Source organism: Sphaerodactylus townsendi, linkage group LG01 (genome assembly GCF_021028975.2).
Source record: "Sphaerodactylus townsendi isolate TG3544 linkage group LG01, MPM_Stown_v2.3, whole genome shotgun sequence".
In the NCBI taxonomy this organism is placed as follows: Eukaryota; Metazoa; Chordata; class Lepidosauria; order Squamata; family Sphaerodactylidae; genus Sphaerodactylus; species Sphaerodactylus townsendi.
Window position 1 is genome coordinate 45,405,318 of NC_059425.1, and position 144,179 is coordinate 45,549,496.

The following is a 144,179-nucleotide window of genomic DNA, read 5'->3' on the forward strand; positions in this document are numbered from 1 at the left end:
AAGGGATGGGACTTCCTGCTCCCCAAGCCCCACCCCCGGCCTCAGTGCTTATAAAAGCAAGTCTTCAAGGCCGGGAGTGCAGTCTCTTCTGACTTGCCCGGAGGGGAGGTCAGAAGAGACTGCAGGCTGTCGGTTGGGAGCCCAGCCGGCAGAGGGGAAGGGAGGGGGGAGTCCAGGGTGGGGTTGAGGGTGCTTGGAGGCTGCCTCATCATTTTTGCATGTCTCCAGTGGGGTTGAGGCATGCGAATGAGGCAGCAGGACTTCCTGGTCATGTGAAGGGCCGATTTTGCGCCCCCCCCACGTGACCAGAAGAGTGGCGCCTGGGGACAAGGGGTACCCTTGTCCCTAGGTAGATACGCCAACTGCATACTGTATTCCAAATGGGGCTACACCATAGATTGATACAAGGGCATTATAATATAGGCTATCTCATGTACAGTCCCTTTCCTAATAATCTCCAGTACAGAGTATATTTCACCTCTGAGGTACACTGGGTAGACATTTTCATTGAAGTCCACTACAACCTCAAAGTCTCTTTCCTTCTCAATCTCATCAAGTTCAGACCACATTAGTATATACTGGAAGTTGGAGGTATTTTTGTTTCAGTATACATTAACTTACACTTAACTACAGTATGCATTACCTTAAACTTAACTACAATAAACTTCACTCACTCAATTTATAAATATCCTCCTGAAGTTCTTACAGTCAGCCTCATTTTTACCATTCTGAATAATATTGTGTCAATACAGCACTCAACCCCAGTCTAGATCATTTATGAACAATTTAAATTGCACCATCCCCTATACTGACCCTTGGGGGATACCACTGGTTACTCCTCTCCACTGAGAGAACTGTCCATTTAATCCCACTGCCTGCTTTGATTTGTTTAACCATTTTTTTAATATCTGAAAGGACTTATCCTCTTACCCATGTTGCTAAGCTTACTCAGGAGTCTTTAGTGAAGTATCTTGTTGAAAGTCTAAGAATACAATGTCCACTGAGTCAGCATTACCAATATCCATGTTAACTTTCTCAAAGAACTCCAAAAGATTGGGGAGGCAGGACTTCCCTTTGCAGAAGCCATGCTTATTTTCCCTCAGCAAACTTTGTTCCTCTGTGTGCTTAACAACAGCATGAGATTCCAACAATATAACCCATGGGTTACAGTTCAATGATTAAAGGGAGGTGCTGTGGCTCAAGATTAGCCTGCAAACTTTGCCTATAAAATGTCTAGGTTCAATCCTTGACATCTCTAACAAAAGGGTATCTGGTAGTAGATGTTGAGAAAGACCCTTCTTTGTCTGATTTGAGTCCATTAACACCTTAGAGACCAACAAGATTTTCAAAGCATGAGCTTTTTAATTCTTGAAAACTCAGACCTTGAGTAATCTGTCAGTCTCCAAGGTGCTACTAAACTCAAATTGAGTTGTTTTTCTGCAGACCAACTTGGCTACCTCTGAAATACCTTCCCTACCTGAGTGGAAGGGACAGTCCCCTCTTCAGCGAACCTAGGGTGTTGCAACAGAGGCACCAAGTGCTCTAGCTGATGCAGGCAGCATCCTCAAATGGTACTCCTGGCCTCAGTGCCACTGCCCAGGTCACCCAGCTTGCACCACTCACATTCCCCCATGAATCAGAGAGCCAGGAAAAGCAGGTGGCTGCGACCCACCCCCGGTGTTACTAATGGGATCACAAGGCAGTGGGGGCTCCTTCTTGCCAGCCTGGCCCAGGGCTGTTGATTCAAGGCACTGCTGCTCATATTTTAACTAATGCTTTGTTGTATTTTACTGTTTTTCTAAACGTTTATTGTATTGTTCCCTAAACTGCCTCAGGGACTTATTAGTTGAAAGGCATTCTATAAATAACCACCTCATTATCAAATTCCTCATTAATGAACCCCCTATAAATTCTGGTGTGACAGATGGGTTGCCATTTTCTTTTTTTCAAAGTTATGTTTTAAAACAACTCCACATAGTTTCTCCTCTGTGTGTTTGTGTGTACATATCTATCTTCAGATGTCTTCTCAGCAATTCTCTTCTTTACTTCCTCCATAAACATCGAAGCTCCTATCTAATTTGTAAATTATAGCACACTCTGGCATTTGACTCCATTTGTCAGAAGAAGGATGAAGTGTCACAGATAATGTCTCACTTGCCATACAGCTAGCCTGTCAAGCAAGGACCGAACAGGGTAATTGTAATGAATGTGTTGGAGCAAGTTTGCTGCAGTGGTGAAACTGCACCTGATAGAGGAAGCAGAAAACATAAACACTAAGATAAACAGGAAGAGCCAAGCATGGGGCTACTGCACATTGTCAGTGTCTAGTTGAAAACCTTGGTATAGTTGAAAACCTCAATACCTGTAATTTGCTACAGTGGAGATGCTGCTGGTCCCAATCTGTGCTTTATATAGAGATGGCTGAAAACAGATCTGTTATACCCATGTTAATCCTCCATCTTCAATTTGCTTTCTAAAATTAATCATTAACAAAGATCATGATTGATGAAAACTGTCAATCTTGAAGGGTTCTTTTAACTGATTGTAATGCACAAGAAAAGTCCATTTGGGGTAGATCAATTTAACCATTTATGTCATCCCAGACTTACATCACAGTCCCAACTATCATAGTGCAGCTGGTGATCACACCCATAGTGTCTCAGCAAATATATGACACTCTGTTCCTCACATCTGCACCCATGGACCTGGTTTAACCTTTGCAATGTTCCATTCCCATTGCAACGGGAAAAATGATGGGACTTTCCCCTCTCTCCACAAAACCTTCAGAATAATAATTTAGAAATTGCACGGCATTTCATTCCGCTGAAATTGCACTGCATTTAGAAATGGCAGTTGGGTGGTTGTTAGTTATGTCTAAGGATGTTCAGACATGACAATGTCTTCATCTTATAAACCAAGGTTTGATTAAATTTCAGTGGCATTTGTCCAGCACTCTGTAGTTCATTAGTGGACACTCAACTTGGATTCTAAACCATAGTTTCTACCTATCTTGTTAGCTATGATTGGTAGTAACAGTAGTCTGTTGCAACAATGGAACATTAAAAAGTCCTGCTTTGTTCAACAGTGCTACCAAACCAGACATGTGAGCTGGCCGGAAACTGAACTATTCCTGAGAGATAACCACATGTTATCTGAAACCCCAGAGAGTGGGATGCCTTCTCTAAATGGAGGTTCATGGCACTATCAGGAAATCCGTCATGAAATCTGTAATTACTCTCCAGCATGTGCCCACCCCCTATTCCTATATTTAGAGGCATTTGTTTCCCTGATGGTAATAGTAAAGCCCATTATAGTAGCCTTCTTCATATGTTACAGTGAACATTTGTTTGTAAGAAAGATTTAATGTGCATTCACTTCACAAATCTCACCAGGGATACATGTGTAGCCATGTTACCAAGATAAATGTGCGGTTTCAATCACATGTCCAACTGTACATGTATTGAAAGCAATGTGTGAATTATTCAACACACATAATAAAGACAAATCAAATGTACATTGTACACATATTGTATGTGCATTCATTGTAACTTGTGAACAGGGCTGTTGTTTCCTAGGAGACAAGGGAAAGGAAAACAGAAAACCCCTTTGATCAGTAATTATGCATAAAGTAGCCCTCATCTACCCTAGAAAGAAACCAACACACCAGGTACACCATGAATTCTGGGAGTCAAACTTTCCTATCTTGTGTCTGTTGAGCCCCAAACAACCTGGGAGGCTAAGCCCATTCATTTCAGTAAGCTTAGACTGGAGTTAACTCTGCATAGGATTGCACTGTAAGTGTATTGCCGGACATTGATTCAATAGGGCAAGGACGGCGAAGACTGAGTATGAGCAGTTGCAGATGCTGTTCCATCATGTGTTTGGGACTGATTTCAATTGAGGAATGAGTACTGAAGGGTTAAATCACAGGATTTTTTTTTTTAAAAAATCTGTTCTGAACTGAGTTTTTATGAAAGAGAAAATAGTGGCACCACCTAGGTTTGCAAGGAGTTCTTTCATAGTCTAAGTTCAATGCAAATAGCTTTTCCATTAGCTCTTGTTTCTGCAGTGGCAACTTGTTGGAAATCAGGGATAGCAAAACAAATGTGGAACATTTTAAAGTAATTGACCATTGTCCTGAGGCCTTGGAGGGTGGCATGCAAGCTGCCAAGCGAGATTGAACTTGCTGATTTCAGCTGCAAATAGAAGAGCTCATAGCCTTGTAAGAAGAAGGACCTGAAAGGAAAAGTTTAGCAAGGGGAAATAGGGAGGCTGAGGTTTTGTCCATGGAAAACTATTGCATAACATGGTGGAGAGTTTCCACAGCACGGAACAAGAGGTGACCATCATGATTCACAAACATGCACTTACATACATGACTCTTAAGTTAAGACAATTCAGTGATTCCTCAATAATAGGAATAATAATACTGAATAATATTAGAAATCAAAATATTAATAATACTCTGGTGGAAATCTTTTGTAAGTTCAGCTAAAATTGTAGTCAGCTGTGGAAAAAGGGGACCTGTGATTTCTCCCACTAATGGTAGCACAGACCAATGTTCCTTGGACATACTGTGAGGCTCAACATTTTGAAGAACATGTGACTGCCCCCAACTTGCCTCTCCTCCCTGTGTATCACTGCAATGTGAAGTCACGTTTCTCTGCTGCTTTCAGGCACCCCATCATGGCAGGTGTAGGCCACAGACCAGTCCTTCATTGAGAATCCAGAAGCCTGAGCTTACACTAAGTCTAAAAACTATTTCATAAAAATTAATTTCCCTCATATCGCTGATGTCCCAACCAATGTTTCCTCCTGAAGCAATAGATAGTGGTTTAGTTTTCTATAGTTGAGTCCTACTCAGTGCCATAGGGTTGCCTTAGTACAACACAGTTTTGAAGTGGCAGGCTATCTCCCCCTAATCCTCACTGCCATTTTGTCCCACACCATTCAGGATTTTTTCATTTGAGCACCAACTTACCACCCATTGCAAGAAGGACCCTCTCAGGAATCTCAGCCCTAAAACATCTGAGACTGTTGTACCTACAGAACCACCTCATCCAATACAACCCTTGGAGGATGTTACATGCTACTGAAAACAATCTGCTGGTTGTCCTTGTCCTCATTTGATTCCAGAGCCAGAGCTTTTTCATCTTTGGCCACACCTGGTGGAACTCTCTGTCACCTGAGACCTGAGCCCTGGAGGATCTTCAAGGCAGTAAGACGGAAATGTTCTGCCAGCTCTGTGGTTGAGGCATCCATTGTGGTTTGTATGTAATTTCAGGTGCTTGGTGTGGAAACCCACACAGAGGCTTCAGTCAGCATGGAAAGGAGGGAAAGTTTAAATCCTTCGAACTGCCTGAATTGCCCCATAAGACAAACAAGCTTATGCTGCACTTTCATGCAGCATAAGTCTGCATTACCAGGGGGGGGGATGTTCCTGTGCAAGCCAACTAACATTGACTCCACCCCCAGGAATGCCCCAGCACACACCTCATGCCAGCATCTGAGCAGATGGTGACATTGCTCCACGGTAGCCCCAACTTCTGAGTTACATCTCTATGAAGCTGGAGGGTGACGGGTCACCAGCACCTGTGCCCCACACCAGTGGGGGTGCCCCTTGCACTGACAGAGGGAGCAAACATGTTGGTGCAGCCCTCCGCTGCTCCCTGTGAGCGTTGTCAGTTTCCTCAGTTCGTCTGGACCGGGCTGTAAATGTTCCAAAGTATCACTTGTCATATGGGAACAAATTTCTTCATGCAGTTGAATCCCTTTGTTTTTCACACTGGGCTACCCTCCCTCTCTTCACCCACAGTAGCCATAAATCATTATTTACCATTTCTCCTTGTAAAGCATATTTTGGAAAAGGTGGAAAAATGTTGCTTGTCATATTTCTGACACTACACAGCACTGTTCTGTAATGCATTCTAATCTAGGCCAAGGTTCACAACATTTATGTTATGTGTTACTTGACTAGGTGCTGCCCTCTGTGATTATACCTGGGTGGTGGGGGTGGGGATTAGCATTTTTTTGTATGTGAGTGTATCAAGGAGGCTATTGCTCTGTTTCTTGCATTTTGGTTGTACAGCGGTAGATGTGAGTGAGAAAACCTTCAATATGTATAATTTGAGTTTATCATGGGTTTCATTGTGACAGAGCAATGATTGCATCTTGCTGGGCACATCCTACACCGATCAGGTCACCGTCACTCAAAGACTGCAATGCGATAGGTACCTTATGGGGCAAAGTGAAAGCAAGGTAGACCATGGAAGACATGGTACCAGACCTTCAAAGAAGACCTAAATGAGGCTCACGTCTCATGGGATGAAGTTGAACTCATCGCAGCCAATCAAAATGGTTGGAGAGTACCTGTTGCCCGAATGTGCCCAGTTGCACAGGCGGAACAAAGTCTAAATAAGTACGGCTTGGCAGTTTTTACTTTTTGTGTGTATTTGCTTTTACTTTCTTCAGTTACTTGACCCCCTTGATTAGATAGAATATTTTCTGTGAACAGTGCCCACTAGCCTCCTGACTCCATCACCAGCTAAGCTGGGATGCCAGACCTCAACAAATCCATATATCCGCCTTGAAACCTCCAAGGACTTTCTTAGACAGTTCACCATCAACTGGACTACCACATCCAGACAGATTTTTGTCATGTTTCCTCAGTGTACACAGGGGCCTTGGTAAAGTAGAAACAGATAGCAACTGAGGAAGCTGACAGCTGTGGCAAAGTGCACATGTTCCATATCTTCAATGAATGTAAAATTTTCTCCCGGTTAAAACAGAATGAAAGAGAATGAAAGTTAACTTCCAAAATAAATTCCAATATTTTTCAGGTCTAGTCCCACAGCTGTTATTTTGTTCCCACTGGCAGTGCTCATGCTGTGGTACTTGAATCCTTCCCCCAAACCTGTTATTTCCACCTCTTATAATAAAACACCCTCCCTATCTATTCAATCACATTATTTTGTTTGCAATTTGTATGTAATTCTAGGAGCTTGGTATGGAAACCCATAGCTACAATACCAGTTTTTACAAATGCCACATTCTGGTAGATATTTTATCGGAGTGATTAAAATGTAAGACGCTTCTCCACTGGAAGGAAATAAAATGAAATCATTATTTACAGTGGCAAGGGTATCAGTACAGTGCTGGTTTGTTGTAGCAATGTTTCCGCCCTCCCCTCCCAAGGTTTTCCATAGGCTTGGAGTTTAGTAGCATGGGAGGCAATAGCACCCCCCCCCCACAGGAACTTTGCATTTGAACAGCATCTCATTTAAACTGGTTATCTGTACAAAGCTGCTCTGAGCTGCCATGCTCCCATGCACAGGGGTAAGGAAGATTTGTAAAGGCAAAGAGTCATGAAGGACTCAAGTTCCACTCAAACACTTACTGATTGGTTCCCCACCCTGGGACATGGACAATATACCCCAGTAAATGTTCCCTTCTCACTGGACACAGTGTGTAACACACTTCTCTCTGTGATACTGAAGATGCCAGCCACAGATGCAGGTGAAACATTAGGAACAAGATCTACCATACCACAGCCACATAGCCTGGAAAACCCACCAGAACCAGTCATGAAGGAGTTCTTGGCCCATGTCATTTTAGTGTCATGCAGTGAGGCATGTCATGCCTTATCTGAGCTGCTATTTAGACTGAATAAGAATAACATGATAAGTGATCTAATAAATAGTTACTATTTTCTCTGAAAATTTACATGCCTGAGCCCAGAAAGCCTCCTGAATCCTCAAAATTCCAACAATTTTGGTATTTCCAAAATTTGGTATCTTCTCCAATTCTATCTATTCCAAAACTTCCCTGAGGGCCCATCATAAGGAAGCAGCCCCCCCCCCCCAACTAAATATAAGGATGGAAAATACCACTGGATTTGTTTTTTAAAAAATAAAACTATCTTAAATTCAATATCCTAAAAATTCTGATATCCTACTGGTGTCAGAAGGCCAATAATTATACCCTATAAGTACTGGGCAAAATGGGCCAATAGTGTCACAACCCCGGGGGAAAAACCTGTAAAACAAAACAGTATAGCAAGAAATTAATAAACCATTCCTCAGGCTAGAAGGAGTCCATAAAACAGCTTTAAAAGATGGTTTTCCTTAATTAAAAACCTGGATAAAGAAAAATGCTTTAGCCTGCCTCCTGAGGGATCTTAAAGTAAGAGCCAGGATAACTCAAGGAGGAGGACTTTCCAACTGGGAAGTGCTGCCACTGAAAAGGACCTGTTTCTGGTCACCACTTGCTTTATCTTGGCAGGCAGAGGTACAATATAAGGCAGCTTCATACACTCATCTGTCCTAGGCATGCTCGTCCAAAACAGAATCCATATATCAGGTTCTCCCATAATATATTATGTTTTAAAATTCATATGAAAACAGCTGCCTAAATAGCAAGAGATCATCCTGTAGTCTAGTTCAGGGTAAGAAACAAATTCAAAGGATTAATTAATTAGGCACCGCTAACTAGTGCAATTCTAAGCAAAGCTATACCCTTCTATTGAACTTATCTCTGCCTAGGATTGCACTTTCAATGTGCATCTTCGTTCTCACCAAAAGCAAGAAGAAAAGATTTTGCCTTTTTGCCCATGATAAAATACTGTGTCAATTTCCATCTGTCAGCTGTTGAAATGTATGAAATTTTGACAAGTTTTCCCTGTTTTCAGAAACAGTCATTAAAATAGAAGTTTTTTCCCCAGGCAAAAATCTAGTAATTAAAACTGTTTTAAAGGGGCAGGAGAGCATGTTTTTTTTTTTAAAAAAAAACCTTTCTGCACACCCAGGTCCATGCTCAGAAACCTTTCCCATGTGCCATAAAAAAGGGGGGACCCCTCCCTAACCAGCAATCCTATTTTTGAGTTTGTTCCTTCCTCTGTTCCAAGAAGATATTACATGGTGGTAAAGCTCAGGGCAAATTAACATTACAGAAGTATAATAAAACAAGTTTAAACCTGTTCCCATTGTTCTGGAGAGTGGTTTCATGCTAATCATGGAAAAGGCAACAATGCAATGTGGTAATGGCCTCTTTCCCTTTGTTCAGTGAAATTGCACTTCATTAAATTGCAGCCTTTGTGGAAGGCCTAAATAATAAACTATCGTTGGTGGCAATAGAAAAAGCACTTTCAATATTTTATAGCTGCTCAGGCCAGTTGCTATCTATAATTACAGTCAATATTTCGACGGGAGGGGAATGCCTTAATTTTCTTAATGTTTCATGCATGGAAAAACAATCTAGGCTTTTCCTTTATTTGTAATTACATTACTGGCTCTAGGTGCACTTTTCCAAATTATAACTAAGCCTGGCCGATGTCAGTGCTTAGCTGAAAATACTTTTTTTTTTCCAGGTTGAATGCTTTCCCTTGCTGTGGGCTAATGTCACAGAGACAAACATCATCCCTTGACTACGAACCCCTTGAAACCCCTAATTCTATATTCACACACCTTAAATATTGATCTGGGATGTTTGCTTTGGCTGGGACACCTGGAAAACAATAAGGCTCAGAGACAGCATATCTCCTTCACAGCACTGCATTTCTATATTTGTAGTCACTTGCAGACAGAATCCTATAGCAGATGCAGTACAAGTCATGACCTACGGGACCAGCCTGTTATTTAGGGACATTAGACATTATTTGCCCTGTTGTGCACTTGTTCTGTCATTTTATGAATCGAGTATTTAGTTATGTGCCTTTCCAAGGATCCATCACAAATATCTGTGAACTTTGTTTGCATGAGTACACACAATGGCCCAGTCCAGAAATCACATAACACACTTGTTTAATTAAACTATGTTTAGTGTGGTTGTCTGAACCCAGGCCACTAACTAGATTGAGTTACAGTACATCAAACCAGGATCTAAAGTTAGTCAATTAACCACAGTAGTTTTATGCACACTGGTGTAACCAGATGGGTACGAGGGGGCTGGAGCCACTTCTTGGGGGTGCTTTTATAGTGGGGGCCCCTTGTAATTGTTGCCTGGTCTGGAACTCCCCAAGGAATTCAGGACAGGGCTAGTTGAAGGCTGGCAAGCAGAGCTTGCCCAGCACACAATCTCCATGTGAAGATTGGGAACCGAGCCAGTTGGGCTTGCCCCACCCCCATCTCCATGTCTCCCCATTCCCATCTCTACTTAGAAGTTGTGTTAGCCCAACTAGCTTAATGTTTTCTTAATGTTTCATGCATGGAAAAACAATCTAGGCTTTTCCTTTATTTGTAAAGGACCAATCTCCATGACCAATCTCCATGACCATGACCAATCTCCATGTAGAGATGGGAGCAGCAAGGGCTCATTTGAGCTTGGCCTCAATTAGGTTGTTATTCAAGCCTTGGTTGAGGCTAAATTCAGACTGAAGCCAGCTGCTGTTGAGCCAATAGTTTCATACTGTTGGCTCCACTCCCCAAGCTTCATGGTGGAGCTTGGGTGGTGGGGTGAAGCAAACAGTGTAAAGCTATAGGCTCAACAGCAGATGGATTCAGTCTGAGCCTGGCTTCAGCCTGGCTTGGTCCAGCTCTAAGTGGCAGGCTGGATACAAGCCTCACTGAGACTAAGCGCAAACAGGCCCTTGCACGTGGAGTCTGGGTACTGGGCCAGTTGACTGACCCCATCTGACTTCCATGTGGAGATCGGGGCAGGGTAAGTATGACTGGCCCCATTCCCAACCTCTGTGTGGAGATTGGGGGCAGGGCAAACTCTGTTTGCCAGTCTTTAACTGCAAGCCCATCCCAACAGAGGCAGGGTGCAGATGTGGGAGGTGCGTGGCACCCAGGTTGGCTCCAGGTGCCGTTATAAGTAGCTATTCTCCTGTTTTATGTGATGTCTGAATTCAGACATTCTGCTTTAACATAAAACAATCCCTTATGTGTCAGACCAGTGGTCCATCTAGTTCAGCATCCTGTTTCACTAAGTGACCAACCTGGAGAACTGGGCATAGATGCCGAGGCATTCCCTGGATGTTTCCTCCTGGCTCTGGTATTCTGAGGTTTACTGCTTTGACTGTATGGGATGCCCTTGAGTTCTAGTATTTTGTGAGAATAAGAAAAAATGTTTTTTTCTAACCATTTACTTATACGCCATGCATAATTTTATAAACCTCTATCATGTCCCCCCTCACTCATCACTTTTCTAAACTAAAAATCCCAGACTCTTCAGCCTTCCTGTTTAGCAAAGGTGCTCCACCCTCTTAATCATCTTGGTTGAGCTGTTCTGCATTTTTTTTACAGCTCTGTAATATCCTTCTTGAAATATAGTCAGGGAGCAAAGATGTGCACGGTTTTCAAAATGAGGCCACATTATGGATCTAGATGGAGTATTTTAATATTGGCTGTCTTATTTTCAATCCCTTTCCTAATAATATCCAGCAAAGTGAATTTTTAACCTCTGTGGCTCACTGAATAGACATTTCACTAAGGTATTCACTATGACCCCAAGGTCTCTTTCCCACTCAGGAAAAAGCAAGTTCAGACTTCATTCTTTCTTTCTTTTTTGCATTCAAATTGCAGATGACTTACGTGATTCAGTGAGACTTTCAAGGCAAGAGACATTCAAAGGTGGTTTGCCATTGACTGCATCTGGATTACAACTTTAGACTTCCTTGGTGGTCTATCACCAATTTCTTCTCACCTCAATTTGATCCAGTTTTTCAGACTCCTTTCCTGAGAAGAGTTGACCTGGGTACATGCCCCTATATTTTCAACACTAAACACAGATGCAAAAAAGTCTGTTTAGCTTTTCTGCTATCTCCCTATCTCCCTTTAGCAATCCTTTTATTTCTGGGTCATGCAAAAATCCAACTGCATTCTTGGCCAGTTTCCTGCTCCAAATATATTTACAGAAATGCTTGTTATTTGTCTTGATTCACAGACATTTCTACAGCATGCTTCAAGCCCCAAGTTAATGTGAGAGTAGATGAAGTCACCCAGCATTTATTTAATTACATTATCTATTGTCTGCCTTTTTTTTACTTTCCTGCATTTAGTTTCAGTTTGCTTTTAGCCATTTAACCACAGCAACCAGGCAGGACCTCTATTGTATCACTAGGAGATTTGGATAAGGATATATTTAGCTGTGTATTTTTTGAATATTGATGACAGTCGACCCCAAACTATGAATTATTTGGCCCAAGGGCTTTACATAAAGATTGAATAGCATGGAGGATAAGATCGTACCCTATGGGATCAACCAGAATAGGTCCCACACTGATGGTAAATAGTCTTCAATGACAAATATCTGTATTATATTAGTTGAAGTAAATTGGAAAAATATTTAGTCTGTTTTGACTGCTAGCTGACCATTGTGAAGACATCATTTTGTTCTGGACACTAGTTGCACATGCCACCACACACAAACACCCCTTGTGGAAGCATTGTATAGTCAACTATGTCAAAGACAGCAGATAAATCTAGTAGGAGCAGCAAGGAGGCCTGACCCTTGTCTATATTTAGACAGAGGCCTTCAACTAAAGCCAGTCCTGTAGGTCAGACTGAAAAAAAGTCTAAAGATATGTTATAACAACATTATCTGCTGAGCAGTCTGATTCAGAGGGGTGGGGTGACTCCCCCTCTGGAGCTGGTCAGCTCAGCACCAGCGTGGTTGCCCATCCTGCCGGTGCAAGTGGCAAATGCACCAGTGAGAGGGGTATTTATTCTGGCAGCTGGCCCCATGTTGCTCTGCAGTGCCCAACCCAGAGGCTGCCTTCATCGCTCAGGCCCACTGGTGCAAAATGCTGCACCAACATGGCTGGGGGCATTACAAGGGTGGAGTGGGGTGGGGCCAACCTTGGTTGGCCTCAAGTGCCTGGCTGACCCCCATGATATGCCACAATTTTCGTGGTATATCTCTAATCTTGCCTATGGTGGATTCTTTGGTGTGTTTTCTTTTTCACTTTATTGGACTTCCTGCGCTGCAGGAAAGCCCTGTGGAGAGGCAGGGCAGCATTGGAGTGTGCCATCTCAGCCTGCCAGCCCTTTCTAGATTGGGCTGTTAGTCAAACCCTTTATTTCTTTCCTCATCACAGCATTAGCCTCAAGAATTTCTCGCTTGTTCTCTGGTGATACCTTGCAGACAATAAAGAGAAGGAAATGAAAACTGTATTTGCTAACATGAGTCAGGATGTGAAGTAATTGGGGCTGAATCCCTGCTCCAAAAATAAATTGTTGTTTAAACCATGAAATCACTCCATCCTGCCTATTCAACAGCAGAGCTGGAAGAAGCCAGACAGGTGTTATTACCCCCTTTCCTCTCCTCACGACATGGTTATTACTCCTTGCGAAATCTGCAACCACAGGAATCAGCTTCCCCAGTGAAGGAAATGACTGCTTGGGGAAGGGCAAAACAGGGAAGGTCCTAACTATCAGTGCATTTTTATAACAGACTGCTCGATCCAATCCATAGACCTCTTTCTGACAGAATGAGATTACTTATAATAATTCCCACCTGTTGTTTCTCCTCTGACATGGCTCATAACCTTTTGGTGCCTGAAATAATGCCTCTGATGGTATTAAACATAATCTAACAATTACATAGTTAACCATTTGCTGCTAAGGTTGCCAACTCTGAGTTGAGAAATTCATGGAGATTTTTGGAGCAGAGCCTGAGAAGGATGCAGTTTGGTGAGTGGAGGGAGCTCAGTCTGTTATAAGGCCATAGAATCCAGTGGCCATTTTTCTCCAGGGGAACTGATCTCTGTTATCTAGAGACCAGTGTAATTCCAGGAGATTGCCAGACCCTAGAGATGGGATAAATATCCTCCTTGCTGCCCATTAATGACATCTGAACATCTGCTGCCCAAGGTAAGTAATTTCCTTTGTCCTGGTGGTAGACCTGACCCTGTTTCTTCCTTCAGCTTCAGAAATGCCTGTATTTTTGCAGAGGACCAGATACTTTCCAAGGTCAAGGTAAGAGAACATACAAAATAAGAAGAAAGTGTCTAGGAGAACTCAATGGCACTTTCTATTGTCAGTGAGTTCCATCACGATGACTAGGATGTCTTTTAAAAAAACCTGTGACTGACACAAATTGCCTTGTTCCATGAGTGATGACCACTATCCCCATTGCAGCCAAGATGGATGCCTCTGTAGAAGGATCATGACTGAGACGTGTTTGTTGTAGAAGAAGACACATTGTAGGAGAAGACACATTGAATTTAGAGAGGTTCTTATTCTTCTACTTGCTAAGGAATTCAAAACAAAGCACACAGTCCTCACTCCAGCCACCAATACACAATATGTAGACAAGGAAAAACACATAGAAATTCTATATTCTAGGAGAAATTCTATATTCTTGAAGGTCCATTCAGCTGGAACCGCAAAATAGATCAATAGGGACACAAAATATTGTTTATAGACTTATTATAAAATCTGCAAAGTACAAGAAGAGGGTGCTTTAGGCAGTCTCTCAACACAAATACAGAAATTTAAGGTTTTGTATGAAATAAACAGATTACATCAGTAATATGTTAATCAAAGGCAGCCTCTGTGGGTGGGTGAGAAATTGAAGATTAATTCTTTCTGCAAGTCTATTTGTTTTGGCCATGTTAGGATAATCCTTTTTACATTTACCATGATACCTAAGCAAGGTTGGGGGTGGTGGTGGTGGTGGTGCTAAAGAGTAATTGTTTACCTATACCTTGTTTAATCAGTAGCCCCTAACCCAATAGTAAAAGTAAATAGTGTCTGGAAAACAGGGCAACCTGGTTCAGCAAATGTTCTGCTACAATCAGCTAATTAAGGAGACAGATATGGCTTCAGTCTGGCTATTTTAAAACAGGTCTATATCCTGTTAATTAGCTAATTACTCGTTAATTTCCCCCACAAACATTTGTTAATCTCTCCCACCCAGTATTCCAACAACCCTCCAGCATTTCTCAGATAAAAATAGTGGCATGTTTGTTTACCTATAACAACCCATTATAATGCTACAGAAAGCTGCCTGAATGTCCCTCAATATTACAATGTCAAAGGCTTTTCTTTGTACGCTGTAATCATAGACTTTGCTAGTCCCTAAAATTACAGTTAATCTTGAGACTCCAAAGATCTATTGCCTTGGAAGAAAGGGAAGACTCCATTGCATCACATCCCTGCTAAACTCCTTCCCCTCCCCAAACTCCACTTTCCAAATCTCCAGACATTTTCCAAGTTAGAGTTGGTTTCTGTCAGCCTGACCTGTACTGGCTTCTGAAGCAGGATGTGCCAGCAAATTGTAGTAGCATTAAGGGGAAACATACTAGACCCCCTATTTACCTGCTCAAGATGAGGAACTATGTACTGCCAGTTCCAATTTCATATTTCCAGGGAACTGAGGATCAGTAGAAAAAACTGCCTCCACACTGTGACTGAGACAGATCCTTTCATCTTCTTATCTCACTTAGGGATCTTAACCACTCTCTGACCAAGCTTGCCAGATTTCCTGCCTTTTTTCAGGGACTGAGCTGCTTAATATGGTAGCATGTGGTGATATATAAAAGCACTTCACCTCAGCCCTGTAACTGTCCCAGAAGGTGAAAGGTGCTCATTGCTTTTAAATTTTGGCAAACCTTTTCTCAAGGCACAAAATGATTCTCACAAAATGAGGAAGATTCAAATTAAACAGAATAAAAGTTTATTAACAGAGAGGAGATGGGGATAGGAAATATTTAAATGGAAGGAAAATATAGATAAGGCAGGAGAACTAAATTCAGCTTCTTAGGCCAGGCTTATAGTTTAATTTGCTTCGATATTATTTCAGATATTGCTTAGATTGTACAGTTTCTTAGATGATGGTACTGGCTTGTGGATTTTTATACACAGGGTCTAACACAGGCAGGTACATATATTCAGCACCCTCACAAACAGCCTTCCCAGTTAGAAACCCCAAAAATACATAAAACACTCTCTTGAGGAAAATAAAGCAAAACACCAAATACTTCAGATTAACTGGTCCCAGGAATTCTTCTTCCCTCTCAGAAGATCTATTCCCTTCTTGTTTGTTTACTTGGCCCCCTGTGGTAAGAGGGTTTCTTCCACCTCTCTGTGGCCACTCAAAAAACTACCACCAGTTCTCTAGTCTGAGTAATATATATTGCTTTCCCACACTCAAAGCTGTCATCAGTAGAACCAGTCAGATTTTACACACACACTGACTGAATTACTCCTCAGAGAAGTTATGTTTAGGCCAGTTAAAGGCAGTTAGATGTTCGCTACAAGACATCCAAAATCAAAAAGCCCCTCAATTTTTTCTTATCAGGGAGATGTCCTCCTTCTCTGTGTCTTCCAGTTGTTGAACCATAACAGAGTGCAGGATATCATGTCCAATCAGGTGACTTCCCTGTTTCTAAGGCTTATTCCTCACTTTGGAAGGTAAACACACTGGCTACTAACAGACCTGCACCTTTTAAACTCTTTTTCTGTGCAGTCTATCATAGTGACACACTAGGAATTTCCCCTACTCTGTATTGTAAACTAATAGAGTCAGCTTGGAGTATCACCTCAAAGTGCTATCACACTGTCTCCAAACTCTGCCCTCCCCAAGTACTTTTTCCAAATCTCCCATCATATGCTGAGGCAGTGCTGGGAATCCTGAGTAAGACTATTTAATAGAATGTCACTCAAGATAGATCAGACTATATTTACTAAAGATTATTTGTAATTTAAAACATATTCTGTAACACTCACCATCTTGATAAGTAGGGACAGGATTTAGTAGAGATGGTAAGTGGTATATAGGCATTTTATAGTCACGTGAATCATGTGTGTATATTAACATGTGTATATATAGCCTAGAGAACCAGTACATGGGTATTTTACAAGCTTATGATTCATCTGTGTACATTTACATTATACACTAGAAATAAGATAATCTGCCTTACTCTCTCCAAATCAAGACAACTTTTGCCTCCTTCAAAGATTTAATTTATGGAGATTCAGCAGCTAACATATTTTCTTGGGGAAGGTGAATTTTGTTCTCATGTTAAATAAGAAAGAGGTGTTCCGATTTTATGTCAGATAAGTTTCTATTTGACTTGGTTAAGTTAATATTACTAATTTGCTTAATCTTGCAGTAAGTTGGAAAAGTCTGTTTACTTTCAGGTTCAGTGGGAATGCAGTGGACAACAACATTGCGTATAGGCAATCCTAGCTTTAATGCACATTCAATGGAGCAAGTCCAAATGAACCTTCACCAGCTTCAAGCAGCTCACTCCTTTCCTCTTTCCTCCTGTCTAACTACCTGTGTCTGATTTCTAGGAACAGCTTCCCTTCTACATTGCTATGAGTCAAAACAGGTTTGGATGATTTTGTGCCTCCCACACAGCTGTCTAACCATAAAAGAATGGGGTCTAGTCTTAAGGGTGAACATTCAGCAATATTCTATTTTGTCCTCACAGCTGAATCATAGCTGTTCTTCATTCAGTCAATGATGGAGGCAATCCTTAGTGAAGAATGCACAACATGAAGTGTAAATCTGTTAAGTCCAAAAAGTATTCCTATGTGATATAGATTAAACAAGCACTTAACTGCTTCAACTGATGGTGTTGATGTCACAGAAGATGCTGTTCCAAGAAACTGGTAGGCTCAAATGCCAAAGGATTAGGGTGGGAATTTATTGAATGTTTCCAAATGAGTGTGCCAGTTTTGAGAAAGGTGACTGCCACTAGCTCAGCAAGTTCTGGGAAATCTTCCCACAACTATTAAAAAAAGAGAGAATGATGTGGCCTGGTATTGTAACTTATTTTATTTATTTATTTATTTATTTATTGGTCTTATAGACCGCCCAACCCCCAAAGGGCTCTGGGCGGTGAACAACATTAAAATAACAGGTACAGAATAAACTATAAATAATTTAAGTTAAAAATGCAGCAGTTAATAAACAACAGATAGCAGTGCCCATAACAATTCCTACTAAACTAAACTCTCCCAAAGGGAGAAAAAGAGTGGCCCATAGATGGTAGTGGGCCCAAAGGGGGGAGGCGGGGGCACCCATCAGCGGCTGGGCACTCCAAAGGTCCAAGGAATAACTCCGGCTCTTTGCAGCCCCTGAGGAACTTCCCAACAAGATCCCGCAGGGCCCGGAAACTTGGAGGAAGAGTGTCCCACCAGGCAGGGGCCAGGGCTGTAAAGGTGCTGTCCCGCGTAATGTTTACCGCATCATGGAGGGGCCAGGGACTACTAGTGAATTTGGCCTCTGCTGTACGCAGAGGCCTAGTAGGGACATAAGGGCAATGCGGTCCCGAAGCTGCAAGGAGGGTCCCAGGCCGCTGTAGCGCCCAGCCGCTGCAAGTACCCATACCTTGGTGAAGATTTCCATCCTCGAACTCAACCGGGAGCCAACCGCAGCCGGCGCAGTATTGGTTGAATATGGGCACGGAAGGCACCTCCCGTGAGCAGCCGAGCTGCAGCATTTTGGACCAGTTTGTAACCTCCAGATCAACTGGCATGCAGGCTTCCATGTAGAGCGAAGTTACAATAGTCCAGCCTGGAGGTGAATCGCATGGATCAATGCGTGGCTAGGTCCCGCGTGGGAGAGTGAAGGGAACCAACCGCCGGCCCGGCTTAAGATGCGCGAAAAACGCGAATCCGGCTACGGGCCAACTGGGTCTCCCATTTCGGAAAGAGATGAAATCCAGGTAATCTCCAGGCTGTGGACTGAAATGGCCGGCGCTAATAAGGCCCCCTCCCACACCGGGCGGCTACAAATCTTCTAATTCTACCACGGGTCAGCCAAAGGATCTCCGTCTTCGATGCGATTAAGCTGAATCTGCTCCGCCGCAACCAACCAGTTCTAAAACAATGCTGAGTGGAGCTGCAGAGGTGGTGACCGCTTCCTCTCCATTCAACAGAATTATTTGCATTACCGAAGCGGCCAATGGATGACAGATCAGCGCCCGCGCTCCGTACCAGCTTTCATAAGGCTCTACGGTAGATATTAAATAACAGCAGGGACAATAGCGCTCCCTGAGGCACCCCATATAATGAAGCGGGCGGACCGCCGGGAGGCTTTGGGTCCTATACACCACACTTGCTGGACTTCGGATCCCCGAGGAACGCGAGGTAATCCATTGACGAATAGTGCCCCGTGACTCCAGAAGCGGCCAGGCGGTAGGTCAAAAGGTCCTGATCGACCGCTACCGTACCACTGTGAATAGGTCTAATAATACCAACAGCCACCATCCGGCCTTCGCGCCTGGAGCTGTATTATCGGAGCGTATCTCCGGCATGCGACAAGAACGGTCTCTTTCCCCACGGCCTGTTTGCGCACGGAAGCCGGACTCGAAGGGGATCGAACTTTATGCTTCGAAATCCAGGAAACCCTGAAGCCGCTCCAACACGACGGTTTCGACCACCTTCCCGCAAACGAAAGATTCGAGACGGGGCGGTAATTGGCCAGATCGCCAGGATCTAAGGATGGTCTTTTCAAGAGTTAAGTCACAAAGCCATTAATGCTAGAATAAATATAATTGAAATTCCTGCAAAATTCTCTTTAGAAATTAACAGGTGAGCTAGTAGGTTATTATGACTTGGTGGAATGTATAGATGTTTTAAATATTAGGATGAACAACAGCCAATATCCATGCAATGATTTACCAGATATATTTTGGTTCCCTGAAGGTTCTTGCCTGGTTTCTTCCGGTGATACGGCAGTTCAATGAATAATAGGACTCTTCCTTCTACATGATGAGAATCATTGTGTTCAGTTCAGCACTCCAGGCTCTGTTCAGCAAGTCAGATGATGTCAGCAGCACTCTAACGGACAAAACCATCATCCTGGATCCTGCTGTGTCATGGAAGGAGGGCTGTTGAAAAGCAATAAGAGCATATATAGCCAGGATCGCGGCAACAAAGCAAGCAATCCGAACCATAGAGCCTAAGGTGAGTACAGCCCATGGCACAGCCAGTTGGAAAGCTGGCGCATCATCGTTTAACTGGAGAGTGAGCAGGTGCCAGAAGAAAACCTACGTTGCAGGGGATGGTCAAGCGCGGGGAATGCCCCAGCATGGTAAGATGAATACCTGTAGCTGCCTTCCACTGGAATCTTGACCCGGCGAGAGGCAGTGAGGATCGCTCAGCCGTTTGCCCTCTGAATCTGTCTGATGTCATTTTTCTGGTTTGCCAACCTCCAGGTGAGGGCTGGAAATCTTCTGGAATTGCAGCTGATCTCCAGACTACAACAATTGCTTTTTAATTATTCATTAATTTTAAACATTTATTCTATTTCTTCTGGACTGCTATGGACTACATGGTGTTATACTTCACCAAGGTCCCTCCCCTTCCTAAACCCCACTTTCTCAGGTTCCACTCTCAAAGCTTTCCAAACCCAGCAGGGTTGGCAGTCCTACAGCTGTCCTATCCCCAAAGCCTGCCTGTGCTCCTGAGCCAGCATGCAGCTACAGGCAGGGAAACAAGAGAGGGCACAGGAGCTAGTGCAACCGTGCAAAAAGGTGGTGGGGACTCATGGTTTGTTCACTTTGGCAGAACTGGTTGTTAATATGGTGCCCAGGGAAACAATTCCTGCCATAAATTATTCGAACTTTACCACCAGAACTTCGTCGTTAAAATTACCAAATCCCACCACTGTGTGCAAGGGCGACGTGTACCGCGTGATAGAATTCTCCGTAATCCAGCACCACCACTGGTTATTGGTGAATAAGCTGCTATGCGTCATCAATCCCATCTCAGCAGGACGTGAAGCCACATGAACCCATGAAGCTGCCTTATTCTGAGTCAGTGCAAAAAACATAGACATTTGATGCAAACACTAGAACACAAACACCCATATATGGGAGTAGACAACAAATATTAAATAAAATCCAGCCAAGCGAGAGGGGGCAAAACTAATTAAATGAATTAGATGCTTGTAAAAAATTCAAGAATGGAGATACAGCAATTTGGAAGGGGATCCTAACATTGTGAGCAAGACCCTAAATGCTCATACTGAAGAAATGGACAAGAAATAATTTCATGAAATGAGCAAAAAGAACCAGGGAGCTCACCTGAACTGTTTCTAGATTCAACAATAATGTGCTTGGACAGTATGTATTGTGTACTTGCAACCCCCATGCTCAGAATGGATTTACCCAGGAAGGGGTGGAGATCCAAAGCAGGAGGAGGTTGCAGAAGGAGACAAGGCTACCAGACTCGGACCTTGATTGGTATAAGCCCTTAACACCTTGTTAAGGTAACTGCAATGTTGTTGGGAACTACTGGGAAGGTAGTTGTTTATTTTTGCTATGTTGTAAATTTTGGAGTATATTGTTTCAGGGTTTTTTATGTTTGTAATGGGTAAGAGTTCTCCTGGAAACCTTCATCATGTTGAATCCTGTTCATCAAACCCTTGGAGACTTTAGGAGCCAACCCACTTGCAAAGAAGAATTGGACTTGGCAGTATCAGTAGACTGTAAATATAAGGACTTGAAAATGCAACCTGAACAGGACCTTGAAGTGTGATGTTAAATGTTGATGTTATATGTTATATGTTAAGAAAGTAAACCATTTTGTTTTTAAAATTTGTTGTTGCAAACTCATTCCAAGTTCTGCCCCACAGAACCCACAGATAGAGGTTATATACTCACATGCTAGGAGTGTTTGTGTTGCCACGTTTGTATTAAAGGTTTGTTTGTTGCACTTCAGTTAGTTGTTTCACTTACAGTTTGTGTAGTCTAGTTATAGGCCAAATCCCCACTGAAAATTAAATACAGATACAACCAGGTTTTAAAAGAAATGGCGCCTTTTCATTGAGGTTTCACCCTCCCCACTGTGGCGTTTGTGTGATGAGGACATCCATCTCAATTAAGCTGTCAAACAGTGCAGCAATCCCCACTACCGTGTGATCGAACATGCGATCTGCTCAGCGGCTCTTCCTTCCTTGTCCTGATTGGCTGTTGTGCTGTCTTGGGGTGGGAACGTTTTTGTCTGTGCGAAATAAACGTGCTAACATTGAAGCGAGTACGGTTCTTTCATGCACACATTTAAGCAAGTAATGTTCTCTCGTGCACATGTTTAAGCGAGTAATGTTCTCTCATGCACACGTTACAATGATAGACTCAGCAGGCACAAAACAAAACAAAAGGCTGTGCGCGCATCGTGCACAGCCCGCTGCACTCTGATTGACTGGGAGGCGTTTGTGTTACTCTCTACAGTGAGAAATGTGAAACCACATTAGACCCCCGAACCTCCCCACTGATCTGGATTGGAGATGTGTGTTTTTTTTAAGGTTCACATTCAAGCAGGTTCAGGGGAAAAGTGTGATGGGGGGGACACCAAAACCGGGATGAATTTGTGTTCGGTGGTTCAGCTGTGGGGAGTTTGTCGTGAAACCTGGATATTTCAGGTGAGTATCCCAAGATTAATTGGCAGTGGGGATATCACCATAGTGTTCTGTGGTTTTAGTTGCTTAGGCTTCTCTATACCTGCTATTTTTAGTGTACTTATACTGAGTCAGACCATTCATCAAGGACAGTAGTGTCTATTCTGACAGGCAGCAGCTCTCCAGGGTCTCAGTTAGAGGTCTTTCACAGCACCTACTACCTGGCTGCTCCCAATTGTAACATGGCATCCTAAAAGTGTTCTGCAAGTTTCTATGAAATAGTTAAAAGTTCCCAAACATATAGTCATTCAGAAGATGCAATAGGGGAAATTCAGCACATAATAAATGGGTAGTACAGGAATACATGGCTACTTTAAATGAATTCAAATCTCCAGGGCCTGGTGAACAACATCCCAGTGATTAAAACTGAGAGCAGTAATCTCAGAACCACTTGCTTTGAGAACTCTTTGAGAACTCCTAGAGAACAGGAGAAGTTCCAGCAGACTGGAGGAAGGCTAATGTTGTGCCCATCTTCAAAAAGAGAGGAAAAAGAGTAACCCAAACAATTGCTGCCCAGTCAGCCTGACATCAATAGCAGAACAGAGTCTAGAGCAGATCATTAAACAGACAGTCTGCAAGTGCTCAGAAGGGAATGTCATAATAACGAAAAGTCAACATAGGCTTCTCAAAAACAAGTCATGCCAAACTAATCTTATCTCTTTTTTTGATAGAGTGACAGATTGATAGATTAAGGGGATGTTGTGAATGTAGGTTACCTTAATTTCAGTAAGGCCTTTGACAAAGTTCCCCATGAAATTCTTCCAAGCAAGATAGTCAGCTGTGGGCTAAACAGTGCTACCGTTAAGTGGATTTGTAATTGGTTGACTAACCAAGCCCAAAGGATGCTCACCAATGATTCATCTTCATCCTGGAAAGAAGTGATTAGCAGGGTGCCTCAGGGTTCTGTCCTGGGCCCAATGCTATTCCATATTTTTATCAATTACTTGAAAGATGGAATAGAGGACATGTTAATCAAACCTGCAGATATCACAAAATTAGGAGGGGTTATCTAATACCCCAGAGGATAGGATCAGAATTCAAAATGACCTGAGCAAAAACTAACAACATACATTTCCACAGAGATAAATGTAAGATTCTACAGTCAGGCAGAGGCGTAGCTAGGGAAAATGGAGCCCAGGGCAAAATCTGAGTTTTACGCGCCCCCGCTATGGGCAGCTGCCCCCCACCACCACCATGATCAAAGGTTACCCTCCAGCACTACAACCAAAAAACGATTTTTGCACCAGGTCATCTCAAAGTCACCATCACATTATAGAACATATCCCAATTCACAAATCTGAACACAGCAATGGGCCATGACACACAGCAGAAATTTTAAAAATTGACATTTTCAAAATGCTTTCAAAATATTTAACAACTGTTATAACACTTAAAAGTGTTGAAAGTGTCATATGATTTAAAATGCTTTCAAAATGTTTTATTACTGCTGTGAAAACATTTTATGGTGTTATATCTAGCAGCCCAATTCTTGCAATTCTTTCCCTTTTCTGCCTAATTCTGGGAGACAGAAGGATCTATTGTTCAACCTTCAAGCATTCTCCCATTAACCTAACAATTAAGGGAAATGGAAGCAGATACATTGCTTTGTTACAGCACTTGTGGGGAAAGCTCCATAACTGTCCCTCTTGCTCATTCTTACTTTCATAATGACATTATTTGCAGCCTTTTTATAAATGCATTGCAAGTTGAAAAAGAGGGCTCAATCACTAGTTAAGGCCATTTATTTACCCTCCACTCATTCCTTTGCATTTCTCCCAATAATTGCCAGAAATAATAGCCAATTTGGATTAATATCAAACCTGCCCAAGTAAGGCACAGTACTAGCAAGTCTGCATTTCCATATCTTCCTCTGAATGCCTATTTCACACTTGTATCTACAACAACTCCAAGCAGTGCAGATTTGTCCTCTAATTGCTAAGGGTGCAGCCCAAAATAACCCCTGGATGACCCAAAGGTTCTTCCCACAGAGAGAGAGAGAGAGAGAGAGAGAGAGAGAGAGAGAGAGAGAGAGAGAGTATTCTTTTGAATTGATATGGTGAGAATTCATCAGCACAAACTCAGAATTTACTTTCTTGACTGGCTCTTGAAAAATCTGTCTTGAGTGCTGAAACTGTGCAGAACTTCCACATTCAGAGGCAGTAAACCTCTGAATACCAGTGCCAAGAGGCAACATCAGACTTTCGCCTCTATGCCTTTTTGTTGGCCCTCTAGAGTAACTAGCTGGCCACTGTATGTGACAAGATGCTAAACTAGATGGACTACTAGTCTAATCCTGCAGGGCTTTCTTATGTTTTTCACTTCTTTTTTTGAATAAAAAGTCAGCTGAAATATTTTGTAAATTACCTGAAAATAGACTCACTGTCACTTTCTCTTCCATGAGGGATCCATACTATCTTCCCCCACACCTATACTACTGTTCCTAAGTGGTAATTCAAGAATGGGTGAGCACACATAGAAAAGAGCCAGTTTAGAATTCATGATAAAATGCAATTATTTTAAAATTTTCTCAGAGGCTGCTCATCGTAACTGATGATTGAATTACAAATTGAACCTCAGGGAGTTTAATGTGGGGAGTTTACTCTGAGCATTCCAACACATCACTCTCTACAATCCCAGATGCAGAGAAATTATGAACAACTATGTGTTTGTGTCCCCTGTTCTTTCTTCTAGGCTCCTTTGTTTACAATTTACACATTACAAACAAGCAGTGGTGACTCTAAAACATTGAAGATATAGCTATTATTAAAACATCCTACACTGTGCAGAACTAGGGTTGCCTGCTCCAGACTGGGAAATACTTGGAGATTTACAAGATGAAACTTGAAGAAGGGGGATTCAGAGAGAGGACAGACTTCAGGGGAGTACAATGCAGAATCTACCATACAAAGTTGCCATTTTGTCCTGGTGAACTGATCTCTGTACCTGGAAATCATTTGTAATTCCAGGAGATCTCCAGCCACCACCTGGAGGTTAGAACAATATATGACTTGCACTCCTTAGCTAACTATTATGTATCTGAAATTCATTCCACTATCTACAGTGAAAAACCATATTATGCACTTACACTTTGAGAGACACGGTATTGTAAAATTATATGCCAAAAACTATACCAAAAACAAAATAGCAAGGGGGAAGACTGGAAGGCTTATAGATAGATCTTTTTCAAGAGGAATCAAGTATGTAGCACTTACATCACAAACATGTATGCATATTTTTTTTAACTATATGGCTTATGCAACTCCATTGAATAGCATAATATAAAAACTACTAATTAAAACTTTGCAGGTTCAATTGTTCAAATTTCATGGCTGGATGCATTCTAGCATTTTTGAGATTAATTTGTAAACTCTTCAGATTCTGAATCTCCAAAGTTTATGCTGCCTGTGTGCTGTTTGCATAATGCAGTTTTATAGTGCTAAACTGTTACCTATAAAGGGATTATTTTCATATTTAATGCATAAAAGATCTCGTGCAAATGCAATTTACACATTTAGCCACAAAGCTTTTGTTCTGATTAGCCCCCTCATAAGGCAGACGCCTCTCTGAAAAACTGAAAGTAGGAGGTCATCTTTTCTTTTCTTTTAAAACTTACCAATGCAATTTTCAGAAGGGCATGCATGATCTCCACTCTCTTGGCTGGCTTCATTCCAGCCCTTTCACCAGTTTTCTCACACACACCCTCATGAGGCAAAAGCCTCTGCAAAACTGAAAGTAGGAGCCAATGAGAAGAAGGCTCATTTGCATGCAGGCACTGAGGATGCTGGGGGACAGTTTGGAGGAAATATCTTTTTGGAGGAGCAGAAAGGGATGAGGACAAATTACAAAATAGTGATTTGCATAGATGCTCTGAGGATGCTGGGAATCTGTGTTGAATGAAATTGAGACTCACCATAACTTGAAAGATTAACTGATTGTGGAGACATAAATACCAAGTTGAGTGAGTTTTGAGAGAGAGAGGGAGACGGAGGCAAGAAGTGAGGGGGTGATTTTTCCGGCGGGAGGGCACATGTCTCTCAAGGGGGTGCCCAGGGTGTATGTCCCCATGGGAGCTACGCCACTGCACAGAAAAAAATGAAATGCACAGATGTAGGATGAGTGACCCGTGACTTGACAACAGTACCTGTGAAAGAGATCTGGGAGTCTTAGCAGACCACAAGTCAGCAGTGTGATGCAGCAACCAAGAAAGCCAATGCAATTTTGGACTGCATCAATAGGAGTATAGTGTCCAGATCCAGGGACGTAATAGTACCACTGCGCTATGAGGAGCGGCTTAAGTAGCTAGCAAGGTTTAGTCTGGAGAAGAGAAGGTTAAGAAGTGACATGATAGTCATGTTTAAATATTTGATGTCATATTGAAGGGGGAGGAACCTTGTTTTCTGCTGCTCCAGAGACTAGGACAAGGAGTAATGGATTCAAAGTGCAGGAAAAGAGATTCCACCTAAACATTTGGAAGAACATCCTGACAGTAAAGGCTATTCGACAGTGGTGCACACAGCCTCAAAGTATGGTAGAGTCTCCTGCTTTGTAGGTTTTTTTTAACTGAGGCTGGATGGCCATCAGTCAGGAGTGCTTTGATTGCTTATTCCTGCATGGCAGGGAGTTGGACTTGATGGTCCTTGTGGTCTCTTCCAACTCATAATTCTATTATTCAAATAACAGTTATTCCATTTCTTCGAATAACAGTTACTTCAATATTAATACCATTCCAAATATTAGTTCCAACTCAGTTGCCCACCCAATTTAACAAGTTTACTGAAATTTGGGAGCAACTCTACATCTTACTGAACAAATAGGGAGAATATTAACTCCATTGTTTTTCTTTTGTAATATATTTCCATAATCTGAATATTCAGTGAGGGGTCCTGGAATATCACTGAGAGAGCCAGTTTTCTTCATTTTCTTCCCCTGTGGTGGTGTAGACCTCTAGCAGCAGATCAGAGTGGGCTGGAAACCTTTCTGTGTGTTTAAGAGGCTTGATGGACAGATTTATGGAAGAGAAGTTGATCTATGGGTACCAACCTTGATCCTCCTTGATTTGAGATTGCAAATGTCTTAGCAGACCAGGTGCTCGGGAGCAGCAGCAGCCGCAGAAGGCCACTGCTTTCACCTCCTGCATGTGAGCTCCCAAAGGCACCTGGTGGGCCACTGTGAGTAGCAGAGTGCTGGACTAGATGGACTCTGGTCTGATCCAGCTGGCTCTTTCTTATGTACTTATGTACCATACTCTTTCTCTAAAATGTATACTGGATGCACATCAATCTGACATTTCAAGAATCATTTCAATGCCAGGTTTTTTTCCAGCAGCCTCCAGCTGATAGAATATTCTGCGCTTGTCAAGGGTCTATTAAAAAAATTTTTTTTTGAGGCTTAACTTGCACTTGGCAGTTTTTCCCAAATAATATAGATATTTTTAAAGTTTTTAAAAGGAAAGGTTCTGTTGTTTCCCCCACATCTAAATAAAACCTTCTATCTTGCAGTGCTCACATGGGATATTACATTAAAAAATGATGACGTCATGGGATCTGATGCGTGCAATTTTGCAGACGCCCACACCATCCTAAAAGTCATGAACACACATGCTACATTTTAGATTTGCTCGGCCAAATGACAGGCTGTCTATCTGAAAAGCTTATATGCAAATCAAGGGCCAGCAACTGGAGGACATTTATTTATTTATTTGATTTTGAACCCACCCTCTCGTGACAAAGCCAGGTTCAGGGTGGCTTACATCATAAAATTACAATTAAAATCATATATTACACAGGTCAATACCTTACTGACTAGTATTCTAATGGTGCCATAAAACACTGAAAACTGAAACTCTAATAAAAAGGGAAGTAAACAGGTAACTCAGAACTAGCTCAAGAACAGGGAAGGGAAAGGAAGGGAGAAGAGGGAGGCCAGCAAGATTGCAACCATCACTGTCCCGGAGTGGAGCAAGGGGAAACCGTGCCTGGGGCTCACGCCCTGCGCCCCTGTCGCAGCGTTGCCTGACCTGCAATGCCCCCAGGATACCACCCCATGCCCCCACCACGCCCCCTTGATGGCCTGACCATGCCTCTGCAGCTGCTCCACCCGGGGCATTGTGCCCCCCTCCCCATGCCCCATGGGCACTACATCACTGCCCTGTCCTCAACCATAGGCCTATTTAACATGCTGATCATATTAGCGTTTGGCCTATAGGGCCATTCTTAATTCTCCTGCCAGATTCTAGGACAACAGACATGGTCTGGCATAGAGTTTAGAGTCAGGCAGACTTGGAAGGCTTGGATTCTGATCCTTGCTCTGGCATGATGCTCATTAGATGACCTTGAACTTGCCACCTTAACCTAATCTATGTCATAGAATTGTTGTGAGGGTAAGATCAAGAAGCTGAGACCAGCGGTCCATCTAGTCCAGCATCCTGATTCACGCAATGGACAACCAGTTACTATGGAGAGCCTACAACAGAGCATAGAGGCCAAGGCCTTCTACTGATGTTGCCTCCTAAAAGTTGCAAAATTTCTGGGTATTTGAGAGTGCAGCCTAAGGAGGGTGGGGTTTAGGGAGCAGAGGAACTTACCCTATAATTGACCACTGTCAGGAAAAGATAAGAGTGAAGGGGCAAGCTCTTTCTAGGGCTATTTTGGCCATTGTGGGAGGACTTGTTGGGGCCAGGACTGGCAGCAACCATCAGGAGATTTGTTACCATGTTAACTGCCTGACTTACCAAGCCCAGTAGTTTTCTACTATTCAACAGTAGATACTCTAAGATAGCTAATGTGGTTAGTGTTTCAGCATAGAATCTGGAATCCACATTCTGCAGTGGCTTGGCCCAGATATGCATACTCAGTGTAATTTAGCTCCCCACCTCCCACCCTCCAGATGAGACCAGACTTGTCCTTTTCTAACAAAGTCAGCACAACAAGGCAGGGCTGGAGCTAGGGGGAACTGTGACGGGGCATGCGTGCATCCTGCGCCCCTGCCACACCCCGGAACGCCCCTGCCACGCCACGCCATGGAATGCACCCCTTTGGCGCTACGCCACTGCAACAAGGCAAGCAGCAGCAGAAAAGAAAAAAACCCAGAGGTAGGGTTACCAATCTCCAGGTGGTAGCTGAAGAACTCCTGCTATTATAACTGATTTCCAGGCAACAGAGATCAGTTCATCTGAAAAAAATGGATGCTTTAGAAGGTGGATTATATAGCACTACACCCCACTGAAGTCTCTCCTCTTCCCACACCCCACTTTTCTCAAGCTCCCCCCCTCCAAACTCCAGGTATTTCCCAAACCAGAGCTGGCAACCCTACCCACAGCAGAAAAACAACCAGATTCCCCAACTGGGGCTGCAACTAAGAATGCCCTGTCAAGCATACTTCACAGAGTTGGGGAACATGGAGCAAGCCTCCTGAAGGTCATCTCTTTAGAGGTAATATCCGGGATGGGGCTGGCCTGGCATGGCGAGCTGGATTCCTGCACGGAAGAGAAAAACAAGCAAACGCTTTTCCCCCAGGGGGTTTGTGCGCTGGCTGAGTTAGTTTTTGTTGAGTTGTTTCTCATAGATGATAATGGGCCACTACCCACTTACCTCACTAAACTGCAACGCCGCTGCGACCCCGCAATGAAAAGCCTCCGTGGCTTCTGACCACGGAGACATTTGTTCCCCACACGTTTGCAATTCTTGAAATGACGCGGGCAGCAAAGAGCGGGAGTTCCGTTGCAATGAGGGGAATGGAGCGCTCCGATTGGCCGTCGAACGTGTGCGTCATTAGTTACAAGAAAGTGGTGGTCAGCCGAGGGCGGGTCTCCAGTGTGATTGGCTGGGAAGAGGTTGTTTATGATAGGTTCGCATGAGCGTGAGTGCGAACGTCATCAAAGAGGCGCTAACAGCCCTCTATTAAGACGTCGGCACATGCTGACGTCAGCAGTAAATCGTTGGCTGCGCTTTCTGTGGAGACACGTCATCAGCAGTGTTTGGAAGTGAAAGCAGAAGCCAGCTCGCACGCACGCCTCTTGTACTTCCTCATTCGCTCGGCGCCGACATTTTCCATTTGCTCGGCACGGGCTTTGAACAAGTTGAGACGTGAAGACGTGACTTCGACTGGATGTCGACACGTGTCTACGTCATCACTACGTGCACTTTTAGACGGGGACACCCCCACTTAACAAGATGGCGCTCCCTGTTCCCTGATTGGCCGTGAGCTGCGCGTCACAGCGAATCAGCCGCGCGCAAACAGCCGAGGTTCCCCACAACCCCGCGGCACCCGCCGGTTTTTTTAAAAAGTTGCTCTTTTTAGCGGAGCTAATTTGCCGCGCAGCCAGGAGGCGGGAGAGAGGTAAATCCCTGGCAGCCGCGCAGTGAGCGCCGGAGATGTGGGGAGCGTCCAGGACCCCCGTGGCTTTTAAAGAGGTGACCCCGCGGCTTATGGTGAGTGGATAGTGACCCAATGGAAAACCTGAGCCCTGAGTGGGGCTGAGCCCTGAGCGGGGGGGGGGGGCTACTCCCCTTTCTTTGTTTGTTTGGCCAAGATTTCCTTAGGTGCAGTTGGCCCATTTGAGAGAATGCAAAAGGCAATGAAAAAGAAAAGGGAGGGGGGGGCTTGGAAGTTAACCTTACCTTGCCCTCCTGTGAGGAGGCTCGAGCTGGTTGGAATTCACTTCCTATCTTCACAGTGGAGACTGTGTGAGATAGGTGGGGCTGGGAGAGCCCCTCGGCACTGTGACTGGCCAGATGGGACTCAGCAGAAAATGTGGGAGCACGGAAGTAATCCTGGTTTCACATATAAACCTGTGCTACGCCAATGTGGCAGTGTAGGCTCAGATAGATGAAAGGAAAGGTTCTCAAGGAAAGGTTTGAAGAAGAGTTTTGAGGGTTTAGACTAAGATGGAGGCGGCCTGAAGCAGGTCCCATCGGCATCCTAGGGAGCATGCACGAGCTGTGTTCCGTTTAAGGTTGATGCTGTAATGGGTGAAGCCTTTCAAGGCATTGGCACACATAATCAAAAGGAGAGAAACTTTAATTGAAGCACAAGAGCATAGCTTAGAAGCAATGGAAAAATCCCTCTTATGAAGGGAAAACTTTAGGGGTCTCTTAAAAGGGGGCAAGACATACAGAACATATATAGGCATACAGAGCACGTATAAGGTAATGAGGAGGATTGCAACTCTGATTTGAGATCTTGCTCTCTGCATCTTGCAGGGCGGTTCCTTTGTAGGCTGCGATCCTGCTCTCCCTGAGGTGCTGACGATTTTGCTGCCGCTGGGAGCTTTGAGCTTAGGGCTTTGCACAGGCTCAGAGGCTATGAGATCTGGTTTGAACCTTACAGCTGGAGAGGGCCAAGGGGGCTTCTTCTTCATGAAGGACTTTGGGCTTAAGGCCATTGTGCGAGCATCTTCCCCTTTCCATGCCTCATTGTCCTGTAGATTGGCTATGAGGCATTCTATGGGGCATTCTGAGGAGGGTTCAAAACGGCAGTCCTCTTGGTTAGTGAGACGTACTGGGCATAGTGCCAGAGTGTTGGCGTTTTCTTCCGTCAGCATTTCTTTCTGCTGCAACTCAGTGGTTATGGACTCTGCAGAGATTTTGAAATGCGCGCTACTCTGTGGCACTGACGGAGGCATGGTGACTTCGGAAATAGAAGGGGCTAGCAGAGCAGGAAGTATAGACGTAGGGGGGGAGCAAGCAACGAGATTTAGATTAGCTGAACTTAGATTAGACTCGAGTGAAAGCATAGAGGCAGGATGATCGGATGAACTTGGCAGTTCCTGCGGGATGTTTGTCCACACCTGGATGTGGATGGCTCCCTGGTGCGTGGAGTCGATGACCCCTGGGATGATGAACAATCCCTGCTCAGCAGCGGAAACTTTTGGCAAGACCAACCCAATGGTCTCCGTGGGGATGGGATCACTATACTGAGCTGGAGCAGCGAAGATCTCGTGGGGGAGCTCCGGGGGAAGGGTTTGAGGTGCGGACCTTGGTTCTGGGCTGGGGAGATGCCCGGGTGCGGGCCTCCCCAGCCGGCATTGGGAGCACCCGGTCCTAGACCTCCCTGGGGGTCTTCGCCCTCTGGGGGGAGACCCCCCTCCGTTCGGGCTGTAGGCCCCCCCGCCGGGCAGTCTACAATCCTTACGGAAATGTCCTGGCTTGTTGCAATTGAAACACTCGTCTCGGGGCTGTCTCATGGCAGCGGAGAGAGCTGCGGCTAGAAGGCTGGCTTGATGGGCGAAAGACCCGATATCCTGGCAAGCTTTCAGCAAGTCGGCCAGTTCGGGGTTCCTTCCTAGGCCTGTGACCGCTTTGCGGCACTCAGCGGAGGCGTTCTCCTTGGAAAGGCGCTTAAGGAGCTCACCCTGGGCCTCCTCGTTGTTAACCTGCCTCCTGAGGGCCTCCTGGAGCCTGTTCACAAACTCAGCATAGGGCTCCTGAGGTTTCTGTCGAACGCTAGAAAAACTTTGGGTTGGCTGTCCGGTATTGGGGACTTTCAAAAACGCCTTGTAGGCGCACTCAGAGGCGATTGCAAGGGTGGCCTCCGGCAGGACGATTTGCGCATTGGGGTTGGCGAAAGTGTCGCAGCCATAAAGCTGCACGGCGGTGTAGGCGCCGCCAGAGGCTGCTCCTCTGCCTATGCACTGTTGGCGGTACTTGCTTTCCCAAACCACATACTGTGCGGGTTTAAGAGCATGCGAAAGGTGGTCTTCCAGTCCTCCGGAACCATTAGGTGATTCCTCACGACTGCTTCCAGCATGCCTCTCACATAGGGGCTGGTGATTCCTACGTCCCGCATCGCCTTGCGGAGCTCAGTGAGGATGTTGTAACCTAGGGGGCGGTACTCGACAACTCTCCTAACGATGCCATCCTCCCCCTCATGATCGGTGTAGTGGATGGGGCACACAGCAAGGAGATCGGCATCGTCTTCCGTCAGGGTTTCCTTTTTTTGCAGATCGTGGCTAATATGTTCTGCTAGAGTTTTGAAACCCGCGCCATTACGTGGCGCTGACGGAGGTGCGGTGGCTTCAGAAAATGAAGGCGGGGCGAGAGAAAGGAACGGCTGAGCCGCGGGAGGATTTGAATGGGGCGGGGAAGCAAGGGAGGCAGAAGAAGGACAGGCGTCCAATTTAGCGGATAGAGAAAGTTCCAGGGGTGAAACTGAAGCTGAAGGGTCGAAAGGAGGGCGATCTACAGCAAGGGAGCCATAGACCTGCAGGCTGATGGCGACATAACATTGCCTCCACGTCAGTAGCAGTGACATCGGCGCGCGAGGCTCTGTGTGAAGAGTGCGCCCGATGTTTTCCCAATCCTTAAGATTCAATGTCCCCCTTTCTGGGTACCATGGACATTGAGCTTCAATCTCCTCAACCAATTTGAGCAGCTCCCCTCTCTTTACGGAGACCCTGCCGCATTTCGCTAGCGCTTTCAATTCGCTAACGTGCTTGTCATAAGCCCTGCTTTTGCAAGCTCCCATACTTACCGGTGTTTCGTCGGACAAGAGAGTGTCCTAGAACTCGGGTCCCTGGATGCGCCGATCCAGCGGGCGGGCGGTACCGAAAGGTGGGTCCCTGGATGCGCCGATCCAGCGGACGTCGGTACCGCGGCCCTTTCCCAGGCGACGGTAAGCAGGGTGGAGGTTCGAGGATTCCCGGGTTTCGGCACCAGCTTGTAGTCATCCCCGCAGGGTCGTCGCTAAGGAAGAGGCGAGACGCGGAGGTTTCATCTGGTGGAGAGCGTCAGCAGCAGGAAGTGCGGGATCCCGTGATCCTGACAACTCTGCCGCGTGCTCGCCCCTCGCACCTTTTATTAGGGTTATCATGGGGGCGTGTAGAAGGGCGGACCGGGGGAAACCGGGAGAGCGGGAGAGCGGGAGACTGAGAGATCGTCATGTGATGCATGATCTCACCTGGCTGCTACGTGCGGGAGGGAGCATCAGCGTCTGGGTCTAATCCCCACCTGGGGGCAAGGGCCCACTGTCCCTTTGTCTGGGACATCTGGTGGTTGTGAGCCAGGTAGTTCATGACCTGTGACTCATCGGGGGGTGAGGGGCAGGGGAGCGGTTGCGACCAGAAGATCGTAGGAGCGCCGGCATTCCAGCGCTCTACTTACGGTGCTGCTGGATCAGCGGCTCATCCCTACAGTAATGGTGGTAGGGAGAAGCAGGACTTCTAATGAATGCAAGGTGGTTGTGTTAATAGGTTGCAGCAAAATCAAAAGATGTACTTGCTGGAATTTTATGGGGAATAAAGAATTATCTTAAGTGGTTGTGGTGGGTTTTCCAGGCTGTGTGGCCATGGTCTGGTGACCACGGCCACACCAGACCACAGCCACACAGCCCGGAAAACCCACCACAACCAGTTGAATCTGGCCGTGAAAGCCTTCAACAATTACATTAAGCATCTGGAGCCACCATTTTAATCCTGCTTGCGAATTCATCTGCAGCACAACATGGTCTTGGTGCAGCAGCACCTTGTGTCTCTCCCCCCTCCTTCCCCCTTTTAAGAACAGTGGCATTATGTATGCTGCAAGTGGCTTGGTAGGATTGGCTCAGTTCCTTCGTAAGCATCCTCCAGGGAGCACAAAAGCCTTAGGCAGGTATTTTTTCCCCTTGAAGGGGTTTTGCTTTCTTGAGACATTCAAATGACTACAAAGTGATAAATTAGCGGCCTGATGGAATCTCTTAGATTTTGCAGCTGAAAAAAGGGCCTGGTGGCTTAGAGATAAATCGAGGCTCCTGTTCTATTGATCGGATCGCTCTCATTCTTTTCAAGTTGCTTTTGCTTCATTATAGCCCAGCTTTTGATAATCAGATGCATGCTTTGTCAGCAGCTGCAAGAGACCCGACAACACATCAAAAGGTGGCTCAAGCCTCATCGAGCCACAGCAGCCAACTGCAGTTAGCGCAATTCAAAAACTAGCAGGAGATGAGCTTGTTATTATATTCTGCAGGCAGCACACACTGGGACTGTAGAGAGTGTCCAGCATTGTTCAGCGATTAGAGACTGGGCTCAGATCTAGGCTACCTTGATCCAAGTCTCCCATCTGCCACTGGAGCATTAGGCAGCCGTAGGTAGATTGCCAGCTCTCCTGCTATGCCAAATGCAAATAACTGTGCCCAACCTTGCAGAAAGGTTTTGTGAGACCAAAAGCAATTATGATTGCAAAGTAAGTGGTGCAGAATACTACAGTCTATTTGTGCAACCTGCAGAACTGAGTGATAACACTTTCCCTGGACTGGACCACCTCAAGTTGCAGATGGGTTTGATGTGCACATTGCGGGGGGTGGGGGCTGCACATAGGAAACTAGTTTGCAATGCCTCTTTCTCCTCTGTAAGGAAAGCCCCCCCCCCACCAGAATGACAAAAACTGATAACTGATCTGGCCAGTAGTTTGGTAGAAAGCCAAATCATCTATAAGGTAAAACTAGAAAGAAGGTTCACTGCCATAACTGATGAACAGTCCACTTTGATTTCTTTATACATAAGATGTCTGTCAGCATCCTTGTATTCCAGAAAGCCATACATTTTAACCTGTTGAGGTGGTAAAAGCTTCCACAGCAGAGGTCCAGTGAGAAAAATCCTGCAACTCATTGAGCAACATTATCATTCTTTTACCATGGGCCCTGAATCCCTTCAGGTGAATCACTTTAGACCAAGGTCTCTGTGATAACACAGTGAAAGGACATACTGAACATATGAAACCATCCTTTGTTGACAGACCATTGGTCCATCTGTCCCTGGAGTGTCTAATGTGGCTGGTGGTACCTTTCCAAGGTCTTAGGCAGAAAAGGGTCTTTTCTCATGGTATTTGAACAGAGCTAGCAGGGGGCAACCTCTTATACTGAAATGCCCATGAGAACCTAAAGAAAGTGGCCCTTCCCAGATGGGAAAAGGGGGCAGGTGTGTGAAGAAACAGCCATTTTGTTCTGTTTGGAACAGAGTGAAGGAGACAGCTGTGCACTGGCTGAAGCACCTTGGGGATGCAAAATATCTCTCCCTGGCATGCTCTCATCTGGGTAAGCATAGTTTCTGTCCTGTAGGAAAGCCTCTTTGCCTCCATCTGTGCTCTGTGTGCACATTTGTAAATAAAACAAATACCACAGAAATATTACAGAAGTGGGACCCAACCCGATAGTGTGACTGCAAGTGACATAATCATATCGCCAGTGATGCTCTTGCATCTGGCAAAACCTCTGGGGTTTAACCATAAAGCTTGGAGTTAGCACATCATTTCAATACACTGTCATCACTTCCACTTGCACCAGAAGTCACTTGAGTACATTGGGATGCTAGCCAGCCCCATTTACTTCTCATTGTTCTTCTGTCACTGCTCACTGGGAGCAGCGCAGGAGATACCCTACTTCCAGTGGGAACCTGGGACTCCTATCCAATTTGTCTCTCAGAGTCTGATCAGTGCATTTCTAGAACTTACACACCTGCTTACAAGTTATAAGTTTTCTCTGTATTTTCCTCTTCACCATCACTCTCCCTTTCTTTCCCTAAAGGAAGAACAACTCTTTTTCTTTAAGTTACAGGAGAATTGGCAAAGGCTTTTGGGAAATACAGTCCCATTACAACACAAGTATGGAAGGTGGATTCCATAGGTATGCTGAACATAAGCACATCTATTCCAGCCATACAATCTGCCTAGTGGACCATATGAATTCTATCATGTGAACTCCCTTCCCGCTTTACTGAGGAAGGAAGATCATGCAAATAACCCAAACACAGTCTGTCTCGCACACATGCAGAGTGAGAATAGAAGAAGAAGAAGAAGAGTTTGGATTTATATCCCCCCTTTCTCTCCTTGTAGGAGACTCAAAGGGGCTTACAATCTCCTTGCCCTTCCTCCCTCACAACAAACACCCTGTGAGGTACGTAGGGTTGAGAGAGCTCCGAGAAGCTGTGACTAGCCCAAGGTCACCCAGCTGGCGTGTGTGGGAGTGTACAGGCTAATCTGAATTCCCCAGATAAGCCTCCACAGCTCAGGTGGCAGAGCTGGGAATCAAACCCGGTTCCTCCAGATTAGATACACGAGCTCTTAACCTCCTACGCCACTGCTGCTCCTAGATAAAGTTCATCCACATACATAAAACTGAATTTCTATAGTTTGTTGATTTCCAGTTGTTGATTTTCAGTTGATTTTTCTGCCCCCCCATGTGACCAGAATCGGTGCGCCCAGTGCGCTGCGCACCCCCGTCCCCTGGTGGCTTCGCCACTTCACTCACTCCCTGTTCACAAAGTTTAAAAACTGACCAAGATTCAACAAGATTGGTAACTATAGTTCCTATTAAAGCCACTTAAGTCATTTAAAGATTGGTAACTGTAGCTCCTTTTAAAGCCATTTAAGCCATTAAAACTATTTTAAAGTCACTTAAGCCAGCAACTATCTCTGCATTTTGTGGCAGTGAATTTCAAGTTCAACAGGCAAATTATAAAGAGGTTTAAGAGGAAAGGGTTAAACTCTAGCAACTCAACCCCAATTTTCAAAGCAGTCCCATGAAACTGCGAATTAGGTGTATTTTTTTAAAATGAGAAATTCTAATAATAAAATCCATGCCAATGTAATAGCCTAATTCTGCATAGCATACTAGTGTGTTTGTAAATCCCTCCATTCTTTATTTAGAAGCACCATCTTTGAACAAATTGGAAAAGCTTTGCTTTAACTACCAGCCAGTTCCAGGTCTTACCAGCAAAAGCAGCCTTGGCAGAAGGCAGGAGATTAACGAACAGAAAGGTTTGTGGCCTTTGGCTGTTCTTCAGGTCATCAACTCCCTCAGCCACTCGTTAATTTCAAGAAAATGTTCTGACATCCATTAGGACAAGCAGCCAAGCAGAAAAGGGGTCAGAAGAAATGTAGAAATGGCTCAAAAAGTGGTAAACTAACTTCACAAGTCTCTATCATGCCCATTTAAAGTACCCGTGAAATGGGTGGGGATCAATCAATAGAATCATTACAATTGCAGAATTTACTGTTAGGCATATTTTGTAAGGTAGTTTATTGGGAGAGGGAGGAAGCTGGAGATTTATTCTGTCAGTTTTAATTGTATGGTACTGTTTTAACTGTGATTTCTGAGTTGCCTTGAGCCAAAAGGAAATGTGAATATAAATATTTTAATTAATAAATATACCGTCCAAGATTGTTGGGCTTTCCCCCTTCACTTAGGCTCATTCCGCACACACAGAATAATGCACTTTCAAACTGCTTTCAGTGCTCTTTAAAGCTGTGCGGAATAGCAAAATCCACTTGCAAACAGTTGTGAAAGTGGTTTGAAAACGCATTATTTTGCACGTGCAGAAGGGGCCTGAGAATTTCAGTAGACTACAAATTGATCTCATTCTCCGGATTAGAATTGATCAAATTGATCTGCATCTCAGACTACATGAACCAGTTCCCACATCCCAAACACAAGATGCTCAAAATCAAACGAGTCATTGTATAGGTGGCAGCTTTGAGATGTCATAGACCTTGCAATAGAAGTACCTTTCCAAATAGCTGCTTTTAGCTGTAATGCCAGGAGTAGGATCCCATCCTCAAAATCTTTCTTCATACAACACAGACCAGCCCTTTTTAAAAAAAGAGCATCTGGGAGCAAGTGCCAAGTTCTGATGCAGATTTAGGCAACCTTAGAACAGTAATTCCAAACTTTTTCAGCATGGTGACCCAGAAGTCCAAATTTTCTTGGTATGATGATTCACCCAAGACTGGCCTTGGTTTTTTTTGTACCCTATTCAGGTTATGATCATGGCACACATCTAGTTCAGCATTCCACTTTCTACATTGGATAACTTGATGTTTTTGAGAAACCAATGAGCGTTGAACGAAGGGTTCAGCTGCCCCCACTATGAATCCCAAGCAAGTAGCATTCTGACATACACAACCTTTACGTATGGAGGTGACACTCCAGCTGAAATCCCCTGTAAGATTCTAAGAAGCTCACTCTAGTAACCACCAGGACATGTTTTATTTGATCAAATGTGTATGCAGTGAAGAAAAAATACCAGTTTATGTATGACATGGGAAATACTGTTTCCAAGGTCAGAGCTTGGTTTCCAAAATACAAAAGAGTGCAATGGAAAGGGCAGGGGTGACCATTAGTGTAGGCTGGCTCACAACCCACTTTCAGAGACTTAGTGACCCACTCTTGGATCCCAATCCCATGTTTGGAAACACTGTCTTTGACTATCATTTTCCTGAAATCAAATATCCCCTAAAGATGCCACACAAAAACAACAAATCTGGAGGACTTGGTGAGCTTCCTTTGAAACATAACTATTTTCAGCAGACATTAGTGGGTCATAAAAATATCTTTGGTTGGTTTGTTGTGCCAGTATGGTGGTTCTATTGCTGGGATGCATTTGGGGTCTTTTCAAATGACTTTCATTAGTTGCTTTTGGTAAAATCACAATGTAGTCTTGTGCCTGGGGCTTCTGAGTCGCTCATCAATAGTAGTAACAATTCATATCACTGAAGACTAGGCCCATTGCCTTGGAACCCAGCGGATAGACCTGGAAGCCAGCCCCCAGTTGGTCTATGGTGAAGAAAAATAGAAACAAAGAAAACAAACCTTGTTCAGCTTGAGAGAGAAAAAACTTGGTGCATTTTCTCCACATGCCACTATCAGAAATCATTACTAGCTCAGACCCATGCACTGGAAGTAATTTCATATTTATTCCAAAGAAATCAGCAGCAGGAAAGTATAGTAGACTTTTAGGTCACTATACAATAGCAGCCAAGGAAAAGAGAAGGGATTGCATGCTTACTGCTGGCAACTAGGGGTGAAGGTTGGGACATGAATCTGCCTCAAACCAATAGTCCATCAATGCCAGTACTGTCTACAGGCAAAAATTCTCCAGGATCTCAGGCACAGGTCTGTCACATCATCTGTTACTTGACCATTGTTACTGGAGATACAAATTCTCTACCGCTGAATGACGGCCCTTGCAGAATAATGCAGAATAATGCACTTTCAAACAGCTTTCAATGCTCTTTGAAGCTGTGCGGAATGGCAAAATCCACTTGCAAACAGTTGTGAAAGTGATTTGAAAATGCATTATTTTGCGTGTGCGGAAGGGGCCTTTGTTTTGAAGGTTTCTTTCTTTCTAAGCATGAATAAGCTGCAGGAGGCAGCTGCTGGCATAATGCACTCCCCTTCAACGCATATGATATGTATTAATATCGAGGCTTAGATGTGTTTGTTGGTTTCAATTAAAATCAGGGTTAAAAATTCATAACCCCAATTAATTAAACCACCTCTACTAAAACTTGATGCCTATTTTCAATATTCTGGATCACTTTTTATCTCAGTTTCCAAAGAGGGAGGAACTGGAGTGTCAGAAATCTTTGTATAACTTCTATGTCATTTCAGAGTTCATTTCCTGATGCACCATTCACCAGCAAGAATGAAGTTCTGTTATGCTGGTGTGGAAGGAATATGGGAACTTTGTACTCAAGAACATAGCTGGTAATTGCTTGATTTTGGTAACAGTATTACCATATTTTTAATGACAAGGCTCCGAGACCTCTTGTGTGTTGAACCACTTCATGACAGGAAAAGGTCCACAAAGATCTTCTGCTCAAAAGGAGCAAACCTAGTGACAACAGCATGACAAAATGGTTTCTTTTATGGCAGTTTCTGTGGAACTTAAGGTGGTACGTAAGAGGTTCCATAGGATTTCCTGTTCAGCCCACTTAGCTTCAATAAGATTGTTGTATCATAGGCTTTTGGTCCTCTCCCTGATCCACATGTGGTAGAGGGAAAGGGGAGATACATCATGAAAGAGGAGGACTCAACTTGCAAAATTTACATTTAAGACAGCAATAAACTATATTGTGCCCGTTCCAAAAGCCTTCTTCCTGATTAATGTATTGGTTCATCCACATACATCTTGTGCTGACTGGTGTAGTGTGGTAGCTGAAGCTGTGTTTGGTGTGTGTAAAAAGTGTCATCAAGTTGCAGCTGACTTATGGTGACCCTCATGGGGTTTTCAAGGCAAGAGACTAACAGAGGTGGTTTGCCATTGCTTTCCTCTGCATAGCAACCCTCATATTTCTTGGTGGTCTCCCATTCAAATAGCAACCAGGGCTGACCCTGTTTAGTTTCCGTGATCTGACAAGACCAGGCTACTGTGGGTCATATAGCTGAAGCTGTGTGCCAGGAAATCTGTTTCCAGAAGCCAGAATTGAAGATCCCAGAACTGGGGCCAAGGGGTGGGAAGGGGTTTCATCCAACATAGTTTCATCAACGAGTCTCATCACAAATGGTTGTTAGCCCTGGAAAGGAAAGAAATTGGGCATCCTTTATTTGCCCACATCTTTCTTTTTCCATGGGCAAAATTAGCATTGGGGAAGGACTGAGCATTAGTAGAATTGTGCAGGGGGTGAAAGAGTTAAAGCCCTGGTCTGAATTGGGCCCCATTCAGCAGCTATCAGTCTTCTTAAACTATTGGAAAGATTTGATCCTGAATCTTCTAGAATCATGCCTGTTTTGGCCTCAATACTGAGCTACTTTTCAGGGATATTGTAAGGATTTTTTATTTTTTTTAAATTTTCTGAAGATTCATTTCCTGCCCCTCACCAGATTCCCTGGGCATTGTGTTGTGTTAATGTGTTAGTATTGATTTATCAATCTATCAATATAGTTATTTAAGTTTTTTTTTAATCCAAAGATCTTAAGATATGCAGGAGCAGGGGGCATGGGCAATAGAAATGATACAACACGACAAGAAGCGGGAAGTAGTCGGCAACATGGAGAAGGGTGAGGGGGGAAGCATGCAAAGCAGTGTGTGGGAGTGAGAGGGGTAAGACTAGGTGGGCTGGCTGTGGGTGGAGGAAACAGGTCCAGGACAAAACAGATTGGTAAATCTGTCCCACTTTGGCAGTGAAGCAAACATAAAATCAGAGGCATAGCTAGGGAAAATGGAGCCCGGTGCAAAATCTGAGTTTTGTGCCTCCCCCCCCCCGCCCATGGGCCACTGTGATGCTGGAATCCACCCCCAAACAGCATCACTTTCAATGGTGTTTAAGCTAGATAGCCCAGATTCTCCTTGTAAATCCACCTTAAAGAGTGAATCTGGGGTCCCCAGTTAAAACAACATTGAAAGTGATGCTGTTTTGGGGTGGATTCTCCCCCACCCTGAAACAGCATCACTTTCAATGTTTAAACTGGGGACCTCAGATTCTCCCTTTAAATCCATGCTGAAGGGGGTAGATTTAAAAGGAGAATCTGGGGAAATTTGGGAGGTGCCTGCTGTCAGAGGTGCAATTGTTAAGCTAGCAGCACCAAAATTTCAGGGTATCTTTAAGAGACTCTCCTGATGATACCACCCAGGTTTGGTGAAGTTTGGTTTAAGGGGTTGAACGTTATGGACAGTGGTGGGATCCAAAAATTTTAATAACAGGTTCCGATGGTGGTGGGATTCAAACAGTGGCGCCGCCACACACACACACCTCCAGTCCCTATTGGGCAGGGAGGTTGCTTTAGTAACCCCTTCTCGGCACTCAGAAAAAATTAGTAACCACTTCTAGAGAAGTGGTGAGAACTGGTTGGATCCCACCTCTGGTTATGGACACTCAAATGTGTAGTCCCCATCTCCTATTTGCTCCCGTTGGAAACAATGGGGGATGGGGGCACTCCCTTTGGGAATCCATAACTTTGGACTCCTGAACCAAACCTCACCTACCTCGGGTGGTAGGAAAAGTCTCTCGAAAAATCTCTAAAATGTTGGTGCTGCTAGCCTAAAAACTGTGCCCCCTGCAGGCCAAAAAACTGAAAAAACACTGAAAAATACCAAAACACACACAAACGAACCTGCAATTTTGCGCGTCCCAAAAGGTGGCGCCTGGTGCAAGGTGACCCCCGCCCCCGTTCCCCTGGTAGCTTCGCCTCTGCTTAAAATGGTGCTATAAGTGAATTTGCTTGCTGTGATGAGAGTAGAAAGTGAAAGCAGGGCTAGAGAAAATACATCTTACCATGGTAGACATTCGCCTGCACCACGCAGCAAATGCCTTGTGCGTAATTGGCCATTAATTCCTTACCAGCTGAAGAAAATATCTAACTGACTATGTGAAGACATTCCATGGGGTAAATCTTGTGTGAGTTGAGAGTAGTTGATATCCTTGCTCTTTTCTGTGGTTTTTAGTCTGTGAGGGTTCATTCTCAGAAGTGCACAAGTATTAAATATATGTATATGAAGGCAGAAATAATTTTCTCAAATTATGAGGGAAAGTGTATTATCCATTTTTCAAAATCAGTTCATCCTCTACTAATATTTCTTAAATATCTTTTGTGCTGAACAGATGTCGAATTTTACCCATAGCAGTATTTACAAGTGTTGTTTACTGTATATCTGTGTAACATATGTTAGCTTCATGTACAATGTATTTCACCATTCAAATGAATTAATAATTATTTTTTTAAATATGCAAACTACTCAAGAATTCTGGGAAACTGGCACTCTCTTCCTTCACCAAGTAAAGCTGATGCAAGAAAACATGACATATGAAACATATGAGATTTTCTTAAATTAACCAACTTCTAATAGCAGAGAAAATACCAGTATTTTGAAAAATACATATTTTGCAGAGATCCCAGTGATGTATGAGTTCTCATTCCAGTTGGAACCTGCTTGAAGTCCCCACTGAAGAGGAGAAAAAATATATAAATATTGAAATAAATTCTCAGCATTTCAACTGCTTCTTCCAAAATATGTCTGATAGAAATCAAAACATACTATCTATTTATGAGATGATGCAAACATTTGTATATTATGCATGAATAGGGGTTTTGATATCAATTTATTGATCTTTGCAAAGAAAAGTGAAATCTAAAAAAAATTGGAGAGGGGATAGCCAGTCAATGGTGGTGCTGGGTGGGTCCCACAGAGTTCATGATGCCCAATTCAGAAGAGTCTGCTACCTGCAGACCTGCACCTGCCCAGAGTTAGACATCAATACAGCTGGGGGCAGGCTTGGGGTGTTCCCAGAAGTGGAACCAACCTTAGCCAGCTTTCACCAGGCTTTTGGCCCAGGAATGCCCCCAGCACAGATCTCTAGTTTATACCACCAGAAAGGGTGGTGTGGGTCCATTTTGCCAAATGAAGGAATTTCAGACACCCGAGGGGTATGTGTGTCTAGTTTTCATTGCTTCCTTGCCCTGCCTGGAAGCCCTTTGAAGATGGTGTGGTGGTACAGGGTTGGTGCCATCCCTAACTACCATGGCCTCTAGATTGGGCTTTTAAAAACCACAAAATGGTAAAAGGAATGCCTGTAGCTTTAAGTAAGATTCCTCACAATAGTTGTTGCTGGGCAAGGACAGTATCATAGGCTGGGATTCTGTGAGTGAAAAGGCAAGGGTAGGAGACAGGGTCCTTTCCAGGCCTATTTTGACTTCTGGGGCAGGACTTATTGAAATGAGGCCAGGCTAGAGTTGCCAGCTCCAGGTTGAGAAATTCTGGGAGATGTTGTGGTAGAGTTTGAGAAGGACAGGCAACCCTAGAACTGGAAGCACCTCTGGTCACTTGATACCACCTGACTTGCATGACTCAACTAAGCCTGGCTGCTTGTTACTATAGAACAGCAGCCACCCTGTGAAAGTCAGAGTAGCAGTTAAAGCTTTAGAGCATTCCAATCCCAGTCTTGTTATGAAAACTCACTGAATTATTTTGGACTAGGGTTGCTAGCTCCAAGTTGGTCATACCTGGACATTTTGAGGGTGAAACCTGAGAAGGCTGGGACTTGGGGAGGGGATAGATTTCAATGAGATATAATTACATAAGAATCCACCTTTAAAGTGAACTGATCTTTGTTGCTTGAAGATTAGTTGTAATCTTAGGAGATCTCCAGGCACCTCCTGGAGAGCAGTGGCAACCCTACTTTGGAGCAGTCATACTTTCAGCCTAACCTACCTCATGGGGTTGTTGTGTAGATAAAAAGGATGAGAAAGAATAATGTAAGCTGTTTTGGTGCCCACTGTGGAAAAGGCGGGATATAAGTGAAGTAAATGAACAATAAATATAGCTAAAAATGGAGGCAGATAAAAGATATGTTGGTGAATGTTTGAGAAGAAAAGAATGAGACAGGGAAAGGGGAGACGATATGGGGGTTGCTGGCATGAGGAAAGAGGAAATAGTGTGGGTTTGGAGACAGAGGGGAAAGTGAGGTGCTACCCCACAAATCCTTGAGGGTTCCCTACAGAGGCGTAGCTAGGAAAAATGGAGCCTGGTGCAAAATTTGAGTTTTGTGAGGGGCACTGGCGTAATGCCCATTGGTCAAGGTGGGCAGCTGCCCAGGGCATCACCTTGTGGGGGGCATCAAAATGCTGGATTCGTTTTTGGGTATTTTAGTGGTTTTCCATTTGTGGCCTGCAGGGGGCGCAGTTTTTAGGCTAGTGGCACCATAATTTCAGCGTATCATCAGGGGACTGTCCTTATGCTACTCTCCAAGTTTGGTGAGGTTTGGTTCAGGGAGTCCAAAGTTATGGACTCCTAAAGGGGGTGCCCCTATCCCCCATTGTTTCCAATGGGAGCTAATAGGAGATGTGGGCTACAGTTTTGAGGGTCCATAACTTTGGGCCCCCTGAACCAAACTGCACCAAACCTGGGGGGGTATCATTAGAGCAGCCTCTTGATGAGACCCTGAAAGTTTTGAGACTGTGCCTTCAGAAATGTGCCCCCCCCCCCAGCCTGCAACCCCCATTGACAGCAATGCAGAAAACTCAATGCAGAACAAAGATTCTTGGGCAAATTTCGGGATGTTCTTGCAGGGAGGGCATTCTTGGACGTATCAGCACCAAAATTTCAGGGTATCATCTGGAGACTGTCATGATGGCACCCCCAATGTTTGGTGCAGTTTGGTTCAGGGGGGGCAAAGTTATGGCCCCTCAAAACTGTAGGTCCCATCTCCTATTAGCTTCCATTGGAAACAATGGGGGATGGGGCACCCCCTTTGGGAGTCTATAACTTTGGACTCCTTGAACCAAACCTCACCAAACTTGGGGAGTCGCATAAGGACAGTCTCCTGATGATATGCTGAAATTGTGGTGCTGATATGTCTAAAAATGCATCCCCTGCAGGCACCAATGTCCTGGTGCAAAAAGAAATTTGGTTGTGGTGGAGTGGCCGCCCATGGGGGGGGGGGGGCATCCAACTCAGGTTTTGCCCAGGGCTACAGTTTGCCCAAGGCTGCCTCGTTACGCCCCTGGTGAGGGGGTCATGTTTGTTTGTGTTTTTTGTGTTTTTTTAGTGTTTTTTCAGTTTTTGGCCTTTAGGGGCGCAGTTTTTAGGCTAGCAGCACCAAACTTTCAGGGTATCTTTAGGAGACTGTATAAAGCTGTGTATTCCACCCTCTAAAGCAGCCCCTTCCTCCAGGGGAACTAGGGTTGCCATCCTCCAGGTGGAGTCTAGAGATGAGCTAGAATTACAACTTCTCTCCAGATAACAGAGATCAATTCTGGCTGATTTGGAGGGTGAACTCTATCCCCCCCCCCCCCAAAAAAAAAAACCTTGCCCTCCCAAGGCTCCATCCCTAAATCTCAAGAAAAAGGCAATGGAGACATTCAAAAAAGAGAAAGAGGAAATAATGCGGGAGGGGGAAATAAGATGGGTCCCGCAAGTTCTTGTGGGTTCCCACACTTGTATGTATGTATGTATGTATGTATGTATGTATGTATGTATGTATGTATGTATGTAACTTTTCCAGAAGGCACTAAGTATTCTTCTCAGCATAGACTCAATTCTAAAATATCAAAGAAGATCTATATTTTTTAAATCCCACACTGAAGTAACATTTATATCGTTTATTTGCATCTTTTATTTTGCAGGTCAAAATGGGTAGACTTCAGTTTTCCCAGTTGTAAAATTTGAGAGATGCGGTTCTTACGGGTGGGCATTTACTGTGGCAGTTACACAAATTAGATATGCTAATTTGATTAATGCTGCCGCCGATCATCATTTAATTAGCAAATTAAATTATGCAAATTCTTTTCTCTAGATTTGGAGGTCTGGATGGGATACGATGACTGTAGGCAAGGAGGCTTCCCAGGCTGGGGCACCCAAGACGTTGTCGTCATCCTCATCACTTGATGGTTGGACTGTAGAACTTTCAGGAAATCCCAGAAGTGTAATCTGACCAGTGCTGGTACAAATTCCCCAAAACTAAGATGATGGGGCTACAGCCAGCCTTATGGGTGACCCTGAAAATAAAAGTATGAAGAACAGTGATTTCCTAGTACCAACAGATATTTCTTTAATCACGTCACTGTGATGAAATGTCTATGTATATTTTAATATGTGGAACATCTGAAATGCATATTCTGTATTAGATTTTTCAACTTAAGAAGCTTTACTCCTTGTGCTGTCGAAGAACCCTGCCATTCTCAGATGTAGAAGTGGTTAAAGTGTTGAACTAAGATTTGGGAAACCACTCTGCCTGGTGAGTTCACTGGGTGACCCTAAGTACATTTACTGTCTCTAAGCCTAAGCTACATCCAAGGATTGATATTGGGATAATAAAATGGAGGGGAAACAGTATTATTAGATGCTTTGGGTTCCCATCAGGAAGAAAAGTTGGGTATAAATATTTAAATAAATAAATAACTATGAAAAGGGATTTGTTTCAGGATAACATATTGTTGAAGGTTTTCAGGGACGGAATCAGCTGGCTGTTGTGGGTTTCTGGGCTGCTGGTTTTTGCTCCTAATGTTTCACTCGTATCTGTGGCTGGCATTTTCAGAGGCACAGTATGCCTAGGAGAGATATACATCTTACCTGGACGTGCCTCTGAAGATGCTAGCCACAGATGCAGCAAAACTTTAGAAGCTAAACCAAATAGCCCATGGTCACACAACCCAGAAAACCCACAACAGCCCATAAAGGTTATAGTTTCCTTGCAAATGTCAGAGCGAATGATGTCTTACCAAAGCTGGGCTCGTCAGATGAATGGAGCATTATCACCGTGGGGCAGCATCCTTCCTTCCCCAGTGATGTTTTTTTTCCCCAACCCAAAATGTTGCCATTTTAAAAATGGAAACTATCAAGGCACAATGTAAGTCTGGCTGAATGGAAAGTGAGCAGCATATTGTTTGAGAAGAAAATATTCTAACTTTGGAGAAACCATGCTTCAGATTATTGATCTTTCCAGTTGAGAAGGTGAAATCTTCTTGTGTTGCCTATGACATCATAGCAAGTCTGTCAGTGCTGAGGAGAAGGGGGAGTCCTAGCATGTAGTAGGCAACTTGGCACAGCCATTTTGTTGTCTGCAGGATTGCTAACTCTGGTTTAGGAAATGTCTAGAGATTTTAAGATAGAGCCTGGGGAGGGCAAAATTTGGGAGGGAAAGGATCTTAGCAGGGATTTAATGTTTTCAGGTCCACTCTCTGAAGCTACCTTTTTTTTCCAGGCAAACTGATGTGGAGACTGGCAACCCTATGACTGTGTAAACTGACTATACAATTTTCCTTTAATTTTAACAGTATTGTTATCTACATTGGATCATTCAGATGGGATGGGGTAAAGATCATCCATGCACTGAACTGGTATTTTACTTCCTTTCCTTGTTGCCAGATAAGCATGACAAAAGCTTGATCATATACTACATTTCTGTCACGTTTGTCCAGGTAGCCATTACTTGTTAGTGTTTCTGCATGCCATTAACAGGACTGCAAATGTATCAAGAACACAAGGTAGCTGAAAAATGCCTGGGGACTATTCAGGACTGTCTCAGAAGCTGGGCTAATACTAACAGATGCTTCTTTTCATAATGTGTTATGTTACTTTGCTTTGTTTCATCTAGGCTGTGGTGCTGGGATGTCAGTGCTAATGGATTTATTTGTTGTCAAGACTTTATGCTAACAGACTTGCAAAGTACAACACAAACCAATGAGCCCCTTGGGGCTTTCTCACACTTCATAAGCAGGAAGGCTTTGTTAAGGTGAAGACAGAATAGTGGTGGAAGTGCCTGGATCTCTCATGTGTTGCATTCTGAGGCATCTTACTTTCACAGTAGAGAATGTGCTTTCAAACCACTTCTGCCCCACTTAAGATGTGACATTTGCCTGTCTTAACCCTTTGGAACATCCCGACTGGAGTATTGAGCAATACGATTGGCTTCTTAAGATGCAGTGGTGGTGTATTTCAGCCATTACATGCACTTGAAACTGCCTTATACTGAGTCAGAGCATTCATCTGTCAAGGTCAGTATGGCCTGTTCTGAATGGCAGTAGCTCTCTAGAGTCTCATGTAGGGCTGTTCCACATCACCTGCTTCCTGATCCTTTTTTGAACGGGAGATGCTGGGGATTGAACCTGGGATATTTTGCATTCAAGGCACATGCTCTGCTATTGGGCCACAGCCCCTCCCATGACTGCCTGCCTGCCCTCCGGCCTCCCTGTCTTCCTTTGGTTACTGTGCTTTGAAGAGGCTCATTCATAGCTGTTCAAAACTTGTATGAAAAGGACATATGTTATATTATATAATGTGTTATATTATATCCCAATTATAGGCCTTTTTGGCTCTTGACTACTGATCTTCCCTTGCAAGAGGGAACTGTAGGTTTTCATTAGGTTTGTTCCAGGTCATATTCTCAGTGGGGAACTATGAGTTATGACAGAAAAACTATTATTCCTTTATATATCACTTTTCTCCATTATGAGGACTCACAGCTGCTTACAACAATCCCACCCTCTCTATTCACCCTAATTCTATTTAACTCTGTGAGATAGGTTAGGCTGAAAGACAGTTACTGGGCCAAGGTGACCCAGCATGGTTCCTTGGCAGAGTGGGGACTGAACACACCATTCTGGTTCTCACCTTAAAGCATTCCAAAGAACTGTCCACAACATTTTGGGGTCCCAGTGCAGACATGAAGTGGTTCCTTGACAGACATCAATGACAGAAGAGTTTTCTAAAAAGTAGAATGCTGAACATCTGCCACTTTAATGAATCCAATCCTGGTCCTGGAGGGAATGAACTTGAGGCAAGGATTATATCCCCAAATATCAGTGCTAACAGGATAAACTACAAAAGTACAAACAGAATAAAGTGACCTGCAACTCTTATTTCTGACTCCCACTTGGTTGCAGAACCATGACCTGTATTTTTATGGGACAAGCTTTGTTTCCTTGATAGTGGTCACCTTCCATGTTCAACTGGGAAGGGAGAGTGCTATCAGACTGCATATGGGAGTGGTAAATAACACTCATGTCAGAAACAGAACTGTGCTATCCCGGGTAGCTGAGTGTGTTGTGAATTATCTCATTCATCAACTTGTCAGCACCGGGAGGTATAGTTTAGTGGTGACATTCTCTTGAGGGATGGGAGGTGACGTCTATTGTGTCAGACTTCCTGATTTACAAGCCACAACATAGATGTGAGAAAGACTCTAGTAAAATTAGATTCAGGAGTCTTGCTGAATTACACATTGAACATTTTAAGTACGATGCCTCTGGGAAGCCCCCAGGCCAAGGTCATGCTACTGAGTGTATGCATAATTTCAGCCAAGTTGCAGCCAGCTAGCAGTGAAAGTCAAATTATAATATGTGCTGAAATAAAAATGTGAAGGAAGTCCGCTGTGCAAGCACCAGGTCATTACTAACCCATGGGGTGATGACACATCACAGCATTTACTAGGCACACTGTGTTTACAGGGTGGTTTGCCATTGCCTCCCCCAGTAATCCATACTCCCCCAGTAATCTATACTTTATCCCCAGCAGGCTAAGTACTCATTTTGCTGACTTCGGAAGGATGGAAGGCTGAGCCAGCCTTGAGCTTCCTATCTGAAACCGGCTTCCGTTGGGATTGAACTCAGATAGTGAGCAGAGCTTTTGACTTCAGTACTGCGGCTTACCACTCTACGCCACAGGGCTCCTAAAGTGCTGAAGTACCATTATTTATGAAATGTAGTATCACCTAAAGAAGGCCGTTTCTGCACGGAGGTGGAAGCGGCCAGGTCAGCACATTTTGCGCCCACCCGACGCCGCTGGGACCGTCCGCATGGACGGTCCTGGAAAGAGCCGGGATGCCAGCGTCGCGGAGCGCTGGTGCCCGGCCGACCCAGCGTGTCCCTGGGCCTCCAGCATCTCGCCGAGGTCTGGGGACACGCCCCTCCCGGCCCTGTGCGCCTGCTCCAGCGGCGCAGGGCAGGGGGGCGTGTCCCCAGGCCTTGGCGACGTGCCGGAGGCCCGGGGACAAGGTAAGTGCCGGGAGGGAGTGGGGGGGAGGCGTCTTGAAGCCGCTACCGTTCGCTCGGCAGCGGCTTCAAGGCGGCGTTTCCCCAACAAGTACGCTTCTAAGCGCACTGGGGAAACGCCGGCTTCGCAGCAGTCGGGCGGCGCGAGGGCGGCGCGGCTGCGATGCAGCTGCACCCCCTGTGCAAATGGCGGCCTGGGGACGGCGTTTTTGCCGTCCCCAGGCCGCCATATTCCACCCGTGCGGAAACGGCCGAAGTTTCACAATGATTGTTAGAAGTCTGAAAAGCCATATGTGAAGCTTCATGAAGATGGACATGGTGCCGTTAAATGTTATTTTGAACTGTAGTCTGGGCCCCACATATATCTCCCCTTGTACATAAACTTGTAAGAGCTTTCTTGGTGAATCAAAGGATCAGAGGAAAGGTTCACCTAACCTACATTCTGGCAGCAGCCAGCCCCTATACTTATAGGGGCCAAATCTGGAGTGAGACCATGCTTAAGCCTCTCCCCTGTGCATTTTTCCTGTCCTGAAATGGCCCTAAGGGCAACTATTTGTCCCACTGGGAGCTCCATCTGTGGTGGGAACAGCCTTTAAAACCTTTTCCTGCATACTATAGTGCCTGTCTGAATCAGCCTCTGTGCACCTGGGAAATGAGTTTCTAGTGAGGAACTTGTGGCAGAAAGGACTATGTAGATAGACTCTGGGTGGGGATTAGAACCTGGGATTTCCAGGTCTTTATTAAATGCTTCAGTCACCATGTCATACTAGCTCTCATGTGGAGATGTCAGAATGCAGTCATAGACCACCATTAAGTCAAGAAGTGCTTCTGCTTCTCCTGTTAAGTCTGAAGGGGATTTTTTTTTACTATACTTCCTGGTAGGGCTACTGTAAAGGGGTAAAACTCCCACCTCTCTTATACCCAAAGGGGGAAAAAATCCCAAGATCTTCATTTTTTCTGATCTTCACTGCTGGTCAGCTTTTCTGTGCACATGTGTGTTTGTGTATAAAACCTTTTGAGGGTCCCCTTTAGTACCTCTTTAATATAAATGTATATGTGAACCAGCTTGAGGAACTGAGAAGATCCCACCCCCCTTTACTCTCTTCCTGTTTTACCTCAGATAACCACGCAAGAAACTTTTTAAAATTCAACAAATAAATAGTAGAATTTTATTAAACATTTTGGGGAAATTGGATAGGAGAGAATATTGATAATAAGGAAAGAAACAGTTCTATACACAAGTATAATGTTGTTTTCAAAGTTCAGCACAGATTGTGTTGGGCTGATCGTTTAAATTTCAGTTGGTCACAGAGTTCTTAATGCTTTAAAATAAGATAGACTTTCACGATGTTTCACAAATTTAACCCAAGCTAGTACTCTGGGGTTCTGCTGTTCCATGTGCTGAGCCACTTGGGCTATTGCTTCAAATGTTCCCTGGGCACTAAGGGGTCCTGGGCTCTGTCTTCTCTCCCTAGAAGATATTTCCCCTACTTGGCTAGAGTAGGGTCCCTTTTTCTCCCAATACTCTCTTCCTGTCAACACAGCAAGTCTTTCACAGATGCTAAACATGTCTGTTCTCTCTGGATTTCAAAGCTGGACTCCTAAAATTTCACCCACACACAGCCTGTCTGTCACTCACACACTCAGGCTCTGTGAGGGATTAGTACTTTATAAAGTCTGGCTTTTCTGCCTCTGCCTACTACTGGGCTGCCATCTCCAGGGTGGGAAATTCCTGGCGATTTAGGAGGTGGAGCCTGGAGAGGGAGGGTTTTTGGAGGGCAAGGACCTCTGTAGGGTATAATGCCATTGAGCCCACCCTCTTAGGCAGCCATTTTTTGTAGGGAAAACAACCCATATTGTCTGGAGATCACTTTCAATTCCAGGATATCTCCAGACCTTCCCTGGAAACTGGCAACCCTACCTCCTGGTGAGATAGTGTTAGTGACCAACATGGCTAAACAGAGCCTAGGAACTCTTACTGCCCAGGGAATATTAGAAGCAAAAAGCCAAGTGGGCCAGCACATGGAATAGCAGTGCATAGATAGGTGAACTGTTGGTTTCTGCGGCAGCTCCTGACCAGCCCTTCCTCCATGCCTTGTCAAAAAGCCCGGAATTTACTGTGTATGTCTGTAGGGATGCTGCCATGTTTCATAAGAACATAAGAACATAAGAACAAGCCAGCTGGATCAGACCAAAGTCCATCTAGTCCAGTCCTCTGCTACTTGCAGTGGCCCACCAGGTGCCTTTGGGTGCTCACATGTAGGATGTGAACGCAATGGCCTTCTGTGGCTGTTGCTCCCGATCACCTGGTCTGTTAAGGCATTTGCAATCTGCAAAGGCAGATTTGCAATCAGATCAAGGAGGATCAAGATTGGTAGCCATAAATCGACTTCTCCTCCATAAATCTGTCCAAGCCCCTTTTAAAGCTATCCAGGTTAGTGGCCATCACCACCTCCTATGGCAGCATATTCCAAACACCAATCACACGTTGCATGAAGAAGTGTTTCCTTTTATTAGTCCTAATTCTTCCCCCCAGCATTTTCAATGAATGCCCCCTGGTTCTAGTATTGGGAGAAAGAGAGAAAAATTTCTCTCTGTCAACATTTTCTACCCCATGCATAATTTTGTAGACTTCAATCATATCCCCCCTCAGCCGCCTCCTCTCCAAACTAAAGAGTCCCAAACGCTGCAGCCTCTCCTCATAGGGAAGGTGCTCCAGTCCCTCAATCATCCTTGTTGCCCTTCTCTGCACTTTTTCTATCTCCTCAATATCCTTTTTGAGATGCGGCGACCAGAACTGGACACAGTACTCCAAGTGCGGTCGCACCACTGCTTTATATAAGGGCATGACAATCATTTCATTTACCCTCCTTCTCTGGAGTGACTGATAAAGACCCAGGAGTGCAGGATTTTTTTCCAGAGTGCCATCTGCCAGAAGAAATTCACAGCCTAAGAAGCCCAAGAAGCTTTACTGTCAAATTGAAAGAATACTCATCTCCGTTAGCAAAATTTGCTGTTAACAGATTCATTTCCCAATTTTGCTGATTATTTTGCTGATTTATTTATTTTATGTAACCTTGACTTGATGACTTCTGTTGTATGATGTTGATTTTTCAACCGTTCTGAGCATGCTTTTGATTACAGATTCTTGCAGGAGCCATCTATTCATTTCACGTGCACTGAACCCATGTCCAAGATTTAAGGGATGTTCATTTTAATATGATTATTATAAATAGGCAGTTTATAGTATTAACACTGACATTGGTGCTTGTAGTGTCACCGAGCTTCAAGGGTAAGAAAAGCTGTACCTCTAGAGTAGATGGCAAAATCTGGATTTTGGTCAGGTTAAAGTTGCAATGTATACATCTATATCAATGTTTGGTTGAAATGTACCACATAGGCAACAGAACTATTGAAGGACCTGGCTTATCTAATGATATCATGGGGAATGGAATGGAATCTCAAGGCCAGTTGATTTCCTGTGCCTTCCTGTCACCTATCCTCTCTTTGCATTGTTTTCCAGAGCTGTAAGGTAGAAGAGACTGTCCAAGCCACTCCAGGGGGGTAGAGAGCACACAGAGGCTTGTATAATTCTGAAACACTATTCAGTGAGTACACAAAGTAGCTTAAAGTCCAGGCCAGATGCTGTATCAATTTTGAAATCACTCATTAATTTTGGGACTATTAGCAGATATCCTTTTAATTAAGACCCCATTAAAAAAAATCCAACTGCAAATGGGGTCAGCGCCTAGGAGAGCTTTCTCATGTCGAAATGCATTGCTCTGCCAACGATTAGAGGGACTCGGTCACTGACCTCTTTTGTCTCTGGTCACTCTAGCTAGAAAAGCAAGAAAAGAGGACACAGCTAACATTTCATAATGAGATTTGATTGCCCTAAGTGCCGGTTATCCTTTTTAAAAAAAAAAATAAATGGAACAATTAAATGACAATGAGCACAAAGACACACTAATATTTTTAAACAAAACAAGTCAGCAAATCATTCTGTGTAAGCAAAGGGATTAATTTCTTTGTGACTTGAATAATTGCTCTGGCAAGTTCTAGCTTTCATACATCATGGCAACTGGCAATGCCTAATGGGTTGCATGTCCTTTGTTTCAGAGGCATGATGATGATATCTGCCATGTCTCCCCCATTTGAGAGCAGGATATGGGAATGCAGAGTCCTTTCATTTGAGTATTTCTTTCTTCCAATGAATGATTGTATTAATTCTTTATGGCATCATTTTATATCCAGTGAATTAAAATCATCCTGAAGCCTATTTGCATTTCTGATGCATCCCCCACTGGAGTGAATTATCCCCGGCTGTTGTGCTTCTCAGTGGAATCCTCAGCAGGCAACTAGCAGGGAATTTACCATGCAGCCTGTAGTAGCATTCATAATCACTTCCAAGGATGGAAGTGGCAGGCTTCCTGCTTTGAAGTTCAAGTTCCCTTTAAGTGGTCTTTATATGGAGCTCAAGAGGGTGGTAAGGAAGCGGCAGTAGGTAAGAATGAGGAATCTGAGGTTTGAAAGGAATCTGGAGCACAGGGGTATCCTTGAAGTTGTGGTTAGGCAGGGAGAAACATGAAAGTCATGCCTCGCCATTCTCAGCCTGGCCAAATAGCACGTCTGCATCAAGGCCACAGTTGGCCCAGCCATTATCATCACTCGAGACTAGGGAGGTCTCCCCCTGCTTGCATGTAACTAGTCAGTAGAGCTTAACTGTCCACTCTTATCTGCCTTCCCCCAAAGGAGTGAACCGCCTGTCCTTAAACAATGTCTCTGTTCACACCATTCTCTGTTATGCTGATATTCTGGGAATGTGAGGTTGGGGGGGATTTTGGGATGAGCCATGTTGCAAAGTTACAGGTATATACCAGGGGTCAGAGAGCCAAACTTCAGTTTTGGCTATCTGAGCCTTGGGCTGACACAGTTCCAATAAAGCTCTTGAAATCTTCATGAGTCTCGTTTGTTGACTGGACTACCAGACCCTTATAGTAGGGAAGCAGCAGTGGGTAAGAATGAGGAAACTGAAGCTTGAAAGGAATCTGGAGCCCAGGGGTATCCTTGAAGTGGTGGATAGGCAGGGAGAAATATGAAAGTGGTTTTCAGTTCAGAGGTTGGAAAGGACTTTGGAAGCAGCCCTGCCAATTTCAGTAGAAACCCGAGGGCTTGACTTGCATCTGTTACTCTTTGGATAGCATAAAAATCCAGCAAATATCTAAAAGCCATTCCCAATATTCCATCCCAGTGTCTGGATATTCCACCACTTACTAGTGTGATTGGGAAACAAAATCAGAGATAAGATTATGGCAGCGGAAGGGCTGGGATTGATTCCCAAGCTGTGGGTCACTGCAGTCACCAAGGGGAGGAGGGCATTTATTTAGTTAGTTATTTAAAATATTTATATCCCATTTTTCCACAATGCCCAAGCCAGTTTACAACATATAAATATACATACTTTAAAACATAAGGAGCCTTGTGGTGCAGAGTGGCAAGCTGCAGTAATGCAGTGAAACACTCTGCTCATGACCTGAGTTCGATCCTGACAGAAATCAGTTCCAGGTAGCCGGCTCAATGTAAAGGATTCAGTGGTGTTGATGAGCGGGTTAGCCGCCTGGCCTTGACTACATTCCACAGCCCGGGCGATGGGCCAACTTCTCCGGCGGAGACCTTATCTCTGCGAGGGAGATGAGACCTCCGTTCCCATGGGAATCCGGGAGGGGGGATGGGATGGACAGAGTTATAACCTGTGCTTCTGGCGGGAGATCTTATTCCTGCCACGGCGTGTACGTGAGCTTTCTAAGATGTCTGAATAAATGGTCTTTTACACTTGCACCCAAAAAAAGCCTTTTATTTCTGCTTCTATGGAATTCCCTTACATTGTGGCAGGAAACTATCGATTCATCTATCCTCCTAGTGCAGTGGACTTGGTGTCTCGGCATGGAGAGGTTGAATATTCCCTGTGGAAGGTTCTGTAGCCCCCAAAGAGGGCTCCGAGCTCTCCCTTCTGGATTTGGAGGAACCCGGGCGGGAGAACGGGTTCCTGCGGGCTGGTGACTCTTTCCCGTCCTCGATATCAGCCACGAGTCTTCCCTTACTCCCGTTGGAACGAGGTGGACGAAGAGCGACCATGGGGACTTACATGAGTCGCTTTGGGGCGCTTCGTCTATGGATCGAAGCCTGGTGGATCGGATTTCTGCCCCGTTTTCGTATGGATTGACAAAACTCCAGATGCAACCTTGTCACGCGAGGCAGGAAGCGGGCCTGACCACCTTTCACGCGGCAACACAGGAGTCCCATTGAACGATTCCTGGACTTCAGTATTTTTTGAGTGGATGCTCCCAAGGATCCGCCGTGGTACAGCACTGCAGGGCCCGGATCCGAAGACCACCAAGTTGAAACTGGGGCGATACCGGGGAGTTGGGAGGGGTATCCGTACCAGCTTCCGATCCGGAACCCCCAGATCCCGGACCAGCAGCTGCACCTGAGATGCCCCGTGGGGAGCCACTGGGTGGGCAATATACCGCCGTCCTGCGTGTCCAGATGAAGAGGAGTCCGGAGAAAGCCTGCACTCCCATCCGGATCCATTCCCTCTCCCATCGAAGAGCTGGGATGAGGAAGGTGGGCCGACTCGCGAGATGCCCAAGAAGCAATGTGGGCCCGTGAGCGCCCAGCGCTATGGGAAGAGGAAGCGAGAGCAGCTACGCAGCAAGGGTGAGCGTGAAAGCCTGCAAAGAGGACCCGGGACCAGCTTGTAGCGCCAAGGGAAATCCCAGCTTCCGAATTTGGACCCGGTGCCAAAGACGCGCTGCAACGGGCAATAATGTGCAGAACCTATCAGAGTCCGCATGATAAAGTCCACTGGAACACTCCAAAACTGGACACTTTACAGCGTCAACGCTGAAAAGCCGTTCAGGCCTTACGTCACATAAAGTGGAAGTGAACTGCAGCTGTTCAACGAGGCAGATCGAACTCGGGCCAAATTGGAGCGAGAGAAAGCAGCTTTACATGCGCATCCAGGATGCATTGGCCAGCGCTAGCAAGGAGAGAGGAAGCTGGCCGCCTTTGGAGAGGGGAACTGAAGAAGCGAGCAGAACAGGACAGCCCAAGTTGGAGTCTACGCTTGCTTCACTGGTACAGCCCGGGCGCCAGAGGCGGCGACGCTGCTGGATCCTGCCACCTTCCAAGGACCAAGGCTCCCCACCCAGAGCGCCAGCGGCACCGCGAGTTGGTGACCTCCCACTCTCCACCGATTCCGGCCCCCCCTGTGCAGCCGCTGCCTCAACCTCGCAGCCCAACTCTGCGCAACCGCCGCCCCTGTGGTAGCCAAGGGGCCCGTGGAGAGGGGATATTACAGGACCTCCAATACCTGCCACTTACGTTTCGGGATGGGATGGCCGGCTTCCAAACTTCCCTACTTCCATCTTGCAGCTCGATGCCCCTACATGGAGGACTATGACGATTTATACCGGTCTGAGCCTTTGAAAAAATACTGGGACATCGGCTCCAGTCCTGGATGGGGCGGCAGCTCGACTGGTTTGTGACTCTTTTGAACCTGCAGAGATGAAGATACCTTCGCCCGACGGTGCCCGCGTTCCTCCAAAGCCTTAAGGGCTGCAAAGCTTCCAAGATCCGGGTTAACTGAAAAGCGAAGAGCTATCCGGCGACCATCAAATCCTATTCAAGCAAGGCAACCGGCTTTCGTTTGCAGAAATTTGCCCGTGAATTTCGTGCAGCTGGCTGCACTTTCGACTCCCTCCTGGAGTGGCCTGGCGCATGCGAAATCACGAATACTTCTCGGATGCTGTCGGCCTTGGCAAGCTGGCGTGAAGCCCGGTGTTTTTAATTCGGATCCCCCGCGACTATCGCTGAATTGGATCGAATTGGGATCCCAGGTGGCGTCATCGTTTAGGAATACGCTTCGTGCGGGGGGCCATGCCCACGCCCAAAACCCGCCACCCTGACCACCACTGGCGCAACCACTCAAGCCAAGCCCAGCCGCTTCCTACCGAGACCACCTCCGGCGCCCGTCGCCCGACTGGGATTGTGTGTCTTTTACTGCGGAGGACCAGGTCATCTGGCCGCCAACTGCCCAAAAAAAAGCAGAAGCCAACCGCTCCGGCCGCGCGCAAGACCCATCTGCCAAGCCATGCCATCGCAAATCCGGGCCGCCCCCCAACGGAAGGCTCTTCTAAGGCAGTTATCGAGAGAAGCTACACCCAGAGGAGGGGGAAGCAGCTGTTTCTGCTCTTTCTTCAGCCCCCCCCATGGACATGGAGTTCGACTCAGGCAGGCGCGGTGAGTGGTAGCGGCTCCCATTACAATCAAAGCGTTTCTGGCCAACCCGGCGCTAAGCATACTCGTATTACTAGCCTCAGCCCTTGTGGATTCTGGCTGCTCCGGCATGTGCTTAATCACGTAAGCCCCGGGTGGCCGGAGGAACTAGAGTCTAAGACCAAGTCCCCTGAAGCTAAGCCCATACCATTCACCCAAATGGGCGGCAGTCCTCTCCGGGGAGAAGCGAAGGACCGGCCAGTTCAAAACGCATAACCCGGTTCTCCTCCGCTGCGCCCGACCATTGGGAGAAAGAGTGGTTTTATTCGTAGGCGGTAATGGTAAACGCCTCCATAGTTCTGGGCATGCCATGGTTGTTGTTGCATGAGACCAAGAAAATTCTGTTTTGGAAGGAAAGGATCTTAGAATTCACCCCTGACCCTCCTGCGGTAGAACACATGAATTGGGGAAAACTACGGCTTCTCCTGGACACACACCCCCCCTGGCTTCATCAGCGATTGCTCCGATTCTACCGGCATTCCACCCGGCTTACCAAAGATTTAGCCAAGTATTTCAGGAGCAAGAATGCGATCAGTTTGCCACCCCATAGAGACACTGACTGCAAAATCGTGAATAATACAGCCAGAGCAACTGGCGCCAAAGGTGAAATCCTACATGGAGTCCCAATGAGGGAGAAGGAACTTCATGCGCTTCTTAGACAAGAACCAACTTGCTTTCAGCGGGTTCATCTACGGTGGGCTACCAAACACACACATGCTGCTCCTGTATTGTTTGTAAAAGAAAGATGCTGGAGTCTTCTGGCTCTGCACAGATTACCGGAGGACTCAATGCAGTCTCCTTGTCCAATGATACCCTTTGCCATTAATCCAAGGACCTTTTAGGTAGCATTGGGCAAAGGGAATAGCATCTTTACTAAGTTGGACTTGAGAGAAGCTTTACTACAGGGTCAGAAGTGCGGAAGGCTATGAACACTTGACTGCATTTTAACATGAGAGTTTGGACAGTTTGAATACTTAATAATGCCATTCGGGTTAAAGTGGGGCCCCCGGAGCTTTTATGGCCCTTATCAACAGAAGTTCTCCATGATTTATTGTACAAGGGAGTAGTTGTGTACTTAGATTGGCGTTTTAATTTTATTACGCTGGAAACCATGGAGGGAGCATGGGCGTTGGTTGAGGGAGTATTGAAGCGTTTACTCAACTTCTTTCCCCTCTTTGCCAAACTTTCGAAATGCTGTTTCCAACAAACCTCTATTGACTATTTGGGTTACCGGATCTCGCAAGCCGAGGGCCTAAAATGGATCCTGCTAAGATTGAAGCAGTCCTCCAATGGCCTGCCCCTACCAACCGAAAGGAGCTCCAATCTTTTCTGGGTTTTGCTAATTTCTACATCGTGACTTTATACCCCAATTAAGCTGAACTGACTCTCCCCACTCCACAGACCTCTTACGCACTAAGGGTAAAGATCCACTGACTGCCAAACCCGGGGCCCCCCTTTAGCACCTGGTCTAAAGAGATGTCAGACAGCCTTTCAGCTTTTAAAATCTGCTTTCACTACCGAAGACCTATCCTGAAGCACCCTGATCCAGATCTCCCATTTGTGGTTCCAACGTAGATGCCTCCCGGACAAAGCACTTGCAGAGGGCAGCCCTGTTTGCAGAGAAATAAAGAAGTGATAGGCTGGTTCCGTTATTGCTTATTTATCAAAGAAATTCTCCGGTGCTGAGCTCAACTGGACTGTAGGGGATAAAAGAGACTGCGGCCATCAAAGTAGCACTCTCCACTTGGCGCCACTGGCTGGAAGGGGCTAAACACCCTTTCAAGTTTGAGTCCGGATCACAAGAACTTGGCCGCCCTCTCCACCCCCCCTCAAGATGTCCAGCTGAAGCTAACCCGTTGGGCGATTTCTTTTCTCGTTTCTCTTTCCACGGTCCATTTTTCCCGGAAACTCCAATAAACTGGCTGATCGCGGCTCTAAAGCGCCTACCCGAGGAGAAGGGTGGAGCATGCTTCATACCAGGGACATTCTAGCGCACTGTTCTCTCCCCCTCCCAATTGGGGCTGGCTGTCACCCGATCTCAGACGTCCACTCCTCCTTCTCCGCCCATTCCCAGCCTGGTCTCTCCTTTCCTATGGGAACTCGAAGAGGCGGGGCTGCACGAGCCACCGGCGGAGGAAGGTGACTCCCAATTCATGTGTTCACCACATGAATTGGCCAGAGATTGTTGGTCACGTTGCCTCCCCCCCTCCGTAAGCAGGTTCTCGAGGCCTGTCATGATGCCCGCTCAGCTGGACATTTTTGGCTTTCTCAAAACTCTGCACATTTGGCCCGCCCGTCCAATTTTGGTGGTAGCGATCGCATAAGGACATTGAGGGCAGTATATTAAAGGTTGCTCTGTTTGTCGCGGAAGCCAATAACATTCCGGGAAAACCCCATGGTCTATTGAAACCTCTCCGGTGGCCTCGCCCCTGGAAGTCAATCTCCATGGATTTTATTACAGATTTGCCAGAAAGTCAGCAGCAACCGCGGTCTTGTGGGTGGTGGTGGACTTATTTTCCTAAACAAGCCCATTTCATCCCATGTGCTTCCATCCCCTCCGCTCCCTAAGTTAGTAGCGTCTGTTCATTCAGCATATTTATCGTCTACACTCCGCCCCCGTTAAAGGTGGTCTCTGACCGCCAGGCCCCAATTCATTTCAAAGAGTTCTGGAAAGCTTTTTTCTAGGTTTGTTGGGGGCCGCCCGGCGGTTACCGCCCTACCACGTTCAAAGTGGGCCCGGTGGAAGAGTCAGAGAGAGCGAACAGAACCCTGGAGCGAGTATTTATGTTTATTTACACCAATTACCACCAAGACAATTTGGTGCGAGCTAATTCCGTTTGCAGAATCGCCTATAATAATCGCGGTTCATAGCAGTACAAAAAGGACCCCCCCTTCGAGGGAATTGTGTCTGAGTCGCTCCTTCCCTCCGTTGCCGCAACTACCTCGCGGAAGCATTGGACCCACGGAGTTTCAGCAGTGGATTTCATCTCTGGCCGAGGGGTGGAAAATGGTCCAGACTGCTTTACAGCAGGCTAAAGACTCCCAAAAGCTCCAAGCGGATAAGCACCGCTTCGGATTTCCCTCTGCCGTGTGGAAACTACAGGTTGTATTTGTCCACCAAGAAATCTCAGAGGCGTTACTTAGAATTTTCAAAAGACTAGGCAAAAGATTTGTAGGACCTTTTCAGATTACTAAAGTGATTAATGATGTCACTGTCCAATTGGACTTGCCTAATTCTCTTATTAATATCCATCCTCTCTTCCCATTTCGGATTTACTCCAAGGAGGCTCCCGTTTCCGATGCCTGGCTTACGACCATGGAGAGACCCCCACCGACTATTATTATTAGCCACAAGCATTACTGAATTAAGCGCCATCCTGGACTCTCGCTTTAATCGCAAACGCTTACAATGTTTAGTCTCTTGGGTGGGGTATTCCTCTGGGTATAATCAATGGGTTTATTCCGAAAATATTGACGCCCCCGCCCTCATTTCTGCTTTCCATCGCACCTTTCCGAACAAACCTGGGGGGGAGAAGTCTTTTTTAAGGGAGGCAGAGTGTAAAGGATTCAGTGGTGTTGATGAGCGGGTTAGCCGCCTGGCCTTGACTACATTCCACAGCCCGGGCGATGGGCCAACTTCTCCGGCGGAGACCTTATCTCTGCGAGGGAGATGAGACCTCCGTTCCCATGGGAATCCGGGAGGGGGGATGGGATGGACAGAGTTATAACCTGTGCTTCTGGCGGGAGATCTTATTCCTGCCACGGCGTGTACGTGAGCTTTCTAAGATGTCTGAATAAACGGTCTTTTACACCCAAAAAGCCTTTTATTTCTGCTTCTATGGAATTCCTTACACTCAAGTTGACTCAGCCTTGCGTCCTGTCCAAGGTCAGTAAAATGAGTACCCAGCTTGCTGGGGGTAAAGTGTAAATGATCGGGGAAGGAATTGGCAAACCATCCTGTAAAATAATCTGGCTAGTAAATGTTGTCATGTGACATCAGCCCAATAGGGATTCAAAGCAGCTTACATCATTCTCCTCTCCTCCATTTTATTCTCATAAAAAGCCTGCAAGGCAGGTTAGTCTAGTGTATGTGACTGGCCCCCGGTTATCCGGCAAGTATTCAAGGTCAAGAGGGGATTCAAACCTGGGTTTCCTAGATCCTAGTCCAATATTTTAACCACTCAGTGCACCATGCTAACTCCTGATCAAAGCCAATAACATCTCAGGTCAGAGCTGTGCTTGGGGTGGTGGCTGAAGCCATTTGGGAAAAGTACGCAAAGATGCTGGTTTCCTAGTGAGACAGACTGATCAGTGTGTTCATTAAGAGTATTTGCCTGAGGGAACTGACTGAGAGATTCCAGGTAGAAGTGTGCACTTGAAAAATTACAGTTTTAATCCTGCATCATCATTTCCAAAAGGCAAGGATTATCTTTTTCATTAGATGTTCAATAAATTTTGCATTGATGCTCCTGAGGGTATTCCAGTGTGCAACTGTAATTTAGAGGAGGCATTTGGAGGAGAGTAACTGTTGATTGCCACCCATATTTTCCCATCATTAGACCACCCCCATGATAAGGAGCTGAATTCTATTGTTTCTGACTTTGACGGGATTTTCATCGCCATCTGTAATCTTGTTCTGTTTTTATGTTTAATTACGGTTTTATGGTTGTTGTGATTTTAATGTTTCATTATTCTGTTCACTGCCTAGAGCCCTTCGGGGATGGGTGGTATAATAAGTTTATAATAAATTATAAATTTAAAAAAAATAATGTATTGGCAGACATGGTCAATTTTTTTAAAGCCCAAAATTTTCCAGTTTTCTTGAAGTATTAAAATAGCATTATGGATGTTATATTTTTGGTAGTTCGATTCCTGGTATAAATCAAATTACAATCCACCGCCCACAGATACATTAATGGAGCTGCCAGAGCTGATTTTGTGGCAACCAGAACTAAGGAAGATGGAATCAGTCTGGTCAGCTCCATCAGCAGTCAGGTGTCCAAGGTTGGATGAACACCCCCTATATAAAGGAGAAACTGGGAGCCTTCAGAGACAGTTGGAAACTACCAAGAGATCCGAATGGACTCCCTAGCTATGACTAGTAGAAAAAAGTGTCTATGCCACACAGGGAATAAAAATCAATTTGAGGGTCAGTGTACCAAGACTGTATACACTAAATGTAATTCCACTGAAAGCAGCTAGTAGTGCGAAAGCTGTGTAACTCAAAAAATAAAGTAAATTTCACATAGAGTCTCTGCTCTTATTTACAAATGGTTTGGAAATCATACAGTATCATGAGAGTATGTATCAGTGCAATATGAGTACATCAATGAATCCTTCATATACAGTCATACAAACATGAATCAACATATAGACACTGAAGTACGAATAGGTCAAAAAGAACCACAGAGCTGGTCGGCATCCAGATAAATGCCTGACTTTGCCAAACTTCAAGTCTTGTGGTAAATATTCAGCTCTCACAAGTCTCTTTCAAAGGGCGAATTCCCTCTTGAAAATTGCAAGTGGATCCAAACCTGTTCCTTGTGAATCCGTGTCCTCCTCATCGCAGTATCTCCCTCCCCACCACAGCGAGCAGGCAGGAGACACTCCCGGGTGCAGGCATCGTTGCAATCCCCACAGCCATGTGATCGCGCTTCATTGCCCTAACCTGATTGGTTGGTGTTCAGTTGGGCAGGACCTGTTAGCCACTTCAGAAACACTACCCATTTTTACCCATTAAAAAACCCATGCGAACGATAAAGTGCAACCTCTATGAATACTTGTCATTTACTGTACAACAACTATTTTCTGAAAGTTTTACCGTTAAATCGGTGAACGGGTGACTGTTTACTTGTATTGTGCATGCGCAGAAACGTGATCGTTCCGTCAACCCGGAAGTAGACTGCGCAAGCGTCACTGTAAGGGCTGTCGAGGCAGCTGATTGGCCTGCTTGTGAGAATCGCATCCGCACGCTCTAAGGGAAGCGGGGAAACGACTCCAGGTTCCAAACCTTGTCCCTCCCCTCAGAACAGCCGTAAACTGTGATAACGGGGCCCGAACCACTTGCATCCAGGTTCTGCCGGGACACGTGTTAATGGGTGAAACGAGCGTCAGAAACGGTTGCTGCCACAGAAGCCATGGGAAGGACGTCGATGAAACCGTGTTAGTAAGTGAACCGAAACCGTGCTAAGGAAGTAGTGGGAATTCGCCCAAAGAGAGAAAGGCTTTAGTCCCAAACCTCAAAAGGGACAAAGTGTCAGATGAGGCCAGGCACTGAGAGACCTTGGTGAGCTCCTGCCAGCCAGAGCAGACAATGTTGAGCTGATGGTCTGACTCAGTATAAGGCATCTTTATATGTTTAGTAATGCTGATTTGCTGTACTGGGATGTTGCAAGGGACAGTGTGCATGAAGTGCTTTGAATTCTGCCACATGCTAACTTTAGTTAGCTTTAAAAAGGGCATGAACTTTGATGCTGATTTTAAACTGGGACATTTGTACACACTGTGGAGTGCAGATTACCAACTTCATTTACAACTGTCAACTGGGGTTGTGTCAGGTAAACTGTGGCCCTTGTTTTCTTCACAGGCTTTTTGTCAGCTGCAGAGTGCAACTCATGCAAGATGCAGTTCTGTTATGATTAAGAAAGAATTTTGTCAAGCCACCAGCCTATGACATTTCTGGAGCACTTCTGTCATTCTGGGTAACACTGCCAGGGTAAGTCGGCTGCTCTGGGAGATGACAGATGCCTTATGACAGCAGCAACAAAAATCTCTCAAGTGACCTTGAAGGGGTATTTGCTCAAGGAATCTTGGTGACACCCACGACCAGAGCAAACAGCAGTGCCTGGAGAGAGAGGCAGTTTCTGGCAGTAAATCCTTCAGACTGAGTGTGCCTGGTCACCTAGCTGAAGTCTCAAGGAGTCCATGCCCCTTGAGAACAGGACCTTGTGATCAGAGATGTTGCAGCATCAATGTTAGGTTTATTTTTGCCTCCCTTTCAAAAACTAACTTAGGCTTTTTCTGCACAACACAAACAAAACATCTTGCAAATGTTGTAAAAAGATTTGTCTACATTGTGCCTTTTATAATGTTCTGCAAGGAACCAGAAGATCTGGGAGTGGAGGGTTGGGGGATGACTCCAGACATCTCACATGTCTATTTGATCAGCCACTTTCCTAATTCTTCTTGACCTGTTTGTACCTTTGATGATGTTTTCTGGGCAATGGGAGGTAGACAGTTCTGATGCCCCAGGGTTAACTGTTTTAGATTTTTTTTGGGTGCCTTACTACCTCAGGCTTGCCTGGTTGGAGTAAGAGGCAGGTTCTCAGGGACATAGGAGGTAGAGGGCTTTGATGTGACAGGGATAGGAAAGGTGCTTCCAGGCAGAACATTAGTAGCACCTTGGTGAGACCTTGAGGGAAGTTCTCAGGGACATGAGAAGTGGAGGGGTCAGCTGGAGCAGGATCAGGGTAGTTGGTTGCGGTGGTGTCCATCCTGAAAATTTCTGTGCCATCAACACTGCTGCTATTTGAAAGCTATAAACATCATGTGGCTTCTGTCCATGGTATACTGAAATGCCTCTCAGTCCAGTCTGGCTGCCTCAATCATGGCTTCAGGTCCACAATTCTCATGGTTCAGGCAAATTATTTCAGCTGCCATGATCTCTTCAAAGCGTTTCTCTCCTCTTCGTGGCATTGTCTGTCCTCTACAAGGATTTGACTGTGAAGATTATTTGATCTCTCAGCCTCAAGCTCAGACTGCCTCAACAACTGACAGTCCACGTCAGATTGAGGATCTGGTTTTGCTTTGTATTAGGAGAAATAGAAAAAGTAGATAAGGGATTACAGTGCATGCTAATGACACTGTTCAGACGCGGCAACAACATTTTAGATGAAGGGAATGCTGTGGTTATAACATACCTTAAATGACAGGTCACCCATTATATTCTTGCAAAAAAAAAGATAGTGAAATGTGGCCAAGACAATGCTACTGGAAGGAGGATTTCCAGTTGTTTGCCCCACTGATCCCAAAGGGTGCTCACCAATATGGATCCTTGCCAATTAGGGAGGGCAGCAAATACCTACTATGTAAAATTGGGCCTTCCATCCTTACAAAGCGAAGTTAATGGATCCTTTACTTTGGAGTCCTTGGTAAAATTACCCCTAGCTGGTGATGGTGAAGGCAGAAAGGGAAATAATTGTTAAGGGGAAATGGTATTCACTATCCTGATCCTGTCACAAGGTTGTGGTGCTTCTACCATCCTGGTCTCCTTGGTTTTCCACCTCCACAATTCCTGATGGAACTCCTGACAAGTAAGGGGAAAGCACCACATGTATGAGTGGGCAACAACATTTTTGTAACCTGGTGTCAGGATCATGTGTGTTCCCTTGTCTCAGTAGTGGCACAAGTGGCATCTGGTATCCTTCCTTCCTACCCAAAGTTTTCATGCAGTTTTAAATTGGGCCTCTTCCTAAAGAGTGGCCAATTAATGAGGTTAAAGTGCCTCCACAGCTCAAGTAGCAGAGTGGGGAATCAAACCTGGTTCCCCAGATTAGAGTGCACCTGCTCTTATCCACTACACCACACTGTCCTAAGTCATAATGCACACAGAATAGAATATGTGGAGACAACCCACTTCCAATCCATTGCCACACTTTCCATCAGAGCCCAGTGTCCCTATTCCCTGCCTGCTCCTCCCACAAATGAACAAGCAGAGCTCAGTGGAGCAGCAGTGGCAAAATGCCCTCCCACTTGCCACAGCATCAGCCTCCCAACATGCCTGGCACCAGCCTGCCTAGTGCCCCCCATTCCCCCCCCCCCGCCAAGAGTCTAAACCCCTTCAAATTAAATAAAGCATCTCCTGGGAGTGAATGCTGGAAGAGACTCCAGCTCTGGCTGTGGAGGTGAGCACTGTGTCAAGGTTGGAGTGCAGGGGTCAAGGTGGGGGGGGGGAAACCAAAGACCCTGATAAGACTGCGGGGAAGTAAACAGGCAAGCACTATGCCAACAGTGGGGCCCAGGCAAGCAGAGCATCAAAGATGAGTGGAAATGAGCAGAGAATGTTTGGGAGAGGAGAGTGAATAGATAGCCATAACTACAGAATGGAGGCACAGACCCAAAATAAAAGATAGGAGAGAGAGAAAATAAAGTTTGGGGGTGGGAAGCCGAAAAGATTACATAGGAAAATGGAAAAAGGGAGATGGTAAAATAAAAAGGATGATTGAATGGGAACAGAGGCAGAAAGAGAGTTTTCCAAAAAATATAGTTGATGTTCAGAGTACAGATCCGGCCGCGCTGCTGTGTCTGCCCCTAACAGCTGTCTAGAGTTCACTATATTGCTCACCACAGTGGACTTTACTGCTAGTAATATAAATAACCACAAGCATCTGCCCCATCCATATGTAAGCAGCCCACTGAGGATTCAATGGCCCGTTCCGCACACGCAAAATAATGCGTTTTCAAACCACTTTCACGTTTGCAAGTGGATTTTGCAAGTGGATTTTGCCATTCCGCACAGCTTCAAAGAGCACTGAAAGCAGTTTGAAAGTGCATTATTCTGCATGTGCGGAATGAGCCAATCATTTGAATCTTTGTAGCTTCATGGCATCAAAGTCTCCACAGACAATTTTTTAAAGGAAAAACAGCATTTTTTGGAATGGACAGTCAATAATGAATTTATTACTGTACATAGATACTGTACATAGAGAAACCGGAATGGTGGTGAACCATGCATGACAGCATTCTGTACAATTATTAAACATAATAAAACACAAAACGATGGAGAACTCCTAATGCATTGATTCTATTTTGAAAATAAGACCAGGCTACTCAGAACTCTGGAGAGAAATCCAGAGAAGGAGAATTACTCCATGGGTTGGATGTAGCTGCCCCAAGTGATTTTCCACCTCTGTCCTCCATCTCCGCTCTAGTTTTCTGTATCTTGGCTGTCAAAGTCCCCAGTATTCTCCTAGGGAACAAGAACGATAAAGGCCAGGGAGAGAACTTTCCAATAGCTGTCAACACATATTCTCTAATAGAATCTCAGAGGTTCCAAATGAAACCTGCGGTAGCTTTTCTACAGTTACTAGTTCCTTTTTAAAGTCAAGGTCATCTGGATGACACAGAAGTCTTTCCCTTCATCACCTCCCCTTAAACCTTGAACAAATCAGGAAATACAATCAATTTGACATTATCGTGGCCTGTTTGGACTGCTTGCTGTTAACAGACTTCAAAGTCGTCCTCGAAGCAGCTTCGATCACCACTTAGTCAACACTTTCAGTTAATTGACACAGCTCAAAACCGTATCAGACAAGGCAGCCTTCAGGTTAAAAAGTGGCAAGCTCGTAAGCATGGCACATACACTCAAGAACAGAGAAGTCCTTAAATAGTATCCTCGCCTCTTTCTGAAAGCTGTGGAGATTAATAGCACTAGCTTACGAAGGAGAGACATCTATCATTTGACTCTTCCACAGCTGGAAGTGCAATTGGTACAGCTTTCAAACAGCATGAAAAGAGATTTCAATTCCACAGCAGCAGAAGCCAGGCGTCACTGTTTGCTGATGTGCAATCTTATTGTTGGTTTCCCTTGACACTTAGTGGTCAATCAAGGTTTAGGAGAGCCAGTCTACACTGAAAACAGGCCACATGATCCAGCTGATCTTGATTATACCACTGCAGATGGCACACAGAAATCTATAGGCACGTTCTTGTTCAACTTAATCACTTGTGTTTACATTGGCTCCCCTGAAATCTATGGGACTTTTGAATGGACTGAGCCCTGTATTCATTTTATATACACTGGCCACTTTTCCTCTAGAAGGTTAAATACAAATTACACAATACTCTCTGTTTGTGTGGAATTTGAGGTACTGTTCCCTCCAGGCACTGATCAAGCTGAGATCTGCTTAGATTTGATAAACTAATGACATCCTGAGCATTCGCAGAACAAAGTTAGGTCTCTCTACTGAGAAAACACAGGCCCCTCGACTTTTATTTTCATGCTACTGCAGTGTGTTTTATGTGGAGCGTGCCATAGATGATGTGCGGAAACTTCAGTTGTTCAAATGCTGCTACCTATTTGTTGCCAGGTATATATCATCTCCTGGAATTATTCTGGTTACCTTGCGTTTTGGGGCACCATTTAAGCCACTTTGGAGTCCTAAAGAGTTTCAGTTCAAGGCATGCGAAGGAACAACATAACCCACATGAGTTTTTCCACTCTTTAAGATTTACTTGTGAAACCTTCTATACCACCTGGGATGCTCCTGGCAGATGCCAGGAGCAGGACTCGAGTAATTTCCATAGGATGGGGTGGGGGGGAGGGGAAGGTTTGCTTTTTTTTGTACTTCTGGAAGGTTTTTGCACAAAAGGGTTTTTTGTACTTTTTTGCACTTTTCAGCTGCTAGCAAAATTTAAAGGGGAGTTTCATTTAGAACTTAACATTGTGCTGGATTTCCTATTAAAATTGATAATGCCTCTCCCCTAGTGAAGGTCCAACTATTATGTTTGCTTGAAAGTAAGCCCATCCATCAAATTCCTGTTTTGCTTCACAACTGTCCCCTTAAATATAGTTTTCAACAGCTTCATCTGTTCTCAGTTAGATAAGTAATTACTTGCTGTTTGCTCAGGGTGCCCCACCACAACCAGCTTTTGATTTTCTGTGGTGTTTAATTACTTCCTGTTTACTGGTGATGGGTTCGCATCCCAGAACTTAGTCTTATTAAGTTCTTTTTTCCCCTGGGGAAGAAGGGAGGGAGAGGTTTTAATTACTATATTTCTCTTGTCTGTAAAATACTCTCATTATTTTTAATATTTCTCATAATCATAGTTCGCTAATTACATGATTACAAGCAAAAACAAAACAAAAACAAATGACAGTCACATTGCCTGCAAAAGAAAAAGAGAGACCAATTAATAGAATTGCCACCTAAAGAGGTTCCAGCACAAGGAGACATTATAAGACCATAAGAAAATGATATATTAGGTTTGCCAGGAAATTAATGATGTTTCTTTAGACTATCCCATCCTTGTAATGCATTACATTCAAGTTTCTTTTTGCAGCCATGATGCATTTCTTTTCATCCATGAATATTGCTGACTGTGTACATAAGGGACAGTTCCTTATGGGAACAGGTGGCAAACCTAACCATTAAAGTCTCCCCCACCCTATTCCATTGCCCAAGGAACAGATTCATTCAGGGCAGGTGGAATGCTACCACTACGAGTGAGCACTTAATTGGACAATGGAATGTTTGTAAAATGACAATTAAAATGCCACTGGACATCTCAGTGGGGATTGGACAACATATCAACAGAAATGAGGTCTTGGGGGGGAGGAAAACAAAACAGAATTAACTGGAATACAACATGTTGACTACAACTACAAACACATTTGGATCCATTGTAAAAATGTAATAAACTAACAGTGGCAGTTACAGAACAGTTCTTGCTTATCTCATTCTAAGAGAAGAGGGCAACTACCTTTTCCCTTCCATGATTAATATTCTTTAACCCTTTGTGTTACTTAGGTTCTTTCACTTTGGGATCAAGGTACTGTAGGAGCAACATATTCCACATTTGTCTTTCCACTCTCTAACATTTACTTGTGAAACCTTCCATACCATCTGGGGTGCCCCTGGTATCTGTGTAGCTAAGAGTTTCTAGGACTGGGTTTAGATTGAAGCCCCCTGAAGACAAGACACCATCAAATTTGATTAAAGGAAGTGTATTAAAATTGTGCAATCATACTATCAAAAGAACGTTCGTAATGAGGAATAAAATAATAAAACTTAAGCCAAAAAAGAGAAGCATAATGTGATCATTTCCACCAGTAAACCTTCAACTTCACAAAAACTACTCTATCCAGAGCAAGAGCCCCAAGGTATCAGGGAGCCTTAATTTCAGGCACCAAGAACAAGCTTGTCAAGGCCTAAATGGCGAATCAAAGAACCATAAGAAAAGGAACCCAGAAGCTCACTTTGCTAGGCTGAAGGGAAGTAGCCAAACATTATGAGCAGAGGATTTGAGGCAGTCAGGACCCTGTGATCAATAAAATCCATGCCTGGTGATCTAAGACAATCATGCAATTTAGTTGCTACCAAGGTGACCTTAAGGGTCAGAGTAAGGATTTATTTACAAGGAAGGATTTATTCTGCAGCCATGAACCTTCCCCTTTTGATAACACAGCAATAATTTAGTCAGCTTAATTAATTGGAATGGGGTGCTACAGTTTTGTGGCATTGTTGACCTAGGAAGTCAAGGTTGAGATCATTTCACTTCCAGTTCCTGGTTCCTTATCTCAGTTTCTAAAGGTCAGGGCTTGGCCACATTGCAAGCAGACAGCACAGTTTAAATTGCACTCTTAGTTTATGCAGGCCTTAAATCCTGATCCAGTCACTGAAATAATAAGAAACTGTATAATGGAACTTAATTCTTGTCATATACCAAAGAACCCACAACAATTATTTTCTCCTTGTACCATGGGCTGGGGTGTGTGGAACAGTATAGTATAGCCCAATCTCATAAGATCTTGGAGGATAAACAGGGTTAGTACAAGATGAAAGACCACCAGAGAAGGCAATGGCAAACCACTTCTGCTTAATTACTTGCCCTAAAAGATTGCCATAAATTGGCTGCGACATGACAACAGTTTATATACGCACACCATGGGATAGCAGGCTGGCTGGCTAGATAAATAGATTGTGCTGGATGACATTTTGCTCTTTTACAATATTGCCATTCCAGTTGGACCCAGTGATTTCATTCTGCTAAGTGCAGAGTATTTCTAGGACAAAGACAATCATACTTCCATCAGCAGATGAGTCCTCATTTGACTGGAAACCATTGGGTCAAATGCTATGACTGTGCCCCCTGTTTCTGCTGGTACAGGGACACATTGTTCCAGGCTGATTCAAGTCTTGTAGCACCTTGGAGACCAACGAGGTTCCAGGATATAAGATTTTGAGAGTCAAAGCTCCCTTCAGTGGGTAATTCTGGTGAGGCTTGAAAGGTCAACCCACTGAAATTTTAAATTTTAGTGGGCTGGATCCAATCATCCTCCAAGGAGTTTTGTTACAGTGTAAGGAGCCTGACTCCAACTTAAGCAGCTCTTCCTCCAGCAGAAGAACCACTGAAATTTGAGGAAATCTCTTTAGCCTGTAGAAAAGCTTGAAACTTAGATCAGTGAAGTGGGAAGATAGGGAGATGATTCATCCCTCTCACATCCAATGTCAGCACATAGGGCCTATGTTGAACTGATATCAAAATGCATTTGGTGCAACATATGGGCTTCCTGAAATTGTTCATCACTATCTTGAATCTTCAGTATAAAACATCAGCATCAATGCTGGGTATGGAGAGGCTTGAAACAGCTTAAGTGCTTTAAGGATGACAGGCAAATGAACGTAATCTTTGCTCAGCTGGCTGTTAATTGGGATAATGATGCACTGCAATTCTAGCCATTCAACAAGAATTACCCTGTCTTTCCAATTCTAATTCTAGTCATTCAACAAGAATTACCCTGCCTTTCCAATTCTGGACCTGGAATTTTTCCTGTTTTAATTTTTTAATAGCCCCTACAAGTCCTCTATTATATTATCATTCAAATGTGTCTCTGTTCTTCTGTAATCTTGGATATGTTTTATTTACCAAATATTATTCTATTTTTATCAATGGGATCTCTTGCCCTTTATGTAAATTCTTGTAGTAGTTTTAAAATGTTTCTGGAATTGACACATTGTCTGTTATGATATTGTTATGATATTCAAAATCATTTTCCCCTTTCTTTTCTGAGTTTATTTGGCAGCCATTTCCCTGGTTTATTTGCAAATGGAAAGTTTGCTTGCTTTGCAAATTTCAGGACTTTTTTCATTTCTTTTATTATTAACATAGATATCTGCTGTTGTAAACTTATTTTCAAGCAGACTTTCTTAGGAGTGCTTCCTTAAGTTAGGGCAAGAACGCAGCACATATGACAAATTAAATGTAGTTGAAAGGGAAGCATTCTGAGGAAAATTGACACCCTGTTTAACAGAAAGTTGGCTCACAAGTCCTGCTGAGCAGGCCAGACCAAGTCAGCTGGACCTCATCAAAACTGGACAGAGCCATCCAGAAGGACATCAGCATATCAATTAAGGGATAATTTGTCCACACAGAAGGCTTTATTATGGATATGCCAAATTCTGCTCCTACCTTAACCATGATAATACATTGTTAATTTATTTAAAGTAATGTTTAAAAAGTCATTTGATACACATTTAATGTATATTCTTGTTGCCTTGAACTTGCAAGTGTGTCAATTGAATAAATAATACAATACTAATGTACACCCCCCCCAAAAAAAAAATCTGGTTTCACAGCGCACCATAACCCAATATATTCCCACCCACTATGCAGAATTGTTCTATTATGTATGCTGTAAATGATTGCTCTTTTAAAGATTTTCTGTCAGAAAAACTTTGGTGCTTCATAATTGAGCATAAATGAGGAGTCTGGTCTTTTCACTTTGTACTTCAGAGGTAATTTTTTGGTAGTTTTTTAAAGCAGCTGCTAATGAGGAGGTGGCAGGCTAAACTCATTGCTGCTCTAAGTGGCAGGTTAATGTCTCTAGCTTTCACACAGTCTGAAGTCTTGCATATTAAAGGTAATTGCCAGTCATTGAGAAACTGCGGGTCTCTTGTACAATAGAGCCAAATTGTACCTTAAGTCTTTCTCCTGTACAGCACTTTCTCCTTTATGGAAGCACACCTGACCTAGTGAGCACCAGCCTACAGCAGCTCATGCTAGAATGAAAACTTGACAGTCTTTAAAGTGCCTCAAGACTCAAGTTCACTTTTTTATTTTTCAGAGTGAGGAAGACATAGTCCCATTTCAAACACTGGTAATCAAAGAATGAGAAAGGGAAGAGGTGAAGGAAGGCAACATATAGAATAGACGGAAGTGAAGGTCTACTGAGCTGGATTCATGTTTTCCCCTTCCCCCTGGAATCAGCTCCCCAGGGAAATTCATGCCCCGCAATAACCTTTCAGCATTCCACAGGACATGTAAGGCTGCCTTGTATTGCATGATCTCTGACAAATGTTATGAACCAGGAAGGTGGCCAGTTTTATATTCCAAGCAAGTTTTGTAGCTTATAGTTTTACTGGGTTTTTTTGTTCTGTGTATTGTTTTATCTCAACTTACTTGTATTTATTATATTTTAAATACATTTTAAAATGTTGTAAACCTCCCTGAGTTTAGTAGGCAGATTATATTAATGGAGTGGCTTGCCATTGCCTTCACCAGTCATTACACTTTATCCTCAGCTGGCTGGGTACTCATTTACTAACCTTGAAAGGATTGAAGAAGTTAGCCTTGAGCCAGTTACCAGAAACTGACTTCTATCAGGATCCAATTCAGGTTGTGAGCAGAGCTTTGACTGCAGCACTGTAACTTATCACTCTATGCTGGAGGGCTCCTCTTAGGCAACCATATCCATCCTCAAACAAAATATACCAGAATGGATTATTCTACTGGTTTGATCAGGGGAAAAAAATCTGTCAATGTAATCTCCTCTGCCCACACCAGGGGTGGGGAAAAAGTGGCAGGTTGACTGTTTAGTTGTTTACAAAGAAAACTTTTCTTTATGATTGCAAAAACATATAATTATGAATTTGCTTTTCATACACAATTCATACTATGCTTTCCATTTGTGGCACAAGGTAACCGTTCTTCCCACTGAGTTTGATAACATACAATTTAACCATTAATAGCCAAAATAGAACATAATTAATCCCTTTTGCATGTCACTGCTTGAAGGCTGAGCAATTTTGCTTACTGCAAAAGAAAAAAGAAAAAAAACCCATGCTAAGCATTCCTGCGAGTAGTTGAAATAGCTTTCAGATGGCAGCGGATCTTTGCTTGAAGGTTGTCTGGAAATGGAATAGCCATGCTGGAATTCAGATTCTGAAAAAACTTGCTGATTTATTTTTGCTTTTTCTATTTGCTGGTCAAGTGAGAGTTGTGTGCAATGGAAGGAAAAGTTGATATTGTTCTGTGGGGATGCAGTGTGCTCTAAGAATGACACATACACATGGGACTATAAAAGTCATCTTGTTGTATCCTAGAAAGGGGAAAGACAGATATATGGTGGTCTATGAGATAACCCAGACTTGGATAGCCCCAGACTAGCCTGATCTTGTGAGATCTCAGAAGTTGAGTAGGGTCGACTGGCTAGTATTTGCACAGGAGACATCCAAGTAATGCCAGGGTCATGATGAGGAGGCAGGCAGTAGCAAACCACCTCTGAATGTTGTTTTCCTTGAAAAACCTGCTGTGTTTCCATAAGTCAGACTTGATGGAGGAAAAACAAGCCATCTGAAAGGAAATGAGTTCTGAATTCATCCTTCCATTTGGTCAACTTGCCAGGGAAGCCAAAATTGATCAGTTTTAATTGCCCTGGTTATTGTTTTAAGCTCCTTATCCAAACTTTTAAAGTGATTGGTCAAATGCAAGCTTGAAGGAAAAACTTGAAGTCTGAGCCTGAATTCTGATTAGATGGAAAGAAAATTCCCTAAGCTACAGGAGAATCTATATAACTGTTAGCCTTACTTGAAGTCCTTTGTCAAGACAGTGACATTGATATCTAAGGCCAGCCCTACCAGGCTGTGCTAGGACACTCCTGTATCCAAAGAATGCTGAGTCTCAGCTATATGAATAGGGTTGTGTAACTTGACATAATTTAGATTCTGTCTTCCCAATCACCCGTACTTTTATGTTGGTTATTAAAAGTTCATTTCATTCATGAGGATGAACTGATTGTATTGAATCTCAAGGACATTGTCCAGCTGAGTGCTAGTACTGAGTATTAATAAGGGCAGCTCTGATGGAAATAGAAAAATGGGGAGAGAGGGGAAAAAGTCAGCTCACAGATCTCCATCTCACACTTTCTTTTTACCCCCCAACCCCCCCCCCTTTGGTTCTCAAGAGAGTTAAGAGAAAGCATAACATGGGAGAATTCTCTTAACAGTGACAGCTTCTACCAAGGCAAAGGACTCTCTAGCAAGGGAGGTTGAAAAGTAAAAAGATTTTAAAAACCCAATCAGTCCCACTGCCTTCTTGACAAACCTAGACCCAAAAGATTTGGGGACACAGCTGGCAATTGTGGCAAACATCTCATCCTAAATTTAATGGCAGACCAGTGTCCATTCCATGTCATTACTGGCAGATGTTAGAAACCCCACAATATGATGACATCCAATATGGGGAAAGTGGTCCTGCACACTGATTTCATTTGCCCCCGATGACATCAGCATGCAAGTAAATCTGACTGGCTATGCTGTGGCATTGTCATGTTCATTACATGATCACTGATTGGCTTGGATCACACATGGGGATAATGAAGAAAGGAGAACAAAATTCAACCAGAAAAAGAAATGGCAGCAAAGCAGCCATGACACCAGTAGGGCCAAGGAATGAACATTCTCAATCAGAAATGTAATGAAGCAATTTCTACTACTGAAAAACATTTTTTTTTTACTGAAAAACTGAAACTGGGAAAAATTTAACCAGCCTGAGAACAGTATAGTATTTTCAAAACCTAATGTAGATTCTGGCCTTAGAGTCAATGGCTGAATTCTGAGCACAGCTTTAATCTATATTTCATTTACATTTTCAGTTATACCCTGCCCCATCCCCAAAGGGCTCAGGGCAGCTAACAACATGGTAAAACAATATACAATTATAATAGAATAAACAGTAATGAAACAATAAGGAGATACATTAAAACTAAAAATAAGGTTCAAAATTACAGATGGCGACTTAAACATATCAAATTTAGCAGATCAAAAATAACCACAACAGCAGCGCTATAACAACATCTCAGTACATATTAATATGAAATCCATCCTATAGCAATACATTCTATAGCAATATATCAATAAACCAGTGCATTAACAATAATACAACAGCAATAACAATATATTAACATGTTAGAAATATCAATACATGGACAATATCAATACATTTACAGTAGATTAATACATTTAAAACAATGTTTAACAATGTAATACATTAACACTACATCAGTAAGACTAAAAACTACTCCACGCTAGACCATAACTGCTGCAAGAGCCAATCTAATAATACTACCTATTCCAACCTACCCTCATTAACAATATATAATACAAGAGAAGCTAACTAAGTTAGTATGAACCTAACAGTTAAACTGCAATTAAAATACAAGTAAAAGAAGTGATAATTGTGCACAAGCTCAGATTGAAGAATGCTAGTGTAAATGTGTTTGAGAATTACAGCTGGCAGCTTAGCAATATCTCACTTCAGTGTTAGAATGATACAGTTGATCCAAGAGTGAAATGCAATCAGCATTTCCTGCGTACCTTTTTCCCAGTTCTGGGAGCTAAAGTGTAAACTTTTTATCTCATTAAATGTGCTTGACATTATAATGAATGAGGCCATTTGAACTGATGCCTGCCATGCCTTATTAATTGCCTGCAGATAAACCAGTGCCACTTCAATTTCACAGCTCTTCTCTGTAGTTCTGTGTTGGGTTTAAATACTACCATTTTTTACTTGCTCCTGATAATTGTTCATTTGTCACAGTCTTGTATTTCTGTGTCGAAACGATGGTCCAGATTTTGTTTTTAATTTGCTGCCAAGGCTGTCACTGTATGATGGACTATTTTAAATTCCTGGGTGCTAGCTTCATTTGGGCAACTGGCATCCCTAGGCAGATACCAGTATACAAAATATGTACATATTGAGCTGACTCCTTTAGTACCACGAATGGAGCAAGACTGTGAAACAGATTTCTACCACCTCTCTCTCTTGCCAATGCATTATCCTATGCTCCCTTAAAAGCTTCTCCCAAGGGGCAGGAGACCCTCACCAATAGCACACAATAAAGCCAGACATTATTTATTGTTGACCCAATTCTGAATAAAGTGATACATAAACAAGTGTTTCGCACAGTTCATTTCAATCCGTCTATGAGCAGTCTCTAAAGCCCTCTGAAGTGCTCTGGCCATTTCAAACAGTTGCCATGCTTTCTTTGCACCTTTGTCACAGCACGTTCTTTTTTGACTTAAAAAAAAAAAGATTCTCAGATCCATTGGATTGTGATGGTAGTCTAGCACTATGGTGCTATAGCACTAATCATAGAATGCTTTTTAAAAGCTGGGGAAAAACACACTACAGAAAAAGGTGAGGGGAAAATGCAGCCTTTTGGGAAGTACTGGACTAGATGGACCACAGGTCTGATGTAGCAGGCTCTTCCTATATTTTTATGTTCCTGCCTTCTCTCCTTGTGCCATTTCTCCAAGCCAAAACAGAGAGGGGACATCTGTCCATTTTGGAACTACATGTACATTATGAAGGGAATCCAGGACCTACTTGTTATGAAGTTGTTGTGTGGATAATATGAAGAAGAAAACCATTTCTAATGCCTTGATTTTCCAAGGGATAGGGAAGAATAACAATCTGATAGATAATAAAATTAGTTTGAAATAGTTTGCTACAGTAAAACACGTGACAATGCTAACATTCTAGAATGAGCTATGAGGAAACAAAGCACTTCTGCAAGTGTCCAGTCTATTTGGGGAAAGCTAGTTGTGGTAGGCACTTATTGGCTAGTGCACATAGCATTATCAACATGTCAAACCCCAATCAACTTAATAGTATTAGAACTTAATAGTATTAGATTTACACTTGTTAACAGGCAAATGGTTCTTTTTCTCACCCTGGACATTCAACACGTATATATATTCCACTTGCTTTATTACCATCAGACCCTCTGAAGATGCCAGTCACAGATGCAGGCGAAACATTAGGAGAAAATGCTACTTGAACATGGCCATACAATCCAGAAACCATGCAACATCCTAGTATTAGATCTATTAGATCTATTTCTAAAAGGTCTGTAATTTTTTTCCATTTTGAAACATTAGGATGACAGGGATGTCAGAGGTCAACGTGAGACCATGGACAGCGAGTCCTTCCCAGGATGAGGCCTTGGGGCAGCTGCCCAGGTTGACCACTGCTGAAGACCACCCCGGTCCAGCTCTCAATGTTTATGTATTTTAATGTATAAGGCAATGTTCAAAAGCAGGGTCGCACCGCAAGTAAAGCCACCCAGCAAGGAGTTAGTCTTTTTTCTCCCAGTTATGCATTTTATATTGTATCATTGTATGAAGGACCATGTGATCTTTCTGAATGTATAGATCATCTTTTAGAATTAAAATTAGCATTTATCTCAGTGTAGTATTGGGACTGGAAGAGTGCAAGTGCATTCTTCTCCCCCCACTCCTTGAATCAGGGTGACGTCATATGACTGCAGCTATTTTTAAAGAACAGTAATAAGCTGCAGAACTGCTGGTTGGAAACCACAGGGAAACACAATGCTTGTTTGCATTTTTAAGGGCCATAGCTAATCTCTGGTATAATTAGCCAGCTTATTATGCTGACAGTTTCCATTCTGCTTTCAGTGCTGTAGCAGTCAAAAAGTCTTATTTATGGAATCAAGACCTCCATAATTGAATTAGGCTTTTACGGTGAAATGTTTACCAGGAAATTAGCAAAGGAGATGGGGGACAGTTATCATCCCAGAGCTGGGCTAAAAAATGTAATAGACTATTGAACCAGCCATGAAAATGTTGCTACCTCAACTGTGTGGTAATGATTCAAATAAACTGCAGCAGCAGTCAATTTACATTCCTAGAGATACTCCATTTATTATTCTGAGCATTACAATCTGCTTGTTCTTTGTCAACTAAGGTTAAATTGCTATGGTAAACTGGGGGAAAAGCAAGGAGTTTTCAACACCCATTTTTGTACTAGGGTGTAAGCTGTCCATGTATATGAGTCTTACACAAATTGCACATTGTTTCTGTCAGCAATCAGACACTGAGGAAAAGCGGTGGGGCAAAGACAAATAGAAGTGGTAGAGGAAAACTGTGCATGGAATTGTCCAACTGGTTGTAGTCGCTAAAAGAATAAGCAGATGTGGGGAGATAAAGACATACATCAGTAGTACAGAATATAAGCACATAGCAACTGCTTTACTATATTAGATCAATATAACAGGCAATATATTAGATATATATTAGATATATACCAGGCAAAACAGATAGGAGGACTGCACTGGATGAAGCAGACTCTAATACATCCTTCTCTCTGCACATGGCAGGACAATGGGAAGTTTTGAAATTATCATGATTAATATGAAAATGTGCATGGGAAGAGGCTGAAACACTCGCCCAAGACTGGAAATGCTGGAGAGCACTTGTTGCCCGATATGCTACTTAGCATGATGAATTCGATTATGATAATGAATATGAAAATGAAACAATTCTCCATCTAAATAAAAACCATGGCTGTCTTTAGCTCTGTTCTGTTTCTTTTGTTATTATAGTCTTGCCCCTCCTTTAGTCAACAAGTTTCATGTTTACAAGGCAGCTAGAATTTTCCTAATAAGGGCAGAGATGTATTCCTTTGTGGGGCGGGGGGCAGGGAGAGGCTCTGGGCTCTCTTGACTGACTTCAGGCTGAAGCCACTAGTATTACATAGATGTGTGATGTATTTCTGTCCTGATAATTATGAAATGGAACTTTGCTTTCCTCTCTCCACTAAATGGCTCTGCTATTGTGTGAAATTTCCCCTTTTGGTCTGTAGTCTCCTACTTGCCTGCTGCTCTCCAAACGTTGTCCCTCATCCGAGTAAATCTAATTCAAGGTCCTCCAGTTACTACTGGTTTATCCAAATACACTGTCCTTTTTATTATTATTAATTTGTAAATTAATTTTAATCATATATAACACACCCCCAAATAAACAAATTATTTTAAAAATCAAACCATATACTAAACAAAATAATAATAAAATGGATCTTAATGTTCAATAAAATATAGATGTGATATAAACTTGAGAGAAAATCTTTCATCTTACTTTTCAACTAATTTTCTACTGTTTAATTATTTAATTAACTCTTGCTGTTATATATCAAATAAACTTCCCTATTGCCCTAACTATAAGCATATTAATAACATATTAATTTATTCATTTAATTCTTCTGGTTCTAATTGTAATCTCTGTCAGTATTAATATTTTTTTAAGTACATGATTCCGCAACATATAAAAATACACTTCTCACTTCACATCAAACTCTTGTTTTGACTGCTTGCAAGATTCATTAGTTTGACCATGATAGCATATCTCTTAATTTTGTTCCCAGATTTCTGTGTTTGGACTTCTTTTATTTTTTCCAATTGGTTGGATAGCTTGCCCTTCTTGTACCTCCAAATGCCCATGCCTTTTTAGTCTGCCTCTTCTTTGGGCCACTTTCGCCAAGCTAAGTGACTACAGTACCAGATTCCCTCACTGCATGCTGCTCGTTTCTGTTGTTATGTGTTTGGAAGCTTACCAGTCAGTTTGCTGACTCTAAATAAAAAAAAACCCTGCTGCCAAAAGCCCTTCATAGGTTCTTAATGGACTTATGCCACCCAAAAGAGTGGCATTAGTCCAGGACCCGGCTGTGGCGCAACTTGCCACAAACCTGGGATGGAAGGTGTCTAACATCAGCTCCACCTTGGGAATGCCCTGGCCTGCCTCCCGCCCCAATTTGGTGTCCAATCAAGACACCAGAACAGTTTTGTGATGGCCTGGACATCTGGGTTTTGCTGCCATGGAGTTGAGGAGTGGCTGGCCACCAGCACCTTTGCCCCCTCGGTTGGCACAGGTACCCCTTGTACCAGTATAAAGGACAAATGTGTAAACCAGCTCTGTTCCACCTCTGCAAGCGGATTTTCCCCCACCCTCAATCTGGATTGGACCATTGGGCCTCTTGTAAATTTCCTGAAATGTTCAGGAAGTTGGACTAGATGATCCTGGAGGTCCCTTCCAGCTGTATGTTTCTATGATTTCTACAAATCCTAGCAGGCAACGAATACCGCTGCAATGAGAATACCTTGGAGTTCAGGCCAACTGAAGAACCTTCTCTTGAAATGAGATCTCTCTGGGAGGCAGCCTTTGCCATCTGAGAGGCCTCTTCACCTTCAGGGTGAGTGCCTACATTCAGCAAAAATCTGAAAGGAGACACATTTCAGTTCCTGTTAACCCTGATGAAATGGTTTCAGAAAGCCAAGCCAGCACCCTTCTCAGTCACTGAATCAACCAACTTATCTTAGATCCTTGTCTTAATCCCATGACTGCCACCATTTTTGATTTGGACAGCAGCATGTGTACATCATTGGTATACTGACATAACATACTTAAGAACTTTGGGGGAATCCTCTTGGCTATGAAAGTTTCCTTAAGAAAATAAAGATTATTATTACCATCTTCCAATTTCTCTTGCCCAAAGAGAGGTTAAATTGAATGGATATTTTCTTAAACCAAGGGAATTATTTCAAAATCCAAAGATAAGAGGCCTTGGAAAGGGTTAAAGATGAAGAAGGGAGTAGAGAGGGTTGGAAGGAAATGCCTTTGAAATGCATTTGGCTGAGAAAGAATCTGTGATAACAATAAATATATGTTAAGCCATCCAGTTCAGTTCTGAATGTCTGGCTATCAGAACAGCAATCAATATGGTTAAATTTGTTCCACATGCATGACAGTGAGACGTTAATTTCCCTTGGGTGACAGAACATTGTAGCTTTGCAAAATTTGTTTTATGTACTCCCCCCACAGAAAACCCCAAGGGCATAATGGATTCCTGTAAATAAACAGCATAGCCACTAAGTATGCACTAAGTTCCCCAAATATAGGACTATGCTGTACTTATGTTTCCATTAAATGCATGTCAAGACCTGCCAAATTCCAAAGCTAGACATAGGAAAAGGACTGGGGTAGGTCAGCTTCACTGGGGGAGAGGTGGTTTGTCATCTATTTGAATTTTTTAATTCAATTTATACCCCACCCCATCCCTGCAGGGCTCAGGGCGGCTAACAACATAACAAAACAGTATATATTATAACAAAATAAATGCTGATAAAATACATAAAACAAAGAATAAAGATCACATTACAGATGGCGACTTAAACACATCAAGCCTAACAATTTGCTAATAACAATAACAGCAGTACTATAACAAAACATATCAATATCAATACATATCCATACAAAATCCATACTATATCAATGCAATAACAATAGATCAACAATACATGAACAAAGCATTAACTTATTACAAATATCAACATATGGACGATATCAATACATTAACAATAAATCAATAAAATTTAATGTGTGTAATGTGTTTTGTTTTATAATGTTTTCTGATCTCCTAATCTAAATTGAAATGAGAAATGTGATGTACTATATTTATATAATATAGTTATATAATATATTTATATTATATATACTATATTATATTACTATAATCAATAAAAATATTTTGAAAATCAATATCAATACATTTACCAACAATGCGTTAACTAATCAATACATAACACTATATCAATGCGTTACAGTAAACTAACTTCTCCACACTAACTATAACTGCTGCAAGGATAACCTAACAATACCACTTAATTACTCCAACAAGGGAACTGTCAACACCTGTCCAATCTACTCTAACAGCATACAGGGGAAAAAACTGACTATGCTCTTTAACGATATACAAAGAGGAACTAACTAATTAACAATGTACAGGGGAAAAACTAACTACACCTAGCAGCCCACATTCCTAATAGTTCATTAAGCAACAGCGAAGAAGGGATAGTGATGCAAAGCCCAAACTGAAAAGGTTAGTGTCTCCCCTCCCTCAACCAGTCTACCCGGGGTTTCCACCACCAATCTCTGCTGCTTAATCTGTTGTCAACTGGTTTGTTGGGGGTCACAGTCCACCAGCATTACTATTGTGTGGTTTGATTGGCTGCACCCCAGGAAAAAGCATGCTTTCCCCAACATTTGTTATGATTTCTGTGGAATTAGTAATTCTATTTAGGATTGAAGGATTGCACTATCAGAGACTGTTAGCTGAAAATAACAGGAGTTGAACATGAGACTTCCACCTTCGTTATATGCTGACATAGTTGCAGAACTTAGTGCCTCATGGACCTGAGAACTTTTTGCTTATGTCCAGTAGCCCATATTAGCCCAAAGCAATGTGATCACTTTGTCACATGTACTTTCAGTAAGGAGATGTTTTCATGGGGGTTTTTTCCTGCTCTTCTGTCTCCTATTCCATGTGCATCTTCTGAAAACAACATTGATTTCTTGGTGCTGTAATTAACCTTGTCTCTTGTTTCTTTCATTTTTGTTTTTTCCTCCCTATCTATGTGAAACGACGCCATTCAAACCAACTCTCCAAGGATAATAACCAAAATCCATTTCTCAAAGGAAATTAAAATAACTGCTGCTTATTTTCTTCTCTTTCAATCCACTAGCATTCGTGATGCACTTGAATATTCAGTTAAACATGAACAGTGTTAATTAACACTTGGATGCAAGGAAAAAAACATTAATATTTTATCATGTTTGTAAGATTTTTAAAAATGAAAATCAAGCAAACACAAGTGCTGCATTATCTCAAAAATATTTTCTAACATTTGGGAGTCATATCCTACCATCTGGCTCCAGGGAAGCCATCAAGAGGGGTCACAAAATATAGATCAATCAATCAAAGAGATGGTTTTTTAAAACAAAGAACAAAAATGAAATCTACAAAATGGATGCAGCCATCCAAGTTCTTGTGGTAGAGAGTACAGAAACAATTTGGATGTTGTGGGTTTTCTGGGTTGTATGGCCGTGTTCCAGTAGTATTTTCTCCTGCCATTTCACCTGCATCTGTGGCTGGCATCTCCAGAGGATCATTCTGAAGATGCCAGCCACAAATGCAGGCAAAATGTCAAGAGAAAATACTACTGGAACATGGCCATACAACCAGTGGTGCGATTGAAATAATTCAACAACCGGTTCCGATGGTGGGATTCAAATAATTTAACAACTGGTTGTTTACAAGCACCATTTTAACAACCGGTTCTGCCGAAGTAGTGCGAACTGGCTGAATCCCACCACTGCATACAATCTTGAAAACCCACAACACCCTCGTGATTCCAACCGTGAAAGTCTTCGACAATAAATTTGGAGGTTCTTCTCCACACACCCTACCAAGCCCCACACCATATTACCCTCTATCCCATGAATTTCATCCTAGCCTTTTCTTCAGGTAGCTCAAGAGGGCAACATAGTTTTAATTCCCCACTTTTATTATCAAAACAATTCTGGGAGGGCGGGTAGGTGACCCACAAGGTCACCAATGAGTTTCATGTCAGAGCAGGGATGTGAAGCTGGTCTCCCAGATTCTAGCCTGACACTAACTACTCCACTACAATGATTCTAATAGTAAGACTGCTGGGCTCTGGGTTACAGGAGTAGCTTGCTGCTTACTGAGTCCTGAATTTCAGCAAATTATCACAAAAATACAATAATCCTATAATGCTGATGGCTAAGGTTGAGGGCTAGCTGAATAGGAAACACTAGCTTGCATTCTGCAGTGAAAGAAGAACACTCATTCCTCCCTGTGCTGAGGAAAGTGACTGAGGCTCAGTGCAAGACCAGCTATTTTGCACAATTCACCGACATCTAAGTACATTTTACAGCTATTGTTGTCCAAAAAAGACTTATGTTTGTGCTAAAACATTCTCCTTGAAATTAACAGGATTGAAACAAGGGCTTGACTTTGGTTGGATCATGCCTTATGTTTCGTCAATCCAAACAAAAACCTTTGGACCATTAAGATCCTGACAGGATTAATATATTCATGCTGGTAAATAGACTAACCAACAGCAAAGGTGATCCAAGGTCCATTGCATATTAGAATTGCTTTAATGAACTGTGCAGAACAGATGCAGTGTTATTAAGCAAGAGAAACCTTTACCCAATTAAAGTTGCTAAATGACTCTAGTGCACTTACTTACTCAGCCCATCATGGGTAAGCCTGGAAACAGTACTCAAGCAAGATAATTAATAGCTAAAGACATCTTCAGGAGTACTCAGGGAGCAAGCACAAATACACTCCTACTGGGAAAGAAATGTATTTTTATCACTCAACCACCTGAATACTAAATTATGGATTGGGCCCTTAGTAATTGAGGCCCGATTCAGTAGGTCCCTGGACCAAGCCAAATGAGATCAGAGTATATAGTTATATGAACGCACAGTAAGCAATTAAGGGTATGTCTAGGTAGCATGCCTCAGGATGTTAGAGCCTGTAACTCAAAAATATTGCTAACAAATGCTGCTATCTTCCTTGCAATTGTGTCAAGCACTCATCAGAGCTTGAAGAAGGCGTAGAGAACCCCTGCATTTAGATTCCAAGAACCCCCATTCCAGACCCTAGACTGAACTTGACTAAGAAATTAAATGCTCAGAGGGAATAGCTGAGAAGGAAAATTTCTAACTATAAAAAGGCCTTTGTGTTATGAAGATGATTTTCTAAGTTATGCTTAAGAACTGGACAGAGGTTGCTGAAAGATCCCCTAGTAAGCATCTGAAAGTGAGAGAACTAAGTTAAGAAACATATGCTTAGAGCAGCCAGAGCATCTACAGGAGTCTCTTGCATAATGTCCAAAAAATTGGGGGGAGGGGGCGTTCCACAGCTTACACAAAGAGATATTTTAGAATTGAAACCTGTGGTAGAATCAATACACAAAGATAATCTGGAGGATCATGAAAAAGAGTGATTAGGTGCCGTTCACCAGCTTCAGTTTGTAACCCAGCTGCAGCTGTTCCGAGTTGGGAACATGAGATGGGAACTCATGAGAACATGAGTAGGGAACATGAGACGGTAACCTCTATACTAGATTACTGTAATGCGCACTATGTGGAGCTGCCCTTGAAGACTGCTCAGAAGCTATAATTGGTACAGAATGCTCCAGCATGTTGTGTGGAGTGGGTCTTTGGAACCATATCACTCCAGTCACTTCCAGCTACATTGATTCTCAATTTGCTTCTGGGCTCACTTCAAGGTACTGGTATTGACCTTTGAAGCAATATATGGCTTGGAGCCAGTATAACCAAAGGACTGCTTACCCCCATAGGAACCTACCATCCACCGTGGTTTCTTCTGGACGCTCTACTTCAGATGCACCTGCCATCTGAGGGTGGATGAGTACAACCCATGAAAGGCTCTTCTCGGTCAAGGTGCCATAACTTTGGAAGTGCCGTCCAGGTTGCTGATACATATGTCTCCCTCTCTCATTGTCTTCCACTAGTCAGTGAAGACTTTTCTGTTTTGTTTGGCACATTCCCAATAACTGTTACTGGTCCACCTGGTTGTGTTGTTGTGTGTTTGTATGTCTATATTTTTTTCAGTGAATGGTTTAAATATTTTATATATACCTTATTTTAAATGTTTAAATGCTTTGATATTTTTCACCTTGGGAGCCCTGTTTGAATGGACAGGCATCATGAGCACCAATAAAAAATATCAGTACATTTTGGGTTCAGGGTGTCAGGATGGGCCCCTTGGCTCATCCCAACCCCCACCCCCCTTCTAGCCTTCCAGGAAACAAAAGCTAAAATGCAGCCACAGCTCTCCAAGGTGTGGCCAAGCCCTGCCTTTTGTAATGTTAACTTTGTATCTGAATGTTGGTATTCTTTCCTTTGTTATTTTACTGTAACTCTTGGGCCCGGCTACGGGGGCGGGCCAAGGGCAGCAGGGATTTAAGGTTTTGTTCTTTTTATATTCCTCAGAATTCGTCTATCCCTCGCATGCTTCAGTTCTCAATAAAGTCTTACGTTTTTGAAAGAAAAACTACAGGTCGCTTTATTTTGGGACTGCAGTTTCACACAGGGTTTTTAACCCAGAAATTATTGACCAATTACTCACAGCCGGCTCTGCCCCATCCTTGCCTTGTTCTGGCAAAAAGGCATGCCAGAAGTGCTCTTGTGTAGGGAAAGCAAGAAGCATGGGCGGGGCAAGAGGAAGCGTGTCAGGACAAGAAATCTTGCCCCAAAATGCTTCCTCTCTGGGCACCCTGCAGGAACGAAGTGAATCGGGACAAGATTTTTTAACCCAATGTGCTCCAAATGCCATCATGCGGCAACTGCCCGCGGATAACTGGTCATTGGTAAAGTCAAATAAAGCAGATATCTATCGATTTTATTTGGGTATTACTAAAAAAAATTGTGTTGAAGAGCATCAGAGGCTGATAGATCCTGCATCCAGGGCTTACTTTGCTCAGTGACTCATGGAAATTTTTCTATCCCTCCTTCCTTTGGCTTCCAAGCACATGTGGGCTCAGCAAATGGCAGCAGAAAGGAGGGAGATAAAGCCCCAAATCTCTGAATTTTGTTTGGCTTTTTCACTCTCAGGGGTATTTGGGTTTTCAAATACACTTGGGTTTTTCTGTGATTTGGATTTACCGAGTCACCAAGCCTAGCATATAATTTTTAAATGAAAAAAATAGAAACACTTTTCTTTAAAATGGACCATCTGACCAATGGAAGCTTAGAGCAATCATCCCAAGAAACCAAGCTTGCTTCTACATTCTCCAACCAAAGCCGGACCAAACTTAAGCATGATCATGAGTGTCCAGCTTGTCTTTCCTTAGAAGAAGAAGCATCTGACTTGGGTTGTGCATGTTTGGTCTTGCTCTCACTAGAATTTGTAACAAACCCTGCACTGTGGCCTACTCGGCAGAGATGAGTTAAGTGCAACAGAGGTTACACTTCCTCTCACTTGCAGAAGGGCGGGAGCAGATATCTATCTCTGTGGAAACAGACGTTTTAGTTTCTGGTAGAGACATAAGTGGTTAGATACTGCTAGAGTTTGTTGAAGTACTTTGAGGCGCCTGATCTCTCTCTCTCTCTCTCTCTCTCTCTCTCTCTCTCTCTCTCTCTCTCTGTGTGTGTGTGTGTGTGTGTGTGTGTGTGTGTGTGTGTGTGTGTGTGTGTGTGTAAATATGATGCAAAATAGTAAATCTGCTGCCCTATATGCTCTGCCTCTTTGCTTCCAACCTGTGATCTATGTGTACATTTGAAAATAAAGCAAATACTATAAAAATGCTTTAAGTCACTGGTGCTCTTTAGGGAACAAAGCAACTTGTCACTGCTCTGAAAAATAGTGAGGAACTTAAGTGCAGGATATAACCTTGCAGCATTACCTTCATTTTGTTCACTGACAGACAGGGTTAGAGCAAGCCAACAGGAGGTAATCTTTTTATGACTGCTGGAATAAATAGAGCTCAAATCTCGAAATTTGCAGTGACAACTTTAATTAAAGAAGTAAGGGGATAATGGGGACTCTATTCATGAATAAAGTGACTGCTTTGAAAAGTGCTTATGTTTTACTCACACCTTTTTCCAAGGAGCTCAAGTTGGAACATACCCCACCCCCATTTAACCCCTGAACAGCTCTGTGAAGTAAGGTATGCTCAGTGATGGAATTCAAATAATTTAACAACCGGTTCCGGTGGTGGGATTCAAATAATTTAACAACTGGTTGTTTGCAAGCACCATTTTAACAACCAGTTCTGCCGAAGTGGTGCGAACCTGCTGAATCCCACCACTGGGTATGCTGAAAAATAGTATCTGACCCAGTTTCCAAAATCTGGATGAGTAGGGGTGACTTTTGCAAAAATGTGGGAAACATTTATCTGATATTCCCAAGAATGCAAAGATTCACAATTCACTATTATGTTGTAAATGAATGCTGGATTCTGCAACTCTCTATTTTGTTTGTATGTGCAGTAAGAACTAGTACATTCAGAATTTTAGAAAGTAATCAAAACGACAAGCAAATCATTACAAGTTGTCATGTCAATATAACAGGATGTTTCAAGACGTGGTCCAATGGGTTTAGAATTGTTGCTACCAAAAGACGACTTATGTGCAGGTTCATTGCCCCCACTCCCTAGGGAGAAAGTACAGTGTAGTGAATACACCATTGAACCAACTGGAGAGTTTTCTGTCTCAGATCTCTGCTCAACCATGGGGATTGCAACCTCCCAAACCGATATCATAGGAGAATAACTGGAATAGGCCATACATAGGCCTTTTAGCTCCCGGCTGAGGGAGGAGACATACAATGACAGCGAAAAGTTTCTGGCAATGACCATTACTGTCACATACAGCTCAGCAGGGTAGAGGAGACAGTGACCCACCTACACAAAGGGCTGTACGTATGCCACAGTTCCACAAAAATGCAGGAAAGCCACAGAATGTAAAGAGCTCAGATCCCTAAGAACTTTGTGTATTAATTGAGCATACTTCTATACCACCTTTTTTCAAAGCAATATAATACAGTGCAAGCCGTGAATCTCAAAAACAGCAGCAGGTAGGAATTAAGAAAGCAAGTTTCCAGCCCTTATGATTGAAAAGATGGGTCTGAAAATATATATAAGCGATGGAGACATCTCAGAAGCCCAAAATTTTACCAAATCACCTTTCCAGCAGTCAGAGAGTTCCTCACCACTCCCTGGGACTAACAGATGCAAATAAATCATGCAAAATAAAAGAGACTGTGTACATTTGCTTAGTTTGAATAAAGTTGATAGGTTGCAGGTAGAGTTGCCAACCTCCAGAGGGTAAAGACAATAAAGGTGGGTACTATCTACACCAATGGACTGCCTGTCTATATTGTACATAATGTCAATGATACAATGTATAAAATAATGTAATCCCCCCCCCCAAAAAAATGTCATTTACAACAGTATTGTGTCCATTTTGTAAATAAGAATACATCATATAATTCTGACAGTGGTTAAACATAAATATATCATGCACCTACATAGGCCTTTTAGCTCCCGGCTTAAATTTGTATTATATCTATATGTTGTACACCGCCCAGAGCCCCTCGGGGACAGGGCGGTATAAAAGTCTAATAAATAAATAAATAAAATCCGCTAAAGCAGATCTCCATTCAATTTGAGTTGCAAACAACATGTAACAACTAATAGTAAATAAACATCAAAATTCTCAAAATTATTATATAATGTAGGGCCGTTTCCGCACGGCCCCCCAGGCGCCCCCACGCCGGCAAGAATTCTGCCAGCGTGGGGGCGGAGGCCGTTCGCACGCAAGCGTGCGGGCGGCCTCAGGAGAGGCCATGCGGAGCCGCCTCTGCCCCCTTCCCTTTCCCACTCACCTTGTCCCCGTCGTCGGCCTGCTGGCCTCCGAAGCCCCGCCCACGCTGCCCTCCGACCTCCAGGGGTCGGAGGACAGTGAGGGAGGGGCTTCGGAGGCCAGCAGGCTGACGACGGGGACAAGGTGAGTGGGAAAGGGAAGGGAAACAGCGTGTTCCCGGCGGTGCCGTTTGCACCGCGCCGCCGGGAACACGCTGTTGGGGCAAAAACAACCCTTTAAAGGGTTGTTTTTTAGGGTGGCCTGACGCCGCCCTGGGGGAGGGGGAGCGAAGCCAGGTCGGTGCTGCTGCGTTGCAGCAGCGCCGCCTGTGCGAATGGCTCCCTGGGAACGGCGTTTTTGCCATCCCCAGGGCGCCATAAAAGGGCCGTGCGGAAACGGCCCAAGATTGACATTGTTTACAATATAGACAGTCATTACATTGGTGCAGTTGGCATTTATTTTTTTAAACCCCCAGGTGGTGGCTACAGATCTCTTGGGATTACAGTTGTTCTCCAGGCAACAGAGGTGTTTTATACACAATACAAATAAAATATCTTGAGGATGCTAAAATAAGCATTTGGGAAAGGAAGTTTGCACATCTTTCCCCCCAAGACATCATCAGGACATTTTATTTCTGGTCAGCCTGGCCGGGTTTTTTTAAAAAACGCTAAACTAGCGATCTTTTCCCCCCAAGATGGGTTAAAGATGTTTCCTGCTTGCTGTGCAAAGATCAGGAAACATTTTATTTTTCCCACTCAAGTTTATAGTTCTAACATTCAGTTTCTCCACAGCTTGTATCCACCATTTTCTGCTGCTCCAGAGATCTCCACTCCAGAGATCCTCCACAGCGATTCTCTGTGCTGCTGGCCATTTGCTAAAAGGTTTCCTAGAGCTGTTTCCTCTGCTTGCATTGCAGTCAGTTGCTATTTCAGCTTGTAAAGCACATGAATAAACTTCGTTTTCTCTGTCAATGATGCACACGTGTTGTCTTTTCCCAAAGACGTGTCTTTGAAGCTACGAAGACATGATACGAGAATTGACTGTGTTTAACATATCATGTATTCATAGCTTCAGAGACATGTCATTGAAAAAGTGGGGGCAAAGTGACACATGTGCATCATTGGCAGGGAAAATGAAGTTTATTCATGTACTTTACAAGCTGAAATAGTGGCTGGCTGCAATGCAAGCAAAAAAAAAAATCAGTTTTGGGAAACCTTTCAGCAAATGGCCAGCAGCACAGAGAATCTCTGAAGCAGCAGAAAATGGAAGGGGAAAACCCGCTTTTGCTGGCAGCACTTAATTTTTCCGTGCTAACAAAAAAAAGAAGAAGCAAATATGGTTCTATTTAAAATGCCTACAAGACATTTTATTTATGCTGTGCAGAAGGGACCAGAGATCACTTTATCTGGAGGAAATGGCCACTTGGGCAGGTGGTCTCTATTGCATTATACCCTATTGAAGTCCCTCCCCTCCCCAAACCCCATCATTCTCAATATCCACCCCCAAAATCTCCAACTAGTTCACAACCTGGAGCTGGCAACCCAGTTACAGATCTCAGCTTACCTTGACACAGTAATATGACTGGGTAATCAGCACCAGGCACCCATGCTGTTGTTCCATGTCAGATGAGTTTTCACTATCCTCACAGTCCAGTCCTAGGCTTTCTGCACTGACTCTTACAGTGCCACTGTAATTAAAAAATCTCATAAGTAATAGCAATGGAGAATTTGAAAATCTAAATGCTTTAAAGAATAATATTTAAGGAGGCTACAACCCTCACACAGTAACTTGAAAGTCTCATCAAACAGAATAGCGCCTACTTCAAAGCGTGCAGCAGATCAGACTGCTTGGCATGCAGCCAGTGATGCTCTCAGATTGGATGCCCTGTGTTCAGGTCAGGTGTGCAAAAACCTTGGTTGGGGATCCCTGCTCTACTTGATCGATGGACTACAGCAAATGACTGTGCAGTTTCAAAGAAAAAGCAAAGCATCTTTGCACTGTGAAGGATACAGTTTGCTTTTTCATTTACTGGGCTATTTCCAAGATTGATGGTTTCGGTTACCAGCTATCTAGTCAATCCATCAAATCCCTGCAGCATATTAGATAAAGCTGACCACTGCAGCAAAGAAATGTGTGTGTATGTATTTCGGAGGAAGAGAGCAGCGGTATCTCTCCTGGATTTTACTTGATGACAGATTATTCAACATTACTTCCTCCTTACCGCCTCTGGTTGGGATTCTAATTGGAAGTCTAATCTACGCCCAATGATTCAAAGTTATGAGCTTTTCCAAGTTTATGTCTCATATCAGCTTCTATTGAGCTTTCTGTCCTCTCTTGGAACCACTGCTGGCTCTGAATGCTAATGAGGCTTAATCTAAACCATCTATCATAGCAGAGCATTGGTACTAGCAGGGGTTTTGCATAAAGACAACATTCTTAAAGGAATATTGCAGTTGTTTAGTTTGGACCAGGAGTCTGAACAAATAGGATTCTTGCTTGTTTACTTTCCATTTATATCAAGCCCTCCTCCAGGGGTGCGAAAAGCATCTTACACTTACATCAAAGGGCAGGGTAAAAAAAATTCAAGGAAACAATAGGATCAGAATCTCCAATAGAGTCTGAAAGCAGAATTTCCTCTTTTCTTACTAGCTTGGCACCTGTGCTGTTAACAGTGATCAGATAAACAAAAATTAAGTCAGCAAAGCTGTTCCTGCCCCTTACCACTTTCTCACTATCCTAAATTTTGCTTGTTAGGACACCTGGTTAAAAAGCACTGGCTGCAATGGCTTCGTGTTTTAGTGCTAGAGATAGTAGACTCCAAGTTTTTGAAACACAAGCACATCTTTGAGTCAAGTAACTTAAATATATTGTGCACCTTGCATAAATTCTGAAATTGGTGTACGGTATGTTTGCATGTTCTCTTCTGCAGTATGCTTTAATTTGCCTTTTTTGTTATTTTGCATATACCTTGAGTGATGGAAATAGGTAGGATGTTATTTTTTTAAAAAAAATCTGGAAATTGTAGTAAGAAACAAGATACTGTACAAGGTTCTGAAGCCCCAACCCCTGACCTCTAAAAATCTAACTTAGTGACTGTTCTGGCTTTCAATATTTCAACAGAAATTTCCTGTCTACTTTCTCTGCTACTATTAAAAACTAGAAACTTGCTTTTTAAAAACTCTGAAAATAGGTAATTGAATGTCCATGCTTCCACAGGATCAGATATGTTGCAATAAGCAGAGCTTGAGTAGAGGACAGAGGTTGGGGCATTGTGATGTCACACAGTCCACTCTGAAGCTTCCATTTCCTCCTGGGGAACTGGTCTCTGTAGCCTGGAGATCAATTATAAGTCTGGGAGAGGAGCAGTCCACACCCTGAGAGTGGCATTAATACCAGGGACTTCAGGTATTGATATAACAAGCTACCTATTGAACTTCCACAACACAGAAAGAAACAGTTCCTTTCCAGGCTTTGGTCTTGCAGCCGTACCCTAGCTTGCTCGTTCTCATTCTCGTTCTCGTTCTCGTTCTCTCTCTCTCTCTCTCCCCTAGCTTCCTGTTTCTTGTTGTTGCTCCTCGTATTCCATCCTGCCAATTAAGATTATATTTCACAACAATAACCCAATGATGTTGCCACTCAGAAATATTCAGAACTGCATGAAACAAAGGAGAGTGAAACTCACCTAGAATTGCCAGCTTTTGAACTGATCCATTTAATTGTCCTTTTGAACTGTGGCAACTATCAAATGATGTTGTTTGGCTTTATGCCTTAAAAACATCAACTGCCACTTCCATATTAAAATTCTATTCATGGTAATAGACAGGTTTAAGCCCACCAGTAACGGCATGAGCATTGGGTGTGCAACACAACACATGCACCAGGATGTCACTTCTGGGGGAAACCTGGTAGTCAAACCATAACCATAAGAGTTTTGGTGATTCCTAGCACTACCTAACACCTCCTAGACCTAGAGCATCTTAGAGCATCATGAGGGACTATGATATCATTTCTCAGTTTTCATCCAAAAATGTCATAATGGCATTGGTAATGCCATTTCCTGGAAATCTTCCAGAGGTTGCTGGCAGCCTCACCCACCAGAGTCCTCCAAAGCAAGCAGCTTGCCTCACACCAACCCGTAGAAACAATCTTAAGTGAAACCAAGTTTGGAGGTGCTCTGGATTCTGGTAGCCTCAAACTATACTAAAAAATGAGTGTTTTGGATTTTACACTGAGCACTCACAGTGCCATAACTCTAAGAACTCAAAAGGCAAACAGAAAGATGGCAGGAAGTATTGTTTCTTGTTTGTTTATTCAGTCTCAAGCATTTTGTACACCCAGGTTGGTCATCACAATCTAGAACATTTTCTCTATGGTTGTTTCCCCACTTACCTTGACCACCCTTTGCTGCGTGCTACTCCCAGCGAGCTTCATTTCTGGTGTGCTCCCGGGCTTCCCCACGGAAAGGTGCTGTTTTGAGGAGCGCCAGGAATGATACGTGCTGAGGGGGCGCGACAGCGTCAGCGTCGGGGCAGCTGCGTTGTCGCCACCCCTGTAGTGGGGAGTGCCGGGGGACCCCACGCTACTTGGGGAGAGTAGCGCGCAGCAGCAGGTAAATGGGGAAAGACCCATGTTTTCATATAGTGTTGTTGCGAGTCTTTTTATTTCCCCCATTTTGCTGCGTGTGCTTTGGAATCGTTTGTTTCTTTTGTGCTGTTTTTATATAATTTACATCTCATCACATTAAAATGTACAATCCCATTGGGAAATTTGTTGCAAGAAAACAATAAATGGCACTAAAACAAAGGCTCTGTAGTTCCATTTGTGCAAGAGAGAAACAAAATCAGAGCAGGGCATTTCAACTGATGGGTCTGCATCATTAAGTGGCATCTATGGTCACAAATTACACCTGAAGAACCATACCGGGTTGGATCCAAACTAATCTTTTTGCTGATGAAAGATACTTCTGTCAAAACTTCCTCACCTCCCCACTTCCCATGGGAACCCACTGAGCTCTCAAAACATTGCAACCCCAGGAACAACATCAAGGACAAATTTGAAGGTTTGCTGCAGGAAGAGGAAATTGTTCAAAATGACACACACATACCCTTCTGTTAGCTGAAAATTTCAACTAGAAAATGTCCAACTCTTTATTACCTTTGCCATTGACTGATTTTTTACAGCATAGCCTTGTCCCTCTTCTTAAAAGTTTGCAGCCATAGTGTTCTTCAGCAAAAGATACAGAGGTAGAATCCAGCCTGGAACTGCTGAACTATCCACAACTGAACAGGCATTTGGGCTTTCATATTCTACTCAGGTATTAACTCAGCAAAACCTCAGACCTATTACAGGTGTTAACTAGTCTAGTTACAGATGTTAACTTGTGAATAACCTTTACACTTTTCTAAGTAATATTTGAATCTGACAGTGTTACATTTTCATCTCATGCTTCCTGCATTTCATAGTCCCTTGACCCTGCTGTCTTTTTATATCTTCAGCCTAAAAATATCTGCATAGTGAAGAACCACTCATTGCATCTGAAGAAATGGAATTTAGTCCATGAAAGTTTATTCTGGAATGAAATGTTGTTGAGCTTTAAGATGCCTCAAGACTCCTATGAATTTTTGCAGGTTAAGTACTGACATAATACCCTAATCTTTTTCCAGTTTCCTCTAGGAATAAGACAAAAGAATTGTCAACCAACAGGCATGTCTTTTTCCACTGAAAAATATTGGGCCTTTCATCTGCAGACAGAAACAACATCTGCAGACAGTATTTTCATTCAATTATTGCCTTCTGTCCAAAAGTTGGACACTGCAGAGTGAAATCTCCATTGCTCAAGGAAAATCCTTCAGCAAAAAAGAAACCTGCCAGTATTTAGGGGAGAGTGAGACTATAACAGAATTTTCTCATTCACATTAAGAACATAAGAATATAAGAAAGAGCCTGATGGATCAGACCAGAGTCCATCTAGTCCAGCACTCTGCTACTCCCAGTGGCCCACCAGGTGCCTTTGGGAGCTCACATGCAGGATGTGAAAGCAATGGCCTTCTGCTGAGCACCTGGTCTGCTAAGGCATTTGCAATCTCAGATCAAGGAAGATCAAGATTAATAGCCATACATCGACTTCTCCTCCATAAATCTGTCCAAGCCCCTTTTAAAGCTATCCAGGTTAGTGGCCATCACCACCTCCTGTGGCAGTATATTCCAAACACCAATCACACGTTGCGTGAAGAAGTGTTTCCTTTTATTAGTCCTAATTCTTCCCCCCAGCATTTTCAATGTATACCCCCTGGTTCTAGTATTGCGAGAAAGAGAGAAAAGTTTCTCTCTGTCAACATTTTCTACCCCATAATTTTATAGACTTCAATCGTATCCCCCCTCAGACGTCTCCTCTCCAAACTAGAGTCCCAAATGCTGCAGCCTCTCCTCATAAGGAAGGTGCTCCAATCCTTCAATCATCCTCGTTGCCCTTCTCTGCACTTTTTCTATCTCTTCAAGTTCAATATCCTTTTTGAGATGTGGCGACCAGAACTGAACACAGTACTCCAAGTGCGGTCAAACCACTGTTTTATATAAGGACATGACATATATAAGGACATGACATATATAAGGACATTTATATAAGGACATCACATTTGACTGGAAGATGGCCAATGTCACACCAATCTTTAAGAAAGGATCTAGGGGGGACCCGGGAAATTACAGGCCAGTCAGTTTGACATCTGTTCCTGGTAAATTAGTAGAATCTATCATTAAAGATAAAATTATAAAACATGTAGAAAAGCAAGACCTGCTGAGAAAGAGTCAGCATGGCTTTTGCAGTGGCAAATCCTGTCTTACAAACTTACTAGAGTAATTTGAGGGTGTAAACAGACATGTGGATAAGGGGGAACCAGTGGACATTGTCTACTTGGATTTCCAAAAGGCTTTTGACAAAGTTCCTCACCAGAGACTGTTGAGAAAACTCAGCAATGAAGGAATAAGAGGGGAAGTCCTCCTATGGATTAAAAACTGGTTGAGAAACAGGAAACAAAGAGTGGGCGTAAATGGGAAGTTCTCACAATGGAGAGATGTCGGGAGTGTTTTGGGACCAGTGCTCTTTAACCTATTCATAAATGACCTGGAAGTAGGGGTGGGTAGCGTGGTGGCCAAGTTTGCAGATGGTACCAAATTATGTAGGGTGGTGAGAACCACAAAGGATTGCGAAGAGCTCCAAGCGGACCTTGATAAATTAGGTGAGTGGGCTCAGAAATGGCAAATGCAGTTCAATGTAGCAAAATGTAAAGTGATGCACATAGGGGCAAAAAATCCAAACTTCACATACACGCTTACAGGGTCAGTGGTATCAATCACAGACCAGGAAAGGGATTTAGGCGTCTTAGTTGATAGTTCCATGGGAATGTCAACTCAATGCATGGCAGCTGTAAAAAAGGCAAACTCTATGCTGGGGATCATTAGGAAAGGAATTGATAATAAAACTGCAAAGATTGTCATGCCCTTATATAAAGCAGTGGTGCGACCTCACTTGGAGTACTGTGTCCAATTCTGGTCGCCGCATCTCAAAAAGGATATTGAGGAGATAGAAAAAGTGCAGAGAAGGGCAACAAGGATGATTGAGGGACTGGAGCACCTTCCCTATGAGGAGAGGCTGCAGCGTTTGGGACTCTTTAGTTTGGAGGGGAGGCGGCTGAGGGGGGATATGATTGAAGTCTACAAAATTATGCATGGGGTAGAAAATGTTGCCAGAGAGAATTTTTTCTCTCTTTCTCACAATACTAGAACCAGGGGGCATTCATTGAAAATGCTGGGGGGAAGAATTAGGACTAATAAAAGGAAACACTTCTTCACGCAACGTGTGATTGGTGTTTGGAATATACTGCCACAGGAGGTGGTGATGGCCACTAACCTGGATAGCTTTAAAAGGGGCTTGGACAGATTTATGGAGGAGAAGTCGATGTATGGCTACCAATCTTGATCTTCCTTGATCTGAGATTGTAAATGTTTTAACAGACCAGGTGATCGGGAGCAACAGCCGCAGAAGGCCATTGCGTTCACATCCTACATGTGAGCTCCCAAAGGCACCTGGTGGGCCACTGCGAGTAGCAGAGAGCTGGACTAGATGGACTTTGGTCTGATCCAGCTGGCTTGTTCTTATGTTCTTATGACAATCTTTGCAGTTTTATTCTCAATTCCTTTCCTAATTATCCCCAGCATAGAGTTTGCCTTTTTTACAGCTGTCATGCATTGAGTTGACATTCCCATGGAACTATCAACTAAGACGCCCAAATCCCTTTCCTAGTCTGTGACTGATAGCACTGACCCCTGTAGCGTGTATGTGAAGTTTGGATTTTTTGCCCTTATGTGCATCACTTTACATTTTGCTACATAATTTATCAAGGTTTGCTTGGAGCTCTTCGCAATCCTTTACGGCTCTCACCACCCGACATAATTTGGTATCATCCGCAATGTTGGCCACCACGCTACCTACCCCTACTTCCAGGTCGTTTATGAATAGGTTAAAGAGCACCAGTCCCAAAATGGATCCTTGGAGGACACCACTCCCTACATCTCTCCATTGTGAGAACTTTCCATTTACACCCACCCTTTGCTTCCTGTTTCTCAACCAGTTTTGAATCCATAGGAGGACTTCCCCTCTTATTCCTTCATTGCTGAGTTTTCTCAACAGTCTCTGGTGAGGAACTTTGTCAAAAGCTTCATTCTACTTTGAAATTTTCCATTTTCTTTTATGACACTGGTATTCCAACATGAGGGCAGCTTGGCAGATAATGGCTAAATTAAAGCCATGGACAAAAAAAATTCAATTCCTCACTATGACAGTTTTCATCTTGTTCCCTCAGCTATGCCATGCTCAGATGACCACAACTGAAACGTGCCCATGGGTTTTCATGTCATTTCTAAGTGAGGGAATGAGGTCCTCGCACTAAAATCCTTCCTTCCCCCACATGTACCCCCAACACACACACACACACACACACACACACACACACACACACACACATACAAACACACACACACACCACCCTATCAGTCCTGGTTCATGAATATGTGGCTGGAAATGCATCAACTTGCTTGTCACACAAATGTATATTGTCTATAGTGATTGTGTCATTGTCCAAGTAGCACAGGTCCAATGGAACATCTGGCCTTGAATGCTGAATACAGAACATCTTGTCAAAAACTGCCTGTACTAATTCCAGAGGGGGAAAATAAATCTGTAAAACATTCTTTGAAAATTTGTCCAGCAGCTTCTCTGCAAATGCCATCAGCTTGTGCACTTTATGTAGGCAGAAGGAGAAGCTAAGTTAATTGAACAAATGATCCATAACAAATTATTTGCAAGACTCTAATCAACAGTCCCATGGAACAAAAACAGCCAAGGCATAACATGCAATTAACTTGATCACATTTGATTAAGACCAAGTTCAGGCTTTAATCTGGCTAAATGTTTATATAGGTGATAAGTTTGTGTGGTGCAGTGGTTAGTGCTTATAAGTACAGTGGGAAATAGGTGCACTCAAATCCCCACATTATCAAACTCAGTCTCTGTCTGGCCCCTTCCGCACATGCAGAATAATGCACATTCAATCAACTTACACAATTATTTGAAAGCGGATTTTGCTATTCTGCACAGTAAAATCCAGCTTCAAAGTGCATTGAAAGGGGATTGAAAGTGCATTTTTCTGCATGTGTGGAAGGGGCCTTTGCCTCTGCCTCAACCCAGCCTACCACACAGGCCTGTTAAGTGAATAAAACAGAGGAGAGGATGATCTGTAAACTGTCTTGATCTCCATGGAAGAAAGATCAGGGGAAAATGTAATAAATAGCTGTGGCCGTTTCTACACGGCGGCAGAAATGGCTCTCTACCAGCATAATTAATGCTGGTGGAGGCTTGGGACCGCTCGCATGGTATCGTACAGGCCGCCTTGAAGCTGCCGTGAACTGCAGAGGTAACTCCACACAAAGCTGCCTCAGGTTCATCCAGTTCACCTACCTCTCCTCCCTGCGCAGCTCTGGACGGCTGGATGGACACGCCCACGCTTCCCTTCTATCTCCGGGGATCAGAAGGCAGCATGGGTGTGTCCCTCCAGCCATCCAGAGCTGTGCAGGGAGGAGAGGTAGGTGACCGGAACACTGGAGGGGCCAAAAGTGGCACCCTCACACCGGTGCGCTTCACACCACACCGGCGGGAAGACGCCACTTTTGAAAAAAACTCGCTCAGGGAATACATTTCAAAAGCGGCATTTTCGTGCTGGTTGGGAAGGGCAAGCAAAGTGCTGCTGCATTGCAGCTGTGCGAACAGAGCCTCAAGAATGATGTTTTTACCATCCCCAGGATGCTGCTTTTCAGCTGTACAGAAATGGCCTGCATCTTCTTTTCACCATCTTGAATGGAACATTTATTTAATCCTCAAGGCTAAAGATCCTCAAGGCTAAAGATCCTAGACTGACTCCCTAGACTGAAACAAATAAGACATCATGGGGACATGTTTAAAAAAGTGTTTTTTTGTCTGGACAGCATGGACAAATAAAGCATGTGAGGAAAAAGCAGGTTTTTTCTCCCATCCAAACTGCAAGGTGTCACTTTCAGTTTCTCCACAGCTCACACCTGCCATTTTTTTACTGCTCCCTGGATTTACTGTGCCACCTGCCATTAGCTGAATTGTTCCCGGGGCTGTTTCTTCTGCTTGCATCACAGGCGATTGCTATTTCACCTTGTAAAGTACATGAATGAGCTAAGTTTTCTCTGCCAGTGACATGCACATTTCTTTTTTCCCCTTTTTTGTTTTCAATTAAGTGTTTTCAAAGCTATGAAGATACAATTTAGAATTGCAGCTGAAACTACGAAGACACGATATGAAAATTGCAGTTGATTCTCATATTATGTCTTAGCAGCTTTGAAGAAACGTCATTGAAAATACAAAAATGGGGGGAAATGGCACATGCACATCATCAAGCAGGGAAAACAAAGTTTTTTTGTGAACTTTACAAACTAAAATAGCAGCCGCCTGCAGTGCAAGGAGGGGGAAACTGGAAAGTATTACATATACATCGTTACATTCATCGCTCATCATTTGTTTCAGTTTTGGTTGTAATAGTAAGCTTATACAGTATCTTTGTCAAAGGCAATTTTACATAGCATTGGTTAGCAGTACACAGAGAACACCTTTCAGTCAGTCGGGGAGCAGAAAAAGAACTACCAATGTTTTTTAACTATCTTTAGAATGTTCAAAGAGGTATCCCAGCATTCCTTGCTGCTGGTGCATGTAAGCAAGGCTGAAAATTCCAACAGAAATAGCCCTAGGAACAATTCAGCTAATGGTGGGCAGCATGGTGAATCCCCAGCAGCAGAAAATGGTGGGTGTGAGCTGTGCAGAAACCAAAAGTGAGAGCTTTAAATTTGGGTAGGAAAAATAAGACGTTTCCTACTTTCTGCTCAGCAAGCAGGAATGTCTTCAACCCATCTTGGGGGGAAAGATCACTAGCATTTCAAAAACAAGACATCCTGAGGATGTCTCGGGGGGGGGGGGGGGGGGAGAGCTGTGTTAACTTCCTTTCCCAAATGCTTCTTTTCACATCCTCAAGATGTTTTATTTGTGCTGTGCAGAAACAACCAGCCTTTTCTGGGCCTTTGGGGAGAAAACTGGAGTGCAATGTATACTATTTTGGGGTTGCTTCCTCTGTCTGCTTTGGGAATTTGTCTCAGATATATGAGGGCATCAGAAGGAAACAGAAGGAGAAAGATGAATGCCCAGTTTCACTCAGCCTGGCATCACTGCAAACCACCTTGTTGTAACTTGCCTGTGTGAAAGAACATACACAAAATGCCTGACTTACCAATGAATAACCCTCTCAACTTCCCCAAAATCTCAGATTAGGAACAAAGGATGGAAGAGGCATAATGCCATCCCATCCCACAGAGCAGACAGAGACTGACTGTAACACAGAAGATAACTTTTTGTCCAATATCATATCAGGACTCAGCATCCAACTCTATGAAAATCATCTGAATCTCCCAACAGTTTTAACACACTGCCACCAATGGAAAAATACAACCCCCAACTCATATAAGGTTGATCTAAAAAATACAGATCTATATAAAAAAATCTAATCTACTTCACATTGATAGAATACTCACTTTTTAAAAAAATTAACGATTCTCATTGGCACAAATATTTGTTGTGGAAAAACTATAAACCACCATAAGGGATTTTTAAAAAAGCTTTTAAGATGGTTTATGGCATTTCACAGCAAAGGTTTTTACCTTTTTGTGTTATTTATTTCTAAAGGCACATGTTCTATCAAAGTGAAATGATTAAATTTATTTTAGCTTGACCTTTTTTTTAGATCAGCTTTGAGAAACAGCCATACCATAAATCCAAATTTCCACAGTCTCCCAGCCCCATATCAATAAAGAGTGTGAGGCTCCAGGTTAGGGTGCTAATACTTTGCAAGTCAAGTCAGGGTCCTACTACTATAAGAATTGCTTCTCACAGGGAAAAAAAGCATTATGCTGTTGGAAAGGATTTAAGGGCTCAGTCTGGCTCTGGGCCTTAACAGAGATGGTTAGTCTGTAGTAACAGAACAAAATTTGAGTCCTATAGCACTTTAGTGGTGGAAAGTGACATCAAGTCACAGCCAATCTATGGCAACCCCATTGGGTTTCCTGGAAAAGAGATATCCAGAGGTGATTTTCCATTGCCTGCCTCTGTGAAGCAACACTGAACTTCTTTGGTTGTGTCTGTGGATAGCCCCTAGTCCAAGGGAGTTCTCCTGAGGAGTCAGAACAGCATAAACTTAAAAACACTGGGGTTTAAATTCTCACTCCTCAGTATTGGTAGCTGCCACCAGCCCCTTTTACTACCCTAATAGAAGTCAAAGGGCAAGCTTCCAACCTTTGTAGGACTAATGTCAAGAAAGTCACATGCAAGATAGACTATCTGCAACATAAGTTTCACAAGCCATTTTACCTGGCAGGTGTAACTATATAGCCTAAGTACTGGAATTAGACTGAAGCCACCTACAGACAAAACACCTCAAAATATGATTAAAGAAACGTATTTAAATTGTGCAAGAATATTTCAAAGAGAATTAAAAATAATAAAAGCTATACCAGAAAAATGGCTAACTACACAGTGCATAACACTGGTTCAAAAGAGAAGATATTACCATATCAGTTGGAATCCTCCAGCTTCCAAAATTCCAGAGTATCAATAAGGTAGCATTTCTAGCCCTTAGGTTGCAGCATCCAAAGATGTCAATTAGCCATGTTAGAAGACACCAAGAGCACAGTTTTCAAGGTCCAAATCATAGCATAGTAGGCTGAGAAGCTGAAACTTTATGGACAGAGTATTTGAGATAGCCAGGGAATGTTGACCAATCAAACACATGGCCTTTTCTGCGTGCACAGCTTACCACAGATGTTCCTAGTGATCAGACCTGGTGTCTTGGAAACGTTTTCTGTTAAACCATTCCCCACACACCCACACACTGCCATCATTTTCCCCTTTGCCTCTTCACATGCTACTGCTGAAAACATACTATCCCTGATGGTGGTGGGATATCATCCATGACACAGTCATTTTCTCCTGCTCCTCAGGTTCATTTTTTGAACTTTTGTTTAAAAAAATTCTATCACATTAGTGAAATAACATTAGGGGAAAAGACATGTCAGATCGATTGCATGGGCTTTATCAATTTCACCTGGTATTTGAGAGTTAAACTGTAAGGTGAAAATATAATGTGTCTGCCGTGAGAAGTGAGTGAAACTAACAAGGGAAGTTGGTGACTCTCTCATAACCCATTATTTATTTATTTATTTATACTTTCAGCTTTTATACCGCCCTGTCCCCGAGGGGCTCCGGGCGGTGCACAACATATAGTGAGTACAAAATAATCAGTGAATACAGTCATAAAACCATCATAAATTAAATAAAATCTATAAAAATCTATAAAAGCAGCGAGGCCTAACTAAGTGTAATATCTTAATAAAATTCCAAATATAAATATGGGTGTGGATGGCGCCCCATAACCCGACATTAAATCCTTCCCCCAAGAGAGAGGCGGCAGACCCCATCGGATGGTACAATCCCAAAGATAGATCAGGGGAAGGGGAGGGGGCCCTTAGTCCATATATGTTTCTTCATGGAGTAAATAGTGTCTCTCCAAGGCCACTGAAGTTTGCAAATTTCTGTTTGTTTGTTTGTTTGTTTGTTTGTTTGTTTGTTTGTTTGTTTGTTTGTATGTATGTATGTATGTATGTATGTATGTATGTATGTATGTATGTATGTATGTATGTATGTATGTATGTATGTATGTATGTATTTTTATCCTTCCCTATACCCGAAGGTCACAGGGTGAGTTACAACATAAAACTCATACAATGAAAACAATTACAACTTAAAAACAATAAACAATAAAACCTGTTGAACAAATCATAATATTACAATAAACCCAATAAAAATTCATATATTACAAAATCAGTAGGATGGGGAAACCATTTCTTCAGCCAAAGACCAGGGGAAATAGGTCTTTCCCAATTTTCTGAAAGCATATAAAGAAGATGTTTGACACACCTCGGGGAGAGACTGTTCCAGAGTCTCAGGGCCACCTCTGAGAAAGACCTATCTCAAGTCACCACCTTTTCTACCACTGAAAGTGGTGGTACTATCAGGAAAGCTTAATCTGTTGATCTTAAAGCACAGGCAGGTTGATATGGGAGAAGGTGCTCCTTTAGTTATTTGGGACCCAAGATGGTTATGGCTTTATAAGTCAAACAAAGCACTTTGAACTGGACTGGTAAGTTCCCTCTTTACATGCACTGTGGTCCAAGTCCCAGCACTTGAGAATAAAGTTCCAGGCAGGAAACTGGAACAACATTTCCGAATGAAAGTCTTCATGGTGGCCGTTAAAATATTATGATGCATGAATTGGCCCACAGCCTCTTCTGCAATGCTGTTGGGACAGTAATACTGGCCTATTTTAGAGCGTTGATTCAAGAATGACTGCAATGTGCTGACATGTTTTGAATGCTCAAGCTTGTTATAAAATACTAACTGGTATTATGTCATTGAAGGTAGACTCCCATGTTTATTTCAGCACGTAGTCAAAGGGAGTTTTGATATTTCAAAGTGTTTAAATAAAACATTGAAAAGAACTGAACTCAAAACTACATTCATATTTGAATGCAGCAAAGAGAGAGAGAGAGAACTGAGCCATCATGAAAATTTTTACTGACAAGGCTTAATAATGTATTTCAGCAATAAGCAGAAGAAAACGCAGCTCAGAGCAAAATGTTTATAGGTGCTATGTGGCTCAAAATAAAGAAGTTCCCTGATACAGAATTATTTTCTGAACAAACACAACCAATGCCATGCTATTGCCTGTTTCATAACTGTATAGTTATTCTTGGGGGTGCAACACACTATTGTGAAGCAGTGATACTTATATAACAGAGGGCGATTTTGCATGCCGAAATTGCTCCTCTGTTGGCATGGGGAATGCCCCAATGCAATTGGGAGTTTTGTACTGCCCCCAGTGCTGCAGTGTGGCTGCCACGTTTCTGCCCCAGAGCTGCCACACAGCATTGGCTTTGCTCCATGAATTTCCTGAAGCGCAAAGGTTGAGGTTCTTTTGAAATGCCCCTTTGTTGCTCCAGAGGCTTCCTCCGCCACACAGAACTCCTCCATAGCAGAACCGGGGCCAGTTTTTCTGCCTCGCTGCTCTAGTCCGCTCCACCAATGGACGGGCACTGAGAATCCCCCCCCCCAGTGAAAAAAACAGAGGGAGAAACCTTGCTTTTTAGAAAGGAGGGAGAAACCTTGGGCAGAAAAGCAGTGTGTACAGGCACCGTGAACAGGAGGGTGGCAATTCCCTTACACATGCAAGGATTTTAGATTTAGATTTTAGATGTGGGGGGTGAAGGACGGCGATCCACACATGTAAGGTTATTAGACGGGGGGTGAGAGTGCCGATTCTCAGAGCCTGTTTTGTGTTCAGAGTCATTTAAAACTAAAATACTAAAAATGAGTGGGGGGGATGGGGCAAGATTCAACCAATCCAAATGCAAGAAATGGAGGCTACCCACGTATGCGTGAAAGAGACTGCAGGAGAGCTCGCAGTGCTTAAATGGTGCTTATGGGAAAGCCCTGGGCTTGTGGGGAACCATTTGGGGCTTCCCTCACCGACCCTGACTCAAGCAAAGGAAAGATCCGGGCAGCAGTGGGGAACTACAAGCAGGGTGAGAAGCCCCGCAGCAGGTACGCTCCTCTGATAAGCCATGGAGCAATTTCAACATGCAAAACCAGCCAGAGTTGCATGCAGAATTTTAATTTTAGGAATGTGTTCAGTAGTTAGATTGGCTGCCCAAACCAAAGGTTCATTGTGGTTTGCTCACTTGTAACTAAAATACAATCTAGTTTTCTTCTAGGCAGAGCTCCTTCACTTTTAACAGCTGCAAGACAGGTGGAAATTGAACAGGTTAAGCTTTTGCCACCCCAGCAATGAGCCACTTTACCTGTTGAATCCTTGTCATCACTATAGTATAGTTCTTTCCCACCCATCCTTTAAGATTCTCCTTCCTTTCATTTCATCCTACAGTGATCCGTGGGATAGGCAAGGATGAAAAGAACGACTGTTTCAGGATTCCCAGTTGTCTTCCTGGATGGGAGGGATTTGAACCTGAACCTGACCTGTCCTGTCCTATTACTGCACTGTCATCACTGCACCCTACTGTCTCATCTGTTTCTAATTGTCTGCCCAGGAGAGGGTTGCCAACCTCCAGATGAATTAATGTAAACTGAAAGAAAAATATATTTGTTACAATTGAATCGAATGTTTAATGCCAATTTTTCTTGGAGTCCAGATCCGAAGATCCTTTTGAGGAAGTTTGTTCAAAACAGGTTTTTACTGAAGGCTTGTTAAGGAAAAGATAACAATACATAACATAAGAGTGCCAATTATAAAGGCATTTGGAAACAAAATCTTCAGATTTGGACTCCAAAAAGATTTGCATAGCTGAGTTTTGGCTAGATTTTTTGGCTAGACATTGAAAGCTGTGACTTGCCGTCCTTAAAATCTCTGAGGCAGGGAAACTACTTTCTGACCTGGCTGTTCAGATTTTTCCGCCTTTTCCACCTCAGGGATTGAGCTGTTTTGGAAATGGTAGCGTTTGTGAACGAAAGCACTGTACGTCAGCTGTGTAATACTCCCACAAGGTGAAGGATAACCTGTTATTTTAAATTTATTGCAAACCCCTTAATAAGGCAGATTTTGAACCAAATCAACATTTACTGAACAAATTGGAGAAGGGAATGGAGAACTTAAGTTAAGTTAAAGGGAAGGAAAGGATAAGGCAGAAATATATTTACAAAAGAGCTTTGACAGAGAAAATTAAGTATCAGATTTAGGCACTGGTTTAATAAATTTGTTCAGTTTCACAGTTAGCTTAGATGTAACATTGCTATTTCATAAATGGTGCAGATACTTATGATGTTTTGGCTAATAGATTGCACACTCAGGGTCTAACTCAGGGTCAAATGGTACCCTTATAAGCCTCACTCTGGCCCTTTCTGCATGGTCAAAAACACCAGTGTGGGCCCAGTAAAAACACCCGTTGGGGGGAGAATTTCACACAGCTGCCACCTCCAAAACAAGGCAGTACCATGCTCCCCCCCCCCCACCAGTGGGGAAACTGAGTTTTTGAAACTTGTTAAATGAGCGAGTTTTTCTAAAAAACACCATTGCGCATCCGGTGCAGAGCAAACGACATTGGGTGGGAGGTGCCGCTTTTAGGCACGTCCTTTTTTCTTTTCAACTTACCTTCTCTCCCTTCACAGCTCTGCAGGGACAAGGGGACATCCAAATCCAAATCCAAAACCTTTATTAGGCATAAAATTGGTGTGCGTCAAGAATTCCAAATACAATAAGAAGATCATTATTGCAGACAAGGGGACATGCCTCCTGCCCTCCAACCCCTGAGGTGTTGCCATGGCCACAGGGATGTGTCCCCTCATCCCTGTGGAGCTGTAAAGGGACGAGAAGATAAGTTTAAAAACAAAAAGGATGTCCCTCTGTGCAAAGGCACCTCTGCGAGCCAGAGCAGCTCTGGGGCCACCAGCACGGAAGCATGTGGACGGCCCTGGGCTTCCACCAGTACCATATACACCGTGTGCAGCCACTTCACTGGCCCATGCGGAAAGGGCCTCTATCAGAAAATCCTAAGGAAAAAAATATAAATCGCTCTCTGGAGGAAAATAAAGCAGATATGTAGATATATTCCTTCCCAATTATATATATAACCACTTCAGCTTCAGGCCCTCAATAACCCCCCACCTGTTCATCTAGTCTGAGTACTACTTTGCTCTCACACATAGCTCACCAGCTATCACACAATAGAGCAAGCCAGTTTTCCACACACTGACTGAAACTACCCTCCTCAGAGATATGTTTTGAAGTACAGTTAAGGCAGATTGCTCTTAACTCCAGGAACTCCAAAATCCAAAGTCCCTCAAATAGTTCTTCACAAGGAGAAATCCTCCTCCCTCTGTGCATCAAGATTTTTAGTCAATCAGAGTGCAGGATGTCATGACCAATCAGATGGCTTCTCCTGTTCCTAAGGCCTTCTATGCCTCACTCTGAATGTAAACAATAATGACCCTGACAAACCTGAAGTCCGTCACAAAAGCATTTTTTCATGAGTGAAGAATTGATGTATTTCTGTTGAAATTAAGAAGAGTTTTGGATGCATATCCCCCCCTTTCTCTCCTGCAGGAGACTCAAAGGGGCTTACAATCTATTTGCCCTTCCCCCCTCACAACAAACACCTTGTGAGGTCGGTGGGGCTGAGAGAGCTCCGAGAAGCTGTGACTAGCCCAAGGTCACCCAGCTGGCGTGTGTGGGAGTACACAGGCTAATCTGAATTCCCCAGATAAGCCTCCACAGCTCAGGCGGCAGAGCAGAGAATCAAACCCGGTTCCTCCAGATTAGATACACGAGCTCTTAATCTCCTACGCTACTGCTGCTCCTAAGAACTAGATTCAATTGTAGCAAATGTATTTTTTTTCAATTTGCATTAATACAAAGAATATGAATTCATAAACAGTGATTTATTTTTGGAGGTATAGTCACATTGTTTGATACTTTTAGACTACTGTACTACCCACTTTTTAAATTTTGGTTATTAACCTCCAGATGGGGTCTAGAGTAATCCCAGAATTCCAACAGATCTTCACTACAAAGACAAGTTTCTTTGAAAAAAACATAGTTTTTGGAGGGGAATAGATGCTACAGCATCACATCTCTACTTCCTTTCTGATGTCCTCAGGCATTATCCCCAAATCTCTAAAAATGTTCTAAGCCAACTGAGCCCAGGAACCTGGTTTATGAAAATAAAGTATAAACCTATAAGCATCTGAACAAGGAATAACACTGCTATAAAAATGCCTTGCTTACTAAAATGGCAGAGGCCATTCAGGTCATAGTTCTGTTTCCAGCTGCTGCCAATCTACCTTCCCCCACTTTGTCATCCATTATCTGATACTGAAATATTTGCCTCCACAACTTAAGATTCCTTTTATCTATCTTGGGGGGAAAACCCATATAGGGCTTTCCCCGTATCTTCTGGCAGGGCTATCCCCGTATCTTCTGGCAGAAAAATCCAAACAACATTATTTTGTCATTCTACTGTGTCAACCTTACACATGCTGCTGGAAAGGCAGGAGAACAGAGAGGTGGCAGCATGGGAAATCTGTGCTTAGATTTTCCAGTTTTGTTTACTTCAAAGGTAATGGAATGGACCCTGGGGAAGGGACTGAACTCTTGCTCCCCAACCTGTATTCATAATCCAGATCTCATCTGTGCTGACGCTACCTGTTATAAGCACTGAAAAGAAAATATACAAGTACCTATATTCCCACCCAAGGTACAGCAAGACTAGCAGATGTTGATGGGGACATTTAGATTGGGGAACTGGAGCATAGGGAAGGATTAAATATCTCCTCTGTCACTTCCCTGGACAAATTGTGAGATAAATTGTTCTGAAACAAAACAAAAATAAAGTATACCCTTGTGTCTCATTTTCACCCCTTTTCTGAGACCCTGTTATAGATAACTTCTGTAAAGGGGCCTCTCTGTATCATTCTGGAATGACATGTATTATGCTGTCTCCATTCTGTCCTTAGCTTTCCCTGCTTATTTTTACTGCCACCAAAAGCTCTTGATTTGCCACTTTTAGTTGGACCTAAAGAACAGGTTGACTTAGTTATAATTAACTAAATAACAGAACGTGGGTGTGGCTCTGAGGTAAAGGAGGATCTTTTAAATAAAACAGATGTTTTTATTCAACATAGAGTTTATTTAGAAGTATAACAACATAATGGTTTCAATTTAGTGCACAGCTGGAACATCAGCATAATGGTTTCAGATAGGTATACTGTTTTTGTTTCTCTAAAGCTGAGGAGCTGGATGATTGGCAGGGGATCCAGAGAAGAGGAGCTTGCAGTTCTGGTTGCTGTTTTTACCCAGGTGAGGGCAGGGGCCCTGATTGAGCAACTGAGACCAGTGGCAGGGGTCTCAGGAGTTTGTCTGTTTCATCGGACCCTCCAACATCCTGGAGATTTCCATCAGCTGTGCGATGCTCCGACCCAGCTAACCGATGGTGAGAGGGCTGAGAAAGCTGGGATGAGAGTTGACCACAGGAGGTGCGGTGAGCTGCGTTTTGCGATCCAGCAAGGGGGATTAGTGGGAGTGGCTCCCCTGTTCCCTCTCTCTGGGTATGTACTATGGAGGGTGAAGCATAAGTTGAGAATATAAAGATTTTTGGATGGTGAGAGCTCCAACTCTGTTGCTTCCTCTTTGACCCCGCTGGCTAAAGGACAGCAGGAGCTGGTGGCAGCAGTGGCTGTTTGGCCTTGGATGGACACCCCTCCTCAAGCTGTCGATGTCATAATTTGGACATCCCCCTTGGGGCCTGACATCAAGAACACTGACTGGGCATTGACAAACACTGGCAGAATATTAACACATACTATCTATGATACCCACGGCTACCATTTGTGGCTGCAGCCTCATGGCTGAGACTTTTATACTTTTTAGTAGTAGTAATAGCTTGTAGGTTAGAGATATAGCTGGTTGCTTAGTGATAGAGGTAGGAGGGGGCAGGTTTGCTGAGTTAATGTTTTAGTCTAGTGGGTAGTTAATGTAGATTAGATGGTTAGTATTGTGTGCGCTAGCTGTTAGGCTTAGCTATAGGTTCTTTTTGATTGTTGTATTAGTGACTAGGCTGGGGTATTTTTTACTAACTATTAGGTAGAGTTATCTTGGGTCATGGTTATGGGAGGGGATGGCAGGGGCATGGGGGCAGCACTATTGGGGCAGGAGATTTTAGTTGTATTGGGACAGGGTAGATATGATGGTAGGCAGTGGCCATATGAGAGAAGGCAGGCAAGAAGTGGTTATGCTCTTCCCCTTTTGACCTCCGATCTATCCCAAGGAATGTGGGCTGTGGGGTTCACAGCTTCGTCCTTGGTGTTGATTAATGCCAGGTCCATCAATAATAAGACCACAATGCGCCAAGATTTTCTTGGGGCTCAGCAGATGGACCTGGCTATCACCGAAATCTGGGTGTGTGATGATGAGACGGTTGCCTTTGACAAAGTCTCACCCCCAGGTTTCGCATGTGTCCACCAATCTTGAACTCAGGGCCAGGGGGGCGATGTGGTGATGTTCATCCAGGACTCAACCCCCTTCAGGGCTATCCCTGTCCCAAGGATCACCGGCATGGAGTGTGCTGGCCTTGAGTGGTTGTCCCAGGATTTGGTCTTTGGTCTTTGGGTCAGGAGTTTATATGGTCGTATCCTCTGTCAACAGAGTGCCATGGTCCAACCATTTTGCCCTAGAGGTCCAGGTGGACATGCCGTGCCAACCCTGTCTAGGCAATGGACTGATTTATGTCTGCCCGCGGAGACTTATGGAGCCTATAGGATTCCTGAATGCTCTGCAGGATCCTGAGCCCCCTGGCACCCTCAATGAGTAGGTGGGGGACTTGAATTCCAGTCTCTCAAATGCCATCGAGGTGATGGCTCCCCTGCGTCCTCTGTGCCCCCGTTCATGGCAGGCTCCCTGGTATACTGTGGAGCTGCGCAAAATAAAACAGGAACTCAGACGGCTAGAGCGAGTGTGGAGAAAGTCTCGTAGTGAAGCTGCATGAACAACTTATAGGAAATTTATGAAAGCCTATGCATTGGCAACGAAGAGGGTGAAGAGGGAACATTTCTCGTTCTCTCTCGCATCTGCTAGCTCTCGTAGCACAATTGTTTCGGATTATTCGGTCACATACCTCATTGACTGAGGGTTCCACAAATTCCCAATTGGCTATTGGCTGTGAGGCATTTATGAGCTTTTTTGCAGATAAAGTCACATCGCTCCGCCAGGACCTTCCAGCCACTTTTGATGTAGTTAGTGAACTCAAGGCTCCATTGCTGTCTTCAGGTCCTTGTATGGACCGGTTTTCCCTGCTCACTGAGTCCGATGTTGACAGAGTCCTGGCTACTGTTAGACTTACTACCTGTCCTCTGGATCTGTGCCCCTCCTGGCTAATAAAAGCATGCCAGGAGGAGTTGCGACCCCACCTGTTGAATATCATCAATGGCTCCCTTGAGCAAGGAGTGTTTCCAGGTTGGTTGAAGGAGGCAGTAGTCCACCCACTCTTGAAAGGACCATCTTTAGATCTCGGCAATCTGGCCAATTACCTGCCCCTTTGTGAAGCCCCTGCCATATTTCGCCATCTCCGGCAATGCCTTTATACTGGTTTCATCTTTTGGCACTGCCATCCCCTCCCGGCCATAGGGACTGGCACCACCAATATGGGATTTTTAAGCTGTCTCTGTTTAGAGATTGGTATGCTGTGTTTGAGGGTTTTAAATGTTGTTTTAACTACTGATTATTGGATGTCGTTGTTGTACACCCCCTAGACCCCTTCGGGGATGAGGTGGTCTAGGAAATCCAAATTAATAATAAATAAATAAAGTTGCTTAAATGAACCTAGCTGCAAAAACTTATTTTCTCACTTGCCACTTAGGACTATAACTTCCACAAAGCTTAATTTTTCCAACTTGCCACTTAGGTTAATGGCCACCCAGAACACAGATCTCTCTCACGCTGTAGAGCACTTGTCCTCATTCAACTCTTTTTCTTCACGCTCCACTGTCTGTCACTGTCTGTCTCCAAGCTCCATTTCCATGTCTCAAGGAATTTCCCAGCCCCAGAGTTTGTTCCCCTATTTATAATAGTAATAGTACACTGTATCTACACGCTGTTCTGATGTTAAAAGTGCTTCTCATATGCTACTTTATTATAATTTTTACAGTAGTCATGTAAAGTAGAACAATATGGTTATCTTTATTTGGCAGACAGAGAGATAATTACTTGTCTGGTGAGTTTGTAGGTAGGTAGACAGTACCTATGTTAAATATTGGGGGGAAATCTGCTGCCAAGGCAATCATAGGCACTGTTTCAATCAATCAAAAGCCTGCTCCAATGTAAGTGATTGCTGCATATATCAATCAGTTAATCACTTCAACCCTAATCTTCTTATTCATCTTCAACAAGGGAAGCCTCAAAATATACATCAATGGGCTGCAGCCAATCATAATGAGAGAATAGCTTGAAGTTAAAATAGCACCCAACATATTACATGACTGAGATAAGATAAAAACTAATCACAAGCCACTCTTTGGAGACAATCCTTGCCTCACTGTCTAGCAAAAATCTTCAACTAGGTGTTAACAGATTAATAGATAACTGTCTGAGTGGGATGAAATGAACGGGACCCTAATCCTTGAAAGTTTATGCCACAGTAAATCACTGCATCTTTAAGGTGCCACCAGCCCTGTTTTGACCCAGACAAGTTATTACTGAACCTTTCTAAAAGCCTTCACTAGATATCTTCAAAATAGAACCCTATAGCTAGGAAACGCTTCAGGCTTCATTTGTTGTTAAATACGGTGTGATAAGCAGTGATGCGCACTGGCAGAGTAGCAAAGAGCACAACCATTTGCAGCTTAGCAAAGATGGTAGTACCCCATACATTTCTGGACTTGACTAGAGCTGTTCAAAATGCAGTAGAATACCTAGAGGTGAGATCTTAAAGAAAAGAAAACACCAGCCCCTTTTCTGTATCTTTAAATGGAGTCTGGCACACACGCCAGGCAAAGCTTTCCCTGCAAAAATGTCTGCATCTCTATCAGCTTTCAAAAAGCACATGACCAAGTCTAGTCAAAAAAACTGACAACCTTATTACTACCATTAATTGTATCATTTTATCCCACCTTTCCTCCAATTTTAATTATCTCTTTTTGTCTTAATTGTGCTTCCACAAACTCTTCTCTATTGTTTTAATGCAGCAAACAAAATATGTGGAGAGATATTTTCTAATCATATTTGTGTTCCGGTCAGCAGTGGCTCAGGTAACCCCTGAACTGGACCGGTAGCCATGTTGACTTCCACTGCACGTGCACAAATCTTCATGCCACTTATACATGCACAATAAACATTTTGCAATTTATTGTCATGTATACAAGGCAAACTTAAACATTTCGGAAGGTTTTTTGACATATTCCCCGGGGGGGGGGGGAGGTTGTACCTTTTTAGGGGTTATTGTTACCTGAAGTTGTGGGAGTCTCTCCTATTTAAGTGGGGAACTAGAGAGAGCAGGCTCTAGGCTTAGCAAAAGGTCAGTCAAGCTTGGAATCTTAATTGCCTATTTTTATGGAAGCCAGCTTTTGCAAGAAACTCACAGGAGAGCGAATAAAGTTTAACAATTTTATTAAAGGTTAATGGGGGTACACAAGCACACAATAAAATTGGTGCAGCAGAACACACACACAGTCCTGGTATATAAGCAGTTGTGAGGGAATAGGTCTGGAATTGATGAGGGAATTGGGGAAGTAAGGGTTATAGTCACCTGAACTTGGAACAGAATGATCCAGTTAACAGAACTGAGGGACCCACGCTTAGCTCTGGAAGAACAACACATTGTGAAGCAATATCACAATGAGGTGGCCAAAGATATTGAACACTGGCTATTGGGTGAGGGGGACTTTCTTATAGGGAAAAGGAAACACTCAGGGTTATACAGAGTGACCCTTAATCTCCCAGGACAAAGAACAGTCCTGTCTTTCTGAGAAAAGACAAGACTGACTTCAATTTTAATGACTGCGTCATTGATCTAATGGGTTGAGACATCAACTTGATGTTCCAAACTTGGGTGTGCCTTCAAGGGGGAACTTAGCTGATGAAATTACAGCTGCAGAACAATGGCAATGCAAATGAGGTTGTCATTTAAAGGTACTAGTCAGAGGAAGAAGCATTGGGTTAGTACAACACTGGACAGGCAAGCACATGAGCACATCCACTGTCTTCACAGGGGTGTATGGTCCAGGACTGGAGATGGAACTCTTTTCAGGGTGAAGTCTTTGTGTTCACTTAATCCTGTCAAAAAGGGTGTGAGAGAGGCATTGTGCAAGGCTGATTTTGAAGGAGACAAATCCCGACATAATTCTTTCTCCTTGTGGGTACACCGAGCCAATTTAAAGAATGGGTTCCCTGTTTTGGCACTGCACTGCTAGGCGCCCCAAGGGTTGGCTGAGATTGGTAGAGACACCACTATCCTCCAGAAAGAGTTCCCTTGATCCACCATAGGTTGGTCTGGCAACATCATGACAATATATGCCCTGAACTTAAAGAAAAAATCCTTGCCAGGCCCTTTCACATTCAGGTTTCCAGCAAGATCCTAATTTACACAGTAGATAAAAATCCATTACTTTCCATTACATCGCGTCACACACTTCTTGGTGATCACGCTCTACTTATGGACTTCTTGGATCTCCTTTAATACAAGCCTAATGTGTGGAATTGGGCAGCTGAAGCTTTCAGTGGCATGGAAGAAAAAATCACCTGGCAATTAATACCCCATTCAGCCTCTCTTAAAGGGGCAGGACATTTTTTCTCCAAGTCATTTGGCAACCCTATAATATATCTCAACCCTATAATATATCTCAACCAAAAACTTACAGTTGGATAGAAAAGATACACATAGATTCACTAAAAGGCACTCACGTTTCCCCCCTACCTTTACATTTTCTTGTGTAATGAGAGAACTCTCCCACCCGTTTGTTTCCTGGTCCTATTGTCCACCCTGCTTTGTATACCTCATTTCATGAGTAGGATTCCAGAATGCTGTACAATGGATAGAGAGTAGGTAACAGGACAAAATAAGGAACTGAAGCTACCTTGCCTCCTACTGCACCAGGACAATTAAAGACACAGTGCTGCTCTCAGGGTTGCCCTGTCTCCCTGACTTCCAGCAGAAGATGGGGGTAGAGTTGCAAAATCAGAGTTGAGAAACTTCTGAAGGTCTGGTGGTAGGAACTGGGGAGGATAGGGACCTCAGTGGGGTATAATGACATAAAGTCCATTCACCTTCAAACAGTGGTGTACCGCTAACGGGGACATGGGGTATCCCATGTCCTGAGGTGCATGCCATTTGAACATGTGGGGGGCACCAGGTGGCTCTTTGGTGGCAGGCCAACTCCTGCCCTCCTCAGAGAGGCTGGGGAGAGAAGGGCCTGGCAGTATGTGTCCCAGGTGGGCACCACAGCAGCACCACTCCACCCCCCACCCCCCAGCCCCCAGCCATGGTGCCCCGCCTCCCCCCAGGCCTCCCTGCAGGCTTGCAAAGGTTAAGTGGGGCGCGGGGGTAGGTGGGCATCCAAAGCAGGTGTTGCCCCCAGGTGCCAATTTCCCCCGGTACGTCTCTACCCTCAAGCATCCATTTTCTCCAGAGGAACAAATCTCTGTCACCTGGAGAAGAGTTGTAATACTGGGGGGTCCCACCTGGAGGCTGGCATCCCTACTTGCAGCCCTAATTGCAAACCATCACTAAACTATTGCCCTCTTCCTCCTCCTCTTTCCTTCTCTGTCTTTTTCTACTATCTGACAAGGCCACTAGTTAGCAGCCAGCTTCAAGCACCTGTAATTAATTCCCAAGGGAGGAAAAGCCTGGTGCAGTAAAAGGGCCGGTCAGGTACATTTAAAAGCTTTCCACCGGATGGGGGTCCAGTAATAACAAGGTCAAACAAACAGGATGCAACAACACAGCTCTGATAACTGAGGAAGCCTGAGCAGTTTTTATTGCTAATTGCATTTGGGGATTTGTGTAATGGACTATGTAGATTGCTTCTGAATTAGTTTCATGTTGGGAACTGCGCAAAAAACCCCTCTTGCTCAATTTTAGTTAACTGTGGCATCCCAGTGCTGTGCAAAGGGGAAAATGTTGCCAACTGACTGGAGAAAATAAAATATCCTGCCCATTAATAGAGGCTTAATAGGATGCTATTTAGTATTTACTGGGAAACATTACCTCCCTGCCTTGAAAGAGCTTCAGCTACTCATTTCCACATGACAGGGACTTGACATTTGTTCTGCAAGAATGTCAGCCTGATGAGGTAGATGCATGGGCTCAATCTTGGGCATGTCTGCCTATGCAGTAAATGTTAGGAACAGCCCTTCACTGCTGGAGTCACAGGAGAGCTGCTGCCAGTCACAGCACACAATACTGACAGGACCTAACTACAGTCTCCCCTAAGCGCCCTCTCCCTCCACCACAATGGCACTAAGCAATCTCCCTCATTCATTGGGGAGCTGGTGGTAATGAAATGGAAGGGAGATGGCTAGAAAATCTGGAGCAAGAATACAGCTTCAAGCCAGTGCTAGAGCCTGTTCTGTGGCAGTGATGTTTGTGAAAAGGCACCATTGCATCTACACTTAATTGTCTAAATGAGCTGTTTCAGAGGCTTTACATCATAGCCCCTAGGATTTGGACTTTGACCACACAAAGTGGCAAATTGCTACCTATTTGCCACTTACTTTGCAGACAAAATTGTGCAGATTCACTTTGGTTGAGATACTAGAGTGGATGCATGTTCAGATGATATTGCCTTTGGTACCCTGTTTCCCCGAAAATAAGACATCCCCTGAGAATAAGACATAGTAGAGGTTTTGCTGAAGTGCTAAATATAAAGCATTCCCCGAAAGTAAGACGTAGCAAAGTTTTTGTTTGGAAGCATGCCCGTCGAACAGAACAGCAGAGCATGCAGCTGTGGAGCGGAAGCATAAGACATCCCCTGAAAATAAGACATAGTGCATCTTTGGGAGCAAAAATTAATATAAGACACTGTCTTATTTTTCTGGGAAACATGGTATCTACTTGTCCAATTTCAGCTTGCAGTTCTTGAGGATGTGGACAGGTGAGACCTACCTTGCACAGGTGAGACCTACCACTTATGTTATCGATCTATGCCCTTCTTCGCTAATAAAAGTTGCCAGAAGGGCACTGGGTGAGGCCATAAGAGGAGTGATGAATACTTCCTTGAGAGCAACAATTGTGCCACTCATGATCAACAGGGCAGTAATTAGACCTGCTTTACCCCCCCCCCCAAAAAAAAACCCACTTCCCTGAGTTCTACTGTATCAGAAAATTTCCTGCCAGTAGCCAATCTTCTGTGACTGGGTTCATGGAAGACACTGGTTTTCTAGACCTATTTCAATTTGGCTTCAAGCCAAGATTTGGAACAAAGAGTGCTATTGAGAACTAAAGGAATGTGACTCTGCTAGTTCTGTTGGATCTCTCAGTGACCTTTGATTCTACTGCCCATGGCATCCTACTGAGCCACCCTCTCAGCATTGGGACTAAGGAGCACCACATTACAGTTGTTCAAGTCCAATCTGGGGAGTTGGTCTCAGAAGATAGTGTTGGGGGCCTCCTGCTGTGCACCCTGGTTGTTGACCTGTGATGTGCTGCGGGACTACATAATATTTCCTATTTAATATCAATATGAAGCCAGTGGAAGAGGCCCTCAGCAGGTATGGGCTGTGATGTCACCAACATGTGGATAATACCCAGCTCTGCTTTTCTTTTCCACCTTATTGGGAGATGATGTTGATGCTCTGAACCAATGCTTGGAGTCAGTAACCAGCTGGATGAGGGGAACAAGCTGAAACTTTAATTCTGACAAAACAAGAGTTAGTAGAAAAGCAAACCAGGAACTCCAAATCTCCCCTGATTTGGATGGGGTTACACTCCCTTTAAAAAGCCAGATTCACAGCTCAAAAGTGCTCACTTTAGAAAATCAGGTGGCTGCTGTGGTTTGGAGTGCTTTTGCCCAGTTTCTTCTGATGCATCAGCTGCATCCATTTCTGGTTTAGTCAGATCTAGCCACAGTGATCCATGCCTCAGGGACTTCTAGATTGCACTACTGCAACTTGCTCTACTTGGAGCTACCCTTGAAAAGTGTTTGGAAGCTGCAGCTAGTCCAGAATGCTGCAGCTAGACTGCTGCTTAAGATTGCAGTGAGATTGCATTCATCCAAGAGTTCTTAAAGAGCTCAAGCATGAAATTGCTGATGTTCTCACATTAATATGCAACTTATCCCTGAAATCAGGCTCCATCCCTGAAGACTGGAAGATGGCCAATGTCACACCAATCTTTAAGAAAGGGTCTAGGGGGGACCCGGGAAATTACAGGCCAGTCAGTTTGACATCTGTTCCTGGTAAATTAGTAGAATCTATCATCATTAAAGATAAAAATTATAAAACATGTAGAAAAGGCAAGACTCTGCTGAGGAAGAGAGTCAGCATTTTGGCTTTGTAGGAGGCAAGTCCTGGTCTTTACAAAACTTTACTTTATAGAGTTCCTTTTGAGAGGGTGTAAATACAGACATGTGGATGAAGGGGGAATCCAGTGGACATTGGGGTTCTACTTCAAGATTTCCAAAAGGCTTTTGACAAAGTTCCTCACCAGAGACTGCTTGAGAAAACTCCAGTGCCAAAATGAAGCTGAATAAGAGGGGAAGTCCTCCTATGGGATTTTAAAAACTGGTTGAGGAACAGGAAACAACAAAGGGTGGTGGGGTATAAATGGGAAGTTCTCACAAATTTGTGAGAGATGTAGGGAGTGGGTGTCCCCTGGCAAGGATCCGTTCCTTTGGGACCAGTGCGCTCTTTAACTTCTCATTCCATAAATGACCTGGAAGTAGGGGGGGTGGGTAGTGCTGGTGGCCAAGTTTGTAGATGATACTCAAATTCATGTAGGGTGGTAAGAAACCACAAAGGATTACAAGAGCCTCAAGCCTGGACCTTTGATAAATTAGGTGAGTGGGCTACAGAAATGGCAAAATGCAGTTCCAATACCGTAGCTTAAAATGTAAAGTGATGCAACACAGGGGCAAAAAAATCCAAACTTTGCACATTACACGCTAATTTCAGGCTGGTCAGTGCTTTATCAGTCAAGCAGACCAGGAAAGGGATTTGGGCATCCTTTAGGCTGAGAGAAAGAGTTCCATGGGAATGTCCACTCAATGCATGGCAGCTGTGAAAAAGGCAAACTCTATGCTGGGGGTAATTTTAGGAAAAGGAGTTGATAATAAAACCTGCAAGGGGATTGTCATGCCTTTATATAAAGCTTTACAGTGGTGCGAATTCGCCGCAACTTGGAGTATCTGTGTTCAGTCTCCTGGTCAGCCAAGCATCTCAAAAAGGATATCTAAGAGATATAAGTGCGCAGAGAAGGGCAACGAGGATGATTGAAGGATTGGAGCACCTTCCTTATGAGGAGAGGCTGCAGCGTTTGGGACTCTTTAGTTTGAGAGAGGAGACGTCTGAGGGGGGATATGATTGAAGTCTATAAAATTATGCATGGGGTAGAAAATGTTGACAGAGAGAAATTTTTCTCTCTTTCTCACAATACTAGAACCAGGAGGCATTCATTGAAAATGCTGGGGGGAAGAATTAGGACTAATAAAAGGAAACACTTCTTCACGCAACGTGTGATTGGTGTTTATTTATTTATTTATACTTTGGGCTTCTAGACTGCCCCATCCCCGAGGGGCTCTGGGCGGTGTACAGCAGATAATAAATACAATTTTAAAACATCATAAATAGGCTAAAACTTATAAAAGCAGCGAAAACTAGCTAAACATTAGCATTTAAATGTAAAATAAATATAGGCATAGGTGTAGGTGGCGCCCGGTGCCTAATATTAAATTCTTCCCCCCCCAGGGAGAACGGTAGGTCTCGATAGATGTTATAGGCCCCAGATCTTAGAGGCCGGGCGGAAGGGCCAGCCGAAAGGGGCCAGCCGGAAGGGGGCACAGCGGAAGGGCACCATCAGCGGCTGGACTCTCCAAAGGCCCGGGCGAACAGCTCCGTCTTGCAGGTCTCCTAAGCCGGAATTTTCACCAAGTCCCCGCCGAGGGTCAACAGCTGGTGGGAGAGTCGTTCCCACCCAGGCCGGGGCCAGGGCTGTAAAGGCCCTGGCCTCGTGTGGAGGCCAGCCGCGATCATCGAGGGGCCGGGGACCACCAGTAGATTGGCCTCTACCGAGGCACGAAGAGGCCGTGTGGGAACATATGGGGGTGATGCGGTCACCGAAGATACGAGGGTCCCAGGCCGCTGTGAGGCCTTAAAGGCTATCAACACCAACACCTTGAAAACGATCCGGAACTCTACTGCCGGGAGCCAATGTAGTCGGCGCCAGCACAGGCTGAATATGGTCCCACAACTGGCGCTGCTCTGTGAGCAGAAGCGGCGCCACCGCGACAAGTTGGACCAGTTTCAATCTCCGGATCGAGCGCAAGGGAAGGCCAGCGTGAGAGCGAGATTACAATAGTCTAGCCTGGAGGTGACTGCGTTGCGTGGATCAAGGTGGCTAGGTCCGCTTTGGGAGAGGAAGGGCCAGCCGCCCGGGCCTGGCGAAGGTGGGAAAAGGCAACCCGGGTTATATGGGCCCACCTGGGTCTCCACATAGAAAGAGATCGAATCCAGGTGGACCCCAGGTTACGCCCACAGAGGGGGTCGGCGCCTAATGTGACCCCTCCCACACCGGGCGGCTGAAAAGTCCCGCCCTCCCCTCGCGGCCAAGCCAAAAGGATCTCCGTCTTCGATGGATTCCAGCTTTTAACCTGCACTCTGTCGCAACCAACCAGCTTAACCGCTTACTCCAGACAATGCTGAAAGAGACCACAGGGCGTAGCGGCTGCTCCCTCCATACGACAGAATGAGCTGGGTGTCATCCGCGCGATACTGATGACAGACCAGCCCAAAAACTCCGCACCAGCTGAGCAAGGGGAATCGCATTACTACATATGATGTTAAATAATAGCGGGGATAATAGCGCTCCCTGGGGAGTACACCGCAAGAAAGCGGGCACTTCTGGGAGAAGCTTGATCCCCCGCCGCTTCTCACTTGTTGATTCCGGCCCCGGAGAAACGAGACAATCCATTGAAGGACCATGCCCCGTGATTCCGGAGGCGGCCAGGCGGTGGGTCAAAAGGTCATGATCGACCATATCAAACGCTGCATGTAAGATCTAATAATACTCAGCAGCGCCGATCCGGGTCAAGTTGTATGAATGAGTGTATCTGTGACGGGCGACGAGAACAGTTCTCCGTCCCATGCCCAGCACGGAAGCCGGACTGGAAGGGTCAAAAGCCGATGTGTCATCCAGAAAGCCTTGAAGCTGCTCCAGCACCACTCTCTCAATTACCTTCCCCAGAAACGAAGATTACGAGACGGGGCGAGTAATTACAGCCAGGATCCCTCGGATCTAACGATGGTCTTTTAGGTAAGAGTGGGTGGACCACTGCCTCCTTCCAACCCATCCGGAAAGACTCCTTGCTCAAGGGAGGCATTGATGATACTCAACAGATGAGGGTCGTAGCTCCTCCCGGCAAGTTTTTACAAGCCAGGAGGAGGCACGCGGATCCAGAGGACAGGTAGTAAGGTCTAACAGCAGCTAAGGCCCTGTCAACAAGCGGCTTCAGAGAGCAGGGAAAACTGGGCCATGCAAAAGGGCCTGGAAGACGGCAAAGGGAGCCTCCAGGTTCACTAATTGTATCCAACATAGGAGGAAGGTCCCATGAAATGGGGCCTTGGCGATTCCTTATCCGCTAGAAAAAGCTCGCCATAAATGCCTCACAGCTAATGCTCAATTGGGAATTTGAAGAACCCTCCGATAAGGAGGTTAAAGACCGAATTATCACGAAACAATTGTGCCGGGCGAAAGCTAGCGGATCGCGTAGAGGAGGAGAAGAAAGTTCTCTTAAACTGGCTTCGCTTCGTGCCATGTCTCATAGGCTTTCCATAAAGCGTCCTACTCTAAGATGTTCCTCGCGCAAGAGCTTCGTCCACGAGATTTCCTCCATATTAGCATCTAGGCGTCCCTAAGCCAAGCCCATTTCATCTGGCGTAACTCCTGTGTTATTAACGCCATGGAGCCACGCCCGAGAGGCCCGGGGGCATAGAGGCCGCTTGAGAGACAACGAACTTCGATGGCATCAGAGAGCCGGGAATTCCAGTCCTCTTACCTGCTCATCGAAAGTGTGCCGGGCGGAGTTCAGGGTCCCGCAGAGCATTCAAGGGAAACCAAGTGGATCCATAACGATCTCCGCTGGCGGGTCATAAATCATGCCGATGTCTGCCCTAGAGCAAGGGGGGCGGTGGGGGCATGTCCATCCGGACCGATACAGGGCGTGAATGGTCCGGACCATGGCACTCTGTTGACAGAGGACACGCATTAAATCAATCCCGACCCAAAGACCAAATCCATGCAGTGTTAGCGGCCTGCGTGAGTGGGGGGCCCTCCGAATTTACTAAGGAGAGGCCTAAGCTGTCGCCATGGATGACACTATAGGTCCGCCCGCCGCTGTACATGAGGGGCGGCATCGGCATGGACGTTGAAGTCCCCCCAAGACAATAGGCCTGGGGAACCGCAGCGCCCAGTCCGACACCACCTCCAGCAGCCGCGGCAGGCTGCTTCCCGGCGCGCTAGGCTTAATCGGTACAATTCAGGAAGAACAGCCAACCTCTCCAGGGGCCAGCCACTCTAGAGCTGACACACATCCCATGCCGGTGATCTCTGGGACGGGGAGCGCCCTGAAGGGAATAGGACTCCCGGACCCGAACAATGCCACCCGCCCTTCCCGGCCCTGTGATTCAAGCGGTTTGGTGGCAAGACATCGAAACCTGGTGCTGGCCAGCTGACCTACGCCCTGACAAAAGGCGACGGTCTCACCCCTCTCAGCGCACCAGGTTTCGGTGACACACGCCAGGTCCACCTGCTGGGCTCCGAGAAAAGCCTGGAGCACCTTGGTCTTATTGTTAATAATGGACCTGGCATTAATCAACACCAAAAGCGGCGAAGCAGAAAGTGTCCCTGATTCCCCAACCACCATCGATTCTTCGGGATAGGTCGGAGGTCAGTAGACGGCGAACGAGCATAGCCATATCTCGTAGCGCCTTCTATCATATGGTCAGCCGCCGTACGCGCTAATATCTTCCCCGATCCCATCAGCACTGGGGATCCCTAGCCCCAAAGTTGGTGCCCCCCCCGCCCCAATGACTCAGCTAAATTCCCTCCACACCCAGAGCCTGGACTGGAAATAACCCCCCCCCCCTAACTAAAGGGTGGGCCCAGCTCTGCTAATAAATATCACCAGCTTAAACAAGATAGCCTAAACTACCACTGAGCTGGAGCAGAAGCTAACTATAACCTACCCACTAATTCAACACTAATACAAACAAGACAGTCTATGACAAGCCTTGGGCTGCTGGGTGGAGCTCCTGTTGGCTTAGCTGCCAGGCCCCACCACCTGCAGGTGTTTCCAATGGGGTAGGTGGGGAAGGAGTCTCACTCCTTACCAGTGGCGGCAGGCGACAGCTCACCCGGGTCGGACTTCCGGCTCGGCAATGGCAGGCAGGCGAGACCAACAGGAGGAGGGATCTGTGTCCCAGGTGGCAGGGCTGAAGAAACGGCTGGCTGCCTTGGGCTGCTGGTGGAAGAACTCCTGTTGTAGCTGCCAGGCCCCACCCCTGCAGGTGTTTCCAATGGGGTGGGTGGGGAAGGACTCTCCCACTCCTTCCCAGTGGCAGCCAGGCTGGCAGCTCACCCGGGTGGACTTCCTCGGCTCAGCTGGCAGGCAGGCAGCGGACCAACAGGAGCATCCTGTGTCCCAGGCAGGGCTGGAAAGAGCTGGCTGCCTTGGGCTGCTGGGTGGAGGCTCCTGTTCGTAGCTAAGCCAGGCCCCACTCCCCCTGCAGGTGTTTCCACATGCCAGGGTGGGTGGGGAAGGGACTCTCACCTCCTTCCCAGTGGCAGCAGGCGTGCAGCTCACCCGGTGGGCTTCCGGGCTCGGCTGGCAGGCAGGCAGACCAACAGGGCAGGATCTTGTCCCAGGCAGGGGCTGAAAGGCTGGCTGCCTTGGAGGCTGCTGGGTGGAGGCTCCTGTTGTAGCTCCCAGGCCCCACCCCCTGCAGGTGTTTCCAATGGGGTGGGTGGGGAAGGACTCTCACTCCTTCCCAGTGGCAGCGAGGCTGCAGCTCACCCGGTGGATCTTCGCTCGGCTGGCAGGCAGAGCAGAACCCAACAGGAGGATCTTGTCCCAGGGCAGGGGCTGAAAGGCGCTGGCTGCCTTTGGAGGCTGCTGGTGGGAGGCTCCTGTTTGTAGCTGCCAGGCCCCCCACCCCTGCAAGGTGTTTCCTAATGGGGTGGAGTGGGGAAAAGGACTCTCACTCCTTCCAGCGAGAGTGGCAGCAGGCAGCAGCTCACCCGGTGGACCTCACGCTCAGCTGGCGAGGTGGCCGAGGCGAGACCAACAGGAGCATCTGTCCCAGGCAGGGCTGAAAAGGCTGGCTGCCTTGGGCTGCCTGGGTGGAGGCTCCTGTTGTAGCTGCCAGGCCCCACCTACCCTGCAGGTGTTTCCAATGGGGTGGGTGGGGAAGGACTCTCACTCCTTCCCAGTGGCAGCAGGCGGCAGCTCACCCGGTGGACTTCCGCTCGGCTGGCAGGCAGGCAGACCAACAGGAGGATCTGTCCCAGGCAGGGCTGAAAGGCTAGTTTGGAATATGCTGCCACAGGAGGTGGTGATGGCCACTAACCTGGATACCTTTAAAAAGGGCTTGGATAGATTTATGGAGGAGAGGTCAATCTATGGCTACCAATCTTGATCCTCCTTGATCTCAGATTGCAAATGCCTTAGCAGACCAGGTGCTCAGGAGCAGCAGCAGCAGCAGAAGGCCATTGCTTTCACATCCTGCATGTGAGCTCCCAAAGGCACCTGGTGGGCCACTGCGAGTAGCAGAATGCTGGACTAGATGGACTCTGGTCTGATCCAGCAGGCTAGTTCTTATGTTCTTATGTTCTTATGCTTGGAGCCAGCTACTGAGAGCATGTGTCCCTAATACTACACCCAATTACACTGGCTACTAGTCTGCTCCAGAGCCCAATTCAAATCCCTACATGGCTTCAGACTGAGGCATCTGAAGGACTGTCTTCTCCCATGTGTTCCTGCCTGAGAATTAAGATTGCAGTGAGATGCCTTCCTGACTGTCCCACCAATTAAAGAAGCCAATTTGATGGGTACACAAGAGAGGGCCTTTTCCATGGCAGTCTTGCAATTACGGAATAACCTCCCCAGGAATATATTCCTGGCCCCCTCATTGTTAATTTTCAGGAGGCAGTTAAAGACCGTTTTATTTAGGACCACATTTGATAGATTTCACTTTTATTATTAGCAGACCTAACTGGAGTTTTGAAACCATGACTTTTTCAGGATATTGTCATTGTTGTTTTTATTATGCCTTTATAATGTTCTATTTATACTGTATGCTGCCTTGAGTTCTGCAAGGGGAAAAGGTGATTAGTAAATGTTTTAACTTCAGAAATACATGTTGGCTTTCCAACAGGCATGTGCTGCTATCCCTTTAACATTATATCCTATGTAGACTTATTCTCATCAGCACAATCAGCTTAGGCTAGAGTAATTCTCCTTAGAATTGCATTGTTAATGTGTGAAAATGGATAACTGGAGGGTTTTTTTTTTAATGATATGTCATTGAATATCATCACCTGGTAAATAACATCCTATTAATTCTCTATTAAAAGGAACAAAATAGTTTTCTCCAGGCAACCGTGACTAAACTCTGTATTTTCCCTTTGGGGACACTTGCCATGGAGATGCCCCTGAGTTGGGTGGAAAGACGTATTCTGAAGTTCTACACTTCCCAGGTGCATGTGGGTGAAATTCAAATAGGCAGGCAGTGGCCAGGACTGAGGGACGGGAACAGACTTAATAAAGGCAGCCCTGCACAACCTTCAGCCTCCTCTCTTTCTCCTTTGGCACTATGCAGCCGGCTCAGCTTGGTGCCTCTCCCTCCTTTCCCTCCCAGACAGCAACCTGTCACATTTAGGGGGAGATAGAAATTGTGAATTGGAGCTTACCTCTGCACCACTTTCCTGTCTTGAAATAGTCCTGGGCTGGTGGTGTTGTTCCTGTCATGGAAAAGTAGTATGTAGCACATCAGAAATTGCGCAGCCCATTATAGGGTAAATAGGCCACCCAACACAGGGAAAAAGGCCTAAGTCTCCTCTCTGCACAGGCTCCAGTCCCAGTCCTAACCAGGCCTGCATATTGTGAAGAATAAAATTTCAGGATATGCTTCACCCTAGAGACATCCCTGGGGAAAATGTAACGTGTAGGTAGACTTGATCAGATTTTGATAGCCAGTGGTATCTATCCATGTATGATGTGTTTAAATGCAAACATTCTTGCCCCAGTGCATGTCCTCCGCAAGATGAAGACTTGGAAATACTCTCATTCTCACCTCAAGGGTCACTTCCTGATCCTCAGTTTTCCCCATTATTTGACAAGGCAGACAGTTCACTGCTAACTGTATTCTGTGACAACCTGTGCTGCAGCAGTTTCCAAAGCAAGCTATATCTTTGAACTGACCATAAAAATGTACTGTTTTGTAAATGAAGAATGTTTACTAATGCATATGACTACACCTATAATGGGAAAGTTCTAAATTTACTATCTGGATAGGCCATGGGGGTAGGGGACAGTAGAGAAGAAAAGGAATATGCTGACCTTATTTTCTCTGCATGTTTACATGCCTATAGAGTTGCTATGTATCCAGTTTTGAACTGGAAAGTCTGTCCACAAAATAAACTGATAAAATACTAGACATATAAATGACCTGTATTTTCTAATTAAGTAACCACTTGACTGCAACCACTGCAGTCAAGCTCCATACACACAATCTTTCTTTCTCCTGCAGGCTGATAAAATGGTGATGCCCCCATCCACCTGTGCTCCATCACAGTCTGCAAGATTGCAAAAGAACCAAATCTACCACCCTGCAGCCAAGCAGGATGCTCCCAGCAACACAGCCAACCAATCCACTCTTATGTTGGTTCCACCTGATGTAGAGGCATATGGTGACAGGGCCACTGAGAGGGGAAGACTGGGGGGGGGGGGGGAACAAAATTCCCAGTGCTCAAATCAGCCAAAGTTTGTCTGCATTCATGAAATGACTTTTAATTTTTTTTACTTCTAATGCAGTTCTAATGCAGTTCTGTCCTGCAGCCACTATGGGCACAGGCAAAGCAAAACACAGTAAACAGCAGTAACTATCTGCTAGTCATGCCTTTCTGCAAAGTTTTCTATTAGGGCTGAGGCATACCCTTGCCATACTTATCAGATGCTGCTGAACCCATCAGCTGAACTACCACTGGAGAAAGGCAAAACCAGCCAGCACAACTCATAGCTCCTACAGTCATTGCCAAGATGCAGCCTCCTAACAACATCATTATATCTTGCAAACTATAATTTCCCTCTTCCTTTAGTTTCACCCACTTCATAGCTTTGTCTGAACAGCCAGATCTTGCAGAAGGGCAACCTTGTTAGTGCATTATAACAAAATTTTTAAAAGTTGTTCTTAAATATACATTTATATTTTATTACTTTTCCCGAGGAGACCATAATATCATCAGGAACGCAGTAATGTTTCAGAAGCTATAAAATAACATTAAAAAGAAAATATCATTGTGTTTACTGTGTTTTGTCTGTTGAAATTCTATCTGCTACACAGCCATTGTAAACCAGAAAATCTCTATGTATTTATGTGCATTATATCAGGGAAAATTGTAGTGCTTAGCACATGGTAAATCTTGGTTAGGACTGCCAACCAGAGGTGTAGCTCCAAGGGGATAAGAGGCATGATGCACTGTGCACGCACCCCTGTGGGGGTGTGGTGAGTGCGTGGTGGTGGTGTTCTGGGGGCATTCTGGAGGGGGACAGGGGCATTCCAGGGCAGGATGGGGGTGCATGATGTACCAGTGCACTGGGCGCTTTTCCCCCTTGCTACGCCTCTGCTGCCAACTCACTGGCGGAATCTATTTTGTCCCTTTAATAGAGACTTGATAGGATTCTATTTACCTCCATGGCATTAAAAACTTCTGTGACTCATTTCAAAATATAAGCCACTATTAAAGGGACAGTTTCAGAGGGCAGCTGTGTTGGTGTTACAATAGAACAACTAGATTTAAGTTCAATAGCAACTCAGAGACAAGCAACATTTTCAAGGTGTAAGCTTTCAAGAGTCGAAGCTGCCTTTGTCAGATATAAGCTTGTATTTGATGAACAGAGCTTTGACTTCCAGATGCTTATATCTCAAAAGGGAAGTAGTATCTGGAAAACAGTAACTCAATTCATCCCAAGGAATTGTTTAATAAGAAATCCTTCACATTTTTTCAACAGACAAAAACAGGGTCAGTTATCAAAATCAGTCTAAACCAGAACAGCTGGATCAATGTCACAAACAACGATGCAACTCTAGCACTGCAACTCTGAGATGCGAGGCTGAACTAGCACAGTTGTTCTGGCTAAGTTCTTATATAAGGTCTATTTTTATTCAGGCCAAAAAAAAATAACAAAGCTCCTCTATTTTATGGGGGTTTAATCGGAGTACACAAGGACAAGATTAAGACTGAACTCTCTATTCTTTTCTGCTTACTTAAGCCTGTAATCGGGATCAAAGATCCAGTTCCTGTTTTGTGTCAATGTGCTTCTTCCCAGCATAATTACTTTTTAACCTGCTGTTTCCATAACTGGCTTGCTCATTACCATTTCCTTTTTAATCCTTCTATGTGCAACTCCCAGAGAGAGCTTCAAAAAAGGAGGAAGATTAATTGAGAGTCCGAATGAAAAACTCCCAGATATTGGGCACATCAGCCCACTCACTTTCTGTAATTTTCAGCATGCTGTTCTTCTCAGTAGCAGTTGTTTATCCGCCGCTATGGCATTCTCTCTGGAGTCTATGCCTAGCTCAAAGAGGTCCCCCTCCCCAATGTTTCCCTCTGTACTTCTCACCAGCGGTGTGGAGGACAGCTGAAAAGTGGGTGCCAAGCAGGAGCATGGGAGGGGCCACAGCGTCACATGCAGTGCTACATCACTCTGGTTTTTTTTTAAAAAAGAGAGCTACCTTTTGTCACTTTTGGTAAGAACTTCTGGCATTGTAGTTTTTGTGGGACTGGGGGAGGATTGTACTCTCTGTTCCCACCAGGGGCTCAGCAGCTCCCCTTTTTTTTACTGTCAAATCACAGCTGACTTATGGTAATCCTATAGGGTTTTCAAGGCAAGAGATGTTTGGAAGTAGTTTGCCATTGCTTGCCTTTGCGTCATGACTCTGATATTCCTTGAAGGTTTCCCATCCAAATACTAGCCATCCAAATACCAGCCAAGGTCGATCCTGTTTAGCTTCTGAGATATGACCAGTTCAGGCTAGCCTGGGCTATCCAGGTCAGGGTGTGGCAGCCCTTAGACTACATTTATTGTTGTTGGTGTTATTTTTTGTTTTAACATGACCTCCATCTCACAGGCAGAACTCTTTCCACCCATTGAAATGTCCTGCTGGATTGGTTGAAAATGTCCAATTTGAATGCACTTGCTGGGGGCACTGACAAGGACAGGGACCGTAACTCACTGGTAGAACATCTGCTGTGCATGCTCATCCTCAGGCATTTCCAGATAAAGGAATCAGGTAGCAAATGATTCAATAGCCATGTGTCTAAGATCCTAGAGAGTTGCTGCCTGTCAGTGTAGACAATACTGATCTTGACTGGCCAATGGTCTAACTCAGGTTCAGACAGCTTCATGGGTTTGAAGGCCTTCAATATGCACAGTATCTCTGAAAACCACCTATCAAGGAAGATGCAGTTCCCACAATGTCCAGATTCCCCAGATTCTCTGCAAGTGCAGTGGAGAATGCAAATCAGTGAAGCCTGTAGCATCCTATTGGGCCACCCCTTCATCTGTAGTAAATAATGCATACTGTGGGAAGAGGTCCTGCAGGGCTGCTCACTCCTATTTGCCTATATCTAGTTTTGCTCTACAGCTGAAAATATTCCTCCCTACTAGTTCTTCCCGCACATTCTTTTCTGTGAATTTAGATGGCAAATATTCTCCAGCTGATTCTGGATGCATGAATGTTTCACAAATATATGATATCTAACCCAGGCATTTGGCATCCAGTCATGTTCCAGTATTGTCCAACATCAGTGTCTGATAGATGATGTGCCTTCAGCCTTCAGCTGACCTGCAACAGTCAAACTTACAATTTAGAGAAAGCAGGATACAGTATATTGTCGAAGGCTTTCACAGCCAGAATCGACTGGCTGTTGTGGGTTTTCTGGGCTATGTGGTTGTGGTCCAGGAGTTTTAGCTCCTAATTTTTTGCTTGGATTTATGGTTGGTATCTTCATAGGCATGTGATGGCAAGATGTGTTTGTTTCTATGGCTCCGTGGTATAGTGGTTAGGGTATTGGACTAGGATCTGGGAGATCCACAATTTCTGCTCTGCCATGTTAGCTTGCTTGGAGACCTTGGGCCATGCACTCTCTCCAGCCTAACCTACCTCGCAGAATTGTTGTTTTGAGTATAAAATTGAGGAAGATACAACGATATTGCAATCTTCTTTGGGTCCCGACTCTGGAGAAAAATAGCTTCTCGTTCATTCATGGAACCAACTGGGCAACCACAATAAAAAATAAATAAAAGTCATACTTTTATATCAAAATTAGTTTCAAAATGGGAACCCCTTTCAGCCTGGGCTAGGCAGGGCACTTATCCAGAGAGGGAGAGGAAAAAGGAGCACTATTTGGCCTAAGCAAAGAACATGGTTACAACAGTTCATTTCTCCTTCATCTGGCTATTAGACCAGACAGCATCCATTGAAGAACTGCCAGCCTCTAGATAGGGGCTGGAGATCTCCAGGAACTACAACTGATCTCCAAGCTACAGAGATCAAGTCCCCTGGAGAAAATGGCTGCTTTGGATGGCGGACTCTATAACATTATACCCCCACTGAGGTCCCTTCCCAACCCAAATCTCAGTCTCCCCATACTCCACCCCCAAATCTCTATATATTTCCCCAAGCAGGACTTGGCAACCTTAACTGTCAGAATGTCTTATGCATTTTTAAATGGCCCTTGGAGAAAAAGAACGTTCAACCTTGTTCTTTTCATGCTGTGTCCTGATCCAAATTGTTCTTCCTGTCCCCCCTAAAAAGCTACCCCAGTTGCCATGAAAGGAAATTTACTTAAATAATAAAGAGCAAGCCCTGGAGTGCTCCTATCTTGCAACCAGGCTGCAAATAAAGCTGTGTTTTCATGCTGCAATTTGGCTTGCAGGAGAAAACATTCAGCAACCTGTTTATCTGTTCCCATGGGGCAAATGTCAAACTTTCACCTTAGAATGGGTTGAGAGAAAAACAGGAATATATAAAAAAAAACCAGATTAACTGGGGGCCCTCACATGTACAATTTAGGCATATCTAAAATGTGAGAACCCCATTTTGGGAACACATCACAACTCCCTTAACAATAGGGGAAGAGTGGAGAAGAACTTGATTTCCATTTTCCGCTGTGGGATGGGTCGAAATGTAGCCTTATGATGAGTCTTGGGAATGCAATGTCTTCTGAATGAATATTTAATAATGATAAAATGATGGTGGTGGGGGAATAGAAATGATAATCACTGAATAAAAATACAGCTGTGGAGTGAATGTGCCCAAATTGCCATGCAAAGAAACTTATTTAAATTATAAAGAAGAACCCCTACAGTGTTCCTCGCTTGGTTTCACGCTGCACCAATGCAAAATGTGAACACAGTTATCTTTTGCGGTGAAAGTGGGGTCTGATCGGTTATCCCTGTAAATTAAACTGTTCATTAATGTATTTATTTATTGGCCAATTATATTAGAAATTACAGTCTGTTTCCAAAAGAGGATGCGCTGTCTGTGAATCACAAACTTGCCTGCAGGGAAGAAACTGCTGATGTAAAAAGAGCAGCCCTCTGTGTTTGGTGCATTCCTGTTAAACCTCTTATTTAATTAGACAGCCATTCCTTCACCGAGGATCTGGGGACGACATCTCATGTGCTGGGCCAGTTCAGACTCCCAGCTTCTGAACCCTGCTGGGTTGCTTAGAATGTTCTGCACTGAGTCTGCAAAAAGTATGGTTTCAACAACTGGCAACATTGGTTACTCCTGAGCTAGATATTTTCTGGGTAGAACTACTGGAACAGCTGGAAGTTTTATTCACAAATGATTGAAGTCAGCCAAAATCTTTCATTCAAGTGTTCAGACACTTTGTGTGGTTTTTCAGATTTAAAATTCAAAAGGTGCAGCTTGTGAACACGGTATTTTTAATGTATTGTTATAAGGGAATATACCTTTTCCTGCAACACCTTAATGTGGAACGTTGAGGTGAACAACTAGACATCCACTGTGATGCTCTGCCCACCCACTATGGCTCACAAGGTTTTGCAAAGTCATTTTGGGTTGCTAATTCCAGACTAAGAAATACCTGGAGATCAAGGGAGCCTGGGGTTTGGTGGAGGGGTGGGGAGAGACTTCAAAGGAACATAACACCCTGGAGTCCACTCTGCACAGCAGCCATTTTTTCCCAGGAGAAAGGATCTTTTTAGTCTAAAGATCAGTTGTAATTACAAAAGATCTCCAGTTCCCACCAGGAGGTTGGCAGCCCTAAGTTCATCCCATGATGGTATTTCAAATGCTGTTAAGGGTTGCCTTACCTATGGTGGTAGAGAGGAGGAGAAAGTGGTGATGGCCAGGATGAGGTGGAGGTGATCATGGCTGCAACAAGTTGATTAAAAAAAACCCAAATGTTTTCCTGCAACCCTGGGAATTTCCCTGGGTTTGCAGAATCCTAAATTTTCACTTTAGTTGTCCGTATTGTGCAGTTTCAGCTACTTATTAGGAGACAATCCTTAGCACAGTGGTATTTTCTTTTAAAGAAAAAGCTCTTGACAGCGAACTAGTATGGTATAGTCCTCTTCCATGAAGCTACCACCTCAAATGGATAGGGGCAAATCCTATATTTGAAAACACTCCGAAATCAAGTCTTTCTCCAAATGTGGAAAGTTTTCTCATAGGTGCAATCAGGCTAGGGGCAGACAATCCACTTTATATGCAGAAGTTCCCGGGTTCATTTTCCAGTTTAAAGGATCAAGTGAAATACCTCTACCATGAGATTCTGGAGAGCCACTGCCAATCACAGTAGACAGTAACAACCTGACTAGAGCATTTCTCTGGCTTTAAGGCAGCATGGTGCATATGTACGTCTCATATGTAAGTTGTTCACATGAATGGGCATTTTAACTTGAGGCCAAATTTCAAACAAGCAAAGGTAAAACAGTCATGTGAGGGTGAAGGAAGTAGGAACCCTGTGGCTTAGAGTGGCAAGCTACTGTTCTGCGGGCAAAGCTCTGCTCACAGCCTGAGTTCAATCCATACAGAAGTCAGTTTCAAGTAGCCAGCTCAAGGTTGACTTATCCTTTGGAAGTTAGTAAAATGAGGACCCATCTTGCTGGGGGTAAAGTGTAGATGGTGGGGAAGGCAATGCCAAACCACTCCTTAAACATAATATGCCTAGTAAACATGGTGATGTGATTTCACCCCGTGAGTCAGTAATGACCCAGTGCTTCCAAAGGGACTACCTTTACCTTTAAGAGTGAAGGAAGCCTCAGCTCCAAATAATGTTGTTTTTTTGTTGTTGTTTTTTAATTTTTTTGCCAATGGGGTAGGGATACCATTTTTTACAAACACTTCATAAAGTGTTCATGTTCTTGACAAGTTATTATATTACATTACACAGCCTGACCTGTTGTCAAGGCTCTGGCAAGACAAACACAGACACAGTGTGAATGTTCATCCTGATATTTGCCAGGAAATCTTCTGCTTCTTAATGCTTTCTTAATATCGAGTGAGCATTTACAATGAAAAAGCACACAGGAGTGCCTGCTTTTAGGGCAACAGCATAAAGAAAGCTCATTATCGAGGAGAGGATTTGGAGATTAGCATTTGCAATAAGGGATTCTACAGCAGAATGGAAAGATAGACATAGATGCTGCATTTGCAGAATCTCATCAGAGACTCTGGACAAGCACTTGATAATAAAAAAAATGCCCAGTAAACAATTGCAAGGGTAATTGCAAAGAGGAAATCCATCTATTTCCCTTTGATTGCATGAATTAGTTCTGTAAGTTATAATATATGTCTCCAAACAAAAGACATAACACAATTCAAGAGTTTAAAAAACTGAATGAGAAAATGCTTTTAAAGCAAATTATTAACATGGCTGCCATCCCAAAATCCAAGCTTGTCTCAGGGAAAGTACCCACAAATCAACGCTCTGTTAAAATAAAACAGCAGCTGAACATAAAACTAAAAGAAGTGCACTGCTGAATCAGACCAAGCATGGGCCAGCATCATATTTCCAGCATTGGCCAATGAGAGGCCCCCAGAAGGCCAACAAGCAAGGCATGAAGGCAACAGTTATGTCATCCCTGGAAACAGGCATTCAGAGATCCATTTTCTCTGAATTTGGAGGTTTCATTTGGTTATCTTGGCTAATAATTCTTCATGGATCTTCCCTCCAATAATTCACTTTATCCATAAAAATTTACAATTTTCTATATCTCTGGGTGATTTCCCACTGAAAATTAAAAGTAGACTAATCCAAGTTTCAAAATGAACCGCAACTTACTGTCAAACAGCCCTTACTGTCAGGAAATTTTTTCTGATGTTTAGGTGGAATCTCTTTTTCTTCACATTGAACCAGAAGCATATTGAGGGAAAATGGCAACACCTCCTCCAGGTGCCCCCCCCCCCATGGTCCCCTACACTTGGGAGCGGGGCTTGGAGCAGGGGTGGGGCTTGCACCAAGCCCCACCCCCTGCCTCTCTGCAGGCCAGCTCCTGCTGCCCCCAGGGCCTGGGGCGGGCAAAAGCTGGCCAGCAGGGAGGCGGGGGTGGGACTCGGTGGTGGTGGTTGGCCTAGGCAGGTGCTGTGGCCACCCACCACCAAGCCCCTGCCCACCACCTCCCTGCAGGGGAGGTGGGGCATGGTTGCATGCAGCTGGGGGGGGGCACACCATTTTGTCAAATGGTTACTCTACTACAGACATCAGAAGAGCTTCAAGACCAAGAACAAGCCACAGGAATTAAGATAAACAACCACCCAAAGGGAAGGTGTTTTCACCATACATCAAAGGAATCACTGATCGAATAGGGAAACTGATGAAGAAATATAACCTTCAAAGAGTCTTCAGACCCACCAGAAATATTCAACAAATGCTACGTTCAGCAAGGGATAAGACAGGTCCTCTCATTTATGCAGGAGTTTACCACATATCTTGCAGCTGTGGACAAGTCTACATAGGGACCAAGAAACACAGTGCCGAGACACGAATCAAAGGACATGAATTGCAGACTAATTCAGTCAGAAAAATCAGCAGTAGCAGAACATGTTATAAACCAAGCTGGACGCAGAATGTTATTTGAAAACAGAGAAATTTTGGACCACTCTGACAGTCACTATGTCAGACTACACAGAGAAGCCACTGAAATTCACGAGTACATGGACAATTTCAACAGGAAGGAAGAAACTATGAAAATGAACAAAATTTGGCTACCAGAACTTAAAAACACTAGAATCAAGACAATGATTAATGAACACCACCCAGACTCAGGATGTCTCCCAGCAGGAAGCAATAAAAAATGAATACTTAAATGCACAGGCGAACTGCTATGCAAATGTCCTTACTAATTGATTATGTAACTTCAGTGTTACATAAAAATACTAAAATGGGGGAATTCCACTTAACACATGCAAATTACACCTGCAAACAGCACCTTTAACACTTTTAGCAAATGCAAATAATTCTTTCTCCTGCCCTGGGAATTTCACAGGTATATTTACTCCAGTTGCTTCACTACCACCAGATCCTCTGAAGATGCCAACCACAGATACAGGTGAAATGTCAGGAGAAAATACTACTAGAACATGGCCATACAAACCTGCAAAACCCACAACATCCTAGTGATTCCAGCCATGAAAGCCTTTGACAATACAAACAAACAACAGTTTCTAATTCAGCTTGCGTGACAAATTTCAGTTTGCTACAAACCAAGGAGTCTTCAGTTTCTGCCTTTGTGCACCAGGGGAACAGAGAAAGATTTTCACAAAGCTGAGGGCTGAATCATTTGTGTGAATTCTGTAAAAAAAAAAAACCAGGCAGTCTGTGAGGAGTCTTTCTGGGGCTTGGGGGAGCTTTGGGCGGGGGGGCTACAAACCCCTAGGGAGGTCAGGTAACTGACTAGAATGTATCAGTATCAAATGCTGTTAACCAATCCAATAAAAAAGGCAGCAGCACCGACCCATCCTTTCAACAGGTTTTACACATGGGTCAGCATTTCCCAGACCCAACTCATGTTTCCTGCAGCCTCACAGAACGTACAGAGAATGGGTTCTAAAACTAGGAAAGCACAAATGGGCTCCTAATAGTGCCAATGCTGGTACTTTGGGTTCTTGCCTCCTCTCACCCACAAGCCATTTTCCTGCACACAAACCAGGGAGAGTTATTTTGCTGTTCCATATTGAGTATTCTGAGTATGTGGAGCAAAAGAATCATTGGACTAACTCCCCTCCAGCCCAGTTTGCATGTGGGAAAGTGGCTTGTGGGGAGGAAGAGCCTTTCCTGCCCCAGAGCACCATTCAAAGCTCCCTTTTTAACTATAGCTGCTGTGTGGCTGTGGGAGCCACAAGTTGGGTCCAGGATACTCAGACCCAATTTGGTTAAAAAACTATTTTGCAGAGTTTGGCCTTGAGAATATTTACTATCACTAATAAAATTAATCTGAAGGAGCTTTGAGAATGTAACAGTCTGAACAGAAAGGGAAGAATTTACCATTTATAAATAAAACAATTGCCATTTATAAAATACATCACAGCAAAACACCCACAGTGGGATGTGTTAGAGACGCACAAGAACAATATTTTAGAAACAAGACCTTTAAATATTAACATTTTATTCTCTGTTTCCCAGCCCAAACCCACTTTTAACAATAAAAACAAACTATAAGGCCAAGTTCTGTGAATTAATTTTATTCTAGACGTGATATTTGATTGGAACACATTGCTATTATGGGTTTGTAATTGTTATTTACAGCCTGGGACCACACAACTTGCGGGAGCACCTTCTGCCATACAGACCGGCCTGGGTGCTGAGGTAACAGGGGAGGGGGGCTTGTTGACAGTCCCTTCCCCCTCTGAGGAGAAGGAGGTGGGGGCTGCATGGATGACTTTCTCTGCAATAGACCCCACTTTATGGAATATCCTCCCACTAGAAGTCCAACATTATATACCTTTCGGTGCCTGGTTAAGATCGTCATTTCACCTGGAATGACCAATGCCATTTACTCCCAGTCCACTGGGCTTTTTTGGCACTTGTCCTCCACGGGCATCTGGGAGGAGGTGGATATGTTTTAGGTATGCTTTGTAAAGGTATGTTTTTGTTTTGGGTATGGGGGAGTTAGGTATTATTTTGGTATGTTTTAGTGTTAAGTACATGTTTATGAATTTTTATCTGTATATGATGTTGTTTTTATTGTAATGTGGGAATCACTTTAAGATTGTTTTAACCTGCTGCAGGTGGAATAAAAATCAACTAAATAACTAAATAAATTTATTTTGTTGTAATTTTTAGTTCATACATACAAAGCCTTTATTGGCATCATAAACAAAACATTTTACAACCAGAATGACATAAATACAGTTCAAATAACCATCATTTAATATAAAAATCTCCCTTAACAGAAGTACCAATTATATCCAACAGAAACTTGGCAACTACCGGTAATTCAGAAAAATCCTGATTTGAACCATCCAGGAAATACTTTATCTTTTGATCATCTGTCATATCCACGTTAAAAGATGTAAACTATACTTGATGCTTATACCTTAAGTATTTCCTATTTGGGCAGCGAAACATGGTATTCTCTAACGTTTCTACTTGTGTGCTTTTGCAAGGGCATAATCTTTCGGTCTTTGGTATTTTTTGGAACCAACCCTCGAGTAAAGCAGATTGCAAAATATTGAATCTTGCTAAAGAAAATGCACGTCTCAATCTAAAGTTAGTCATATAAAATAAATAATAAGACATACAACCCTTTGCTTCAACTAGTGATTGATTTAGAGGTGAACAAGTTGAATTTGCTGCTATTGAAGATCTGTGATAATCCCATTCAAGGAATTTTTCTTCTCTAGATAAGATAACATTGATATTTCATCCATAGATATGCCAATTTCTGTAATCTTATCAACCATTTTCTCATGCCAGTTTGAGGTGTTAAGTTCAGAGAGCAGTAAGCATGTAAAACTGCCTGACTTGGAATAGTGGTGGATTTTTACATAAGTATGTAGTTGCTCTAATCCAAGCCAAGGTAGTTAGGGAACATGGGCCTAGTTCAATACATAAGGCTGCATAAGACACGCAGTTGGGAAAACCCATAATCCTATGCAAAAATTTAGAGTGTAAAGTATTTAGACTAATGTTTTGAGCTAGGGAAAAGACTGGGGAGCCATAGAGTAGCTGTGGAACTAATTTTGCATTGAATGTCTTGATTACTGCTGGAATGTATTAATGTCCCCTAGCATTAAAAAATTCACTAAAGCGTTTACTGATGCCATTTTAACATGGGTTGACCAAGAAAGATTATAAGTTAACAAAATGCCTAAGTATTTGTATTTCTTGACTTGTTCAATTTCTTTTGCCGCTACTTTCCAGGATTGTTTCTTCTATGATCTAGCTAAACCATAACTTTCAATTTATCAAAGTTAAGTTCCAACGATAGCATCTGCCCATTGAACGTAACAGGTCTACCCTAGTGTGTGACATTATGATAGCATCATCTGCATAAAGCAGCACTGATAAATGTCTGTTTCCTAGTTTGGGGCTGTGTCCATCAATATCCTTGAGTTCCAATGGTATGTAAATCCCTTAAGTATATATTAAACAAGGTCAGGGCAATTATATATCCTTGTTTCATCCCTTTATTGCTTAAAATGCTATTGGTTAATGCCCTTTCCTGAGTACATTTTACCTGGCAAGTGGTGCTAGTGTGCAGTTGCCTGATTTAAAAAAGGAGTCTGGGGTCTATGTTCATATCCTCCATTTTCTTCCATAACAAGTCTCTAGAGAATGAATCAAAGGCTTTTTTAAAGTATAAAAAAGCAACATACAGCTTGCCTGAGCATTGTTTTAACTGTTTGGGGGCATGGTGGGCCAGGACTACTACAAGATCATAAGTAGATTTCCCTTTGGAGAAGCCTATTTGTTTGTGTCCTATGACCTCTTGCTCTTGAATCCATCTATTTAGTTTAAGGTGAAGGAACCTGGCACTTCCTGTAGTTTGCCCACTACAGATAGCAGGCTGATGGGGCAATAACTAAATAAATTTATTTTGTTGTAATTTTTAGTTCATACATACAAAGCCTTTAACAGGGTCATGATAATCACCTTGTTTAAAGATTGGAATTATTATCGTTTCAAGCCATGTTTTTGGTATTTTGCCTGTTGAATTTACTTGGGTAAAAACAGAAGAAAGGAGTTGCGACCACTAGTTCATGTTGGATTTAATCAGCTCAGAAGTAATTTCATGATCAATAAGTAGTACTTCACCAAGTTATTTTCCTAAGGGATACCTGGCTTGCGCTCATATTTATCTCCACCAGGGGAGAATAGCTAAGAGTAAGAATAATAGGGAGATGGTCACTTAAGAAATAATTCCCAACTTCAAAATCCTCAATATTCTGGAGTAAATCTGGGAGAATAAAAAAAATCGATTACACTGCACCCTTGTTTGGAAACAAATCCATGGCATTTTAAAATTTGTTTAATCCATTTAACCATATTTTGTTTGTTATAACGGTCATTTTTTCCAGGTGAAGACCCAATGAGTTTGTAACCTTATCCCTCAGATTTCTCAGGTGG